Below are 144,179 nucleotides of genomic sequence, written 5' to 3'. Positions count from 1 at the left end.
AGAATTAATGTGGCGACTTCTTATATTTCGGTTGAGTTTGTTGTATACTTTTGTCTTAGAAGAAAATATTTTTATTTATGTTGGATGATTTGGTTACTATTCGCTGCTTTAATTAAAAATCATGATTGTGTATCAAAACATGTCCTACATATCTTATAGATAAAAGCATAATTATGTTATATATATATATATATATATATATATAGCATGAATGTTAAACTAGCTATACGTTCATGATTATTGATTGATAAATAAACATGCATGCATGGGCGAAGTTAAGTGGACAAAATTAGCTGTTAAGAAGAGATTACACATCTTGTAGAACAGTAGCATTTATCATCTGCCAACTACCCACCGTCGAAATAATTACATGTAATCCGCACTCTTATACAACTGAGTCTGCTGGCATCTCTGCGAGTACAGAGTTCTATTGGAATGGGGAAAAAAAAAGAAAAGAAACCAATGATTTTATTTATTTCTTTCTTTCTTACGAGAGTTTGGTATAATTGTACCTTCTACCTTAATTATAATATACCTCGGATGCTTATTTAAATGATAGCCGGTTACGAATCAGTTTATACTATATAGTTTTCTAGCAAGCTAACCCTTATCCTCAATCCAACATCACCCTAGCCCACGAATTAATATGATCACATTGGTCAGGGTCATAAGATCTTGACGCATAAAGGAAAACGGAATTTGAAAAAATTTATTAAAAATTGTATTAATTTAAATGTATTGTAATTTTTAATGTATTTTTAATAAGATCTTTAGTAAGTTTTAGTCCTTTAATATATTGATCAATAGAACTCCTAAAATTATCTTCGTACTTTCTCTCTCAATAGAAAAAGATGCTTGCTTACTGTAGACCGTAAACTGGAAAGGTATCTATATTATTTTTAAATTAATAGTAATAATTTTTTAATGTATTAAAAATAAAAAAATATTAATATATTTTTAAACTATACTATTAACTTCATTATTTATCAATTTAAAATTAATAATAAAAATTATTTTATATGTAAAAAAAATACTAAATACTCTCAATTACAAGAGTATCGTAGATTTTGTCGTTAAAAAATATATATAATAACTTTCCAAATTTATAAATATCATATGTTTATTTTGAAGTAAAACACAGTAACAATTAACGTCTTGATGAAAAATCGCAGGCTTTCAGTTCTTTCTTTTGTAATTTATACAATACGACCTTCAGATAAAAGATCTTCTTACACAAATCTAAAATAATTTATATTTAATTTAAATTTAATAACTATTAAAATAATAAATTATAATTCGTTAAATTTAAATTAAATAAAAAATTTAAATTAAATATAAAAATTTTTAGATTTATTTTTATATAAAAAATTCTGATATATATATGCAAAACATATCTAATCTTTTAATAGAAAAATTTACACTCCTAGTTATATTAACTTATCTCAAACATTTATTCTGATCATATCTATAATTATTATTCATCAAAATTACAGTATCAGACAGTTTCTATTTCTAATCACGTCGTATCCATTCACAATGGTTTAAGTTAAATATTATGTCAACTTCCGATCGGGTAGAATTGAAATTTTGAAAGCAAATCGTTTGACAAGTTACTTGGCTATTAATTTGCACATTGGATGCGAAAGCGCCTCGATAAGTGTCCGTGAAAATACTTTGTTAATATTTTAAAAGAGAATCTCATTTTTGTATTTATTAAATGCAAAGTCGCTATCAGTGAAACTTTAAATGTAGAATTCATCGTGGCCTTGGCATATTGCAGGATATGAGTTAACTTTGTCAGATTTTGTTGTGAACCTAATTACAGCGTAGCTATGTAAGCATGGTGAGGAATATATGTATCGAGAACCTTTTATAAAAAACCCTTCGTGGAGTGTTTCTATTGGCCATATGTCTACCGCAAAGTTAATCAAGCTGCTGAGCCACCTTGCTAGCATGTGTCATTTGGGTTCCGTTACTTGCCATGTCCTAACTCATTGATTATTAGCAATATGCCTGCCTCTTTTTTTATACTCAAAAGGAAAAACAAATTGACCAAAAACCAGTATCTATAAAAAAAAAATACAAATATATAAGAATTTTTTTAAATAGTACTTTAAAAAATTATTATTTTTTTAAAATTTTCAGTGATAATTTTTATTTTTAAAATTTTATTATTATTTTTAAAAAATTGTCATTAGTAAATTTTGACTTTTTATAATGTTTTAATATTTTTTGAAAAAGTGCTCATAAAGGTTTTTAATCTCATATATTTTTAATTTTTAAAAAAAATCATACTTTGGTAGATATAATTTCTAAATGTCACTATGCCATTTATATTTTAGAAAGAAATATTATTTATTTAAACTATTTTTATATAAAAAAGAAGTTAAATCATTTAAACAAAAGACAAGGTCAGTATAAATACGTAAGAAAAGAGGAAACTATGTTGAGAGTAACAACTAACCAACATACACATCATCATCAAAGTTCAAAATAATTTAATTGTTTAAAATAATTATTAAATTTATGTCATGACCTATAATAGAATTGTGACAAACACATATACTAAATTAGTTAGAAACATTACTTAATTTAATAAGTTTATTTAAAAATTAGACAAAATTAGTACTTTAATCCTGTAACTTTAGAATAAAATTCACTTTCGTTCTGTATCTTTTTTTTTTTGTTCAATTTAATCTTTTAAGTTTTATTTTTTTTTCACGTTAGTTTTTTCTGTGACAACTGTTAGAGAATGTAACAGAAGCATTCTATGTGGCACTAACGGTGTTTATTTAATCCTACCTGAAAATTTTCATTTGAAAATTAATTAAAAAATGTTATATTAGGTGTCTTCTTCTTTTATACGAGTTAGGGCATATGTATTAGAATTCTACGTCTCTTCGAAATAGCAAAACAAAGGCTGGAGTTTTGATGGACTCACAATCTTCGACGATGACGTCTGCTCGTAGAGAGGTTGACCATCCATTTTGTTACTATGGTGTGAAGAGTGTTTATCGCATAACAACTACAACAACAAATATGGGAAGAAGTTTTTGAGGATGTAGAAACTATGAAGTAATTTTGTAAGATTAAATAATTAAATTTTATATTTGTGTATAAATAAGTTTAACCAATTTGTGTTACTAATCTAGTGTATCAATTTTCAGTTTGGTGAGGGTTGTGAGTTTTTCAAGAAGAGGGAAGACAATGAAGTTAAAGATAATGAAATTTTTGTACTAAGGCAAAGGAGAATAATTGTACATCTTCAGAACTTACTCAAAATTAGCAAGAAAAAAATTTAAACTTTAAGTTGTATTTTAAGTATTAGTGTGTTTATTAATGAATTAGTAGTAATACTATTGTTTTTCACGTTGTTTAGCAAAAAAGTAATGTTATTTAGGGATCTAATTTTTGTAAATGTACTATGAAAGAATGCTTTGATTAAGTCATGGTCCTGATGTTGTATTATTACTTTTTATGGATTCTTCTATCTTTAATGGAATAATATTTTTAGCATATATATTATCTTGAAATATGAATTTGAGAATAAGAAATCTTCGCTAAGACTGAGAACAAAAATTGATTAACATATATTGTTATGACATTAACAAAAGAACAAGGACAAAATACAAGTCCCACAAAATATGCTTTCCAACCAAACTGCACAAAACATAAAGTAAAAAGTAAAAAAAACACATTGTCCCATACATAATACATTTAATTGTGTTGACGTCTTCGCGCATACATCTTCCTTCTTGTTTGACCATCAATTGAAACTTGGGAAGTGCTTGAACTTTAAGTATGACTTGCTGATGCCTCTGTTTCAGCTGGTTATGTTGCTTTGCAAGTAGCTTTGTTATGGCCACTTACTTCACATTTGTTGCATTTAACAGTCATTCCTTTCCTACTCAATTTGTTTCCCTCAACAATCTTCTCAGATGCATCTTTATTTCTTGACTTCTTTAGTCTCCCAGGTTGTTTCTTGATTGGTGGGGATAAAATGTCGGGGTAGTCAGTATATTTCCCAAATTAGATCTATTTGTTGGATATATGATAAACTTGTAAACTACTTCATAATGTTATTTCCTATAATAAATAGGAATATAATCTGCAGGATTTATATTAACATGGTTCATGTAAGCAATTGAATGATAGCAAGGTATTCCAATAAGCATCCATATTCTGCAAGAACATTCTTTTAGTTCAATGTTCACCGCAAACTTATCTCCCTTTAAATTAATATGTCAGACCTTAAACATATGTTGTCCAAACCCCTTACAAAAATGAAAATAAATGTAAGTTGTAATGTGGGATATAGTAAAGGATTAGTACAGTTGATTGTAAAATAGGTAAAGGACTAAAATGAATCAATTTGAAATAGTTAAAAGACTAAAATGATTCATTTTAAATAATTCGAGGACTGAAATGAGCTTAATTTAAATCTTAGAGGACTAAAATAATCTGTATTAAAAAGTTAAAATATCATAAAAGTTATATCTTGGCAACCACCATCTTGATTTAAGTTGATGTTTTCGTAACTTTTTTTGTATATTTGGCAATATGTCTCCAGTTAACAATGTTGCCTTTTTTCTATTGGCAACCCATCTCTCTATTAAATAAATCCTTATGTCTTCCATCATAGTAACAATGGGCTTTGTTCTAGGCTTCAGAATAACACAATTAAAGGTTTCAGACATGTTTACCACCACATCAGTCTTAGATTGGAAAGAAAACCTTGACTTGCTCCAATATCTTAGAGAAATTATAAGGAGATGCTTGAATGCTTCTTTGTTGATGTGCCTCATTTTTTTTCATATACATTTTCCATTCTTGTGGATAAGTTGCTTTTGCTGCCTTCTACATAAGCTCTTTTTAATTATTTACTTGAATATATCTTTCTGAAATTATTATACAAGTGCCTGACACAGAACCTTTGTTATACTCCAGGCAATAACTGCTCAATGGCTGGCAATAATTCCTAAAATATGAACCATTCCATTCTATATAAATAAGTTAACCAACATATAATAGATCAAGTAAAAAGAACTATGACATGTAATGGTAATACCTTTTGTTGGTTAGACATAAAGGTCTTTTTAATTATTTACCTGAATATATCTTTCTGAAATTATTATACAACAATAAGTAAGTTTAAAAATCATTGTCATGAGTCCTTATTTTCACCTTCAACAACAATAATTGCTAATGATGCTCATTAGGATCCCTACCTACAGCAACCAAAATTTGTCCACCATAATATCCTTTTAGAAAACAGCTATCCAATCTTATGATTGGTTTGCACATTAAAAAAACTCTCCTTGCAAGCCTAAAAATAAATATATAGTCTCTGAAAAGTAGGAAAAAGTTGTCTTGGGACATTTTCACCTTCCTAAATTGCATGACTAATTTGTTCAATTGTCAACTTTACAGTTGAACTAGGATTTGACCTTAACATCTCATGACAATAATCATACAACCTTTTATATTGTTCTTTAAAACTCTCATCAACAAAGTCAATTGCTTTCCTCCTTGCTCTCTATGTTGTGGACTTACTTACTCTAATATTCCACTTTCTTTATACTTTTTCTTTAATGTCATTAACCTTTATGTTTATGTTGAGATTTTCTTTGACACCATCTTGTAATTTTTTACTTAACCAAGATGAATTTAACATCTCCACCTTATACTCTCTGCTGCATGTGTTCATTAATGATTTTTCTCAATTACCAAGTGTCTTCTCTTGGTAACTTGGCACAGAATGTCATTCATTTGCATTCACCTTTACATGACATTCTCACTCTTTCATTATCATTATTTTGAATCTTTAAGTTTTTACCAGAGTAAATAGCATATATCTTTACAGCCTCTTTAAAATCTTCTCTAGTTGCAAATAATATACCTATTTTCCATTTGTAATCAGTCATTTTTTATGGCAACTTAAATAATTTAAAGTTGTTTCTATCTTGCTCCTCCTTAGAATCTACATTAGTCTTCAATCCTTCTTTGCTATAATCCTTATCAACATCAAAAGAATCATTGTTCGCAGCAAATGTCATTGGATTAGCAAAAGTAGAACCAATCTCAAATTGAGATTCAACTTCAAAGTCTTTATCAGAACTCAAATCAAGATGAAACTCAATATATGAAGTTGTTATTTTCGTTTTTTTTCTCAGAGGACTAAAGTGAATTTTACCCTAGAGTTAAGGGACGAAAAATGTAATTTTGCCTAAAAACTAATACATAAAATAATAAACTCTTTTCAACAAGGAATATGACATATTTGTTAAAATTTTTGTAGATTTTTTTCTATAATTTTATTATTAATTTCTAAATCAATCAATCACAACCAATTGAATTCCAAATGCTTATAATATCAAAACTAAAATATCTATTACATAACTAAAATATAAATCTAACTCCTTAACAATTGTAAAAAGTTTAAAGTATAACAAAAACAAAAAGAAATAAGATCATTGAAATAATAAAATCATATCAATAAAGACCCTATTAAGATAGATTGATGACACCCCTTATTGCTATAGAGAAATATCTACACTATCAAATTATCAATCAAAGAAGAATACATAACTTCATCACAAACTTAATGCCTTAAGAGAGGATAAATTTTAATATATTTTTAATATAAGAAATAGTCTAATATATCATCTCATCCACACAACACATAAGTGATGTCACATATCCATGAAGCATACATTATATATATATATATATATCACCACCACCATTATCAATATCATTATCATCATCATCAGGTATATCGAAATATACAATAATTCATGAGTCTGTCAAAAGAAAAGGTCAAGTCATAAATACAGAGTTATACAAAATAGTCTATCTCCTATAATTCCACCCTAAGGATCTGGCCATGTCCTAATGACCCACCAAAAAGATACTTTTCTGCACATCTATCACTTCTCTAACTTGGTGCATTAGTGGAAGGGGATGAAAATCAGTTATTAAGGCTTGGATCGATCCTCTGCATCACTGAACTAGTGGAGTCAAAAGGAGAAAAATCAAAAGGCTCCCTAGTCTGAAGCATAGCTCGTTACTCATGGGCATTCATCCTTTTCTGTCTAAATGTGATAGTTGACACCATAGAAATAGACACTAATGCTAGCTTAAATGAAGAGGGAGAGTTTGGATTTGTCTTCTCCAACATCTCAAAGGAGGAAGGAGTAAGATCCCAAGGTGGAGGTTTTGCTAAACACAAAAGGATTTTTGAAGGGAAAGGAGTATGATAAACTATGGAAATGGGGATGGGTGGTGTAGTAGGTCTAGGTCCATTTCTATCAAGCAAACAAGTTACATTTCCAATATACATCACTCTACATCGCTCCCAATCATTGACGCACTGCTCGCATGGGTAGAAACTAACCATCTTATGGAGGTGGAATGGTAGCCTCACTATCTTATACCAAATCTACTAAGATAGAATCTCATGTCACATACAACATGAAAAGGAAGGGAGACAAATATACTTACACAAATATAACGAAAAAAATTCAACACTAATCATACAGTCATAATGGACACTCAAGTAACAATTAAGAATAAACAACAATGCAATACATAACAATTATACACATCGAGTACAATCATAATGAACATGTACATCCATGCATTCAAAATCCACAACTCTATCAAAATACTATAAATGCTTGAGGGTCCAAAATCACATCAATATGGGGATTGTAATAAGTTTCATTGTTCCTACACACAAGTACTAAGTTTAATTAAATACAACAGAATAACTCGACTGATTAATAACTTCTCAGGGATGGGGTTTAGGATGATTGAGCACGCACGTGGGATACCTTAACACTAGATAATAAGCCTAAGACCCCTAGGACTTCACACTCAATTGCACCCTTAAGACTATAAGGCATAAGTCGAGCCCTAATGGTTTCTCAAGACTCTAAGCTAAGTGATCACCCAGTTATCACAACATGACTTAATCAATGATGCATAGTCCTAAATTAGAAATTAGGCTTTTTTCATCACAACCACGTAGCCCTCTTAGTCATCTATAACAACACTAACTATTACCAAAATTTCAATGGAGTTTTCCCTAAAAATAAGACTTTTCAAAATTTTCCACCCACTTGAAACTTAGCACAAAACATTTTCAAAATGGGTCAAACATATTATATCTAACTGATGTTTTCTTTCCAATACATTTAAATCTTTTACGATGAAAGTAATAAAAAATTGAATATTTATCCTTTCTAACACTATTGAAATAAGCCACTAAAACTTAATTTGAATGGATTTATAAAATCACTAAATTCAAGGAAAGTCATAAAATAATTTAAGTTAATAAACTCTTTTATAAATCAAGCTTCAAAAACTAAAGTGTTACAACAGACACATATCATCAAAGATATAAAATCTTGAAACATTTTGATATGTAAAATTTTTTTACAATAACAACTTTCAAAACTTGCAATATGAGTGAAAAGATTCAAACTATCACAAAATATTTTTAATGTATAAAATATATTATTTGTATCTCTTTGAAAATACTGACAATCTTTTCAAATTCATCCTTCTCAAAATCACTTAATTTCAACAATGACTACATTCCTTAATCCTCATTGATGTACAACTAAATGCACATACTTTATGTCAACAATATCCAATAGCAACAATTTTAAAAGAAACATTTCTATTAATAACAACAATCTTTAAATTATCTTGATAACAAAAATATCAATAATAATTTCAACCACAACATTCTACTAATGATTTCAATAACAACAACACTAACTGTACATCCTTAATTTGTCTAATATAATAAGAAAATAATTTCAGAGTTAAGAAGAAAAAATTGAAATACACTCATTTGTAAGCCGAATACGACATGAGAAAATATAAAATATTTCATCTACTTTACTCAAACTTATAAAAATTTAACATGATACAGTAATGAGAATTAAACAAATTTAAAAGGAAATGTGAAATAACACTAATATAGATCGTTCTTATAAATTTACAAGAAGTTGACATTCGTAAAATGTACATCAAAATACATTAGGACTCATCCATATCATTTACAAAATATAAAATATGAAAAGTCTTAATGAGCAGTCTATCCACCAAGAGACTGAATTTGATACTAGTCGTCCCCATGTCATTTCTCTACCTTAGTAAGGTCTTCAGAGTCGAGATCATCATCTAATCTGAGATAGAGATCTCTGGAATCTGCTATGGCTTCCACACCTGAAACTTGCTCAAAGGTGACTTGAGTCAACCTCCTAAAAAGGTCATGATTGTGATAAGTGAACAGGTAGGTCACAGCTGATGAAGTTCTAACCGTGCTTTGATAAAGGTACATAGAGTGTGGTGGATCTTATTGTTTACAAAAAAATATAAAGGTATATTATAGTATAATTTCATTTCCATCATAATAATATTCCTAGGTATATTGTCCAAGTGTATGGTAAATACATAATTTAACCTACATTATACATAATTATCTATAAGTCTAATTTTTTCTCTGGGCATTGTCATTCTGGTTTCCTAAAAAGTTATATAAGGATCAGTCTCTATTCTCATTACCCCACATACATTCACAAGTAAGCCAAACAATACAAATAAAGGGAATACAAGAATCAATCATGCCACATGTAACATCCTCACTTCAGTTTTTGGTAAATTATATTTTTATTAATGTTAAGTGGCAATAGAATGTATTTAGATATAAGTTTGGAGGATTGGTGCAAGACATCTCGCTCAGGCGAGGTGAATCTCGCCCAGCAGAGATTGAACGCGCAGAAATATCTTGTAGTAGGGCTATCTCGCTCAAGCGAGATAAAATAAATGTTGTCCAACTGTCACCTCGCTCAGGCGAGAGTGATCTCGCTAAGGCGAGATGAGGATCTCATCCAGGTGAGATGAGTCGCTCAAGCGAGGACCTACGGGAGAAATATCATACTCTCTGGACACCATCTCGCTCAGGCAAGATGGAGCTCGCTCAAGCGAGCGTATCGAAAAAAAGGGGGTGAGACCATTGTCTGCATATCTCGCTCAAACGAGATGCCTGTCACTCAAGTAAGTTGTTCCTTGCTCAAGTGAGAACGCACGAGGCTGAGAGATATTTAAGAGATTTCTCGCATGAAAATTCATTCTATTACAAACTCATGTCCCTCTCTTAAGTTTTCTCTGAACTCTCTCTTCCTTTCACTTAGATAAAAGTCTCAGAAACTCTGATATCTCTTCACAATTACATTTGGACGTTAAAGCTAAGTGATTCTAAGTAAGTTTCTTGGTATTAAACTTGAGTTTTTCTGATCATTTTCCTGTTTTTGTTCCTTATGTATATCTCTTAATATTCAGGAGAACTTTCACCCCGTGAACCTTGATCCTTTTTCATATACCTCTGTAAGCTCATCCTCAAGGTAAGGAGAACTCTATTTTTATCGTTATACTACAATATTTACTTTACGCTCATAGAGCACTATTATGTGAATATGATATGAGAATAGATGATTGAGATATATGTTGTGTGGAGTATGAATGAAAATATGATTGTTTAAACTGATTGCTTGTCTGGGCCAAATGGCCAATACATGCTTACTTGCATTGTGTGATGAGTACATGATATGTAACCTGTTGTATAATTTTGTATAATGTTATGAAATATATCTGAGTAAAATGATAAAAAGTAATGATGTTAATATCAAATGATTTACGGTTGAAATTGTATTAAGAAATGTATGCGTGAAATGGATTGGAATGGACTTAGTCTGGAAATGCTTTACTAAGCATGATCTTATGAGTGAGACGAAAGTGAATAACTCTGGAAATGACCTAAGAGTCAGATATGGATTTGATTTAGTGTGAATAGTTACAGAGATACACTAGGATTATAGAGTCTGAAGACGATAAAAATCTGGGGTAAAATGTAGAATGGTGAGCGACATTTGCATATGTGTACACACTTTTTCAAATAGTGAATTCGTCACATGGCCTCACACCTGTTTCCTGATAGACTCCTGACTATGCTTTTGCTAAGGGACCGATTATTGTACATGTTGTATCCATGTACATGGGCTAATGGCGACTATTTACCTAATTGAGTAAAACCTCGAGAAGTGCTGGAGGCATCGGTATCTGTGATCACAGTGCACTGGGAATGCGTGTTGGAATAAGAGAAAGGAAAATGGATGATAAAATATTGATTGTTATGTGTGATATGAATATGTTTGAGAATATGAATTCATGAAATTGAATGTGTTGTATTTATGTTAAAATTATGATTTTATGTTAAATGTTTGCAAATGGATAGAATAAACACTCATCCTTATTAATAATTTTAAGGAATTAGGATGATGGAGCCTCAAGGAAGGATTAGATTAATAAATAGTTATGTACATTTTAGGTTAAATTATGTGTTTAATGAGTATCAGAGAGTAAATTATTTTAAATTGTTGTACTGGTAAAAGATGAACCTAGGGTTTTTGTTATGATAGAGATGAATTTCTCTTGTAGTATCCCTTTTGACTTCCCTATGAGTGAAATACACTAGACTTAGACTTTGTGTGTCTATATGTACAGAGGTACAGTTAGGACCCGAGCAACCCTTACTTATCTTTTCACCCATCACGACCATGACTATCTCGGAAGACCTTCCAGATGGACCTTCGAGCACATCACTAAGACAGAGGTCAAAGCTGATTCAGGCGATGATTATCTAGGTTTAGATGATGACATAGACTCAGAAGACCTAGCTGAGATAGAGAGCTGGCACAGGGTTGATGAATAGGACTGATCTTCAGTATTGGTTTATGATTTGAGACTGCTCTAGGACTTCTATTAGTTTATGTAATGTACATATTATTTTAAGTTTTATACAATTTGATAAATGGTTTATAAATTATTCGACTCAATCGATGGAATATATGTACTGTCTTTTGACTTATGAATTATGATTATGTTTAATATATCATTCAAAATTTTTGCCATACCATTTATATTAGTCGGATTGGAAATAATTTGTACAAATTACTATATCGCAACAAAAATTTTATTAACCATTCATAATGAAGCCTTTTATACATAAATTAAGTATTTCACATTTAAATTATAAACAAAAAAAAATATTGTGCGGAATATTGATATAAGGATTTTACACCACACAATTCATGTTCATATGAATGTAGTAATCATTAATTATTCATCTTATTACATTTTCTCTCTATTAATACTCAGAGTTCTCATTTCACACTTTCACTGGTCCCTAGGATCCCTTAAGGTCTTCTTTAGCATAGATAGTTACTGAATAGCTGCAACTACATGAATGTCTCTTACGTACAGTTGTTATGCGCAAATCAAGGAGAGTAACCACCACCCTCATTTTTCTGAGATTTCTCAAATAGCTTTCATCTTCCACACTCATAGTGTATCTTCGAGCTATCCATACTTGTCCTTATCATTTTCCTTTCTTATTCCATTTCTCTCTTTATATTGCCCATCTCATTCCCATGTTCTTCATTATGGCTTTATTCCTCTCATTAGTCATTATAACCTGAACTCATTATTTTCATACTAACATATTCATCCTTTCATCTCTCTATTTTATTCAAGTTCATTATCTATATCACATACCAATCAAACATTGTCGGAGGTTGGTAACCCCTGGACTTAATCCACAACATACACACATATAGATATGCTCAAAATAGACATCATTCATAGCACCATTGGCATGATTTCCACCACAAAAATCACAAGTCAGCTGAGTGTTCTGAACTGGTCTAGCTTTAAGATTACTAATTTATTGAGTTAGGGTAGCAATCTATTCAGAAAACAACTGATTCTACAACTGATTTTGTGCAAGAAGAGTTTCTATAGCTGATAAGTCTGTAATTAGACCCTATTTTACAGCCCATGTATTCATATTTGACCTTTATTTTATTTGGTGCTCACACTAATTTATATATTAATTATGCAGTTTTGTATAAATATGTTGCAAGTATACTTTGGGTGTGTTTTTGGGCCCAAATTGATAGAAGATTAGAGCTTCGCAACAGTCAGCACGCCCAAACCCTTTCAACAAGCATGAGGGTGCTTCAAGCCCATGTACGGCCATGCTCATCTGCGGGAAGCCCAATTATGAAGAATCTTTAGGGTTTTCAAACCCTATTAAAAGGAAGACCTAAGGCACTATTGAGAGGAACATTTTTACATCTAGTCTTTGGCTTTCGGATACACTTCTCATCTTGTCTCTCTTGCACGGGATCCTTGGCACATGCTTGATGAGACTTGGAGCTTCAAGCAATCGTACTTGAAGACCGAGAACACATCTCATACTCTAGTTTGCTATTTCTTTTAATTATGGCTTGTTTATGATTGTTTTAGTTTTTTTCTTTAAAATGAGTAACTAAGTCCATAGCTAGGGCTATGGGAACTAGTGTTCATGAATTTATGGAACTTTGATGTTCGAATCTAAATTTGATTTCTGTTTTGTGATTAAATTTTATCTTATTGCGCTTCTTTCTTAATCCTAATTAATTATATCGTCAGACAACCGTACCTCGATTAATTAATAGATCTATAGGGTAAAACGAGACAAAGGATGAGGAGGACCAAACCAATTTTTCTCTCCTAATCGTTATTAAATTAACAAGTTCGTAGGCTCATTAAGCTTTCTTAAATTAATGTCTTGCATGACTGTTCGGAGGGTAAGTGTACCCATCGAGAAGTAATAAAGAGTTCTTAAATTAAGTTCACGAAATATCGTCCCACAAGGATTGATTTCCAATTACTAAGATTTTTCTAATTTAATTGTTTAAGCTTCAAAGATACAAGATTAATTAAAAACAAGAATTTAAAAAATCAATTATAAAATTAAAAGCAAGGAATACACTGCACGCCTTGGTTAAACTTATCGGAGAGGAACCTAGGGCATATGAGTTTTCTCATTCAATCCTTTGTTATTTTTCTATTTAACTCTAAATTCAATTTCCTTGTGATTACCAATCATTCATACGAATACTATTAATACCCAATGGTCATGCAATATTAATATTCTTTTCTCTAAATTAACATCCTCAATGGTCATGCAAGACATCAATTTAAGAAAACTTAAGGAACCTATGAACTTGTTAATTTAATAACGATTAGAAGAGAAAGATTGGTTTAGTATACCTAATCCTTTGTCTCATTTTACCCTATAGATCTATTAATTAACCAAGGTACGGTCGCCTGATGATATAATTAATTAGGATTAAGAAAAGAGCACAATAGGATAAAATCTAATCACAAAACGAAAATCAAATTTAGATTCAAACATCAAAATTTCATAAATTCATGAACAATAGTTCCCATAGCCCTAGCTATGGACTTAGTTACTCATGCTAAAGAAAATAACTAAAACAATCATAAACAAAGTCATAATCAAAAGCAAAATAGAATGAGATGAGTTTCTGGTCTTTAAGTACGATCGCTCGAAGCTTCAAGTCTTGCTAAGCATGTGCCAAGGATCCCGTGCAAGAGAGACGAGATCAGATGTATTCTAGAGCCAAAGCCAAGATGTCAAAAATTGGTCTAAAATGGTGTGTCCAATGGTGCCTCCAGTCTTTCCTTTAATAGGGTTTGAAAACCCTAAAAACTCTAATTGATTGGGCTTCCCGCAGATGATAACGGTCGTGCAAGGACTTAAGCACGACTGTGCATGAGCTCAAAGCACCCCCCCCCCGTGCTTGTTTAAAGGGGCTGAGCGTGCTGACTGCTGCGAAGCTCTAATCTTCTATCAATTTGGGCCCAAAATGCACCCAAAATATACTTGCGGCCTCTTTATACAAAATTACACAATTAATAAATAAATTAGTGTAAAACCCAAATAAAATAAAGATTGAATATGAATATATGTGCTATAAAAGAAGGCCTAATTATAGACTTATCAATGACCATTGGGGATGTTGATTTAGAGAAAAGAATATTAATATTGCATGGTCATTGGGTATTAATAGTATTCATATGAACGATTGGTAATCACAAGGAAATCGAATTTAGAGTTAAACAGAAGAATAACATAAAGGATTGAATGAGAAAACCCATATGCCATAGGTTCCTCTTCGATAAGTTTAACCAAGACGTGCATCGTATTCCTTGCTCTTAATTTTAGAATTAATTTTATAAATTTTTCTTTTAATTAATCTCATATCTTTGAAGCTTAAACAATTGAATTAGGAAATTCTTAGTAATTGAAAAATAATCCTTATGGGACGATATTTCGGGAACTTAATTTAAGAACTATTTATTACTTCTTGATAGGTATACTTGCCCTCCGAACAATAGCTATAGCTTCATATCCATTATTTCTTCCAAAATGTCTTGAATTAGAATTATGGTACATAGAGGAAGCTATCATCTCAATAGTTCTTTGAGCTTCTTCTAGAGATTTAGTGTTCAATGAACCTTCTGCAGCTACATCTACCATAGTTTTGGTTGCTACATTCATTCCATTATAAAGTATTTCCAGCTGCATCCATTCTGGAATACAATGATGTGGACATCTCTGTAAGAGCTCCTTGTATCTTTCTTAAGCTTCATAAAGTGATTCTCCTTCCTGCTGTATAAAGGATGTGATTTTTCCTCTCAACTTGGCAACTTTGGATGCAGGAAAGTATTTAGTTAAGAACTTGTTCACAAAGTTTGTCATGTGGTGATACTTCCTTGAGATTGTGCTTGCAGCCAGCATTTAGCTTTGTCTCTAGAATTATGCAGAACTAAAGAAATTATGCAGAACTAATATAAAAAGAATGAACAGTGTGCAGAATTAACTCCAGAATAATATGCAAAACAAAATAGAAAAAAGAAATTATAAGAAACAGAAAACAAAAGCTCAATATAATTGTCTTTTTGTTACTAATGATATTGAAAATAACTAAATCCTGTCAATGACATCAAAAACTTGTTACTTTCACAATGTGTGCACTAAAGTAATCTCATTAGCAAGTGTACCAGTATGGTTATAGCAAGTTATAAATTTTTGAAATCAATGTTGTGCCCCAAGTATCGTCCTCAGGGATTGGTTTTCACAATTATCACTTCACAAATTATCATTTAGTTGAGGCATAAAATTGATTGGAGAGTTTGCATTATGTAAAAATAAAAAATAACAAGTATAGAAAGATTTAAACTTGAAGTAAAACAGAACTAAGAAAATTGTATTAAGATGAGATGTATGAATGAAATAGAGTTAGGAAATTACTTCACCAAAATTTCAGTGTTGACTCAATCATGTTCTGAACATTCAAGTATTTGATTTGGTTGACAATCGGACATAAATTATTAGTCAAAGGTTAATCCATTAATTCAATGACCTTAACATTCAACTCAATTACCCTAATCCCTTAGGTGTAATTCAATTAAGTGTTGCATTAGGAATTAGAAACCAAAGAATTGCAAGATTAAGATGACTTATCCCTAAGAAATCACTAATCTTGGTAATTAATTCAGATTTGAGAAACAAATCCAACTTTCATTGGTAAAAGGTTCTTTTTTATTAGTTAATTGAATTTCTATCCAAAAACTACTATACTAACAAAATTAACTACTCAGTCCATTCAAATACTCAAAGTTCAGATCCAAAATCAAATCAATACTTCCATTTCAGATTCATAAATCCCTAACTACAAAAGTTTAGAGGGCCATTACAACATGAGAAGAGAAAGAAAAAGAAGAAGAAAATGAGCAAAGAAACATCTTCAATCTGATTTCTCAAGATGTGAAGTTTAGTTTTCGTCCCCAATCTCTCTCTCTGACTCTCTCAAGATGAGAAAATGAATGGAAAAATAAGATGGCAAAAGATCCCCAATATCTGGACTGCACATGTATTTATAGTTTTTTCCCACTCTTTCTGACGTGTATACTTCAAATGGTTCAAGTGTACACGTAGAAGGTCTTCTGGAATCTTCTTGCATTGAGGTGAACGCTTTAAACGCTTAGAGTGAACACTTAAAGTAGTTTTGTAACACCTTAACTTAATTTTCAAATAAATAAATTTCACAAAAATGACAATAATAAAAATTTTCATTCAAACGGTTCTCAATACATAGTTCATTAAAGTATTTCAAAATAGGATGGATTACAAATTTGAATCAATCATTGCTACAGGACTTAATTAATGCATTTTAGTTCTAAAAATAAATATTCTAAGTCCTATAGCAGTATCATCCATTGATGTAACATATTTTATATTTACATTTAATGTTTTATTTTGATTAATAAATACTTTTCATATACTTTAATTTTTATAGTTTTTACCATTTTTTACTTATTTGAATAAATTGGGCCTATTACAAATAAATGTTTTAATTTTGAATTTTCGGTTATTCTGATCTCTGACTACTCTTTTGGCCATAATTTTTTCTGCAGATATCATTTTTGGCGGATTCTAAATGCATTAGTTCTATACATCTAGGGTTTCAAAATGCATATATGGATCGCTGAATTTGGAATTGTTTTAAATTTTTTATTATTTTTTGAAGTTAAGGCAGATTTGCTTAATATTGTTGCGAGATTGCATGTAGACCCTTGTTATTTAATAATTGTATTTAGGCTTTTAGATATTACTGACACTCGCATTTTGGCCACTTAATTTACCATAATCAGAACTTATAAATAGACTAATAAGGTTCTAAATTAGGGGAGGTGATTAGACACTTTGAGCTTTTGTGACTTGCCCAGAACAAGAATCCTTATTTTTACTTTCTCTTGAACTTTCTCATTCTTTTCTCATTTTTGCGTGGGTTAAGCGTTTCAATAGAAGGCTAAACCTCTCGTTTAATCCGCTGAATCCAAACATTGTAGTTTTGACTTGAGTTCTGCGCTAATTGCTCCGAGTTTGTTCTCTTTTTCTCTCTAATCTCAGAATTATTTATTGCCATCATGATTGACTTTTCTGTTGTTAGATTTCAAATTAGGACTCAATTGATGCTCTAATTTGATAATTAATACGAATTAGATTAAATGATTATTTGATTTAATTCATAACTCTATTCAATTAGGTTATTTGATTGAATTAATAATTAAATTGGGTGATTGTTCAAACGTAGATTTAAATCTTTAGATACTGTGATAGTCGGAGTTACACGCAATTGGTATTCTGTGGATTGATGTTTCTTAATTCATTTTTTACTTACTTTAATTCTATTCGTAATTTAATTGGATTAATTGCAATTTTCAAAGTTCAAAAAACCTTATTTTCATTTTTCAAAAGAAATCCTAAAATTGAATTTGACTGAGCATATGTCTCCGTGAATCGACCTAGGTTTGATTCTATTCAATAAAATCTTTAGAAAACTTAGTTGTTTTGATAGCGACTTGGCAATCGTCTTTAAAATTGGTGCCGTTGCCAAGGACGCGTTGTCGGTTTTGATTCATTTTAGGGTTTAGTATTGCGTTTTCACTTTCTAATTCGTAATTTTGTTTTCGTCTTTGTTTCATTTCTATCTCTATTGTTGTGATTTAATATTCTTATTTGTTCATTTATAGGGTATGTTTAATTTCAATTTTTGTCAGTTTGTTTTTATTTTGTTGAATTTGACTATTTTAGTGCATTTTGAATTTTAGATTATTTTTTGAATTTTAAATTTTGAATTTTGGATTCAGATTTTATATTTTTTAAATATTGGATTAATAGCATATTGTTGCTTAATTGTGTGATTTGTAGAGATTTTGTATAAATCTTGCAGAGATAAGGAGCAACGGATAAGGATCTCTTGGATTTGGTCACCTGAAAAATAAACATATGGTGAGTACTCTACATTATTACACACAAGCAAGAAGTCTCACCTTCACACATTACCTATATTTTATCACAAGATTCAATTCATGCATCAAACAACACATTTACTACTTTTCGACATTTCATAACAATTCACAAACAAATGCGCTCAATGTACCATTAAATAATCCACAAACATGTGCACTCACTACACATAGACATGCTCACTATGGCATTGAGATCACAGTTTCTTGATACCCTCAACCTCAGGGACTTACTCAGTTTCACACCATGAATGGTCGCCGAATAGCTCCCACTCCACAGATACAACATGTGTGATATTGAGCCCTCCAAGTAAAGGTGTTAGTCAGAGGCCGAGTCAGGAGAAGAGTGTGTGGCTTATGGTACAACCATGCTCACTATTGGTGTCACCACCACCTTCTCTTGCTTAAGGTATTTCTACCGCTCCCATCTTCCACACCCTTAGTGTATCGTTGAACCATCATTGTTTCCAATCATTCCAAACATCATCACAATCACATCCAACATGTCATTCACAAACATTTCTAACCTTTCAAATTATTCAGCATCAATCAATGGCATGCAACCATACACAATCGCCCATAATGAGTTCGACCATTTCATCACACATCATATTCAACATCAATCACATTGTATTCAAACACACAACATTTCCCATCACAATCTATACCAATAAACTCATTCTATCATAAACACTATTCAACATCCATCACACTGTATTCTACACAATCTTTCCATCAAAATCTTATCATAATCAAATCATTTTCATTAAGACATACATCCTACTACGTTTCAATCATTCACATTATAACACATATCAAAATAACGAATTTCAAATATAATGAGATAGGGTAGAGTCCCCCTTACCTCAGAATGAAGAGCCAACACAAAATCTATGATGAAAGTACTTCTCACACGAACTTTCGTCCTAAATATAGAGAAAACCCTATGAGGAACCGAGAAATCAAAGAAAAGGATGAAAACCTGAAACCCTAATCTATAGAACTTACCTCTAAACGCTCCAAACACAATCTCAACCTTCAATCTTACATCCCAAACAGCTTTAGAGACAGTTTAAATGGTGAAACAAGGTCGAGAGAATCGAAGAGAGTTTGAAGAGAGGGATGAGAAATGAGCTTCCTAAATCCTAAACCCCTCCAATACCCTTTTGATCACAACACTGAATCTCGCTACAACGACACCCTCTCTCTTTATGAAAATCTTAGAGGAAACTGTACTCGGGTTTCTGTAAAATCTCTCTATAGTGAGATTACATCTAGAAATGCACACTCCTCTGTTGCTCTCTCGCTACAACGAGAATGTAATAAAATCATGCTTCTCGCTCAGGGCCTTCTCGCTACAGCGAGAATGCCTCTACAGCACACACTTAACTAATATTTTGAATCAATCCAACCACATCCAATCTCTCAATACACAACCGACATCCATAATTATACATACATACATATATTCATCTACACGTATTCACACATATACACATACATTCACATCATCATACTTATCAAATACCCATTCAAATAGAAATTCACAATTTATATTAATATATGAAATATCATTACAAAATTTGGGGCATTACAGGTTCTACAAGATTTTGTCATGTGCATTAACACTTTAAGTTTGAAGTGTTAACACGCAACCTTCGTTTAGCCAAAACCTCTCTGAAGTGAACACTTTATGTGCTGAAAGTGGTAACGCTCAGTTATCTATAATGCGCATATTAACTTTGAGAGTTTGAAGTGTTAATGCGCATGTCTATCTTAGAATTTAAGCTTACGCATAATAACTGAGTGCTTGAAGTGTTAACGCGCATGCCTATCTTGCATATTTACTGTTGGAGTATTCACTTTGAACACTCAAAGTGTTTACGCGCATAGTCTTCTTGAATTTACACCTCTGGAGTGTTCACTTTGTGCACTTAAAGTGTACACTTTCACTTCTTCTTCTCGATTAAATCTCTGAAGTGTTCACTTTAAGCACTTAGAGTGAACACTTTCACTTCCTTTTTGCTAAATCCACTCCAGAGTTGTCACTTTATGTACTCAGAGTGATAACGTTAAAACTTCATCACTTGATTTTTCACTCTTTTAAGTCCAATTCTTCCACTTTCTTTTATTTCTTCATTTGATTCTCAGCCTCATAACCTGCAGTTCATATTTTCTACACAAATTCAATCTAATCAGCAAAATTATATCAAAATTTGAATCAAATCTAAAATACTAAACTATTTAAAGGATTTTAAACATAATTACATTTTTATGAGATTTTCAGTTTTATTGATCACTTAACCACTTAATAGCTACTAAAAACTAAACTAAAATACTAGTACAATATAGATTTATCAGGTTCCTCCTAAATATCACAAGAAATCCTATTTAGAGGTGAAAAATAAAAAAATAACCAAGGGAATGGAGAGTCAAGCTTCAAGAACTTACCAAAGAGAAAGAAGAGTGAACTCCTAAGCTTGAATTGGAGAAAAATAAGGGTTTTGTCAAGGTTTTTCTGAGAAAAAGGAGGAGAGAGGTTAGAGGAAATGGAGAAAGGTTGTGACTTAGATTATAATCCAAGTTTCTCAACTTGAAAGCCCTTAAATACTCTTCAACTCACAATATTCTCACTATAGTGAGAGCTTTCATGTTACAATGAGTCATACTCTTGCTACAGCGAAAAAATCAGACAAAATTTTACCCTTATTATTTGTCATTTTAGCTATAGCGAAAGCTCCTCGCTGCAGCGAAAGAATCCTTGCTACAACAACAGGGCTTCAACGAGCTTGATTCTGGATTACTTTTCTCGCTACAACGAGATATCCTGCAACTTACAAACCTAAAATCCTCCTAATTTCAAACAACATGCATTAACAATCATCACAAAATATAAAATTAATAAATAACAAAAATGCGGGTGTTACACTAACAATTCTTTTTCATCACGTAAATAAATATGTTTCTTCTAAAATATTTCAAAGATAGTTCGTCAAATATTTTTATTTAAAATGGAGCAAGAGACACTTTACTTAAAATAAATTAGAATAAAATAAAAACAACACTCATTTTCAATATTCATAAATATATTTGTCTTCTCCCTTTTAATGGGGAAGAGTTAGTATAATGCTTGGGCTTTTGTGGAGCATAAAATCTTGTCATCGGCTACACATTTGCACCTTAAACACCTTGCATAACTAATTTTGGTCACAACATAACAAAAAAAGATATGTTAGCAAATGCTTTTGAGCTCTACAAATTCAAAAAGTCATGGTTTAATAGTCCAAAACTTCCATGGGAACTTTGGACCTAATTATGGAATAGTCAATAAGAATGAGAAACAACACATTTAGGAAGTCCAAATAGCAAAGAAATCAAGTTTTTTATTTTTGGATGAATGGTGATTTGTATTAACAGTAATTGCATTTTATGAACAATACCAAAGAATAAATTTTCAAATTTGTGATGTTTAGTGGTGAAAATCTAGTGTTTTGGGTGTCAAACAACTTCCAAAACATAGAAACATGCACGGGTAGGCCAAAATAAGTGAAATGTAATGCAAAATGACTAAAAAATACAAAGTTGCAACACTTTTTATTGTTCAATGAACAATAACAATGTGAAACACCTCCAAAAATAGAGTTTTTGAAGGAGTGGTAGAAAAAAAGGAGCTTACCCAAGTGCTGGCTAACATGAGAGACATCTGATACACTAGAAAAGACTTGATCTTTGATGAAGAAAAATCAAATAAGGTGAAGAAAGGAAGAAGGATCCTGTGCCAAGAGAAAGGAGATGGAAAAAGAAATTTTAATCGCAAATGAGACTTAGAAATAATTAATAATAACTTAAATTGTTAATATAATTTTTGGGTAAAATTAGTTATGCTTAGAGAGGTGCTATAAGAGGTACCTCCTTAATTCTAGAATAACTAGAAAAAAAAAATAGAGAACTTATGTTAAATGTAAAAATATTTAAATTATTATTATAAAATTATTTGTATTACCTAAATATTATTTCTAATTAATATAATAATTTCCTAGTCCATCTTCCTTTGTTAAATGTATACTTTAAAAAATTATTAGGATTTAGATTTATACTTTAAATTTTAAATATATATTTTCTGACAAATAAAAATGGCAGAATCTTAGAGTTGTAAGCGTACTTTTAAAATTGAAATAGAAAATTTCTCTTAATTGGATAACACCCTATTCTCCTTAAGGCACTTTCTCTCACTCTAAAAATTCACCCAAATTAATTAATGGTAAGAAAAAAAAATTACATTATAAAGATCAAACATTGTTCATCGGTTATTTGGGGGTTTTGGTATGGTGGTTCTCATTTTCTCAGGTAGATTAACTCGATAAATTTGTACTCATTTTGGTATAAATTTTTTCCATTTTACTTGTCATTTTTAGGCAAATTCATAGAAGATATTTATGCACGGTGAGTTGAGAAAAAATAAAATTATTACGAAAAAAAGTAGAATTAGTTATAAATGACACGTGTAAGAAGTTGATAGAAGAAACTGGAAAGAAGTTAGTTAGTTGGTTAAGTTCTAGAAGTAGCAAGTTGTTAAAGTCTATTAGTAATAGCTTTCTATATATAAGTAGTTAGGAGAAGTTAATTGTATATTCATTTTAGATTCAATTCTTGTAATTTTCTCATTCAGATAAATGAAATTTGAAACTCTTCTTCACATGAGTTCCCTGAGTTCTTGAAATTCTTAGAGTATCTTCTATTCTTAGAATTTCCTTAACAAGTGGTATCAACCTAAACAATGCGGAATCAGACGATGGTTCGTGAGGTGAAAGAACGAGTGAAAAGTTGTCTCAATATAAGAATGAAGACGCGATTAATGGAGATCGTGGGAATAATGTAGCAAACACTACACAACTCGTTACACCAATCGTTGCTTCAATCTTTACAAGAATTAATAAGACAACCTTCGAGCACGAGGAATCAGGTTCAAGGATCAGGCCATCGAGGTAGAGGTAAGAGATCTTCCAATTACACTTGTAGTACACGTTTGGCTAGATTAAACTTCCCTAGATTTAATGGTGATAGTGTTAAACAATGAATCATTCAATGTGGGACATTCTTTTCTATTGAGAACACACTGGATGAATTCAAGGTGAAATTGGCTATAGTGCATTTCGAAGAAAAAACCTTTCAGTGGCATAGTGCATTTGTTAAGGTGGTAGGTATGCAAAATTTACCTACATAGGTGAAATTTACCAAAATCTTGATAGATAGATTTGAAGAAGTGTGTGATGACTCTATGGCTGAGTTAATGAAATTAGGCAAAAAGGTAGTGTGATAAACTATTGCTAGGAATTTGATTGTATTGTATCTGGAGTGGAGTTAGTAGAGGAATACCAATTGAGCTATTTTTGTAGAGGATTGAAGAAAGATGTCCAGATGATGGTGAAAATATTTCAACTCGAATCTATAAGGAAAACATTTGCCTTAGCTAAAATATATGAAGCTGCCAACAGTCGTACCTTATCTTCAAAACCTTTTACCGAACCATTCACATCAAAACCTTCCACAAAACCTCCCTTATTACCTACTCCTAAAAAGAGTTTAGATAAACTTGCAAAGTCTTTCAAATCTAAAACACAAACTACAAAGAACCTTACACTAGCCTATATGAGTGAGAGAAGGGGAAAAGGATTATGCTATTTTTGTGATGAATCATTTTCCTATGAGCATAGTTTGACACATAAGAAGCTGCAGATCCATGTCATGGAAATTGAAGAAGAGGATGAATTAATAGAAAATATTGTGGAAGATGATGGAGTAGGATTTGATGCAATAGAGCCCTTGATTTCAATAAATGCACTCACAAGAGTAGCAAACTTCAGAACCATGAGAGTGTCAGTTTACCATAGGAAAAAGTCCTTGCACATTCTAATTGATAGTAGCAATACACAACTTTTTGGATGTTCACATGGCTAAGAAATTGGTTGTAGAATTAAAGACTTGAATTCATTAAATGTAACTGTAGCTTATGGTACTAAAGTTCACATTACCTTTGTGGTTAGAGAGTTTTCTTGGTTAATACAAAACACAATCTTCAAATCTGATGTGACATTGCTTGCCTTAAAATGTTGTGATATTGTATTGGAGATTGAGTGGTTGGTAACTTTTGGTGACATAACATGGAACTTTGATAAGCTAACAACAGAGTTCTTCACTCAAGGTAAAAAGCATGTCTTGAGAAGGGCTTCTTCTACTAGCTTGAAAACTATAAGAAGACAACAGCTACATAAGACCTTGTCTACTAAAGTTCACTTATCCATGCTTCAACTTTGTAATCAGAAGGAAGGAGTATTACTTCAATTCCTAACCACTCATGCTGTCCAACTTGAAAGCCTCTTGGAATTCATCAGTTATTGTTGCAATTTGAAGATCTTTTTCTAGACCATATTAAACTACTACCAATAAGAAAAGGGTATGATCATAAGATTCCACTCATACAAAGAGCAAATCCAACAAACAAGAGGCCATACAGATATGCTAATCACCAAAAAGATATAATAGATAAGTTAGTGCAAGAGTACCTTAAGTCTAGAATTATTCAAAACAGTACAAGTTCTTATTGCTAGCCCTGTGGTACTTGTGGGGAATAAAGATTGTAGCTGGAGACTTTGTGTGGACTATAGGGAACTTAATAAGAACACTATTAAGAATAGATTTCCAATCCCACTAGTAGAAGACTTGCTAGATGAGTTATATGGGTCAAAGATCTTTTCTAAAATTGACTTAAAGGCAGGTTATAACCAAGTGAGGATCGATGAAGAAGATGTGCATAAGACAGCTTTCAAGACACATGAAGGCCATTTTGAATACTTAGTGATGCCTTTTGGTTTCACTAAGACTCCTGCAACATTTCAAGACCTTATAAATGCAATGTTTAAAGAATTCTTAAGGAAATTCTTATTGGTCTTTTTTTTATGATATTTTGATTTACAACAACAGTTCAAAGGACCATTTGGTACATTTCAAGTAGATTTTATCTACTATGAGGCTTGATTCTTTATATGCTAGGAAATTAAAGTGCTATTTCGGTGTGGTCAGGGTGAAATACCTCGGGCATTTCATATCAAAGGAATGTGTGTCTATTGATCCAGCAAAAATTAAAGCTGTGAAGTCTTGGCTCTTACCTCAGTCAATGAAGCAATTGAGAAGCTTCCTTGGGCTAGCTAGTTATTATAAAAGATTTGTAAAAAGGTATGGAGGCATAGTTAAGCCATTGATTGAGATGCTTAAGAAAGACAATTTCTCGTGGTCTGTAACATCCTTCCTTTTATATAAATAATTTGCTTCAATGAGTTATATTATTAAAAAAATAATTAAGAAAATTGATAGAAAATTATACAACTTTGAGTAAGAAATACGATATAAAAATACAACTTAATAAAATTTGACAAGTTTACAAAATCTCTCAACAAAAAGATTTTGCTGTCAATGAATAAAAATACATAAATGAATTTATAAATCTATTATGTTAAATTTATTATATCTGAGCAGTTCTTTTCCCACAATCCTTAATTAGTACGACCCTAGAATGAACCATCCATCTCCATTTCTTTTCCTTCATTACCTGAAAATATCAGTAAGAGTGAATATTTTCTACCCCACTAATCTCTTTTATTATGAATTATCATAAAGCAACTAAAGTTATTGGCTAATATTCTATTCTAATTCATTATCAATATTGCATAATCCATATTGTCACTCATCACATCCAAGAACATACCATAATACAACCATCAATCAGAGTGTATAAACACTTCATTCATTACACATAAATTTCTATGTTGACCTGTATGTTATTATACATGTATTATATCATCTCAATCAATGTGTCACAATACATGTGTCTCAGTCACACCCATCAATGTTCTACAACACACATATCATAACAACATAAATCAATCTGTTACAACTCATATATTATTAATCATACAAATTCTATACTATTTCACATCTATAAGACTTTCATAACGATTGCCCCTGAGATCCCTTGAGGACTACATAGCATAGATAGTTGCTAGTTGACCACAACATCACGGATACACGTGTGTCGCCCCGACCCTTTTTAGCAAAGGTATAGTTAGGAGCTTCATTAGGAAATGAGGGTGTGACCTGTGAATGTCTATTTTTCAATAAATTATCGTGCACCCTTTTATCGTTAGCATTTACCATCCTCATTTCTCCAAAATTTCTCAAATTTTCTTCGGACTCTATACCCTCAGTGTATCGTTGTACTATCTATACTTATTCTCTTTCTCATTATTTCTCATTTTCATATTCTTTTGATTGATTTACATTTCATAATACGTGAGTTACAATTGATATAAATTCGTGGATCATCATAGATATTATAATACACCCTTCAGTTTGCTATAATATATATCGTATTCACCATTTTTAAGTTACTTTGACCCACGCATTATAATCATGCATCTCATTCTTTCTCAAACATATTCCATTTTCTCTTTTATATATTACATACTTTCAAAATCAATCAATACTTTAATTATTCATGTGAATTTACCTAATTTGGATACATTTCAGTTAACAATATCATATCTATACTTATTGCATCATGCCAGTCTAACATAGAAAGTCATCATACAATATCACACCATACAATCAATACAATAGGCCATTCTGACACAGAAACTATCATAAATATCTCACCATACAATCAATATAGTATATCAATCTTAGCACATAGATTATCACATCATACAATCAATACAATATGCCGAAGGTTAGATACTTTTGGGCCCAGTCCAACTCGTACAATCTCAATATAGTCTTCTAACCTAAAGTTCATTATTTTATATCCTTTATTACTTAACTCATCATCATTCTAAGGAACTTAGTTCTAAAACTTCTTAAAACTATTCTAATTCATATCTTTTTCTATGAATCTGATTTCATTAGTTTCAAATGAACTCAAAACCTTTCTTTATACTAAAAATACATTTTCACCATATGATTTCATAAAAATTATAGATTATTACAAAAGTAAGTTATTCAGATTCTCCTAAGCTCACCATATATGTATATAAAATTAAAGCTTGAGAATGTTCTCCTTACCTTGTAACAGTTCCTCAAAACTAGTTTTCTGGGAGATCTACGGAGAGATTCCACGATATGAACAGAGATACCACCCAAAAGATGTAGTTTCCTAAGTATTTCGATATAAATATCTTAATATGAGAAGAAAACTGAATAAAAGGAATAAAATATAGATCTGAGCTCTGAGAAACTTACTTAGATCCAAACGAAATCAATATTTGAGCTATGATCTGAAAGTGATTCAAAGTGCGAGAGAGTTTTCTTTAGAGAGTGGAAGGAGAGAAGACAAAGAAAATGAAAAGAGAAGGTCGTTTGGTGAGAAATGAACATTTTTAAGGCTAAGGTTCCTTAAATATTCTTTTAAACTAGCGCGATCTCGCTTGAGCGATAAGATTCTCACTTGAGCGACTCCCATCCTCGCTTGGGCAAGTCCTCACTTGAACGAGACAACCAAATAACAAAACTACCTATTTTTTTTATATTCTCGCTTGAGCGAGATACAATCTCTCCTAAGTGAACTCTACCTCGTCTGAGCAAGATTAAGTCCAGAGGACACCTATCTTTCCTGCGACTCCTCGCTTGAGCGAGCTGCTTCCAGCCTAAGCGAGATCCTTTTCTCGCTTGGGCGAGAGGACAGTTGGGCCAACTTTATCTCATTCTCTCTTGAGCAAGAGATTCCAGAATGTTCTATTTTAGGAAATCCTACATCGCTTGAGTGAGATATCTTTTATCAAAATTCCTATTTTTATTTTTTCCTATCCAAGAGTAACAAAATTGAGGGTGTTACATGGTTTATGGAAGCCATGCTAGCCTTTCAGCAATTGAAATAACAACTCATTTAGGCTCCTGTGTTAGCCTTGCCTGACTTTTCTAAAGAGTTTGTTGTGGAGGTTAATACTTCAGGGTTTTGTGTAGGTGCTATATTGATGTAAGAACATCGTCCCATTGCACTCTTAAGCATATGTTCGAACAAGCAGCAGCAAACATTATCCACATACTAGAAGGAGTTATTGACTATTGTATTAGCAGTCTAAAAGTGGAGACATTACTTATTGAATAAAGAATTTGTTATCAAAACATATCATAGAAGTCTGAAGTACATTCTGGATCAGAGGTTATCCACCATATTCCAACAAAAATGGTTAGTCAAACTGATAGAATTTGATTTCATAATTGAGTATAAACAAAGACATGAAAATGTAGCTGCAGATACATTGTCAAGATGCATTGTCAAGAGTGGAATTCATAGAATGTAAGGCCATCACTACCCATCAACCTAGTTCTGAGATGTTTAATAGAATTCAGAAAACTTGGACGAATGATCAGGATGTGTTGAAAATCATAAATGACCTTCAGCATAATGTTTCTTCTCACAAGCACTACAGATGGTTCAAAGGAAAATTAAGAAGAAAAGGCAGATTAGTGGTGGGCAAAGATCTGAGATTAAGACAAGATATTTTCTCTTAAATGCATGCTTCAACTTGTGGAGGTCATTTAGGAAGAGATTCTACTCCTCAAAGGATTAAATTAGTAGCTTATTGAAAAGGGATGCCCAAAGATGTGATGTTATAGGTACAACAAAGCAATACATGTCAAGCATCCAAATATGATAATGCTGCTTACCCAAGACTATTGCAACCTCTTCCTATCCTTGGCCATGTGTGGCAACAGATTACAATGGACTTCATTGAAGGTCTTCCTCCTTCAAGTGGCAAGCAAGTGATCTTTGTAGTAATGGATGGTTTGAGCAAGGCAGCTCATTTTATGGCCCTTAGTCATCCTTACTCAGCTGCTGAAGTGGCCCAATGTTTCTTCGACAATGTTTTGGAGGGAATTTATAGCTTTCTAAATGGTTTAAGTTCAACTCTCCATAGCCTACTACTCACAGACAGATGGCCAACTAAGGTGATTAATAGATGTCTCAAACTTATTTGAGATGTATGTGTGGAAAGTGTCCTAATCAGTGATTGAAATGACTACCTTTAGCTAAATGGTGGTATAACACGAGTTACTACAGCACTATTATAGCAAGCCCGTAGGAAATTGTATATGGCCAACCTCCTCCACAATTATTGCCTTATCTATTTGGAGAGTCTAAAGTTGAACTTGTTGACAAAAGTCTCTAAAAGAGAGAGGAAATATTGAAATTGATAAAATTTCACATGAAAAGGGCTCAGGAATGCATGAAGCAGCTGTCAAACAAGCATAGGTCAAATAGAAAGTTTGAGATTGGAGACATAGTTTATGTGAAAATGCTTTCATATATGCAGGTTTCAGTGGCTTACAAGAGCAATGCCAAATTAGCTCCCAAATACTATGAGCTATGTCAGGTTTTGGACAAGATTAGAAATGTAGCTTACAAGATCAAGTTGCTAGCAAGTTCTCAACTACATCATATTTTCCATGTTTGCACAACTCAAGAAACATGTAGGTGCAATTCCTATTTCAAAACATTGTCCTAATACTAGTGAAGCGGCTTTAGTGAAAGAACTAGAACAAATCCTTAATAGAATGATTGTGAAAAGAAGAAATTGTGTTGTGACAAAGGTGTTAGGGAAGTGGAAACACTAGTTTCCTAAAGATGCTACATGAGAGTTTTTCTTAAATCTTAAATAAAGGTTTCCAAATTTCATTCCTTAAGTACAAGGATCATTTCAGGAAGGAGCGATTGTTATAGGAAAGAGTAGAATTAGTTGTAAATGACACGTGTAATACCTAAATTTTAATTTCAATTTAATAATAATTTTGCAAATTAGAATAACCAATTTTTCATAAAATACTTCGAAACAAGGGAAGGGTTACAAATTAATATCAAATGACTGCTACAAGACTAGTTCAGTTATAACAATTTCAAAATAAAAGCTAAGTCCTATAGCAGTCTATCCATCCCTGCACTGAGTCCAGAGCTGATCGTCTTGATTACCTGAAAAATGAATGTAAGGGTGAGTACTCTACACTACCTAAAAACACATAATCAACGTAGAGTCTCACTTCCAGAACATTTCCAATACATTAAACAAACACAATCACAAGCAGCATTATCACACAGCTCATGTCAATTTAACACCGATGCACTCACAGCATCGGCAACATTTCACATTCATAAGTACAATACATAAATCCATGCATATGCACGCTAGCCACACTCACTGTGGCACTGTGATCACAGATTTCTATTATGAATGGTCGCTGGTTACTCCCGCCTCACGGATACCACGTGGGCAGTCAGGGGTTGCTCAGCAAAGATAGTAGTCAGAGGTCTAGTCAGGAAGAGAGTGTGTGGCCTGTGGTGCACACGTTCCGCAGTCGATGTCACTACCACTCCCTCTTCCCCAAGGTATTTCTATCGTCCTCATCTCCCACATCCCAGTGTATCGCTGAACCATTCACAGCACATTATAACGGCACTAACACGCCCATTCACACATATTTCATTCACGCATGCAATAGTCATGCTTACACGCGGCACACAGCCCACATGGCACTCAAATACAGGCACTAGGCCCACATTTATTAACAATATCATTAATTCACTAATCAATAGTATTCCATCACACACAATCACCCTCACGGGGTCCAATTATTCTATCACACATCACATTGCATATCAATTTCCATCAAACACACAAGAATTTCAATACATTAAGATAAGGTAGAGTCTCCCCTTACCTTGGATTAAAGACCCACACTCGGATTTAACCACAAACGTGCTCCCTACACAGATTGTGGCCTAAACACATGGAAGAATTCCATGAGAACCAAAGAAAACCACAAAAACAGAGAATGGGGTTGAAAAACAGAAACTCTAATCATTAAAACTCACCTCCAAACGTTCTCCATACGGATTCAACCTTCAATCAAGCTTCCGAATGGCTTTGGAGGCAATATAATCGGTAGAAAAGGGTTTGGGAATGAGATGATCGAAGGAAATTTAAAGGGAGATGGAGAAATAACCCTTCCTGAACCCTAACTCCCTTTAAATTCTTTCCTGGTCGCGACACTCTCGCTATAGCGAGATATTCTCACGCTGCAGCGAAAATGTCAGACGAAACTGCACTCTAGTTTTTGCAGAATCTTGCTATAGCGAGACCCTCTCGCTACAGCGAGACTGCATCCAGAAATGCACCCCAAATTGTTGCTCTATCGCTACAGCGAGACGTCTCTCGCTACAGCGAGAAGGCAACAGTTCTGATCCTTCCTCCCAGAGCCCTCTCGCTGCAGCGAGAAGGCCTAGAATTACTTCATGCACTTAGGCACTTAGCCCATTTCTTCCCTATCCAATCATGCATACACACAATACACACATTCATATACTTAATACACATAAACATCATTATCAAGTAAGTCAACACACACACATATATGCATTTAGATTTATATAAATACAATAATTAATATTACAAAAATTCAGGGTGTTACAACACGTGTAAGAAATTGATAGAAGAAGCTGGAATGAAGTTAATTAGTCAGTTAAGTTCCAGAAGTAGCAAGTTGTTAAAGTTTGTTAATAATAGCTTGCTATATATAAGTAGTTAGGAGAAGTTAGTTGTCAATTCATTTCAAATTCAATTCTTATAATTCTTCTCATTCAGATCAATAAAATTCAGACTCTTCTTTACATGATTTTTCTGGGTTCTTGAAATTCTTTTAGTATCTTCTGTTCTTAGAATTTCCTTAATAGAAATATTAGAAGTAAAAAATTTTGAGAAAAGAGAAAGGAAATGAAAAATATGACAAAGAAAATGCAAATTAAAACTAAAAGGGACTACTCTCAATGCAAGGAAGAAGGAGGAAGATATTGTTGTGGAAGGAATGAAGAAACCATTATATAATCACAAAAAAAAAAAACACAATTACAAAAGAAAAATACACATTCGTAGAGAAAGATTGATAGAGAAGATAATGAAGACAACCATCGGAGAGATAGAGGACAACGACAATGACAACTCAAAAAAGAAGAAAATCAAAGTTAATCAAAACAATGCATAACTAAAAAACACAAAGTTACAAATAAAGATAAAATCATAAAAAGTAACTTAAATTTAAGGTTTTTTCCTCTCTCTTTCCTTAATTAATTTCAAATTGGACTTAGCAATTTTTCATTGGGAGGCATAACCTTTTCTTGAATTTTGCATTATGTAATAATGACAATTGATATTGCCCAATCAATTCTCCAAGCTATTAAACACCTTGATAACATAGTGGGGCGTGTACATACATTTAACTTTTCATCTCTATCCCTCAGCTTTGAACACACTTTCCCATCCTTCTAAAATATCCATTACCAGCAAATCTCAATCTTAAATCACCATGTCAATTCTTCATCTTACAATGAAAATGTACTACTATAGTTTTATTTATTAAAAGCTGAGACATGACACTTTGGGTCGGTTTGAGTATCTTCGGATAAGAATATTACCCACCTGAAGTCGACTGAGATAACTCATACAAATCCAAACTTTTGACCCATTTGAATCCGGACTTACTCTAAAGTATCCGACTAGCACTTCTGGATTGTTAGTTAACCCAGTTTTAGTCCAACTTGGAATCGTTGGTGACTTTTATATATATAATGAGAACGGAAGATAACTATTATTATTCCCGCAATTTTGATACTTAGCATTTTCCTGCGGAAAGAGCTTGAAATATAAGATTACATTTCTTGGGAAGAACCATATTAATTTTGGGTAGTTTTTGATTTATTTAATGTATAGGGATGAGCAAAAAAGGGGGAACTGTTATTGCATTCGGTGATTTCTTCACTTTTTAACTCTGCCCAACCTTAGGGAAACAAATAAAGCATTTATGTCCCGCATCTTTTGTTTCATACACCAATTCTAAAGCTTTGTCCTTAATCATTATAGGGTGTGCACTCAAGAGGGACGGTTTGTTTATGCTCAACACAAATGTTATATTTTTTTATAAGCAGAGAACACAAAACTTTGTCCTTAAGGGGATTTTTTCTTTATTTTTTTTATGCTTAGTAATTTATTTGATGCGATGTGCTGGGAGGCAGCACCAGAACCTTGTGGAAGCAGCAAAACTTTTTAGTATAGTAAATTACTGCAAGGAGACAATAAGTGGCAATGCACTGAATCCTGACCAAGCCAGTGTACACAAGCTTCTGTGGAAGGGTATGGGCTACAACAGGTCAAACATGTGGTTGTGGCAGTAGCATACACTGCAGCGGCCGGGAAGCCCATTGCTGAACCTCATTTTTATGATGTTACCCTCAGACTATCCAAGCACTTTTAACTTTTGCACATGATGACCAAGTATAATAACATGTTTGGGAGCAGGCTTCATTATTACATCATGTGGATTGAGATAAGTTTACTCTTCATGAACAATATTATCACACATTCATAATGGAGTAGATCATTGACATGTACAATATGTTCTTGTTAGAATAATTCTACATCCTCTTAATTAATCCTCATGTTCTTCTCGACTATCATTATTCTTGCTAACATATACTTTTTAATGCAGGAATCAAACACTGCACCCATATTATTGTTGCTTCATTGACTGCTGTTAAGGTCAACAGAAATTGACTCGAGGATGTCTAAAAGCCTTCACCAAACCAAGCATAAACACTAGAAATTCTCTGTTGTTATTAATCGTACATTTTCTTCAATGAGAACTAACAATGAGAACAGTTTCAACGTCAGAGAGAATAGTTTAAACTGAAAACTACCCAACTCAAGCATTCCATGTGACATGCAAAGAGAGAAAATCTAGTACACGAGCTTCCTATATTTCTTTACCAAAAATTGAAACAAAATTCACACCTTTATATTATCTGTAAGTAACCCTGAAAATGGTATTGCTAACTATCTGGACTTTCCATTGCTCTGATTTCCTTGTGATTTTGATTTCTCCTCAATTTCTTTTAAGTAAATTTCTGATTTGGATTCTTCATTTTCAAATGGCAAAACTGATACTGGGGCAGCAGGCACCGTACGCCACCGCTCTCTTAGAAACTTCATGAACTTCTGAACCATTTCTCTCCGAAACTCAAGCTCTCTTGTGAACATATCCAAGAGAAGAAAGGAAAGAATGTACTTGAATGGGATAACAAGGAGAATGGTTGAAGAACATAGCAGCAGTAGTGCAACCTCAGTGGTTATCTGATAAAGGATCAGATCAAACTACATCTACTAAGACAGGAGTAAAGATAAAAATAAACCTCACAAAAGAAAATAATTTGAGTTCCAATTAAGAACATGCTTGAATGCAAGGCACAACTAGATTTTGCATTACCCATAATATCATACCTGTGGATGGCCAGAAAGTAAAATAGATCTTATTTTGAGAAGGGAGACATTCACTTGCTGCATAGAATTCTCAACATCACGCATGGCATCTTTTACAGCAATAATCTTTTGCAAAGTATTGGATGGTGGCTGATCGCGTATTGTAACTTCACCAAAAGATCGCCCAAGGCGACCTTGCTCTTTAAGGCCCCTGATTGTTAGCATTCCAACTGCCAAAATCATCAGCATCATGGGAAACATATATGACAGCAAGTTTCTGGAAAAGCAAATTAAAACATCAGCATAAAAAACAAGTAACAGCATGGAAGGATAAGGTGCCCAGAAACAATTAGCTTGATCTTATCATCAATTAGGAATAAACATATGCTATAGATACATTGTCCATAGCACAGGCTTCAAAGGAAGAAATATATCAAAAACCAAAAGAATTATTTAAACCACAAGAATGTACACGATGAAACAGTTACTGTAAGTAGAAAGTCATAAATTTTCCATGATAATCTGGCATTCCTCCTTAATATCTATAACACTGAAAACATTGCATATCTTCATAAATTTTTTTCCTTCCTTACTACTCACAAAGACTTCAAAACAAGTCACTAAAAACTACCTTAGTATCTACTTAGACCTTGTTCCTCAAAAGTTGCCAGAAATACAAGTGTCAAAGCTTGTTAAGAAAATCACACATATGGTCCTCAAGTTTTCTGCAGATATAGACTGTTATTCCAATCAGGTGCGTGAAGAAATGGGGTCTAAAGTATTTTCCACATCAACAGAACCCAGCCATTTTGTTCTAACAACTTTTTGTCTAGTGTATGAACTATATTCTGAACTAAGAATTATTGCAACATCGGGACAGAGTAAATGGATCAAGTAGTTATGTTCAAACCAAAGTCCAAATTTAGAAATTAGCAATTGGAAAAGTTGAAAAAGATAAATAAACCTGTGAATGAGAAAATCTGTTAACAAATAAATTAACAGCAAACACAAAACTAGGTTTGAAAACAAATCATATTATTCATTCATGTCAAACAGACCTCTGTTAATCAATAACCAATAAATAGTAAGCAGTTATCTTTCAGGAAAACAAAAAACTTGCCACCAAATGATCATCATGCTGACTTGAGACTGGGAAGACAACAACCATCAATATCATTATGAAAATTGAGGTGCAGATGTACCTAAAAATTATTGTATAGGTGAGTCCAAGAAATGCAACAGTCAAGTGTGGCTCCTCCCAGCGCCTAAGCTTTTCAATGTTTTTGACAGCTAAAGTAAGAGGAAATATTAGCTCCTGCACATGATCAAGATCACTATTTAAGACTTCATGATTTTAAGGAGCCATTCAAAGAAACAACAAAAAGAAACAATCAAATTTGAAGGCCTAGTCAAGGTAGCATTGCTAATAAGACCACTACTAGAATGAAAAATTTTCCAAACTGATTTTTGACTGCCGAAATTTAGAGGGAAAAAAAGAAATACTTCATGAACAAATTATGGTCCAATATTCACATATGTTTCAGCAATTCCTAAATACTAATATTGATAAGCATGACAGAATTATATCTAGTATTTAGTGAATAGATAATAGGAACTCCAAATCACAAATACTTGCACGCAATATCAAAAAGCATGCTTACACTACTGATTCAGATTGAGCAAATATTACTAATTTGAATGGTGCCATAATCATAATCTACAAGTTACTTAAAAGTTAAAATCATAAAAAGGAAACAAGAAAACAAGGCAAGCATCACAACCTTGAAAAGATCAATGTTACTGGGTATGCCTTTTAGAGTTGCAGCATCAATGGTGGCTTGAGTCTTCTCCACAACCCGGTACTTTTGCTTGCTTGTTTCTGCTGCTCTTTCTGTGAGTGATAAATCAGCCACTACAAGATTCTTACTTAGGATTAAACCTTTCACTGAAGTGCTCTTCCAAAAATTAGTGGAAGTACTAGATCCCCAAGATGGAGATTTCATCCATTTCTGCAAGTAGACACTTCCATCTATGTCAAAAACATGGTTGCGGCTGTCCGCTATTTCATCAGATGGTTGAGTTTCTGGCTGGTTGTGGGTATTTACAAATCCTGTAATTAGTTGACCTCCCCAATAGTTAACAGCTAATGTCTGGAGGACAATGTCGCTATGTGGTGCATTTTGTAAATATGAGAATTGAACAAGCTTGGAGGGATCATCAAGCAACTTCCGCAAATATTGAAGGGCTTGGAGTCTAGCAATACCATTAATAGCACTGGTTGTTGCTCTATCCTTTCCTTTATGAGCTCCATATACATTAAATATTGATTCATCAGAATCATCAGGTCCGTACTCATTTATGAACTTGTGTAAAGCGATGACTTCACTTATAAATGCATGCCAAACATCCCTACTCATCTCACCTCCTAAATCAATGAATTCCAGCACCCACCGATTTAACCTATGTATGAATATAAGTAGAAATAGAAACAAATCAATTTAAGATGATAATGTTAATTGTAGGAAATTATTATGGACAGAAGTGGAGGGCAAATTGTGGGTTCTGGTGCACATTTACTAATGAGCTATTTTATTCATACATCAAAATCCTAAATTTCCTTTTACACCTTCCTTTTATGGGGAAAAGGGGAAAGAGAAGGGGAAGGTGAGTTTGATATTCTCAATAACTTATTTGTCATCTGAATATCCAGAATTTTTAATTGGACTTAATATTTTCTACCCAGAGAGATTTTTATAATAAAGATTAGTTCGAGGAGTTGAAGAAGGTTTTGATCATTGTGTAACTCAGTTTGTTAATTCTCCTTCTGAGTCAACACAGTTGTCTAAGCTTTAAGCAACTCATTATATGATAATATTAGTTAAGTTTTCTCTATAATTAATCTGCAAATCAAACCATTAAGTTAATTGACAAACTCCCCGTCAAGAACCTACCACTATATGTAGGTAGCCCATATGGAACACCAATAAGGTATGAAATGATATTATATATTATCAGTTACTTAGAGTGAATTCCATGCATTAGAAATAAGGATCTCAGAATAATTAGTTTAATAATTAATTAATTACAAACCCTAATCTGTTGCGGTTCTTCTAGGAAGATAAATGAATCTCGAAGAACAACCAAAATGGAGTAGGGAATCCAAGGAAGGGAATGGATACCGAACAGAGAACCTTTATTGAATGGGAAGAGAATTTCAAGAGTCACAATAAGAAACTTGAACTTACCAAAGCTTCTCACAAAACCTGCTATATCCAGCAGGTGGTTCCTTAACAGAATTAACTAACTCATTGAATATCCTTATTACATGTGTACAATCAACTAACTGACTCAAATAAAATTACAAACAAATCCAACTAAGCAATCTAACAGTGTCAACTACTAGAAATCACTTCTGAATTCTAATATCCTGCATCATAATCTTACTTTTCTTGATCTAAGCTAATATGCCAAGATGATACATGATAAGCAGTTGTTTATTAATTATAAAGTATAAACCTTATAACATTCCAATCAGAATATTAGAAAACATGCTAGATCATCAAATTTTGTTACAATAAAAAACCACAAATCCAAGACTTAGTATAACTAATAAAAAATGCCTGAAGAAGCTTACTCACTGTGAGTTAGAAGAAAGAGAAACTGCAGAGTCAAAAAGAGCAGACCCTAAAGGCCCAACCTTTGCTTTCTCTACCTTCAATCCATCATATGTAAGATCCAATCTCATGGCTCTATTCTCTCCCAATATGCCAACTGCCTGGAACATAGATTTGAAAAGGTCAATAAAGCAAGATAATGATTATTTGTTCTTTGTATAGAAACTCTTTTAATTTATGATCAATCACCAGTTCAATTTTACACACTCAAGCAAGCAAGCCAGTCAATACCATGATCTAACAGGTAATGACTAAATGGCATCTCCTCGAAGTTAAAATCCTTGGCCCACATTATTTCATTGAGTTGAAGAGAGTTCCATGGGACCAATCTCTGGTGGCAATCAGCTGGATCTTGTGAATCAATGTTTGTATGAGACTCTAAGCAGTCGTTAGGTGATTTAATTCCATAATGAAATAAATATAATCCTTCTAGGTTGAGATGGTGCCAACCTTTGACTTCTATAACATGCAGTCATTATTTAAGTATAGGCGTTCTTCACTAGTTTATTATATTAGCTAACTTGAAGAGCCTGCTGACATTTGATTCTAATCCCTGAGTCTTGGCAGTGACCTGGTAGCCAACCTTGTAGAAACTGAGCACACTGGTAATGTCTAGGTTCCTAAAACCACTCTGAAACTCGCAGGAATATGGAGTTCTTTGAAACCCTAATCTTTAACATTCAAATCTTACTATGCACAAGTAGAAACTCATTCTACTTGAATTCGATTATTTTGACTCTGCATAAGGAGAATCTCACTTTTTTTGGGGAAAAAAAAAAAAAACACGTGATAAATCAAGGAGGACCTCATGACAAGCAATTATTTGGAATATTAGAAAATTCAATCTTATGTTTCATAACACCAACAAACAAGAAAACAATCAGACATGCCAACTCTTTTATTCACATCACCTCAATCATAAAATATATAATACATAATATTTGACAATAAGCAAGATATATGAATCATAAAGAGCAATAATTGTGCTTTGTACGGAGAAATCTACAGTCTTTGATATTGCTATAGGGAAAAGCCCAAAGTTTATGAGATAGTATATTATCTAAACATCTCCTAGAATCATAAAATACCTCAAAGTAGATTGCTTTATCGGTAAGAGTAAGTTTCCCTGGCCATGCCATGTTATTCTCCCATTTCAGAACAGGTCGTTTACTGTTGGAACCAATGCATAAAATCCGCTCCTCAGAAAGTTGAGGAAACTCTGGAATCTGATATGATATCTGTCTTTGACGCACTCTACAGTAATATCAGCACAAGTTCAGCACAAAAATTCTGTAATACCAGAGACTGTTTAGAAGTTCTGAGAGCATTCAAGGACTATAAAGCAATGAAATTGACATAAAACAAACCATAAAAGGAAAACCAGAACAAACAAATTATGTCAACTATTTGAGCTACAATACATACAGAACTCAGGCATTTTTACCATATCGAAAGTGTATGAACTACATAGATTTTTACCATATAATTGAAACATCAGAACTAAAATTGAACTTTTAATGTAACAGATTTATTTCTGTAATAGCTAAAGCTTGCATGAACCTTCCATTTAGTAAATTAGAGAGGAGTCTGAAGTAGCATTATGAACAGAAAGGAGTGAACAGAAGATGGAAGAACTAAGCATCCGTCATATATTTTTTTATGGAATGCAGACAATTATCTATTTACCAAAAAATTTTACTAGTTATCATGCAAAAAGAAATTCAATTCTTCCGGTCTATTCTTTCATGTACTAAGTTACTAACTAACCAGATAAAGTGAGAATTGCCAGAGCACAAGAAGCTTTTGGAACTGGCAAAACACTAAAGGTTGTTATATTTCTTCGACTTGGGGTCAGATTTGGCATAAACACATGTTGGTTGGATGTCTTCTAAGATCATCACATCGATAAAAAGATGAATACAAACTCACTTGAAAAATTCGTTGATGTAATTTAGCCATGAGCTGACAGATATGCCCTCTTGATCACCAGCAAGAGCCTTAAAAAGATTGTGCACTGTGGGGCGATCAACTACACCAGAGACTGCAGGAGCAATACGAACAAAAGCCTCCTCAGTGACAAGTTTACTCTGCACACAAAAAATTACATATCTGATGTGATCTCAAAATCATAAAAAGGAAAGAACCAAATGAAATAATATAGTTGTGATGACAGAATAACTGGAAATCCTTTCACCAATATATCTCCCACCTTCATCACTAATTGAATTCATGAGATGTAATAACTTTTCCTAGATTATCATTGACAAGAGGGAGGACTCTAGTTTTTGGGTGAAACAAGGAGGACGCTTTTAAATTTAGAAGTGAACTACTTTCCAGTTAGCCATGTCTACTATCCTTAAAAGTTCAAACCTTATGTTACGATTCAACAGACAAACTTGAGCTAAGAAAAATGCTCTCTCTCCTGTCATATCTCCAAATGAAATCAACAATCAATTCAATGCTCATAAAGAGACTGAAGTACATTAAATAAAGGAAAGTGGTGAACCTGTAAAGAAGCCTTCTCTGCATTGCTGGAAAGTTTATCAGTGTAAGGATTTTCCCAAGCCAGCATGGTTATGAATATCAGCCTCTGGAATGCAGGGTCCTATAGACAACATGTCCAAAACAATGAGCATTGCATTTCTTTTTTGGGATAAAAGAATAAATTTTATTTATTGAATTTTACAGTATTTGACAACTAAATGGACAAGTAAAGCAAAGAAATCCAGTAAGTTAGGCTCCATCTGCCACAGCTGCTTTTTGGCTATTCATATTTGCCAACAAATTTTCAGAAGATTTTGCCGTAGTATGTGCATGTTTCCTTCTTTTCAAGGGAAGTTGCACAATTCTTCACTCGTGAGACAAGGTATTCTTGAGGTAGACATCCAATCAGCTTGGACCACCTTCAACGATATGCTGACATTTGTTGAAAAACTTGACCAGCTTTTTCATGCTAGTAATCCTCAAACTGCTGCAAGAGACTAGAGCAGGAAGGAAGCAAAAAGGGAGGGGAAGGAGAAGTGGTATTGAAAAAAGTAATACCAAATGCATGTTTGATGAGACCAAGATTAACTTAGATATAACAAAACAGAAAACGAACATCAGAACATTTTTTCTAACATATCATCCAAATAACAATATTCTATACCTGGAGGGAAGGATGAATGTCAGAACCATCCCTTGACAAATATCTAAAGTAGCAATATTCAATCAAATTACGGGCATCACTATATACAGATTCAGGCACAAGTGCTTCAAAAATTTTCTGCATTTTCCTCCCAGTCAATCCATTCATCCTGCATATCTTATTTTCAAGAAGTCAAATAATAATTTCTGTATCGGTCTGATAGGCATTAAGCAAGCAAGCAATAAGAAAATACAAGATCCTCATTAAGGGTGTTTCCCAGGATTCAATTTTCCGTGACATTAACAAAGCAACACATGCCCACTACTTGATAGCACAAATGGCAAGTGGCCTTTAACTCTTGGAATGGGTTGTGGTGGAGGGTTGCTTAATGTTGTGGGTCCAATCCCTCCCCTTTCTAAGACCATTGGGAGTTAGGACCTCCTATGTAACAAAAATGGAAAAAAGTAATGTAATTTATTGAGGAGAAAATGACAAAAAATTGGTTAAGGTAGTTTAAATATATGTGCGTGAAAGACCGCTAAAGACACAGGATAAGGAGAGTTGACTGTATGATTTTTGGCCTTGTGAAAAAGAGTAGAGAGACCAACAAGAACCTTGAAGGAAATTATCAAAAAAGAATCTAATGGTAAATAATATTTCTAAAATTTGGATTTTTGACCAAACCAAGTGATGCTGTTTTATTCATGCAGCTAACCTCATAAAGTAAGATAAGACTTTGTTGTTGTAATGTTTGTCCTAACAGTAAAGCTGCCTACCCACACTTATAATAAAAATGATATATTGAAAATTATATTCTTGCGTATCTCTGTCACAAATCAACTCAAGCTAGCAGCAACCACACATATTTTTGGATTGAAGAAAACAATTTAAGAAAAGAAACTTGTGAAATTGTCAGAATCAATAGAAAAACATTAAGGCAAAAGAAGAAAAGGAAGAGTAGAAAATATACATTATTTAGTGTCTTCTCTTATTACATTGTTTTTTCCCGTAATTTTGGGAGTAAATCATTCTACTGTGCATTCCAAGTGCAAAGGTTTTTAATATCATATGGCATTTCAATAATATACTAAAATATATAATCCATTTGATGAATGCATTGGCCCAAGGACCATTATAGAAAACTTTCAACCAAAATAGAATGATTCTAGTGTATTCACCTGCTGAATTGTTCAATACAAATAACAGCAGCTAGAGAAAGAATCCCATACGGCGTTCTGCGGTCAATTGTTAGCTCTACCATAAATATGTCTTCCAAAACTTGAAATCCAAAATCATTTTCAGGATCAGGCTTCCTACTTAGACCAGGTTTTGCAAGTGGAAAAGTCACTTCATTCAAAAAATTTTGGGTCCTCGACTTCAAGACATTGAATCTTTCTTGGATAGAACCTTTGAAACAGAAATGAAAACCAAAACATTAAAAAAAATTGCCAGAATGAGATACAGAAAAGAAAAAAACACTATAATTAAAAAAAATGTTAATTTTCCCTTAACCTCTTCCTAATCACTTAAACAAGAGTATCAAATAATTAAATGCTAGGTGATTAGGAGGATTTAGAATTTTACTATAATTTACAGTACCAAGTATAATCACATGCAAAGAGCAAACAACTCAAGTGCATAAACTACTGAATAGGTGTGGCATGCTTGTTTAATTAATGGTTAGCTTCAATAATATGGGCATAAACAAGGGAAATATAGAAGTCGACCTTGAACACTATCAGAAATATACAAACAACAGAATCGCACATATAATAATCTAACTAAAACAAGAAATAGATAGTTAGGTAAAAAAAATAAGCTGCCACTCGCAACATAAAGCTGAAATGAAAAAGCAATGATGACATACTACCACTTAAGTCATTCAGCTTCCATTTGTCCCCTAATGACTGTGGCAGGAACTTGAAGGGAAACTTTTGCTCTGAGAAAATTCTTGTAGAAAACTTGTATGCAGGAAAATCTCTGTGGGAAGAAATCACATAGGCATAGGCATAGGTGGGCGTGGCAGGCGATGTCCTCAACTGGGTCAAGGGAAACTTTGGCACCATTCTTCTAATAATATTAATACCTTTTGTTGGATACTAAAAATTCAAGCTTGGAGCTCATAGCAATCAAGAGAGAACTGAAAAAGAGAGAGATAGAGATGATCAGATAGATACACTTTTGCACTTCTGGCTGGTTTTGTTCGTGACACTCAGAACCACCGAGTCACCGCTCAGCTTATGGTGGCATTGCACGTGCTATAACCTTACTACTCAAAACCATTTATTTCTTCAGTTTAAAATTTCACTACTTGTTTTACTTTTACTTAAAAACAAAAAATTACTTCACAAGGAAAATTAACTTTTTAGCAATTACACTAGAGTAATGTATATTTTTACACTGTCTACTTAATTATTTGTATTTAGTAGTAATTAGTGCGGCTAAGGGGGCCTTAAAAACCAAAACTTTGGACGTTAGCGTTGTTTTTCTCTCCATTTCTGGAGGACCCACAAGTCAAAAGAAGACATTTTTTAACAGGGGAAGCAAAAAGCAAAATGAGTGTGGCCAAGGAAAGCCTTAACCTTAACCCATGGCCTTATCCTCTCCCTCTCTGTTTTCAGCTCTCAACAGTAACACCACATGTTCAGTTCCCAAAGTGTCCAATTTCTCTTCTTCTTCTTCTTCTCACTTTCCAATCAGACCCTCCAATTCCAACCATTCCCTTTCTATCTCTCAGAGCAAATGGAGAACAAAAGTTTCATTCTTTCCTTCCTTTTTGAAGAAAGGCAAAGATGCTAAGACTATCAAAGAAGAACTACTTGAGGCCATTGCACCGCTTGATCGAGGGGCTGGTGCCACACCTCAAGATCAGCAAACAGTTGATCAGGTTTTCTTTGCCTTCACTCCACAACTTTATAGTACCATGCATGCATGCGATGCACCAATCATCATACATCCTTTCTTCACTTGCATCTTTATTCTTGATTCCTGGAATTTATTCCTAAATAGATTGCACGCCAACTTGAAGCAGTTAGTCCAATAAAGGAGCCCCTAAAATCTAACCTACTTGACGGAAAATGGGAGCTTATATACACTACCTCTCAGTCAATCTTGCAAACCAAGGTAAATAATTTTTTTTCCCTTACCCTAGTTCATGTTTATATCTATATTCTGGTGATAAATCATCTGAGATATGTTTGATATTAGGATGCATCTAATGTTTGCAACTTGCAAGCATTGCAGAATGTTTTCTTCAATCTGTGTTCACAGCGTGTGCATTAATTCCGTTAAAACTAACTGTTAAATCAGATGAAAAGAGAAACTTACAATGAATTGTCATAAATTAGGCAAATTTTTATGAGGGTGGAAATTGCAACCAAGTAATAAATTTAAGAGGGTAGAATGTCTTTTACCCTGGATTAATATAATAAACTACTTACATATATACACGAGAAATAAAGTTCAAAAAGGCTTAATATTTTACTTGCAGAGTCGTAATAGTATATCATAAATGTTATATTCATCAAAGAGATCCATAGATTCGGACGCAGTAAACAATATACGACCAAAAAAACAATACAACAACGATCGATCCTTATCCCACCAGGTAAGCTTAACTATATGGATCATATCAAATTATTGAGCTTGGTCAAAACCAAATTTTCAGAAGTCTAGTAATCAAAATGTTTCTTTTAATAACTTCATCTAAGGTTCTTTTGGGTCTTCCCTTATCCCTTTTTACCAGACTAAAAGTCATACAATCCACTCCCCTCTCTAGTGCCTATGGAGGTCTTCTTTGCACATGATTGAATTACTTAAAACGATTTGCATTTATTTTTTTCACTATAGGTATTACTCCAATATTTTCACATATGCTATCATTTCTAATCCTATTGTTTCTCATGCAATCACTCATTCATCTTAACATTCTTATTTTTGTCACTTCCATTTTCTTCTCGTGTTGTTCCTTTAAGGCTCAACATTCACACCATATATAAACAAGTTAGTTGTTTAAATGCGATTAGATAAAACTATTTACATGTAAACCTATGCAATAATCCCCATGCAGTAATTGATCTCCCCCTGTTTGATAGGATTGAGGGTATCATCCCCTTAGTACCCTTTTCTTACTAACAAAAAAACTGATAGAAACTCATTAACTGTTAGTTTAGATACATGGTTAAGCTCAAGGTAGAATTTTCAATAAGTTCCATTATTGCTTCAGTAACAGTGCTACTTGGATCTCTTACTTTGTGTCTAGAAACTGGAGTTTAGATCATAAAATCATGATGTACTGCTGCTTGAAGTTTACATCACTGATCAATTATGCCATTTCAGCATTTTACAAGCAAATATTTGCACAAAAGGAAAACATAATAGAACCAATATCTAATACATGTATTCAGTCATTTAACTAGGGATCTAGCATCAGTATCAAAACTAGCTTCACTAAATATTGTATTTATACTCTTAATGAAGGAAGTCAGAGGGGTCTCTCTTTCCCCCTTTTTTTTCCTCTCCCCCTTGCCATCTACCATTTTTGCTTGCTAACTATTTCAATAATGTAATGAGTAATGACAGAGACCAAAGTGGCTGAGATCAGTTACAAATTATCAAGCAATCAACATCGATACTCTAAGGGCCCAAAATATGGAATCTTGGCCATTCTTCAACCAGGTGACACTTAGTGAAATTGAGATAAGTTTTCACCATTTATGCATTCTCAATCTGACATTTGCATATATAAACAAAATCAATATTGTGTAGGTGACAGCTGATTTAACACCTCTAAATCCCAAGAAAGTGGCTGTAAAATTCGATACTTTCAAAATTGGAGGCTTCGTAAGTATTCAGAATATAAATACTTATCATCAAATATATATTTTGTAGTGTGCTAGATGATATTGACTTAAGAACCTTTAGGCTATGACTGGAAAAATGAAATTCTGTAGAGGTTTCTTTGCAAATGCTACTTATCCAACAAAGTCCATATGCATTATATTTGTCATAAGTATCATCCTACATCTGCAATTTTGTATGGATTAAGTACCTAATAAGTCATGTGTATGTATGCTTCTGAACTACTTGTGTAATAGCTTGTAGCATGATCTATTCCATCATATCCTACGTACCTGTGCAGATACCTATTAAAGCACCTGGCAGAGCTCGTGGGGAACTGGAAACTACATATTTAGATGAAGAACTGAGGTGAGTTACCAGATTACATGTAGAGATAAAACAAGTTCAGTATTTTAGTCTGATTCATGTTTATTCTTTTTGGAGAAAGATGTTTATGAAGCCATTGGACCTTATCTCCATTGTAATTGTTTTCCTTCCACCTGCTATATAGACACCAAATACTCGATGTGATACTTTCTGTATAATTTGACAGGGTATCAAGAGGTGATAAAGGAAACTTGTTCATCTTGAAAATGGTTGATCCATCTTACCGGGTTCCTGTGTGATGACAATGTCAGCATTGCAGTACTGTCATAGCTTCCTGAAACCACATGTTGGAACATATAGCACTCTCCGGCTATTCAAGCTTACTTGAAGCATTTTGGTATTGTTCTTTCTGTACAAAAAGATAAACTGAAACATTATAGATATTATCTTATGCTCTTTCATGAGTTTTATTTTCTTTTCCCACTTGGAAGTTTGTATTATGTGGAAAATTCTAATTCAAAAAAGGTGGTTATCAATATTTATACTACGTTTCATATTCCTATTTTAAATAATCACTTGAATCTGTTCCCATACAGTAGGTAACAATTTTGATCTCTATACTCATTAAGTATCAAAATTCCCATACCCACATAGTTATTCACAATTTGTCAATTACAACATGAACTTTCTAAAAAATTTTAATATACTAATAAAATATAAGTATCATTATCAAATAAAGAACATTCTTTAAAAATACATTAAATAATGAATAAAATTACATACAAAATTATTCCTTCAAAGTTAAATAAAATGTCAAGTTGTAACATAATATTAGCGCAGATAAATAGATATGGGTATTACTCATATCCATAAAATTTTGTGGTTATTTTCTATACTTGAACTCAAACATTTTAAATGGGTTAAACACTCTACCCATTCTAAGTATTTTTGGTGGGAATGGGATCTATTGCCATTCCTAGTTCCCTCAAGGTAAAAAAAAAATTACATGGGCCTTATCGTAATTTTACTTTTGCTTATTTTTATGCACAATCAAATTGGAGCCTTTTTAGTGCTTAGCATAATAACATAGTTTTAAAAAAGTTATCTTTTAAAAATAATTATTAAAATGATAATTTTACTATATATTAAATATGTGCTGCAAAAATAAAATGTACAACACGGTGTTATTGATGCGTGTTACTTATTTCGGTAATGTTTATCAATTTATAGAGTCATATTGTGATTTTTTTTACAATTCTCCTCCATTATTAAACCATCGTTATTTTAAAAAATAGTTAACTTTTCTTAGAGTGATATTGATAATTGCAATTATTTTTAACAGTTATATAAATAAGGATCACAGATTTAAATTAACAATAAATAAAGTAAAACATTTTTAAAAAAATCAATATTCTAACATTTTTTATTGCACTTGGATAACTTACCCTTGAAGGTGAAATTGTTGTGGTCAACCAATTGTATTAACATTTTTTTTTTAAATTGTGGTTAAACATGGATTTTATGAGTTAATCAATCGTTGAATTAAGTTTTAAATTTTTTCTTTGTTTGCAACATCATCGAGGGATTTTAAATCCTCTCTCATTATAACAAAAATTAAACTTTGAATCTTTGATTGCACGATGAATATATATATATATATATATATATATATATATATATAAACAATTTTTATTTGTGGACCAAATTTTTTGAAAAAAAAATCATCTTTTATTGTCATTCAAGATAGTAGAAAAAAATACTATTATACTGCTATATAAAGGACTGTGCAGATCCGAACAATCTGTTTCGCTCCGTATGAATCCTAGCAACCTATCCAAGCAAAATCGAATAGTAACGAGTTTTGGATAAGTATAATATTTTTTTTGAATTAAAATGGTTAAATAAGGTCAGTGGCGAATATAAAATTATAAAATTATCGATACTTAAAACTGACCGAATATATATATGTGAATCCGTGAAAGTTTAATTTATCAAATATGCATGTAATATGAATATTTAATTTGGGACAGGTTCAGTTCCGTTATTGGGTCATTAGGTTTTAATTGATACTGCAACATATCTTTCCCTCATTTTCTGAATCCGTGAATGTTTAATTTACTAAATATGCATGTGATATGAATATTTAATTTGGGTCAGGCCCAGTTCCGTTATTAGGTCATTAGGTTTTAATTAATACTGCAACATATCTTTCTTTCATTTCTTTAGTCTGTGCGACGCCGATCCTTTGTTTGTTATCTTTGAGCTTTGCTAGGGTTTTAAATTTTTTCTCTTCTCTGCCTCTCTTTTTGGTTACCATGGACCACAATTTCTTTCTTTCCAGCATAAGGCTTAATCGAATTAACCACCCGATTAATTGAGTTACTCAATGGACCCAAATCCAAGCTATACGATGAAAAATTAGATAAAATTGAATATTTTGCTAAACAATTCAGTTAAATATAATTAGTTAATTTTAGACCGAACCACCCAAAACTGACCGGCGATCACTCCTAGTTATATACAGGGTGAAGTATGGCAAAGTCATGTCAAAAACCTCATATTTTATAAAATCTTAAAATTGAAAAGTTATTATTCTAAAACCGTAAAAATGAATTAAGTATTTTTTTTTATGTAACTCTAATTTATTAACATTCAAATAATATTACCACTTGCTTAACATTTTTTATCTCTCTCCTGTTATGTCATATTACTCGTATGCATTACTTTTATCTTTTAAGTAAAGACACAAGTTTTTTTTTTCATCTTTTATTTATTACACGTTTGAATTCATAATTATCTAAACGTTATTAATTATAATTAATGAGTTAAATTCATATTCAAAATTTTAAACATGTTTCAGACAAGCACATGTAATAAGACACTGTTTAAATATATCATTAAACGACAAATCATGTGGGTATCCAGAAAATAGGTGAGGGAGCTGCATAAGTATTTATACACACACAATAGTGTCATGAAATGTGTTTGAACGGTCAAAAAATTTGAAATGCCAAAAAGAAAACCGCGCTAATTTTCCATTCCACCCTCTTTCCAATTTTTTAATAGAACATTACAAAATTTCCATAAATTCACCACTCAAAAACCCTCAAGTCTTCTCTCTCTCTCTCTCTCTCTGCATAGAGCAAAAGGGCAACGAAGCCTCCAACCCCAGATCTTCATTCTTTTCAGATTTCATTATGTGTAAGCTGTTTCTGTGGCCCCTTTTGCTTCTAACTTGCTGGATTCAAGAAAAAAAGACACACATTTTCATTTATTTTTTTGTTTTTCTAAATGAAAATTTCCATCTAATTTTTCAAGATTTGCTTTTATTTCTGTCTGAATTTTTTATACAATGCTTAAACCTCATCTGGGTTCCTCTAATTATTGCTGCAAAATTTTCCACCTTTTCGCATCTGGGTTTTGAATATGATTTGTTTCTTTGGGCACATAATTGCTTATAGTATGTGCTCCATTTAGTTGCTATGAATGCCAAGTGAAGTTTTTAGTTTCCTTTGCAGAAAATTGGCTTGGCCTCTACTTAACGACACCTGTACGTTTAATTAGCAATTGCTTTATTTTTATTTTTCAACTTATCTAATTGTTTTCAAGTCAAAGGGGGAAGTTTTCACAGGGTACTTGAAAGAAATAGGAGTTAACACGAAGGGGTTGTGATAATAAAGATAGCTCTAAGGAAGGAAATGCTTCAATTGGATTGTGAAATTAAAATGAATACTTGTTCTTGATATCACCAATTTTGCCTGATGGGAGTGATTTCCAATTGAACTTTCATTCACATTGCTCAATTGGAAAGATTTTATTGAATCTGGCTACATGCTAACACTTATCTATTTTGATTGTTGTCCTCAGCAATGGAATCTCTCCCTGATGCCATAGTCCAATACATCTTGTCCCATATCAATAATGCTCGCGATGTGGCAGCTTGCAATTGTGTTTCTAAACGATGGAAGGACTCAATGCCTTATGTCAGAAGTCTCTACTTCCCTCGCAACTCATTTGATAGCCCTTCTGGTGGTGAAAGTCCTGACAATATTGTGAAAAGAATGTTATCAACAGTTGTGCAGTTAGAAGAGCTAGTTGTATACAGCCCCTTTTCTGCATCTGGCCTTGCTTCATGGCTATCACTTGTAGGTCTATCCCTTTCTCTGCTTGAGCTTCGAATGGACAACATTGCTGACAATCAGGCCTCCTATGAAAGCCCATCAAAATTGGATTGTATTGGTGCCGCTAGGAATTTGGAATGTCTAAAACTGTGGGGTGTCTTAATGAAACATCCTCCAAAATGGGATGTTTTCCAAAATCTTAGGACACTTGAAATAACTGGTGCAAGATTGGAGGATCCTGTATTGACTGTGGTGCTTCGATCATGTCCATATCTGACAAGGTTGCTACTGCTTGGATGTGAAGGTGTTAGATCAATCTCAATCGACCTGCCTTGTTTAGAGCAGTGTAAGCTGGATTTTTATGGTCTGGGGAACTGTTCGCTTTCGCTAACCTCGCCCAAAATTGAATCCCTTGAGGTACAAGGCTGTAGTTGGATTAGGGTCCCTGAAACCAAGAACTTGAGAAATCTTGCAATATCTAATAGTGCTGGTAATTTAATTTTAAGATCATTCTTACGCTTGCATATATTTTATTAGCCTTTTTTATTTTGTTCCCAAGTAAACTATGAAGTAATTGTCTTACTATTGGTTTAGAGAGCTTAATTTTCTTTCCTTTCATGTTAATTGCTTCCAGGGAGAGTGTACATGATTGATTTTGGAAACCTCCCAGCTCTGGAGTTCCTGTCTATGAGGGGGGTCCAGTGGTGTTGGGATGCAATATGCAAAATGCTGAAATTGGCAAGCGAGGTGAAGCATCTTTATATGAAGGTTGAATTCACTGGGGACTATGAGGCTCTTCAACCCTTTCCAGAGATTGATTTTGTTGATTTTTTCAATAGTCATCCTAAGCTTCACAAGTTTGACATCCATGGAGCCATGTTTGCCGCACTTTGCCAGAGGAACAGTCTCAAACATGTAAATTCATCATAATTTTTATATTATAAATCCGATTATGAGTGTTATTAACATCTTGTTTTAATGAAGATGTTCATTTCACAGGTGGATCCAGGATTTGTGATTCCATGTTTGGAGGAGGTTGTGATCACAGTGAGATCACCTCTAAATGCTGAACAAAAGATGAGTACTCTTGAATCCTTATTGATGTATGGGAAAAATCTTAGGACCATGGCTATCAAGATTCTTCAGATGAAGAGCTCTCATAGCAGTGCTGATGAGTTTTTTGATGAGATTTGCCGGTTGAGATACATGAACCATGAGATAGTTCGAATAGAATAAAGCCTAGGACAGGCTATTATTTGATTTTTTTTTTCTCCATACATTCTTAATACAGGACATTGCATGTTGGTTTCCAGTTTCAACTGGGTTGCTAATTTGATAATGACTCAATCTTTTGAATCTATGTTTGGTTTAACATTGGCAGTTCTGGTAATTGATTTTGAATTTATAAATGGATGATCATGATGTATTGTGCACTACCTCCAATGCATGGATCAGTTCAAACAAGCACTGAGTCTTGTTTTGAATGTCATTTGAAAATTGATAATTATTTTTTTAGCCAATTTGGAGAATGAATGGTTTACAGCTTCCCCATGTCCCTCCTAATAGTATAGGATAATAATGTGGCTTTGGATGTTTCTAAAACTAGCAGGTACTAGGCACTTCTAAATTGAGTTTAAATATTATGCGATATATTATGATCATTAATGATTTTGTAGTACCTTATTCAATGATAATGCATATAAACTTTGTGCACGAAGTTTATCGAACTTAAATCTCTTTAATCTGTGAAGCTAAATAGGGAAGTTAACCACTTGTGCAAACGATGTGCACCACTCATCGAATTCAAATTTTAGTCTGGTTCAGATTCAAAGTAAAATGATGTTAAATTGGATTATCATACAAGATTCAGTCACGTAATTAAATTGAACAAGTTATTATATTTTATCAATTTTTAATTGTATGTTTTAATATTTAAGTTTGACCCATCGCTTTCAAAAAAATATATTAAAATCAATCACAGTAAAAACTCTTAAGGCAATATAAATCCTGTACCTGAGAAATGGAAGAGGAACATGGAGTTGTTCTACTTCATGAAAACTAAATCAGCAATGAGAACTTCGAAAATTTGAGTTAATAAAAAATTAAACTACCATCCTCTTGGGGAGTTTTTTACCGTAAAATGACCAAAAAAAAAAAATTCCTCATATAGACCTATTGTCAATTTTATTATACAAAAGGACTTATTTTTGTTGCAATTCAGAATTCGGTCCCTGAGAACCGAATTCTGAGTTAGATTTTCATTTTTTTTTATAATAAATAAATATTATTATTTAAATTATATTTATATATTATTATTTTATTAAAATAAATATTTATAATATATTATTTTAATAAATATTTTATTAAGTATATATATTAAAATAAATTTTATTATTTGAATTTTGTTTTTATTGTTATATTATTTAAAAATAAATAAAAATAGTAATAATATTAATTTTAAATGTTTATTAAAATTTATTTGACATATTTAAGATAATAAATAATATTTTTAGAAAACAATAATAACTAAATTTTTAAAAAATAATTAAATAATAAGTAAATTATTTTAGTTAATTTTTAAAAACTATTTAAAATATTTAAATAATAAGTATATTATTTTACATAATAATGTTAATGTTTAAATAATTTCTACTTAAAGAATACTAAATATATTTTTCAAAATTAAAAAAATATATTAAATATTATTCTGTTTATTTATTTATTTAAATATGTAATTTTGACTTAATATTTTTAAATATTAGTATGATAAAATGATATTTTGAATAAAAATTTTATTTTAATTAAATTATTTGTTTAAAAATGTTATTATTTAATATTATAATTTTTAATATCCTAAACTCTAAAATTATACTATTATAATTTTGAATAAGTTTTATTTGAAAATAAAAAATTTATTTTTAAAAAGTAAATAAAATATTAAATTATAATTTAATTATTTATAGTTGAGACAAATATTTTAAAATTAACGTTTTTATATTATTAAAGTAATATTGATGAAGACAAAATACATTAATAAAGATGATAACAAATTCATAACAACATTAATAATTAACTATCTCCGTAATGGTAGCCAGTTCCACAATGAGGGCGACGTCTGTGACGTGGTGGGTTTCGTCGTTGTGGTTGTTGCTCTGGGATTTCAAGATGAACTTGTGGAGGATTTGAATCATCATGAAGGTCTAGTTGTTGAAATGCATTTGATGAATTACCAGGTTCATTAGCAAAATTCAGTTGGTAAAGAGACTGCATGTAAGTTTGTAAAAAAATTCTCTGATGTTATTGTAAACGAATGTCTTGTGTTAATTATGTTTGCTTCTGGCGTAATGTTCAGAGGAATTGATGCAGCCTCGTGGTACGACAGTGTGGAAGTCGTACCCATTTCAAATGTGTTGGTAGTTCTTTGTTGTTGGTCGCTCGTCCTTGGATCTTGGAGTTAGGGATGGAAACAGGTCAGGTCAGGGCAGACTTTACTCTAAACAGGCCTGACCTGTAACATAATTATTAGGCTTGAGCCTGACCTGTTACCTGTTAAAGGCTTTATTTTAGGCTTGGCCTGGCCTGAAGTCTGTTAACAAAGCCTGTTAAAAAAAATTAATATTAATAAAAATATAAATATTTTATTATTAAATTAGTTTATACATTTTTCTAATTTCTATCTATGTTCTTAATAATTATTAAATAATTATAATAATGTTTATATAATTTTATAAATAATTTTTAAAATATTATTTAAGTATTAATTATAAATATTTTATATTAATAAAATCTATATTTATATTTTTTTATTTATTTTTTAAAATTATATAAATAGTAAATATTTTAGTTTTATTTTAGAAACATATTTTGTTTATTTCAAGACATCTTATATTTAACAAATAAAGTTATAGTAAATACATAAAATTGATAAAAAAAAATAACATTAACACAGTTTGTTGAATCAATTAAAAGAAAATTATATGTTTTAAAAAAATAAATTTAAACTTACTGCAATATATATATATATATATATATATATAATGACAATAATAATAATTGTTAAATTAAAAAAATAATTACAAAAAATAACACTTAAAAAATTTATTGAATTAGTTAAAAATATTATTATATTTTAAAAAGTAAATAAATATCATTATTATAAAAATTGTAGATGATAAATACTTAAATTATAAAATTCATAGATAAAAAAAAATAACATATAAGCATAGGAAGAATTATTAAAATTTATATTTAAATTAAAATAACTTATATTTCTAAATTTTTATCTTAATTAAAAAATATGTGATAAAACTTAATATAAAAATTTAAACTTAATGTACTATATATATAAAATGAAAACAATAATAACTATTAAATTAAAAAATAATTACAAAATATTTAATTTTATTTGTCTCATTAATTTGTTATTTTAAATTAACAAATAAATATAAAATTAACTACACTATAATATTAATGTAATATAGAAAATATTACTGATATAATAAATTAAAACATATACTTATAAATTACATATAAATTGATAAATTGACTAATAATTTAATTAAAACATGTGCAAGTTATAAAAATATATATTATTATATATTTTATTTATAATTATATTATTTATATTATTTGTTACATGGTCTGATTATATATATATATATATATATATATATATATTATAATAAATTTTTTATTTTATTTTGTTATTATTTTTTTATAAATTTTTACTTTCAAATAAAATATAATTCAGATTTAAGCAATCTCTATTTATTATAAATAAAAAGAATTATAACATAATATATTAATATAATAATTAAATTAATAATAATAAAATTAAGAGTATAAAAAATATATTAATATAATTTTATTATTTTATTTTTAAATTTTATTTCGTTTAGTTTTGATTACGTCTTATTCCTGTTCAAAGACTTAACTATTTTTTAAATTGTTTAAATATAATAATTTATTATTAAATAATTTTATTATTTAAAAAGTGTAATCATGTATAAATATTTTTAATTTTTAATATAATATAATTTCTGTTTATTATAATTATAAATAAATAAAATTATAACATAATATATTAATTTAATAATAACAGAATTAAGAATATAAAAATATATTATGAAATAACTTTATTATTTAAATATATTTTGATAGCTTTATTTTTAAATTATAATATATATATATATATATATATATATATATATATTTATACAGGCCGGCCTGTCAGACTTAACAGGTTTTATAAACAGCTCAGGCCTGGCTTGTTTACTTAAACAGGCCTTAAAAAAGGCCTGAGCCTGGTTTGTTTATTAAAAAGGTCAAGTCAGGTCAGGCCAAAACCAGGCCAGGCCACAGGCCTCTGTCAAGCGGCCTGGCCTGTTTCCATCCCTACTTGTAGTAGTTGTAGCACAGATAGAAAATAGATAGAATTAGCAATGTACCATTCCATATATTCTTGTGTGTGACACAATGGGCCTTAAATTGGATGACCTGTTATTGTCAGCTCACGTCTGTTATTCCATATTTCAATCCATTGAGCATGTTTTGTAACCTAATTTTCATCCTATCTTCATCTCATATCAATTTTGTGGAGGTCATTCAAATTATTCGGTGGAGAAGGGACTTCTTGGATTAGACGAAACTGTAATTTGACTCTATCTGTTTGGTGTCATTCAACAATTGCAAAACAAAGGATGGCAGTACATGAAATCCACAGTTGGACATCTCTATATGCTTCCATGGGTATTGATGTCTGCAAGTCTTGATATGGCGCCCATAAAAACTACAAATATATTTAAGTTTGTTACTTAAAACGATGTGTAAAAGATAGGAAAATAAATATGACGAGTTACCTGATTAGCTTGAATGTGATCAAACATTGATTTGTACCCCACAACATCATTGTGAGGTTTATTTCGAAAGTTTACTACTCTACCCCCACTCCATCTGCACACGAGAGGGTATGTTGGTGGATTACTAGAAATTGGCGCAATATATGGCATGCGATACCATGCCCAAGACATTAACAGTGATGAGCAACTACCCATTGTTTTGCTACTAACTTCCATGGCTCTGCACATTTTCCTGTATAACATAGTTAAACAAGCAGAACTCCAACTATATCATCTTGTTCTTCTAAGATTAGTTAATAAAGCTAAATACATAAGATGTACTTTGTTGCCTGTTTTGTCAGGCATCAAAACACCTTCAATGAAACCTAGTATATAATTTCTATAATGGGCGTGAACTTCTTCTTCAGATGGTTCTTCTGATAATGGCAACATGTTGTCTCTCAGCTACTTTAGTTTTAGCATAGAGTCAATAAGTGACTCTCCCTTGACTGGCACGATACCGAGATATGTGTCACACATTTCCTCTCAGTCAAATATTGTTAGACCAATGACTGGTAAACCATCAACTCTTAACCCGAGTTGAAGTGCAACATCCTCCAAGGTTATGGTGCACTCCCCTGTTAGAAAATGGAATGTGTAAGTTTCAGGTCTCCACCTCTCGATCAAAGTTGTTATCAATCCGTGATCCACTTTAAGATGCCTTAGCTTTGCTATCCCAGCAAAACCAAGTTGTTCAAGTATAGGAACAATTAGAGGACTGAGTTCTGTATAGGAACAATTAGAGGACTGAGTTCTGGCATTGAATGACAGAAAGATGAAATCATGTTTTCAGTTTCCTGCAGTTATTAATAAATTAGTAACATTATATGTAGAATATTAATTTACATATTCAGTTAGACTTGCTAATGTGTAAAACTTACCGTTCTTCCAATGAAGGCGGATCTGTGTTCGTTTTGCTTCCAGAACAACATTTTTAGTAATGGGAGCAAAGATCAAAGAGAAACGAAGAACAAAGATGGATGCAAGTTTGAATGAAAACATGTGGCCTTGGATGAACATATTTATAGATAAACGGAGAATTCACTATCTCTTGGCATGCGTGATTGAGATGTCATGTAGCATTGACATGCATGACTGAAATGTCACTATCTCTTGGCATGCGTGACTGAGATGTCATGTAGCATTGGCATGCGTGACTTAGATGTCACTATCTCTTGACATGCGTGACTGAGATGTCACGTAGCATTGACATGCGTGACTGAGATGTCATGTAGTATTGGCATGTGTGACTGATATATCATGTAGCCTTGGTCTGCGTGACTGACAAGTCATGTAGCATTCGCATGCGTGATTGAGAATGCAACGTTACCATTATAAATAGCCATATTCGTGTTCATTTATTCATTCAACCTTTTAACCTTGTTCCTTATTCTTGTGAACCTTCTTCTTCTAAAAATGTCTTCAATCTATGTCATTGTTCACTCTGATAGTGCGATTAACCAATGTCCTAATGAAGGAGTCACGTTCACCTCAATATCAGCGAAATTAGTACATCTAAAGAGAGGAGTGACTCTACAAAGGCTCAAGAAAGTCATCCACACAAAACTTAACCGAGACTCAAATGAAAGGATGACAACCATATATTTTCGCTACCCAATTAGACTTGGCCCGAGAGTTAGCAACTACACATGTGTTGAGTTGAACGATGATGAAGATGTCGAGGCACTCTTCAACATCCATGATTCAAATCAACTTCAATCAAGTATAGAATTATATGTTACATTTGCTATAAACGTAATCCAGCCACCACAACTTTCACCTTCACCTTCACCTTACCAAACCATAAATCCATCCTTTTCAACATATGATATAAATTCTGACCTTCAGTCCTACACACAACTTTTAACTGGTCCATTCATGGACCTCAATGAAATACCCTCCGAACCATTTAAGCAAACCCTATCTTCTCAGCCTCTTGAAGAACATGTTGTTGTGGGTCTCCCAATCGAAGTATTTGATCCTTTTAACGAGGACGAAGATGAAATCCTATCTCAACAGCAGGATGATGAAGAAGACTCCCTCCCACTTCCAAATATTCCGCTATCACAATCATTACCATTATACAACCCACCTCCACATTTTCTAAACATTCCCAGTCAAATACAAGAACATGACTCTGAGTTTGGCCATGTCCTTGATCGTGAAATGGTAGTGTATCCGCCTGGAACACTATTTGTTGGCCAACGCTTCTCAACAAAAGAACAAGTCCAAGATGCCATAAATAGATTTCACATTGTCAATCATTGCACTTACAAGATGAAAATGTCAAGCACAACTAGGCTTGTCGTCGAATGCGTTCACAACGACTGTGCCTGGAGATGTCGCGCTATATTGCGCACCAAAGAGTAACACTGGGAAATAATGAAGCTTGAAGGGTGCCACACATGTGCTTCCCCAATCATTTCACAGGATCACAACAAGTTGGGATCACGAATGATTTCTCAAACCATTCGTGAAATTATTGAGACTGATCCATCCACACCTATCGCAATCATCTTGGCCCACATAAAGTCCACAATGGGTTATACAATCAGCTATAGAAAGGGATGATTGGGGAAACAACATGCCATTGAAAATATCTTCAGAAATTGGGAGGAGTCTTACCATAAGTTACCTAGACAGTTGCTTGCAATGCAACTGTATGTTCCAGGCTTCATATGAAAATTGAGTACACAATTGGCATACAACGATGGCTTGCTTGACGAGGGGAATGTGTTCTTCAAGAGGTTGTTTTGGACCTTCAAGGCATACATTGATGGTTTTGCCTTTTGCAAACCAATTGTTCAAGTGGATGGAACATTTTTTATTGGCAAATACAAAGGGACTTTATTAGTGGCAGTTGCACAAGACGGCCGCAACAACATAATTCTCATTGCCTTTGCTGTGGTTGAAGGTGAAACTAGCGATGCATGATTCTTTTTTTTAAAAAACTTAAGGAGGTACGTAACCCCACAAGAGGGGTTGTGCCTCATTACGGATCGTCACGAGGCCATAAGAAGTGCATACTTGAGAAATGGAAGTGGTTGGACAGAAAACAATTCTGTCCATGTCTATTACATTAGACACATTGCATAAAACTTCATGCGACGATTCAAAAATGTTGCACTGAAGAAAGATGTCGTCAATATGGGTAATCTTAATTTTTTACATAGTCTATATTATCATTAATATTTTATACAATTGCTTAGCTAATTATATTAATTTAATTTGTAATATTGTTTTCAGCATATGGGATGGCTGAATCGAGATTCTTTTACTATTACAACATAGTAAAAGATAATAATCTTGAAGCTGCACAATGGTTAGACAACATTCTAAGGAAAAATGGACACTGGCATGGGATAACGGACGACGCTAGGGACACATGACAACAAACCTAGCGGAGTCAATCAATTCGGTCATGAAGAAAACCAGAAACTTACCCATTTGCTCCATGGTCATGGCAACATACACCAGTTGCAATAAGTTCTTCATTGACAGAAGCAAGGAAGTAGATGCAATGATTAATGCTAGACATATGTACTCAGAGGTTGCAACTAAAGCAATTCGAGATGCACAGTCAAAGGCGAACACCCATAGAGTCATCACCTTTGACAGAACAACCACTAGATTTTTAGTCGAAGAAATGCAACATCCGACAGAAATTTGACCCGTAGGAAGATTTACAGTACGGTTAGATGAAATGTGGTGTGATTGTGGCAAGTTTCAAAAAGTTCACATTCCATGCTCGCATGTAATTGCTTCATGCTTACACACACACTACAACTTTGACATCTACATATCTCTTGTGTATACCTTACAACAAGTTTCTAGGGTATACGAAGGTCAATTTGGAAAACTCAGACACGAAGACTATTGGCCAAATTACACGGGCCCAACTTTGTGTCCAAATCCAGAACTGAAAAGAACTTCAAAGGGTCGACCCAAGTCTTGTAGGATAAGAATATAGATGGACATTAGAGAACAACAAAGTCGAGTAAAAAATTATTCTTATTGTCATACCCCTGGTCACACAAGAAAGACATGTCATTTTTAATTCTATGAATGCCATTGTATCTTTTAAATTTTTAGTATTTATAATTTATATTCAATATATATATATATATATATATATATATATATATCTACATGATATTATTTAATTATATTTATTATTATTAATAACATATTTTTAAATAAATAATTATGTATAAATATTAATATATCATAATAAATAAATAAAATGGTTATTATTTAATACTTTATTTATTTTATAAATATATAATATTAAATAACAAAAATATAATTTTAGAATATAATATTAATATCATTTTCAAAAAAATTATATTAAATAATATAATAAGAAAAATAAAAATATTATTTATTATCTTAAATATATCAAATAAATTTTAATAAACATTAAAATTAATATTATTACTATTTTTATTTATTTTTAAATAATATTAAAATAAAAACAAAATTTAAATAATAAAATTTATTTTATTATATATAACTAATAAAATATTTATTTTAACAAAATAATAATATATAAATATAATTTAAATAATAATATTTATTTTTATAAAAAAAAAACAAAAATCTAACTCAGAATTAGGTCCCCAGGAGACCGAATTCTGAATTGCAACAAAAATGGGTCCATTCGTGTAGTAAAATTGGTAATGGGTCTATATGAGAAATTTTTTTTTTTGGAGTCATTTTACGGTAAAAAACTCCCTCTTGGGTCAACCCAGTGTAAGCCATAAATCATTCTGTTTGATAGCAAATAAGGTAAATGCTAGCCTGGGTCTATCTCATTAACAAAAGTATATTATTTTTTAGTCAATCTGATCTTGTCCTACTTAGATTTGGTCTTAATTAAATTGTACATATTCATCAGTTTATTTATTTTGTATTTAGGGACCTGTTCAATTTAAAACATTAGTCAAGTAAAAGAATTAGAGTTAAATAAGAAGAAATAAGTACAATCTATTCCATGAACACCTCTAAGAACAGTAACCACTTAAAAATAAAATTGGTGAACAAGTTGTCTTTCATGAGCTCTGACTCAGTCAACCCACTGTTAATATATATATATATATCCAACCCACAACCTACAACCCACTGTTATATAGTATTTGGATAACCGAATTCTTTTGAGGCTCATTTTTTTTCACATGGTATTTGAAAATATATATGCCAAAATATAGGATTTTAGGGAGAATGATAAAAATATGGGAATTGAATAAAATTAGTTAATTTTATAAAATTCAAAAATAGAATTAACTAATTTTATTTTTTAAATTTTATATTTTCATAATTCTTTCCAAAATTTCATATTTTAGTATATAATATTTTTAATTTTCATATTTAAATTAATTCCCCTCCTTTGAACTCAGTTTGCTTTTAGTCCACCCGTTTAACTCACAGGTCAAGTTAGTTGAATTGGACCAAGCCACCGGCCAACCTGTGACCCAACATTTATATAAAACTCAATTCATTCCATAGCCCAAATCATATTTTTTAAGAATTTATAACAAAAATCTTTCAGACCCTTTTTCCCAAAAATAAAGTTTACTCTTTCCCTAGTGATTCACCATCAGTAGCCACCACACCTTTAGCCATCAGTCATCAAAGGTCCAGCCCAATACTCAACACCGCCATGTAGGATCTATTACGGTTTTAATAGTCTTTTTGATCATTGATCATCTCACTCTGATGTTTTCTTACAAGAGAAAGTAATTAATGAATTATAGTTAGTTTTAATAAGCCTTTCAGTAAACATTTTTGAAAAATTTGAAGTGATATTCCAATGACTGAGATTTTCTAAATAATAGCTTCTTGCCAGGTTAAAACTTCCAACAGTTTTAGAAACTCTCACATCTAAATTAGAACTAAATTATCTCAATTCGAAAGTTTCCATTAGAAGCCAATTTAAACTAGACAACAATAAAATCCTGCGGATAAGAAAAATTGGAAGCTTTTGCAAATGGTATTAAAAAAATCCATTACTTGTGTGAGGAGTAAAGCTCTTAAAAACGAGTCATTAAAATTAAATTAACACTAGCATCATCTAAATAATCTTTTTCTTATGGAAGTATCGCTTCAAATGCCACAACTGCAAAACTGAAACTGCAATGCAGATACCCAAAGACATAATACTAAACCATGCCACCCTGGCATTTGTTGTTTCACTCACGTTCCTCATCTCAGCTTCCCTGAGTAAATATCCAAGGAAAATAAATGATACATCAGAAGAGTTTAAACAATTGCTACATATTTTATTTTGGAAAAGAGGGTGTCTACGTAATAAAAATTACCTGCCCTTGAGATAGATCAAATTATCGTGGATAGCCTCCACTGTTCCTTCTAGCTTTCTCAATTCAAGTTGTACTCCCTGTGCATCAATCACATGTTGAAACTTGTGTCAACTAAAAAGAGCATTATGAAAGCAAATAGAAGAGAAATAAACTTCAAAATTTTCTATTTGTGAAGGGTAGTTTTCGTTCTCATTCAAGGCAGGTGCTACACTACAAATCACGAAATACTTAAAAACATTATAAAACAACACTACAAAATGTCATCCTTTGAGAGGTAAAACTTTTGTACATGAAATTCTGGGGCATGTTGATAAATTATAGATATAAGTGAAACCAATGTTTACCTGAATCTTCTCTTTTTTAGCAACCGAATCCCAATCCTTGGCTGCAATTCCAATTTTCCAATCAAGATCCACACTAACATCCCCCTCTGCTTGACTATGAGCCACCGAGAAGCATGCTAGGTAGTTCCCACTCTCTCGAGTAGTAAAGGCGAAATTACCAATTGTTGTGTTCTCCATGTCATGAAGATTGTTTCCATATGGTGATGTAACCTGAAGAAAACAAATGCTATAAAAGTATGTCTCAAGGTTGTCGCTTATATCTTGATGTTTATTCTTAGACATTGTTTAATGGTGTCTAGAAGAATTGCATGCATTTCACAATGAATAAACATTTTTTTTTCTTTATATCTATCTTATTTAATGCTTTTTTCTCTTATCTCTCTCTCACTTAGTAAAACATATGATTAGAATTTTTAGTGAGAATAACATGCCAGTTTTACATTTATTCAACCCACGTTTCTTTATACAATAAAGACTCTTTCATTTGAAGTAATCATATAATTAAGATAAGGATGCCATCGATCTAGAAACAAGCATCTCAAACATGCGATACAAAATCTTTTAGCAAAGCAAAACCATGCATTTACCGAAACAATATATTGATGGAGACCACAATTGAAGAGCAACCCATGAAAGAAATCGGAAAAGGGTGACGGCATGAAAGGTAAAAATGATACCTTGACGGAAATAGTTGAGTTGTGGGATGGATCATCCCCATTGGCAACGACAACGTAATCAACCAAAACGACGATGTTGTTCTGGATTTCTTCGGAAACGCACTTGATGGCAGAGGTTGGTACGGTGAGCCAGATAGCCCCAGTGGTTGAGAAGAAGCAAAGGAAGAAGAATGCCATTGCCAACAACATCCACATACCTCTGTTCCCCATACCTCTCTTTTCTGCTTCACCTTTTCTCTCAAATTTCTCTGCACAATTGACTCCACAAACAAACAACGTTGAATGAATCAATATTTCTCTCTCTTTCCTTCGATCTATTTTTTATTTTAGGATGTTCTTCCGATGTGCATAACATTTTTGTACCTGCCTCTGCAACCTCCTCAAATTTCTGTTTTTCTTCCTATCTTCATCATTATCATTATTCTTCCTCTACCTTTTTTTTTTCTTTATTTAGTCATTTTTTAAAATTTATAAAAAATAACACTATACTTTGTATTTACTTATATGAAACTAAAAACAATTTTTCCTTGTATTATATAAGTTTATTTAAATATTATTTTTTTTCATTTTGGCACCACTTTTAAAATTGATAAAGATGTTATAAAAATATATTATTTGAATTAAGATAAAGGTGTTTATCAATTTGATATAGTATGTTCAAAAATTAATTAATAAATTTAAAATGAGATTGGTTAAGATTATGGTTTTAAAACTCATTTATCTTAAAAAGTATATATATATATATATCTTTTAAATTTAAAATGGTGTGTCAAGATTTAAAATTTAAAATTAAATTTTACATATTTTAAAATTTATATTACATTTTTAATTTAAATATTTTATCTTTATAATTTTATTTTAATAATTTATTTATTATTAATGCTTAAAATATTTATAAATATATTTAAATTTTTTTATTTTAACTTCATAATAAATTTACAATGCATGAAAAACACACTAGTTTAAAATAAATTATACTCTTTTGCTTTAAAAGATACTTAAAATACACTTTCCTTTTTCTAATTAATGATAAATATAAGATATTCTTTAATTCATTTTTAATATAAACACACCTCCTTAGCTGCAATGAATAATTATGAAAGTGAAAAAAAAATTATGAAAGTGCTTCTTATTGATATTTTATCATTTTTTTTTACAACTTTAAGTATCACAAACAACTGATTTTTAATACTTTTTTCGTCCGCTTTAAACTTTTGTGTACAATCTTTATTCCATCTTCTAAACTTATAAAATTGGTAATAAATACAAAATTTATTATTAATGACACAGAAAATTATTGTACAAACAAAGTATTAATACTATTTATAATAAAATAGATTAAAATATAGTACATATTGACTTTTTATGGAATGAAAATATAATTGAAGCATTCTATATTGAAAGAAAATATGACTTATTTCATGATTTAACATTAGTAAGAAAATTTAAATTTTTTTTGTATCTTAATAATAAAACACAAAATAAATAATAATTTAACTAAATACAAATCAACACAATAAAAAATTGATTGTAAAATATAATGTGTGTTTTGATATTAAATCTATGTTTGCGTTTTTTATATTAAGTCTATAGTGTGATGTTTGCGTTTGATAAGCTTATTTAAATTTATAACAAATAATTTACATATCTTTATAATTTTTAAAAAAATTTTATGATCAAAATTATAACATAAACTTTTATATAGTGAGAATTTATTAAATAAATATTTAAAAATAAGTTGTTTGTCTAAAAGTATTTTAAGTATGTAATCAATAAACTTATCAAACAACTAATTCAATAATTATTTTAATTTAATAAATTAAATCACATAAGTAAATATGAGACCAGATAAAAACTATATATATATATATATATAATTGTTTATATATCTATTAACTGATAAATATCTACCCATCAACTCACCCTCGTTTATTGAATAATTTTTTGTTAGTATGTGAAATAAAATCATGCTTACTCAAATTGTGATGTGGCTGGCCCAGATGAGTTATTAACTCAATTTGTGTTTTCTAGCCTGAAATGGGGCTATTAATTTCCGTGCACTGCAGTGAGATTCATAATAATAATATTATCATTATTATTATTTTGAGATGAGATCAACATTCTGATGTTATGTTTAGATTAATGGTAAACAAATAAATTAAGTTAAAAAAAATAAAATGACTTCAATTTTCATTTCTTAAAAATATTTATCTCAATTTTTATTCTCTCTTTATTAAGGATATGAGATCAAACTAGTTTTTGTTATATTTATTTAATTTTATATCACTAAACAAACATAAAAGGAATTGCTGGATTAAAGAAAACCACCGAATGAAGTGATTTTCCATACAATTTCTACTTTTTGGTTGTTTCTTAATGTTCATCGAATCAGATGGCGTCATTTCTATTTCATATAAGAAAAATATTGTTTCAAAACTCGAATCTCAGATTAATCTTATTAATGAAGATTATTTTTTATAAAAAAATATTTATGATCAGAAAAATTAAATTTAATAAACTAATTCGATCAATAAAAATAATTATAATGAAATTACGAGAAAAAGAAAAAAAGAAAAAAAGAAAAGAAACAAAAAACTTGTGCTTCCTTGGTCTTAAAATCAAAAAGTTTGGTAGCGTGTTCTACACATCAATGATTTTTTCTGCAGATTTTGACTAACGTGAACGGTAACCGAATATTGATGACAAGTTTAATTAGCATCACGAAACATAGCATAAATCTTTTATGCTATTAACATAGCATAAATTTTGAAACTACAGATAGGAAAAATATTATTATGCATATTAGTTTTTTTTTTAATATTATTATTACAGATAGGAAAGTACTACTAGTTGTGGGCTTGTGGGCCTTTATTTTGCAGGGACGGGTCCATGAGCTTGATAGTTTCAAGGCTTCGTTGGAGGAGGATGAGAAGGCCCAGAGGGAGGAACTATGCCTTTGGGTAACATTGGAAAGTGGATTGGTGATGTTGATGATGGAAACGAAGCTTGCATTTGGAAAGCACGTAGATTTCTTGCCTCTGCAGGGAGAAAGAAGACGCAACCGATGAAGGTTATCAGTACAAACACAAAGATAAACGCATTCGCATTCACGCCCTTAGCCATCTTTTATTGATTCTCTCTCTCTATGCCTGTGGATTGGTATGCTCTCCTATCTTCGCTGCCTTAAATAAGAGTTATGAAGCCCCTTTTCTTTTTCCACATTAAATTCTACTACTACTTTCTTCTATATTTTAAGGAGGTGAATTACTCTCAAAGAAAATAGAAAAAAATTGTTGTTTTTTTTTTTTTTTTAATATAATACATGATAAAATAATTAATAAATAACTAATTTAGTAGCTTCTATAATGCATATAATAATATATTTATAATTTAATCATTAAAGAATAAATCATATATTTTTTTAATATTATTTTAAACAATAATTATTTTAAAATTATTTTAACCTATATTTCTAACTACAAATAGTATGCACTAAAATTATAAATATTTAATAAAAATAAATAGTTTTAAAATATAATTTATTTTAAAATAATAATTTTATTGTATAGTGTCAAATTTAAAGGTCAATAACTAATATATATCAATAAACATAAATTTAAAAGATAAAACTCTTAAAAAATTTCAAAATTAAAATAATAAAAAAAATTAAGATAATTTTTATAAATATAAAAATAAGTTTTTGAATATTTAAAAATTTATCTAAAGTAATGAGAGAAAGTTATAAGTAACAATTTTAATCTTAGAATTTTAAAAGAATTAATAAAGATATAGATAAAAAATAAAATCATTACAGTAATAAAGTGTATAGTTTACAAATAATTTTCAGTTAATTTTAATTTAAAAATATACATGTGATAAATCATGATGAAAGATATTTTTATTAATATTTCACTTTCTAACAAGTGCAGTAGTACACTGTTATTTATAATATAAAAATTATTTTTTTTATTAAAAGTTGTGATATTTAATATAATTTTTTAAATTTGTACAATATTGAATGAGATTAAAAAAATTTATATATAATATTTTTTTTAAAATTACAGAATTTAATATAATTAAACGCATCTATACTATTAAATATTATAATTTTTAATAAAAATTACTATATATATATATATATATATATTCTTATGTTGCCATAAAAAGTTATATATAATAATTTTTTAAATAAAAATTACAAAATGCAAAAAAATTTAATGTATTTATACTACTAAATGTTATAATTTTAAAAAATATTATATATAATTTACATTTATGAATATATATTGTGAAAAGTTTTATAAGGTGTTAGCATCTCATGAAATCCTTCTCTAGAAAGTTTCTTTAAACTTTCTATACTTAGAAAGAAATTTTAAAAAATTTATGAAATTTTTTCAAATCTCTCACGTTTAATTTTAACAACCTACTAATATTCCCTTAGAAATAACATGCAGAGAAATAACTCTAAATCATTTTTTCTTTGTTTTCTTGCTCTTTTTTAATGTCATTGTATAAGCTAAATTATTTTTGCTGAATATTTCATTTATGCACAACATTAGTAATGGGCAAAATGTTTGATTTGAATCTAACACTTCAACCTTAACTAGCCAGCACACATACAATTCACAGTTACATAAGGAACCCAAATCTTTATTAAAACTAAATGAATGACATTTTCTGCTATAAATGTATTATTTATAATTATCAAACCAAATTAACTCTTGTTCTTGTTAACAACTAGTTTTCTAACGGTCAATCTTTATTTTTTATATTTATTTATTACAACTTTCTCCCCCATCAAAAAAGGCCTTGCCCCCAAGGCTTATGGCTATATGAGATGTCCTATGGGTTATAATCAAAATTTAGAAATTGTAGCTTCATAGTATGTAATTCCTGACAAATAGCGTCCTTCAAATTCGTGTGCTCTCATTGGATCAGAACCTCTATGATTGTCTGATTCCCTTTCATCTTCATTCTGCAATCAAGGCCAATGGTCTAAGTTGTAACTCACCATCTTCCGTAAGTAAGTAGGGTAACTGCTGAGAAACTAGGTGTTTGAGCGATGCCTCTTCGAAAATGAAACATGAAATACATTGTGTATTTTTATTCCAGTCGATAAGTCCAGCTTATAAGCAACGTTTCCAATGCATTCCAACACCAAATAAGGACCATAGTAGCTTGTGAAAGCAAGTGTTGGGTAATAAGTGCTGCTTGTAAGGTTGGATCTTTAGATAAACTCAATCACTACATACAAACTCACAATCTACCTACTTTTGATATACATATAATTTCATTCTATCTTGTGTCTTTTTAAGGTTTTCTTGTAAAATGCTTGCAATTTGTTCTCTTGTCTTAATAGTGAAATCAACTGCTACTATTAACGAGTCTCCTACCAATAGAGGTGTGTTGAAGGTCGAGGGATATCAGTATAACGCTTCAAAAGGAGTCTTCTATGTTGCTAAATGAAACTTCGTATTGTACCAGAGTTCAACTAAAGGCAAGTAACTTGCCCATTGTATAGAAATGTTACCTGTCACACATCTCAAATATCCTTCTAATGCTTTATTTAATGTCTCAGACTGTCCATCCATACGAGGATGAAATGTGGTGGAGTTAAGTAATTCGACACCCTATTTTGTTAAAAACTTGTTCTAGAAAGCACTCATGAAGATAAGGTTATGATCAGATATTTGATATGGTCAACAATGCAGTTTTACCATTGTGTCTATGAACAAGTGATCAACCTTGACAGCACCAAATGGATGGCTTAAGGGTATGAAATGGACATACTTTGTAAACCTATTAATGATCACTAGAATGACCGTCATACCTTTAGACTGTGGAAGACTTATTATAAAGTTCATGGAGACAGATTGCCATGCTTTCCTAAGAATTGGCAAAGGTTGTAAGAGTCTAACAAACATTTGTAATTGTGGTTTAAACCTCCAACAAGTCAGGCACTCCTTAACCCAATCTTTTACAAATTTATGTAATCCCTTCCAATAAAAGCATTTCTTGATCCTCCTATATGTTTGATCACTCCCATAATGTCCTCCAATTGGTGAATCATGGAAATACATCAAATTTTTGTTTCTAAGTTGTTGATCGGAGCCTACTACCAAGCGTCCCTTTCACTTCAGAACTCCACCTTCCCAATGGTAATACTTGTAAGTTGCTAAGTTAATGCAATTCTGTCAATGATCTTACGCAATTTTTAATCCTGAGCCCATGATTGTTTTACTTCCTCTAATAGTTGTGATGCCACCAAAAATGCTCCTTACTGGTTCCTTCCTAGACAAGGCATCTACAACACTTTCTTTTTCCTTTTTATGCTCTATACTGAAGTCTAAACCTATCAATTTCTCAAGACCTCAGTTCTGCATTAGAGTTGTAGGAGGTTGTTCTAATAAATGCTTTAGGGCCTTTTGGTCTGTCTTGATAGTGAAGTGATGGCCAAGAAAGTAGTATTGTCATTTTTTTAACTGCGAATAGAATAACATAAAACTCTTTTTCATAAACTGATAAAAGATGATACTTCACTCCCATAGCTTTACTGACATAATGATATAGGATGCCCTCATTGTAGTAACATGTCTCCCATTCCCTAACCTGAGGCATCAATTTCAATTGTGAATGGAAGTTCAAAATTAGGCAATGTCAAGATCGGTGTTATCTTTAAGGCATTCTTCAAATGTTGGAAGGCAGTTTCAGCTTCATGGATCCAAATAAATTCCACCTATTCTTGTAAGAGAGATGTGAGTGGCATGACAATTTTTTTCATAATTATTAATGAATCTTCATAGTAGCCTGATAACCCCAGAAAACCTCTTAACTCCTTTACAGATTTTGGACTACACCATTGCTATACTGCCATCACCTTATCTGGATTTGGTTCCACATTGTGAAATGAGATGAAATGTTTGAGATAGTCCACCGTTCTCTTGCCAAAGCTACATATGTTGTAGTTTAACACCAATGAATTGGCCTCCAACAGTTCAAGTGTTGTTTTTAAACACTTGAGATGATCCTCCCATGTTTTGGTATAAACCAATATTTTATCAAAGAAAACCATAATGAATTTGCAAAGATGTAATTGAAAAATATCATTCATGAGGTTTTGGAATGTTGCTGGAGCATTGGTTGAACTGAAAGATAAAACTACCCATTCATAGTGAACATTATGTGTTCTGAAAGATGTTTTATTTATGTCATCATCTACCATTCTAATCTAATTGTATCCAGTCCTTAAATCCAACTTAGACAAGTAAGTTGCACCATGGAGTTCATCTAGCAAGTCCTCTATCAAGGAATAGGGAACTTATTCTTGATTGTAGCTGCATTGAGGCACCTAAAGTAAGTGTAAAACCGCCAACTTCCATTCTTTTTCTTTATCAAAATAATTGGAGATACAAGGGCACTATTGCTCTCCCTTATAGATCCAGTGGCAAGCATCTCGAAGACTATTCTTTTAATTTTTGCCTTTTGTCCATGTGGGTACCTATACGGTTTCATACATATAGGGGTTTCATCAAGTAAGTTGATTGTATGATCATACCTTCTTTTGAATGGTAGATGAGTTGGTTCCAAGAATAAGTGTTGAAAATCCTGTAAAAGAGTCTTCAAAGCAAATTTGTTAGTATGTGTGAAACAATTGGCATCCTGACCCATGGCTGTTGTGAGATAGGTTGGACTTTTAATTGAAAATAACATGGTTTGTCAAGTGAATATTTTTTAATTTTTTTGCTATTTCCTGAATCTCCTAAGATGGTTTCTCCCCTTCTAACATGACAAGTTCTCACCTAGAGTTTTTAACCACTATATGCCTAAGATTGCTCCATAATTTGATCCAAGTAAGACTAGAAAATCCTCCACAAAAGTATGCTCATGAAATCTCCATTCCAATTTTTCTCTTGGTAATAACAATATGTTTGCCATTTGCCATGATCACAAGAAAATCTTTAATGAATTGCATTTTGATGCCCAATATCTTTTTCCATCTTTCACTTAAGAAATTGTGTGTGCTAACCATGTCCATAAAAAATGGTACCTCCTGTTTTTTTAATCAATCATTTCAACTGTAACATGTAGCTGCTAGTGATTCCCTTGAGGGCATGAAGGGAAATGTGGACATTCTCTTCTTGTAATATGGCCTCCCTTTTTGTTAAGGCATCGTCATCCATGTCCACCCTACAATGATCTTCCTCCTTCACATTTAACTCCTCTTGAGCACTAAATATAGTATTTAACCCTAAACCTTACACTTTTATCGATGATTTCTATCCAATTGCTCCCCACAAAACAACATAATTCTTTGGCTATTTGTTCATTCATTTCTTTTCTGTTCATGGAGCTTGACTAACCCATCTTAGAATCCTTGGTTGAAGTAACACTTGAAGATGTATGAGTTGGTATTTGTTGTAAGCTTGTGATAGGTGTACTCGCTACAAATAAGCTGGTGAGGACCAAGGTCTGCTATAACAGTTCTAGGTGTTAGAGGGTGTGAAATGCTCTTGAAGAATCTTTTTCTCCCATTCTTTCAACATATCCTCTTGCAACTGAGCTGAGTGAACAACATCATGAACATTTCTTGGGTTGTGCATCTGAACAAATTTTTCTAAAAGCGTTGTTAAGCCACCAAGAAAGAAGTTTATCGCCATTTCCTCGCAAATTGAAATACAAGCAAGGAGAGAATTGGAATGTTCAAAATAGTCCACCAAGAAACCTTCTTGTTTTAATTTGACAATTTTGTAATAGAGTCGTCATAAGTGTCGTCATCAAAACTATTACCCACATAAATTAAAATTTGCTTCCAAGACTTATTTCTAAAGTTAGGGTTAAGAATGTAATCACACTGCTAAGAGAAATCTTTGCCATCCATCGAGAGTAAGAGTAATTTCCCGCATTGGTCTTCCAGAGTATCCTCAAGCTCAAAAAATTGTTCTGTCTTAACACGCTAGTCATGGTAATTCATTCCATTGAAGGTCGAAAAGGGAATTTGTACATGTTTGGCGATCTTGTTAAGGGCTAATAGAGTCTCACTATTGCTATTGTATGTTGGACGAACTAAGTTTCTCAAGAAACAAGTTGTCGCTGTCATCAAGATTTGCTCAATCATCTTTTGCATATCATCCCATTGTTTGTTGATTGATTTGTTATGAATTTGCCATCAATTTTTCCAATCCTTAATTCATGTTTCAAGATCTTTATTTGTAATGGAGTCGCCTATCATCCCCAATTAACTAACTGATACCAATTATTAGATTTGAATCTAACACTTCAACTTTAATCAGCCAACATATGTACAATTCACATAGAACTATTCAGGGGCCTTACACAAGGAACCCAAATCTTTATTGAAACTAAATGAATGTCATTTTCTGCTATAAACATTTTATTTATACCTATCAAACCAAATTAACTATCATTCTTACTAATGACTAGTTTTCTAACGTCAACTTTTATTTTTTATATTTACATATTGTTGGAGATCAGCGCATATCAATTAGAATCTGTTGGAGATCAGCACATATCAATCAGAATCATCCCATTCTGATTTGTACAACCCATAATAGGATTTAATGTTAATAAGATTAGTTTTACTTCCTTATTTAGGGACAACATTTATAGGGAGAATTATTTCTCTGATTTTCAGGGATAGATTAAATGTACAGTTTTATTCACTTGTATTCTATTTATACCTCTTTTGTATTTTTTCCAAATAAGAAAAATATACTTCGTATTTTTTTGCATGGTATTAGAGCTCGATCTGAACCATCCCTAACCTAGCACAACCAACCATGGGAGAGAACAAGGCAAAAGGTTCGCCCACCAGTTTGGTCGAAGGACTTGCTCTTCCTATCACTGGTCACAAGTTGAATGGCTAGAACTACCCTCAATGGGTACGATCTGTTAAGATATTTCTTCAGGAATAAGGGAAGGACCAAAAAAGGATGACCCCAGCCACAATAAATGGCAAATGGAAAACAATTTAGTCATGTCATGGTTGCTCAACAACATGACTAATGAAATTGGGGAAAATTTCATGTACTATGACACTACCAAGGAGATGTGGGATGCAGTGAAGAAAATTTACTCAAATATGGACAATACGTCTGCAATATTTGAGATCAAGAGCTTACTCCATGACCTACGACAAGGTGATTTCTCAGTCACTGAGTATTTTAATACAGTCAGTGAACATATATGAAGACATTCAATGGAGTTGTAACGCAAATCAAAAGAATTATAAGAACTGGTGGAGAAAGACAGGATCTACAAATTTCTATTGGGTTTGAACAAAGAACTTGCTGAAGTCCAGGGAAGAATCCTTGGAACCAAACCTCTTAAAACAATCCGGGAAGTATTTTTGGAAGTGAGAAGGGAGGAGAGCAAGAAGAAAGTGATGCTTGGAAAGTCAAGTGTAGCCTCACCCATTGAAGGCTTATCAATGGCAGCAAAGGGGAACTAGCCTCGTCCATTTCAAAAGAAAAATCAGCCCTAGTGCGATCACTGTAAGAAACTAGGTCACACGAAGGACACCTGCTGGATCATTCATGGCATGCCTTCAGAGCGAAACAGACAAAAAACCTGGACAGCAGAGGTAACACAGTTAAGGTAAATTCTAACTCATCTCCATTTAGCAAGTAGCAAATGGAAGCACTACAGAAAATTCTCCAACAAACAATCAGTACAGCTGCAGTAGCACAAAAAGGTAATTTCTTGCATGCTCTAAATATTAGCAAAGGAAAACTAAAGTCATGGATCATTGATTCAGGAGCCTCAGATCACATGACTGGAGACTTAACTGTGTTTAAAAGTTATTCTCCATGCCTTAATAATTACACAATTCGAATTGCTGATGGGACTCTTTCTAAGGTCATAGGTAAAGGTTCAGTCATTATTTCACAAAATATTACCCTGAATTCAGTACTCTATGTGCTTAAACTTAACTGTAATTTGTTGTCCATTAGCAAACTGACAAGAGATTTGAAATGTGTTGCTAAATTCTTCCCTAACCTATATGAATTTTAGATTTTGGAGTTGGCGAAGACGATTCGCAATGCTGAAGAATGTACTGGACTCTACTTCCTCCAAGCTGAAGCGTCAAAAGCGAAACCCAAGGCCAACTCTTGTACAACAGTACCTCCAAATAGTAAAAATTCTGTAATGTTGTGGCACTATTGGCTAGGCCACCCAAATTTTATGTATTTAAAAAGAATGTTTCCCACATTATTCAATAAAAATCAGGAGTTATTTCAATGTGAAATTTTCCAATTGTTCAAACATACCTGCAGCTCCTACCCTCCTCAACCCTATAAACCCTCTCAACCTTTCTCCCTAATTCATAGCGATATATGGGGACCATCACGGGTAAACAATGTCACTGGATCAAGATGGTTTGTCATCTTCATTGACAATCACACATGGGTCACTTGGGTTTTCCTAATGAAGGAAAAATCAGAAGTTGGCAGAATATTTGAACTATTTCATACTATGGTGGAAACACAATTTCAAAGCAAAATTAAGGTACTTAGGAGTGACAATGGCCGAGAGTACTATCACTCTGCACTCAATTTCTATCTTCAGAAACATGGAATCATACATTAGAGTTCATGTGTTGATACCCCTCAGCAGAACGGGGTCACCGAGAGAAAGAATAGACATCTTCTAGAAGTGACCAGATCTCTCATGTTGGCTACAAATGTACCGAACCAATTTTGGGGAGAAGTTGTCTTCTCTGCAACCTACCTCATCAACAGAATGCCCTCCCGAATCCTCAACTTTAACACCCCTTATTCTACTCTCCAAACCTCATACCCTACTAATCGTATCCTTACATTCATTCCCTTAAAAATATTCGGATGCTCAGCCTTTATCCACAACCTAAATCCTCGTCGCAATAAACTTGACCGGAAATCCATCAAATGCATTTTCCTCAGCTACTCCTCTCACCAAAAGGGGTACAAATGCTATTCCCCTCAAACTAGGAAATTTTACCACACCATAGATGTCACCTTTTTTGAGAATCAGCCTTATTACCCCAAAGTTGGCATTAGGGGGAGCAGACTTATCCAACTGAAGTGATAGAATCTCAACTTTTGGGATTTGAGCTAACCAAGCTAGCCGAGTGCACTTGCAACAAAAGAAAATGCAGTAGATGCAACAGAAATTGCACCAACTGAATCTACCCCAAATGCAGAGCCAGCTAAGAATACACCTACAACAGAGGAAACTGCAGTAGCAAATGTAGAGCCATCCAAGAATGCACCTGTAGCAGAAGAAATTGCAGTAAATACAGTAGAAATTGCACCAACTAAAGCTAGAGAAAGGATGACACCTCAACATAATCAAGGCCTTGCTGCAGAAGGAGACAACTGGACTACATACTTCAGGAAGAGAGTGAAGGGAGTAGAGTCCAGCACAGCTTCAAGGCAAAGCCATGAATCCAACCAGGCTCCAGAAAATGAGTTTTCCTTAGGTAATATTGTCTTTAATCCTGAACCTATTGATGAAATTGACATTCCTATTACCTTAAGAAAAGGGGTGAGGTCTTGCACTCAACACCCCATTGAGAAATATGTGTCCTATAAAAAATTGTCATAGGAGTACAAGTCTTTTGTGGCAGCTATTGACAACACACATATTCCAAGGAATGTTCAAGAGGCACTCCAACAACCTGAATGGGCAGCAGCTGTAACAGAAGAAGTCTAGGCTCTAGTTAAAAATGGCACATGGGAAATCATAACTTTATCGGAAGGGAAGAAATCGATTGGATGCAAGTGGATGTTCTCCATTAAATATAATGTCGATGGTAGTATAAACCGGTACAAAGCCCGACTAGTGGCAAAAGGTTTTACCTAATTGTATGGAGTGGACTACGAGGAGACTTTTGTGCCGGTAGCCAAACTCAATTTGATCCGAGTCATACTCTCTTTAGCTACAACTTTAGATTGGCTACTCTATCAACTAGACATCAGAATGCCTTCTTAAAGGGTGAACTAGAAGAAGAAGTCTATATGTAAATTCCCTCGGGACTTGAATCATCCAGAACCTCAAGCATGGTGTGCAGGCTCCAAAAATCTCTATATGGCCTTAAACAATCTCTGAGAGCGTGGTTTGATAGATTGACTCGAGTTGTCAAGGAAGACAGATTCAATCAATGCCAAACAGATCATACTATGTTTGTCAAACACTCTGTGGAAGGGAAGGTAGCCTTGTTTATCGTTTATGATAATGATATTGTTATCACAGGAAACGATTATGATCAAATCCAGCATCTGAAGGGACTTTTGGCCAAGGAATTTGAAGTCAAGGACTTGGGACAGCTCAAATATTTTCTAGGGATGGAAGTTGCTCAAACAAAGAATGGTATTTATGTGTTACAAAGGAAATACACACTAGACTTACTTCAAGAAACCGGCATGCTTGGGTGTAAGGTAGCCAATACTCCCATAGAACCGAAAAAGAGAGGTGAAGAAGAAAGTCCACCAGCTGATAAAGATAGATATCAAAGCTAATCTACCTAACTCACACTAGGCCTAACATTGGGTTTGCTGTGAGCTTGGCTAGTGGCTATACATCTAATCCAATTGAGGCCCACATGAAAGCGGCGAACAGAATACTCCAATACCTCAAAGGTACACCAGGTCGAGGGCTCCACTTCAAGAAGAACTCAGACAGAGGCATTGAAGTCTATATTATCTCAGATTTGGCAGGATGCCTCTCTGACAGAAAATCAACTACAGGCTATTACTCCTTTGTCTGGGGAAACTTGGTGACTTGGGGAAGCAAGAAGCAGCCTGTAGTCGCAAGGAGTAGTGCAGAAGCTGAATTTAGAGCTATGGCTCAAGGTATCTGTGAAGGAATCTGGCTTAAGAGGTTGCTGGATGAAATTAGAGTTCCTATCAATTACACTATGAGGATATTATGTGACAACAAAGCCGCTATAAGCATTGCAAAGAACCCAGTCCACCATGATAGGACAAAGCATGTGGAGATTAATCGACACTTCATTAAAGAAAAAATTGACCATGGCATTATAAGAGTTGACTATGTTCCATCATGCAGACAAACAGCAGACATCCTAACAAAGGCTCTCCCAAGGAACACATATGAAAACATTAGATCCAATCTGAGTATGATAGACATCTACCACCCAGATTGAGGGGGAGTGTTGGAGATCAGCGCATATCAATCAGAATCTGTTGGAGATCAGCATATATCAATCAGAATCATCCCATTCTGATTTGTATAGCCCATAATAGGATTTAATGTTAATAAGATCAATTTTATTTCCTTATTTAGGGACAACATTTATAGGAATAATTATTTTCCTGATTTTCAAAGATAAATTAAATGTACAGTTTTATTCCTTTGTATTCTATTTATACCTCTTTTGTATTTTTCCCAAATAAGAAAAATATACTTCGTATTTTTTCGCACATATTACATAAAATCAAATAAATAAGAAAGATATTAAAAATTGAAGAATTTATAATTCCAAAAAAAAGTCAAGTTGAATCTCATTTTCCTTATCTTACTTCATCTTCTTCTATTTTGTTGTTCTTTCTTTTCTTTTTCCTTCATCTTATCCTTTATATAAGTTATTTTTCTTCTCTTTTTCTTTCCAAGTAACATAAGATATTTAAACAAAATCGATATTGCAAGTGAAGGAGCAGAAGAAGGAGACCTAGAAACCAAAATCAAGAGCTTTGAAGAAAAAGAGTGGACGTGTAATCAAATGGTGAAATCAAAGGTTTTAAAACATAACAATAAAAACTAATATATAGTTAAGTTTTTATTGACATCTAACCTTTATCTTACAAGTTTTAAAACCTAACATCTTAGATCGTGATTTTGAAGCTCTTCTGCAATAAATGGAGTTCAACTCGATCTCAATTGTTTCATGCTCCAAAGACCACTGAATGATATAAAAGGAGTTATTGAATTAGCCTCATTCATGTACCCGCATCTTTAATTAATTTTTGTTTTTTTGTTTATTTTTTTTATTTTTAGTTCTATTCATCTTCAAAAGTTCAATGTATATTTCATTTTTCAGTATATGGTTGCATTACAAAATAATCAGATGAAACAATATTTCTTAAATTCACTCTTCTCTAAACTTTTAATCTTGCTAAGGCTATTTTTGATAAAACAATAATATTGGCATGACAACAACAATAATAAGCAAAGAATGAGTGTTGGAAATGTATTGAGCCACACTACAGGAAAATTTTTCATTCAAATATTTAAATAAAGAAACTTTTACTTTTGAATCCTTACGATGATTACACAGGTGTTGAATTATTTTGACCACTTTATCCTTGATTTTTTAATATGTTTTAAACAAATAAATAATTATTTTATTTGATTAAAATACACGATATAGTCTATTTATATTTTCTCCATCTCCACCCCCTCATCTTGTTCCTTGTGATTGTAGATTTTTTTAAAAAAGAATAAAAATTTGTTATTTTAATAGTGTCACTTTCACTATGGATGGTGAAGATAAGGTAAATTTTGTGGTGACTGACTACAAGATGAAATAACTAAAAGAAACGTGATTACTTTATAATATCTAAGGTTGCTATTAATATAATGTCTGCATTAATATATGTTATAGAGTATGTATAGATTTGATATATTGTAGGAGAATATGCGAGATATCTCTCTCTCTTAAGTTTGAATTTGATATATTTGGACAAAGAGGCATTTTCCTTTTGTTCTATTGCATCTATGTTGTCTTAGTGAACTTTACTTATTGCCAACTTTCTTCATTTAGTTTTTACATAAATCTGACACGGATACAGTCTTAATATGTTTGCTTAGTGCAAAGAAATATGTCTCATGTTTGTTGTAATCACCTGTCTTTATGCAGATTATGTTCAAACATAATTATAGGTTGTGTTCAACCATTTTATGCAGATTATTTATTGTTATTGAGTAAACTTGCTTGAACACCATACAAGAATACAATCAATGAAAATAGATTTGAACGACTTGTAGGTAAGTAAAGGAGTATTTGATATTAACAAGTTAGTACAATATGGGTCTATTAGGACAAGAGGAAAAATAGAAGAAGTGAAAGAAGTCAAAGAGGAGAAAAAAAATAGAAGTTAACAATGTAATTATCATTGTATCATTCATGGTACTGTGTTCATGCATATGCAGTATGATATAGTTATAATTTATTCATTGTTTCATAAGAGAGAGATTTTTTGGTCATTTATTTGTTGTTATTTATTTAGTATGATGATCTTAATTTACGATAATTTTATTTCTTTATACTTCATTTGTTGTTGCTACTTTGTCAAATATGCTATTGTCTTATGTTTTAGAGGGTGAACACAATCAAACTTATTGTGTTATTGCTATAAAATAGATTGAACATTTGAGGCTTTGAAACATATTTCACTATTTAGTTTACAATGTCAAAATAAAAGCAATGAGATCATCTATGTTAAATTATAATTGTATTGTTTATGTTGTTACCATGATTAGTTTTCAATAAATTGAGGTCAAATCATGACATTAGGGTTATCGTTGTAATTCTCTCTTCCCTTTTTCAATGACTTCAACTTTGAATTGTGATGCGATTGCAAAGATGTTTAAAAATGTAAAGGGTGCATTGCATTTTAATTAGGATGAGATGATCTAGTGACGATTATGACAAAGTGAAGATGGTAGATGAGTTTATGTCTAAGAAAGAAAGAGACTTATTTTGATTCATGGCTTATCTGTATGCATTCTATGCGTGATAGATATGAGTGGGTATGTGCATTTAGTTCATGATGAAAGAGTTGAGGAGGATAATGAAAACAACAACTTTGCCCAAGAGTTAAAAAGGATAGCGAGAACAATGACTTTAGCTTGTGACTTACAAGCTCTTAGTAGCTGATGAGATTCTACGTCTAGGTTTTGATGGGTTGAAGACGTTGACAGAAACATAGAGAAAGTGACGGAGCCGACCGAAAATGTTAGTAGCAACAGTAACAAAAATAGATCAAATTAATCCTTAATACTATGTAAAATGACATTATTGTTTTAGTATTTTATATGTCACTTAAAATGAAATTTCAATATAAAGTTAAAATTTCTTCGACATTTGATAGTTTTAAGAATAGACTATTGTATTATAGACTAACAAAACATATAATATTAATTACTGTTACTATGAATTAATTTATGAGTTTATTTTATAAAAAAAATTAAAATAATTAGGACATAAAAACTGAATAAAAATATAATAGAATCAAAGTATAATATTTTAAGTTTAATATATGCTTAGACAACAAAATATACAATATTATTTTATTCTTATTTTTTTATTTTTAATCTAAGAGCATATTTGATTATTGTTTTAAAGATAATTTCCTGTTTTTAAAAATAAATTCTAATACAAATTTATATTAAAAATTATTTTTAAAAATAAAAAAAGTATTTTCAAAATAGTAATCAAACATACTCTAAGTCTTCAAAAATAAAATTTACTTAAAAAAATAAAATAATAAAGTTGACTTATCATATCCTATTTAAAGATAAATTAACTTTTTTAAAGTTATACACAAAGTTTGTAGTTTAGTTTTCAAAAAAATTTACAACAAATATTTTGACCAACTTATGTACGAAATACGAAAGAAAAATGATAAAAGAATTTAAAAATAAGCAAGATAAAAATTTTATAATTTATGTATTTATAGTGTTTTTTAAAATTAAATTTTTATTGTAATAATTTTTGTAATAGATGTTAAAATTAAAAATTATGAGTGATAATCTATTTAGTTCAAGAATAAGTTGTGAGAAATCTATTCAATAATTTATTATGGATTTTAAATTTTACTAATTTAACCAATTATTAAATTGAATGTTATCATTTGGTATATTAAAATTATAAAATTTTATACAATTTAAGAAATAGCTAATATTTCATCAATTAATTTTATTTTAATGAATATTATATTATATAAAATATAAGTAAATATTAATTTATCTAAATTTTATGTACATAATAATTAAAATAATATCACATAATTGAATAGAGTAAGTTATCAAAATTTACTTTTGAAGTAAATGGATCTTCGCCAAAAAATTAATGTTAATTAGTGTATTAGAATTTTAATATTAATTAAAGAACAGTGACTAGATTACTTAAAACATTATACATAAATTTTGTAATTAGAAATTTTTGTCATGTAAGTCTAAAAACATTACGGTTGAACGATTTTATGTTTTTACATAGATTTAGTATGAATTTGTAAGTATTTAATTTTAATATATTTATTTTGAAAATATTTTATTAATACACAGAGTTTCATATTTAATAAGCATTCATTATATTTAATAAATACAGTGTTGAATGTTGTTATGCAATAAACTTTATTTATATGTATAAATTTTAACAATTGCTACTGTCTGCAATATTTTTTTCAGATACTTTCAACTAAATTATACAAACTAATAAAATGCGTAATAAATGCTTCATAAAAATTATCAAGTGCCATACAAAATGGTTCTTTAAAACTTTTTAGAATGTCTTAGAAAATTTTGAAGTATATCAGAAGAAAAATGATAAACTGTCACTTGAAGTTGTATTTTACGCTTCAAAAGTAGACAAAACTTGAGTATAGTATTTCTTTTAGCATTTTGAGTATTATTTTAAATTAAAATTTTATTTTAATGATTTACATAATAAAAATTGACTTTTGACTCTAATTATTAAAAGGAACACTAAAAATACTTAAAGTAAAATTCATAAAATTTGTTCTTAAAAATTTTTGTCACGTAAGTCTAGTAACATTCTCTCAAGTTCTTGGGTGGGTAGGAATAGTCGATTTGCTTTTTAGTTCATAGACCAGATTCTGACACTTAAACGGTCACCCACCTGTGTTTCTCAACCTATTAATACCATCTTTGCTAGGAGGGTCATAATCCACCATAGTTCCATGCTTGTATGTTTTTCTTAGCATCATGAGAGGCATTATGTCACCGTAAGGTTCAAAAAAGTCCACAATCAATCCATGCTTTGAGAAATGAGAAGGCATCAAAGTTTCAAAGCAATGGTCCCACTCTCCCACTATGATTAAGATTCCCCAACTATGAGTTAGATAGGAAAAAGCCACCCTCCAAACCTTATCAACATCATAGAGTTAAAAAGGCAAATCCTCCTTACCTTTCTGTAAATTTGAAGAAAAAGAACTTCAACGGTTCCATTCCAAGTCCTTTTGGCAGCAAAATGAGATTTATTTCATGTAACGTTTAGCATATCAAATAAAATAGAGGCTTCTGTCTTATTCATCTACAAGCTTGATGAACCTATAAATCCAACATAGCTAATAAAAAACAACCAATTCCTTCTCATGCACTTGCAAAAACAGTTTGATTTCCAAGTCATTTCCTTAATCCTTTGACACCCCACACCCTTTTTTGAAGCACCCAATTAAAAAATTATATATATATATATATATATATATATATATATATATTTATAATCTAAGGAGAGAAGACAATTCAAAATGGGTTTGGAAAATTGGAACCATGTGACCTTGTTGAAAATTCTAGCCCCAAAAATTCTAACTTTTAAAGGCTAAATATACCCCTCCTTTATATGACTCCCCACCCACTTTTTTTCTTTCTCCAAACAGAGCTAGATCTGCTTCTTCAATTCATCACTGAGAAAAATGGAAGCTCTCTTTTCCCAATTCACCTTGCTCTCTGACCAAGCCTTACAAGACAAGAACTTTGATCCCTCCACAATTGAAGATCTAATGAAGCTGTTTGAGGTTGAATCATACAAGGCATGGGCAGCTGCTGAACTTGAGCAAGAGAAAGAGGTGGAAGAAGCAGAGGTTGCCATGCAAGAAGCTGAGGACTACCTTGAGTCAGTGATGGAAAGTGCCATGGATGAGTTTAGAAGATTTGAAGAAGAGCTAGAAAGGATGTCAAAAACTGAAATGGAAAGTTTAGTTCAAACTGCTCAGAGTGCCAGAAAAATGGGAAACTTGATGGAAAAAGCAGCTTCTATTGCTTCCAAGAGGTATATTGAGGCTGCCCTCAATTCAGCCACTGCTTCTATGAAATCGGCTTGGAAAGGACTCTCTTCTGGGAAGGTTCATCCTTCTTAAAACACCCTTTTCTTGTTATCATATACTATATTATTCAGTCCAGGTTAAGTTAAGCCTCCAATAAAATACTTCTCCTTTAGCCTTTCTTGTTATTTTCACTTCTTAATTACATTGCTGCTTTGGAAAAGAAGTGAAATTAGATAAAAGTTGTACCCAAATTGAGATGCTAAGCATTCATTTTCAGCCAGAAGTGTAAAAGAAAAAAGTGATTCACTGTCCTTCATACGTGGAAATTCATGATATTTTTTTGGTGAATCTATACAATACAAGGCTTTGTGATTCCAGCAGCTTAATCTTCAATATTCTGTGATGTATTTATTAAGTATTGCTTCTTTGATCCCTGATTCCTGAAGTAATTAAGGAGACAAATTTCTCCAATTTCCCTGGATCTTTCAGATTTCAATGTTCTAAAGCATGAAGATGAATCAAGTTTTGTTTTAAGATTTTGCAACTGGATGTATGGGATGCAATGCCCCTGATCCCAGTTCCATTTATCTCAGTGAAATGTGGAATTTTAACAATTTCCTTTAGTGCTAAGGAAGTGAGAATGAAACGTGTCTCCGGCTAGATGTTCATTCTTAAATGATAAATGCCAATCAGCGTTCAAGTACAAGTTCAGAAATTAAAAATATGTTTTTACATAAAAAAAATTGATTTTTAATAAAATTTTTCTGTTTATTAATTCTTTAAGCAGTGTTATAGATAACATTCACCTCCATTCTTATTTCAAGAATCTAATGAATTTTAATATTACTTGGTTCGAAATAGATGAAATTTGATCGTCCATTGCGTTAAGGTTGGTTTTATTTTATTTAATTTAATTATAAGTGTCGAAGCATATTAACTTCGTAAATTCTTATTAGAAAATTATTTGGTATTTGAAACTAACTCTTTTGTTTAGAAGATGTCGACGCGTATTAATATATCAGTTCACTCAAATATAGTACAGGAAGCATTTCTTTTTCCAGAACATTAAAGAAAGGAATTTTATTTCAAGTTTGTATTGGAAATTTGAGGTTTAAAAACCAAAACAGAAATGAATTTAACAATCTAAAAGTTGAGTGTTCATTTTGGATTGATGTTGATTCCACTGTGATCCCTTAATTTTTTAAAAAATGAAACCTAATTATAAATGAAAATTAACTGTGTTAATTGTTTAAGAATTTATTTAAAAAAATTAATTTTGTAAGAACCCAATTAATAATTTTGTAAAGATACTGATTAGTTTTACCTAAAAATAACCTTTAATTTTATTATTAAAATTTAAAAGTTTAATAAAAATCAATGAAGCAACACAAATTTAACCAACTAAATATTAGTTGGAGGACAACTTAAGGTTATATATATTGGGAGAGTATTTTTTTATATTAGTCTTTTATTTAACTTAAATTTAATAGATTATACTTTATTATTTTATTGACTGTTAAAGATAAATTAAATGAAAGATTTAAATCGAAGATAAATTTTTAAATTTATATTAATATTATTTTATATATATATATATATAAAAGAATGAGATAAAAAAAATTATAATAAATAATATAATATAATAACAAAAAGGTGTATATAAAAATAAAAATTCACCTAAAATTTTTCTCCTATGCCAATTCTTCACACCCTTCCTAAAAAAAATTAGTTAATATCGATTACTAAATGAAAAATGTAAATTAATTTATCAATTGCTAAGAAGCATTAAGCTGATTTTTCTCACAAACTAGATGGAATTTTAAACTAGTTTAGCAAAAATAACAGAAACGCTCATAAAAAAAATGACATATAAAGATATACAAATAAATTTTTATTAAAAATTATAATATTTAATATTATTAATATATTAAATCTTTTGATATTAATATTATGTTATTTTTTTAATAAAAAATTTACTATGTATATTTTTGGTGTATATTTTAAGACACATTAAAAAAAAAAAAGATGACGTGGTGTATTTATGTTGGGCTCAAAGCTAAATGACTATTTTGAGAATCACATAGGGGCTAAGGGCCCGATGACCCGATCATGGTTTTTTTAAGCAAAATTCTTTGGGTCTTTTTAGTCAAACGGTGCGTTTAGAGTTGGAAAAATGAAAAATAGAAAATTTATTTTGGTCAATCTTCCTTCTTCGTCTTCTTCTATCGTCGTTGTCTTCTTTCATCGTGTTAGGGTTTGCAGAGTTCCAATTTACTCTCATTTTTACATAGCAATACCTCCGTAATTCATTTTTCGAAAACTCGAAAAATCCTAACATAGCACGATATCTCGTTCCTTGTTCTGATTTTGAAGATCCCCTGATTTTTTCAGGTGAAACCTTGTTCTTAGTTTTTGTTTTCTCTTTTATTTCAAATCCATGTCGCTTTAATGACTAAATTGGTGTACGAATGATGTACAGAAAGGTAACCCCTTTGTCGTTCTGATTCTTATGCATTCCAAATTTCATCTACTAATGATGATCGTTTAATAACTCCATAATCAGTTATTAATTATCTTCTTAACTAATCAATTTGTTTTTATATTTGTTTTGCAGGGAAACTATATAATTTTTTTCTTCGTTTCCTTTGTATAAATCTCTTAGTAAAAAAAAGTATCTTAAGCTTATTGGAGATCAAGGATTAAGAGATGCCTCGAGACTTGTCGCGATCCCGATCGCCTCCTTATAGGCGTAGGCATTCACCATCTCCTGTGGGACACAGGTATAGCAGGAGGAGCAGAAGAGACAGAAGCAGATCTCCTTATTCATCTTACTCTTACAGCAGGTGACCCCGTTTGAATGTTTATTTTTGTTTATGGTATATCTCGTATTCGGTTAGGGTAATTGGGATTCTAATGTTTTATAAATTATTTGCTATGTATTTTAACCTTTCATTTGTTGGTATTTTGTTGTTGTTCTCTTTTACAATGTATACTGTGTAGTACGGTGTATGTTTATTGTGTTAGATTTGCTTTCAAGGACTTTATAGAATTATAATATTTGATATTTCTACCAAAATTGGATTGTACTTGAACTTGAGAATTTGACTAGGGTTGTATTGTTGGTTTGAGGTTAACTACAAGGCAAAATTTACAAAACAATTTGTTTTTCTGGGCTTTTTTCCCTTTCCATTTTATTAGCATCTTATTCAGATGCCAAAGAAATTACAAAATTTGGATTTATTTGCTGGAGTATTTGTGGATAACTGACTCTTTTTGTTTGAAGAAATGTGCTTGATGCTTTCAGGATTACAGAGATATCATCATATATTTATGACCAAAACATGTAGGTCAAAGTTGAAACCCATGGTTGATAATGCTATGAATTGTTATTTAAATTCAATATCCTCTCGGTATTTGCTTATCATTTGCCTCTATTTTGTACATGCTCAAGTGGACAAGAATAGACAAATTTCTTTTATTCTGCTGTGTGGGTTCTCTTTTTCTGTTGAGCTTATTGAGCCACTCGATGTTTACATACTGTTTTGCTGGATGATTGATATTGCTAATATTCAAGTATTTGACAGGCTTGTCAATTGTCATAAGTGTCTGGTTTTGGTGTTTCTTACATTATAAGACTTTGTATTGAGTTTCTTTCTTTTGTGGGGTTTCCTATTTATATGCAAAGGTGGAAACTCATCAAGAACAACACATATAGAGCATAACATAGAGAACAAGATAGGATATATGCTGTTTATAACAAATTAAAAAAATATCAGTCTCTTCCCATAACATGGGAAATGAGGGATATGCACAGGTGGTGGGTGCTGATGGGGTGTTTTTTCATTGCTCGATTGTGACATTTGCTTCTTCATGTGGTAAAAGATGGAGCACACAATGCTTATTCTTTGCAATTTCTGAGGTAACTGTACATGTTTCTGTATTTAAGAGTAAGTGTGCTAGATGGTGGGCAGGATTTATATTCTCTAAATATAGCTGTTTAGTTTCTGAGGTTCATTGCTTATTATGATCATCTGTGTCATCATATAGGCGAAAAAGTCGTTCTATTTCACCTAGAGGCCACAGAAGTCCTTCTACAACTCCAAGACGTCGTAGAAGCCGATCTCCAACTGCTAATCGACACAGAAGGCACAGAAGTAGGAGTTCCTCACTGTCTCCTACTCATAAATCTTCCAGTTCAAGCCTTGGGTCAGTAGAGCAGAAAACTGCTGTTGAAAAACAAAAGAAAGAAGAAGAGAGGAAAAGGTAGATTAAATGCTTATCGTTTTGTTCTAACTCTACTTTTTCTTCACTTTTCCTTCAATTATGCTTTAAGATGGAAACAATGGGTACTGGGTAGGTTCTTCTAGTTTATGATGAGAATTTCTGGTTTTTATGCGTAACTTATAATTTATTGCTAGAACTTTGGAATATTGACATTATTAAATGTGCATCTCTCTCATATGGAAAAGGTTGCATATTATCAGTAAGACAGAATGCCTGGAAAATTAGGAAATGAAGGTTATTTTGGTAAACTTTTTGTATTTTGTTTTCTACTTTTTTGGTGAAATAATTCTAGTCTCAAATTTCCCACCTATGATAATGCTTATTTTAAACATTGGCATATTCTATTTTCGAGTGGCCTAATAATGTTCTGACTTCTGATATCTATTGATTTATATAATGCTTAATTTCATGTTGCATATTACGTGTTGGATATAATTCAAGACAATTGCATTTGAGAATACACATTTTTCTTTGTTTTGCTGTTATCTATTGGCTAATGTCTATGCTATTAGATGTTGAGTCTTGCAGTTGCCCCCTTTTCTTTTCTATCTCTCTCCACCTGCTAATTACCAAAGCTTTATAATTTGATCAGAATGACTTGTTGCCTAGTTAATGCTTCTCTTGTCTGTAAGGAAAAGAAACATAGAAGAATAGGATATTACATCTATTTCTTCCATTGCATTTCTTATGAGACAGATCTTGTCTGTGTCGCCTTTGTGAGTTGAACATGCTTTTTGCTGATGGTTTATCATATGAATTTGTAAAGGAATTGAAAGCTCTCCCAATATAATGTTTTCCTTACTTTTTTCAAAGCATTACTGTTTTGGTTGTTTGAGGATGATTTCTCAAATTCTTATCCTCCTATCATTTTCCTTTGAAAATTATTCTTTTATTGCAGAAACAAATTCTTTTATCCTTTAGATGCAAAGTTCATCATTTGTTGCATTTTGCATTTCAGTTATAATTTCAACCCGACACTTATCAGTATAAATCTCTGGCTCTACAGAGTAAATATTATTTTCAATAGGATGAACATATGGTTCTTTTCCTTCTTAATTGTTTTGATGCTTCTGGCACATTACTAACAAAAGAAATTGACCTATCTTACAACAACTACCTTGTCAAAGATGTTTAGTGTAAAAATTCTAGTATTACCATGACTAGTTTAAAACTGCAGCACGTTACTTGAATTTCTTCTCCACAGGCATGTCTGAAGGAAGGTACTGCTATTATTCAACTTGTTATGTTTGATGATCAAATTGGCTGCCTCATTTATCTACTGTTCACCAGTTTTGAAACTCATTTGTTTGGATCAGGATTCAATAGAGGTATGCCTTAAAAGCATAACCATTTTTTTAGTGCCATTGTCATCATGGAGGTTAGTTTGCCATTGATTGTGGTTTTTTATTAAGTAGTTCAGGAAAGGGTAAAAAGAAAAAGGGAGAAAAAATAAAGCAGACATGTCTATTATCCAGTTTATATGTTAATTGCCCAATATCAAAAACATTGGAGTCCACTTATGTGTGGCATTTCCCCCTGTTCTACTGGCCATTTTCCTGTGTAACATTTTGTATGCTTTCACAGGCGTCAACAGGAAGCAGAGTTGAAATTAGTAGAAGAAGAGACTGCAAAGAGCGTTGAAGAAGCAATTCGTAAGAGAGTTGAAGAAAGCTTGAATTCTGAGGAGGTTCAGGTGGAGATTCAAAGGCGGTTGGAGGAGGGACGGAAGAGACTGAATGATGAAGTTGCAGCTCAACTTGAAAAAGAAAAAGAAGCTGCTCTTATTGAGGCTAGACAGAAGGAGGTACATGTCTCAAATCACTTTCTACTCCAACTCGTCCTTTTCTCTAGTGTGTCGGTCATACGACTATCATACTCCTAATTTGACAAAACATTAGTCTTGCTTTGGGGAAAAATTAAGTTTGAAATTTAAACAATTCCTTTAATCTTTCAATTTGTAAATTTTCTGATTTGATTGATGTATGGATCTTTACCTTAAGGTGATCGTATGATGTTACTTGTTAATTTGTACGTTCTTTACAAAACATTTTAAGGTCTGCGTTAATATTTTCATTCCTTTGAATTTTGATATTCTGAAGAGAAGCTTCTAATGTTTTTCTCCCTTGTTTATCAAAAGAGCTAAGTCAGACTGATGTATGCATTCAAGACTTCAACTTCAGTTGTGGTTCTGCACTGCATTTCTAGCAGCACGTTTTTCACAGCTGAAGCCACTGGGAAACGTTAATCACTTACTATATTACGTATGTTAATATGCAGGAACAAGCCCGTAAAGAGAGAGCAGATCTTGAAAGGACACTTGAGGAGAACCGGAGGAAGATTGAAGAAGCCCAAAGAAGGGAAGCTTTAGAGCAGCAAAGAAGGGAGGAGGAACGATATAGAGAACTAGAAGAGATACAGAGACAGAAAGAAGAAGCCATGCGAAGGAAGAAACAGGAGGAGGAACAAGAACGTTTAAACCAAATAAAGTTGTTGGGTAAAAACAAATCCCGACCAAAATTGTCGTTTGCTCTTGGATCCAAATGACACTGGGCGACCCGTGTTTATTTATTTAATCTAAAGTGTGTTTGGGCTTAATTCCTATTTGCATATGTAATTTGAGGAAATAACACAGCCTCCTCAGCTTTAATGTGACACTGTTGTTACTGTTTCCAGTTTGCGTTAGATTTTCAATGCTTCTTATGACCACTTAATTATCCATATGCATGGTTATCGTATTTTAGCCGCAAAAATACAGTTACTCGTGAGATAGCACGCTGAGGGAGACAAAAATATTGTGGACGGTCAAAGAATATAGCATTCCTTGAGCCATCGTTTGGAGCGATAGAAACGTCGGAGAAAGAAAATATAAGTGAAAGTTTGTATTCTGTGAACGTAATTCGTCTGAATGGGAAAAAGAAAATAACGGTTGACCTGAAATAATATTCTGTCCTGGACTAGCGAGAATATTTTCTGAAAAGGTAAGAAAATGGATGGTAGAAGGAAAAAAAAAACTTGATGAAATAACAGATTTCCTTTTTAATTATTTTTTGTTACATTGTAAAGATTTAAATATCATTTAATATAATTATTTTTACCTTCTTTCTCTCTTCTTTTTATTATATCAAAATACTAAAAGATAAAATTAAGTTTTCGTTATATATTTTTTATTGCAATTTGCTCTTGGTTCCCAAATAATGCATTCTTACCTTATTTGGATGTGCATGTAAGGGTACCCACGATACTTCCGTTCTTTTTCGAAGACATTACTGAATCTGAACGCTATGAAAAAAATAGCAATGAAATGCGACAAAAATTATTTATAAAATGGCTTGGCATAATTTCCGTTAAAATCTAAGTTCTTTTTGTTTAATCACTCAACTAAGTAAATTTATCTACTTAATTCATGTAGAATTGTACAAGATTTTTTTATTTTTTTTTCATATCGAGTAGCAACAGTGTTTTCCCAAAGCGTAAGGAATCATGTTACAATTTTGATTTAAAAAATTCTCAGTTGATTAGTACCAGTAGACATCATGTTGCAAAGCTTAATGCTATGTTTGGATTTGAAAATAAAATGAGAAAAAAGTATAAATGTGTAATTTAAGAGAGAGAGAGAGAGATAACCACAATAAAAAATATTTTTTTTTTCAATATAATAGGAGATAGGTAAATCTATTGTTTTTTTTTTCTTTTTTCTGAAAAAAAATAAGAGTCTCACATATTCTTTTATTTTTTCTCATCAATCAAATGATCGAAAAATGTATCTTTTTTATTTATTTATCTTCTCACTTGAGCTAAATAAGACTTCAATAAAGACTAATTAATGTATAAATATATGTTGTTGTGTAAAAATGTTCAATATTTTAATAAATACTATCTTTGAACTTATTTACAGGAAATAACTACTAAAATATTTTAATCTAAATATAAGAAACAAATATTCTTTTTTTAAAATATATTAATTACAATTTTTAATTTATTATAAGATTTAGTTTAATAAAATACTTATAGATAGATATATTCATTTAACATATAACATATTAATTTAACTATTAGTATTATAAAAATTTCTAAAATAATATATAAATTTATAACATATAATACTTTTATTGGTCTTCATAAATTAAATGCTTATTTATAAATTAGATTTATAACATTCTCATTTCAAAATGGTATTAGTGATAGATTATTAATTGATGCTAGATGATATTGGAAAGTATTAAGGAGGATTTTAAGTGTTTAACAGAGTTTTGAGTGTAGGAGAATCTCGCTCAAGCGAGATATGCCTCACTCAGGCGAGATTGCATGTCCAGAATCATCCCTTTTCTGGAACGTTCTCGCTTAAGCGAGATCAATCTCGCTCAAGCGAGAATAGATTAGGTCACCTCAATCTTCACCTTGCTCAGGCGAAAAGAAACTCACTCAAGCGAGAAATCGCAGGAAAGTCTAAAACTCTCATGACACCCAGCTCATTCAAGTGAGGAAGGCCTCGCTCAAGCGAGAATATCAGAAAATGCGTGAAGAGCCGCTATCTGCATAGCTCACCCAGGCGAGGTACTCGTTGTTCAAGTAAGAATGCGCAAGGTCCGGGCTATTTAAAGTATCTCAAACATAAAATTTTCATTTCTCTCAATCTCTGTCTCGGTTCCTTTTGTTCTCTTTGATTTCTTACTCCTTTTTCTTCTAAAAATTCTCTCCAAATTGCGATTATTAGCCGGATCCAAGTTTGGACACCTAATCTAAGTAATCCCAAGTAAGTTTTCTTGAGTTTATATATAGATTTACCAATCATTTCTGTCTAAGTTCTATTTTTAAAGGTTATCTCATGTTGTATAGGAAGAACTTTCTTTTTAAGCGATCATCTTCATCAAACTCCTTTTAGATCTTTATATCGAGGTAAGGAGAGTTCAATTCTATCATTAGAACATAGAAATATTTATACTCATGAGACACCAATAGTGTTTGGTTCTATTGTGAAATTTGTATACATAAAAATAAAATTCTTAAATATTATGATAGGTTGATGATGTATATTTCTTTAAATTTAGGAGGTTCAATGGACGATAACTGATTGTTTTGATATATTATGAAATATAAATTGATTGTAGTATTCGATTTGGATTGAGTCCATAGTTATCCAATCTCTGGCAAAATTGTTAATTGATGGTCAAATTATATGTGCGAATCGTATAATTATATGATTGTTGAATTTGATTGAAAGTTAAATATATATAAAAATGTGTTAAATGATGAATAGTATGCATGAAATGTATATGATATGTATGATATGTATTGTTGTGAAAATATTTTAAATGAAACTGAATCTGAGAAGTATGGAATTTTGATGAGATTGTAAAGTTATGAGATGTGTGCTTACAATGCAAGATTTGGTAGCCAACAAATTGATGTGATTGTGATACAGGTATTGTCACACATCAACGGGTGTATTTACAATATATGTATCGTAATACATTAAATTCGATGGTTATAATACGTGTATTGTAACATGTTGATATGTGTATGATATATGAATTAATGAGAAAGGAAGTAGTGTGAATAGTCACAACGATACACTGGGGTATGGAATAAGGAGCCGATTTATAAAGTTGCGAATCCATCGTATGGCCACGCGTTTCTTGACTAACACTTTTGACTGTACTTTTGCTAAGGGACCTTATAAGTGTATACGTTGTATCTGTGTGCATGGGTTAACCAGCAACTATTCACCTATTAAGTAAGACCTCATGAAATGCTGGAGGCAACTATGGAATGTGATTACATTGTATAAGAAATTGTTGAGTTGAAATTGAAAGTAATTGAATATGTTATTAATATATATAAGAGTGATGAGATAATTGGATCATAATTAATGATGTAAAGTTTTATTAAAGTTGATATAAGCATTAGCATAGAATTTGATGCACCTGAATTACTACAACTGATGAAGGGATATTTTATTAAATCTTATATGAATATGATATAAAATTATACTTATTGTTATGTTTTAATAATAAGAAAGAAACTCATCCTTACAAAATATTTCAGGTAACGGGAATGAGGGTTAGGAACAAATTCTCATGTTTGGGCATGGATTAGAACTACTCTTAGAAAAATTTTGTTCATAATAATCTTGTAATTAAAAATTTTACATTACATATATATATATATTGGTTAATAATTTGTAAAGAGTATGTTTTCATATATACAATTTAATTTTAGTGCCTATGCACTTTATGTTATTCTAATTTAGTAATATTATAAAATTATAATTAGATTCAGATTCTTTTACTGTTCAAATTAATTGTAAACATGTTTGAAAGAGTAAGATTTAGATTTTTCACATGCTAAAATTACTCGTTTTGGTCAAAAACTAATTTTATAAATTTGATTTAAAATTTAAAAATATTTAAATTACTATTTGTAATTAAAAAATTAGCTTGTTTAATTGATTTGTTATAAATTATTATTTATTTTTTAAAATTTAAAAAGTAGAATGTTACAAGATTGGAAGCATTAGTTTGCAAAAGTTATAAAATAAATTTTTTAATAATATAATAAATAGCCAGTTAAAATACATTGTAAACGATATTCAAAGTAAAAATTCAACTCATCACTATTATGTTATTGTTATTTTTTTTATTTTTTTTATGTAAAAGTTAATATTTTTAAAAAAAGTCTCTAAAAAAAATTAATATTACTTTTTCTTTTGATCTTTCCCTTTCAAATCCCTTTATTCAATTTGCTCTTCAATTAAAAATCTTAACTCTAGGAAATTCTACGTTCAAATTGGAGAAAGAAGCAAAATATAGAAGTTCTGTTTCTTTGGTTTGTAAAGAGTGGTGCAATGCTGAGAGATGGTAAATGTGGAATGTCTTCATAGGAATTGTTATTTTGTGTCATGAGATCTTGACACATAAGTCCCCAAACATTTGCAATGTTACTTTTAAAGAGAAGCTTCGTTTCGCCATTTCAACATGATTCATACTAGTTGGAGAGCTATGGCTTGTGGTGTTTGCTGAGAAGTATCCTTTGCTTGAGGAGCTGAGACTTAAGAGAGTAACTATTATTTAAGGACACTTGTGGATGGTTATGCTTCCTTTTCTATATCCTCTTCATTTGTAACTGTAACCTTATAATCGGATAAAAAAGGACTAAGGAAGGATTCCGAGAAGTTGGGGGTTTTAATTGAGGAGTTTATAGGTTGAATTGAAGAAAAAGGTTCACAGGTTGAACAAAGGGCACGACGGAGGCAAAAATAATATTAATTTTTATTTACTAAAATATAAAAAATAATAATGATGAGTTTATAATAAAGGTAAATTTTTGTTATCCAATTTATTACTTAATAAAGCGTAGTTCACGATAAAAATTAAATTTTTATATTTTTAGAGACCAAATTTTACAATGTTTTTACATCAAAAAATGCTACTAAAAAATTGAAATTAAAAATTATTTTTTTATATATGAAATTTAAAAATAATATATATTAAAATATAATTTTTTGAAAATATTACAAAAATATAATATTTTAAAATTGTCAATAATATTTTTAGTGTATACAAAAAAATTAAAATTAAAAAGAATGAAAAAAGTGGTAAAGTATAAAAATTTGTCAATAATAATTTTTAAAAAATATATAAAAAATAAAAATTTTGCCAACAATAATTCTTAAAATAATAAAAAAAAATTAAAAGTAACAAAAATCAATTTTTAAGTTTTGTTCATATTTTTATAATTATGTTATTTTGATTAAAAAAAGAAAAGAAAAGAAGAGAGAGAGAGAGAAGGGGTAAATAGAAGGAGTCCTTGGTTTCAGATTGTCTGGCTCTGAGGAGAGTGGCTGAGAAAGAGGGTGGTGAAAGCAGAAAACTTTTGGTGTCCCACAACTATCATCATTAACATATAATTGCTGTGAACATGTTACCGTGACTCACGCGTCCAACCAAAACGGGCCACGTCAAGAGACAATGTACGTGGATGGTGTTTGGGTCCCCCGGGGCCCCCAATGGGCTTCACCAAGTCCAACAATGCCTACAGTGACAGTACCTGCATTGCATTCAATTCAAGCTCGTGCTGACCAATCCTGTCGTCTCACGTGGATCACTCTTGTCCCTTCAATGTCGTTGACTCTCATCGGACTCTGTGGAGGCTGTCATCTATTTATTGCCCTGACACCTCTTCACTGTCCCCATTCGCTCAGAGATTCTTCTTCTTTTACCTTATTATTAACCATCTTTTTATCTTAACATCATTTTTAATATTTCGAAATAATTAACGCGACATAAATTCAGCAACACAGCGTCAAAATTTGTCTTTAATTTCGATATATCTAAGAATCTCTCTTTGCAAAATGCGTGATCGTTTGAGAATCGACATCAACTATTAATTCAGATTTCTATTTTTTAGAAGTGGTGTTTACCAAGGTCATAAGATGGTAAATAATGCGTTTTTAGTATATTATCATTTAATGATTATTTTTTATTTTATGAGTGCATAAGTTAATAAAAAAAAACTAGTAATTTTATGTCTTTTAATTGTGAAGAAGAAAAATATATACATGCACATAAACGTTTTCTCCTCTTAATTGAACCTTTGTTTTGTCCAAGAGAATTAGAATGATGAAAAGTTTAAGAGAAAACTTGGAGAGACAATAAGGGAGAACAAGTCAATGTACCTTTTCTCCAAAATGAGAAGATAGGAGAAAAGTTTGACTAATTATTTTATGATTCCAATTATAGGGTCTATTTTAATTACCCACTCCAGTTACTGTATTGGTGTCTAAATCATTGTGCCTCTATCTCACACTGTGAATCTGCTTCTCATCTACACAACTTTCTTCTCATCACTTGTGCTTTGCCTCTACTCACCTCCAACCTTGTGCATCTACTATTCTAATTTTAAGTTGTGTTGGGATAAAGTAATTAATAATTTTAAATAATTTAATTTATATTATTTCAAAATATTTTATTTTGATAAAATAATTAAATTTCTTTTATTTCAAATATTTTTATTTGGATAGAGTAATTAAATTTTTATATTTAAAAAAAATAAAATTATCACTATGTTTAACAAAATTAATTAAAAATATAGAACTAAATTATTAATTAATCATAACTAAATAAAAATATGAATGAAACACGTAATAAATGAAAAAATAATTTTAAATTATTATTCTTTTTGTTAAGATTTAGAATTTTTTTAATTTCAATCTATTAAATTTTTTTACTAAATTTAATAAATTTTACATTCTTTAAAATTCAGCATCTTAATAATAAATTTTAACCTATACAATTATATATAGATGTATTTTTAAACAAATTATTCTCTTAAAATATCTCATCTAAATATACTCTTAAAATTTTCACATTTTAGTATAACTCATTTGATTGAAGTAGTGAGGCTACTTACAAAATCTTTTCATTCAGTACAAAGATATATATTTATTTTTTTAGGGACACATAGTCCTTTAAAATATAACAAACTTTCTATCTTTTTGCTTATTTGTCCAATCAAAATGTCAAACAATAAGTAGAAAAAAATACACTTTTCTCTTCACTTTCTTTCATTAATTTTTTCCCCCATAACAAACAATACTTGTCCTTTAAAAAGCTCAAATTTTGAAAAAATAAGTCGCACTTTCTAATGATTTACTTGATTTTTATTATTTTATCAATTTATATTACTTAATTATATTTTTTTCACATTTTTTATCTAATCAAATGATAAAAAAAATCTTACACCTTCTTTTATTCCCCCCTGCCCCTACATTTCTCTATATCTTCCTACGTCCAAACGTAATATGTCAACGTTAAGATATACAAATTAAAAACATATATCATCGTTCTTATTTGTATCAAAGTTATAAGTTATTTATATTTTTTTTTTATTTCTCTCTTTTATTGCTTGAACGTTTTCTATACAACTATTTTTTAAATTAATCAAGAGAGAGAGACGTAATATTTCACAAGAATAAAGGCAATTAAAAATTTATATTATTCAAGTTATATATTATTTATAGAAGTATATTGTTTAGGAAATGAAGTATATATGGAGCTATTATTTTTTACAATTTGTTACATGTATATTTTAAAATTAAAATTGACTGAAAATGATGTGTGAATTATATTCTCTTTTACTGTAATATATTTTTTTAACTACTCTTTATTTTTTGAATATGCATTTTATTCTTATAATTAATATTTATTTATTCCTGTTAAATTCAGAAATTAAAATATAATAAAACACTCATAAAAAAAAATTAAAACATAAATTTTTTAATTATTAAGATTAATTCATAAATAAATACTAATTATAAAAATTAAATGTGTAATTTGACCAGATAATAATATAAAAATATTTATATTATTAATATATTTTAATTAAATTTATACAATTTATTCTTGATAATTCCACCGTCCTTTTCAAAACACCCATTCCGTCCTCCTTCTTGTTGGCCCCTTAGATACCGTTAGGGTTCACTCACATGGTCCAATGGGCAGTCAATCCATTAACACATATATTTAATAATAGTAAATGTGTATAATAAAAATATATTATATTTTACTAACAACTTATTTAATATATATTATAATTATATTTTATGACTTTGCATAAATATCACCGATTATTTTATATCAAAGTTAAAATACAGTGATAATCACTAATATTTTTAAATTCATAAAAATATAAATACATCTATTTAAGATATACGCGTGTATATGTATCTTCTTAAGAAAACAAAATTACATGATATTATATAAATTCTATTAATATTTTCTTGAATGACTTAAAAATATAAATCAATTATTTAAATTTTATTCCAATTATATAATAATAACAACAACAACAATAATAATAATAAAACTAATACATTAATCATACATCAGATTTGATAATTTTAATTTTTAAATTATGTAGAGTACTATACGTTTTTTGTTTAGTATTCTCTTGTTTTTTCTGTTACTGTTTCAAAAAATGTTTGCTTCCTTTTATTTGTTATTTTAAAAATTTAAGAAAACATTTATTATTTTTTTCCTATTATATTTTTACCCTGTATGACTTTTTAATTATTTTACACATTTATATAATAAATTTGATAATTAATTATTAAAAACCCAAAAATTAATGAGATCAAATCAAAATTTTTCCTAATTTAAAATGTATTTTATTTCAAATATTGAGAGTTAATGAGAAATATTAATTAGAGAAGAGAAAGATATATAGAATTGAAAATTCAATAACAAATTTCATACAAATTAAAGTAATAAGTAATTTTCTTAATTTGTATAAAATAACTTTATTAGTAATTCAGATGTATTAAATATTTAGAGGGAGAGTTTTGTGTTCATATTAATCCTGTTCGGTTCAAACAAAATTGCTATCATATAAAAAAAATTTTAAGTGACAAATAAAAATAAATAAAAGAGCAGAACTATATTTATTTAAATATATTATATTACAATCATAAATTCTATACTTACATTAGTTATTCTTAAAATAATTGAATTTAACTAATTGAATTCAAGTACACATACGTTAGAACTTTTATGTAACAAAATTTTGATTCGTTTGACTTTTTCTATCATAGAATATTTCTATATTGCAAGAATTTAGCATCAAAAGTTAGCAACCATCCGCACTTGCTCTTATTCATGACAACCTTTCATGCAATTCAAAATGTGCCATACATGACAGTATTCTTAAAAGCACCTCGTCACATACTCATTAAATTAAACAAAATAATATATTAACAATTCATCATTGGATGCATCAATAAAATCTTTCTATATCAACAGTACAAATAAAATAAACTCTAGACATTAGTCATAGCATATTTTTGAAATACTCATTTAAAAAAAGCAGGTCTAAAAAACACTTGACATTTATGTGTTGAGGACCAATGGTATTTTTTTTTTCCATAGATGAGAATGTATAAGATATATCAGCTTTTCAAATCATGGTATAGAAAACATTACTTTTTGAAAAAGGAAAAAAATTGCTGCTCAAGTTTTAATGACAAGATCGAGGTTTTAAATGTCTGAGATTCGATGATAATATGATATGATCCTAATGATAAAAAAAGAAGAAGCAGGCATTTGATTTGGAATAGTGATAAACAATGTTGCACGTTTTTTCATCCAAATTAAGTTGGCAGTATTCACAGAGAATATTTATAAAAGATGCCAAATTAAAGAGAGAGATATTTACCAAAATAAAAAAAGAGAGATAACCGTTAAGAAAGAGAGAGCGTTGAATACACGAACCAAGAAGCAGCGTGAACCCTTAACAACTTGTTACCAACTGGGTTAGGTTTTATAGAAAACCGATTATATCACATCGCTTGTGTATGTATATAAATACACCTTTGCATTGAGAACAGATAAAGTTATAGATGGGGTGAGTCATGTGAAGAGGGGAGAGAGAGAGGAGTATAAAAATTAGGTTAGGTTTATATATATATATATATATATGGAGAGTCTCCTTTGCTTTTGCTCCCTGTGCTTTCTCTTTCTATAGCTTACGTTTTGTCTCCATTTTCCCCCCTCTCTCTGGTTTGGGATGAGAACAAGGGTTTTTGCCAGTGCAGAGAAGAAAAATGGGTTCAGATCGAAAGTTATGGTTAGATTTGTTAAGTCACAAACATATTCTTCTTTGATCTTTCATATCTTTCTCAGATAAGTGAATTAATGGGAGATTGGGGTTGATGGGAATGTTGTTTGGCTCGAGGTAATTGCATGGGGTCTTAATTTCTTTATCTTTGACGCTTAATTGATTTCTGGGTTTCATTCTTTTTTTGACGGTCCCTTGAAACAATGAAAGCTTTCAAAGTTTAGATTTTGATCCTACCCCTTTATGTGATCTCGGACCAGGCTTCATTCCCGTCAACCGGATCTCTCTCTCTTTGGAGATGATCATCGATCTCACATGGTTTTGTGATTATGGCTTCTGGTAAGGTGATGCCAAAACTCTGACAGTGTCAAAGGATGGAGAACTCTATGGTCTGTGGGTGTGAATTTAGACATTGAATGAGATAAAGTTGAAACATTTGTCAAAAGTTCTAGTGAGCAAGATTAATAAAAAGATGCCTTTGACCTTGTAGTTGCTGCACAATTACAACTGTTTTTCTTTGTCATCTTTCATGTGGCTGCATATTCATCTCTCTCTAATGATTTAGTTTAACTGTTGAGATTTATGCGAGTATTATATATCTAAAATGATCTGGCTCCAAAATCTAAATTCATAATTATTATTTCTCTTGGATTATCATTAGGTGAGTGATTGATGTAAGCTTTTTCTAAGTTAAATAATGATGTGCCTTGAGAAACTGAAGGGGCTTTGAAATTCTGTATTTTGTCAGTGTAGGTTTCCCAGCTGTAGCATCTTTAGGGTTTGAGATTCCTAACCATCTTTTCTTGCTGTCAAGTTTCAGTCTTTGTAAGTACTTTGGCTTCATTCTTTTCAGGTAACATACTAACATTCACAAATACTTTTCTCTCTCTCTCTACACTTCTTCGTATACCTTTATTCATGATTGTTTGAAGTATTATTTTTTTAAATCTATTTTAGGTAGCGACAGTTACAATTTTCATGGGCGATTTCTGGATTCATTTTGCTGATTTTGTTTTCATTTTAACAACGCAGGTGAAAAGAGAATTAAAGAATTGAAAGATGCGTGGAAATCAAGATAAATGGATTTAAAACAAAATGGGCGGCACATATACACATTTTTTTTTCGTTGTTGGTTATTGTTGAGCTCAAATGCGGAATAACTTGGACGTGTAAATTAAAATTCTGACGTAAACTGGCGAGCAATAATTCAGACCTAATAAATAGATCTAGCAGCGCAGCGGTGTAACTTGTAAAGTGTGCACTGAAATACTTCCCAGGAAAGAGAGATGGATCACAACGGATCACTTAAATACCAGGTCTTTCCTTAGCCAGAATCTTTCCAGTTACAACACTAATACAAATACACACTTCTCCAGCAATCCAACAATCAGCCACGGAAGGATAACAAAAATAATTCTTTTCTGATGTGGAAGATCAGACTAAACTGCAACCACAGAGCATACTAAGAATTATTTTTAACTGAATAAAATAAGCAGATAAAGAACACCACTATTTAACGTGGAAAAACCTCCAATGTGGAGGAAAAACCACGGGACAAACTCCGAAAAATATTCCACTATATCTCAGGATATTTACAATATCCTTTCAACACTCTATCACACAAGAGGTGTAAAATATAGTGTACACAGTGAGACCCACTCCTATTCAAATATTACAAATTTTGTAATACCAAGAAGAAATAGAGATGATACCCACCCCAGTGTATTTTTCTCACACTCTTAGGATTTACTCAACACTCTATTTTTTTTTTTTCTCTCACAAACACTCACAATGCTTGATGAAATCTTGTGTGTGTTGCTGCTTGTGCTTCCTTCAATTTCATTTCACGGCTATTTATAGCCAAATAAAGTTACTATTCATTTAATAAAATATTATTAATTGTTTATGAAGTCAAAAAAGGGGGCACCGAAATTGAAAATGTGCTGGACCTCACAGTTATCCCCTAATTTTTCTTGCTTTCTTTCAATCAAAGGAGGAAGAAGGGAGGGGCTGGTGGTGGTGGTTGGTTTTGAACATTTCTGATTAATTCCTACTTCCTAAAATTGTTGCAGTATTCTATCTATTTTGCTTGGTACTCTCTTTTTTCCTTTAGCTGTCTCAGATATTGATTTTGACCAAGCGTATCTTTCATCCTGAAAACCAGTCAAAATTTATAAAATTATTTGCATCGATGTGGTTGACCAATCCTTTCTTGGCTTGCAAAAGGAAATATAATTTCTCGATCTATTTCAATTTTAAGTATATATGTCTCATCACAAAACCCAAAAATAATATATTTAAAATTAAATTTATCCTATCATTAAGCATAATTCAAATTATCATATATATCATGATTATCTGATGCTGCACATAGAGTTATTTCATTCAAGTCCATGACCATGCGCGGTGACCTACATCACAAGGATAATGTTACCTTGCGGAATAGAACCTTTTTATTCCTCTTTGGATGGAGGCTCAGAAGGCAGGACCTTTTAGGTGGAAAAAGTTATGGAAAAGAAAAGAAAGTTGAACATCAATTTACTTGCTTTTTTATCTTAGGTGATGAAACCTTTGATTCTTTGGAATTGAATGCATGTATTTGCATTAATACCAGCATGGTCTACCAACTTTTTCAATGTACATTGAACACAAACAAAAGAAACGTATTATATATTTCACTTTTTAGTTTCACTTTATTGCTGAGGCATACCGCGTGATAATTGTGTAAGCATTGCGTAGTATGCATTTGATTTATGTTAAAAAAATTGTAAACATAAATCTAACACAAAAACTATAACTAGTAGAATTAAAGTAAATATGAATCGTGGTTATTTAAATGCAAAACCAACGATATTGTTGTCGGATCTGATTCATTTTTAAGGCCATTCTAATATAAAATTTTAAATATTTGGGTCTTTTTTTTTTTGCACAAGGAGGCAAGATATCAACTGTGGCTTTAGCTTTTCTTTTTCTTTTCCCATTTTACTTAAAAAAAGGTGAAGAATTATAGATAATTTTTCTGTTTAAGGAAACCACGTTCAAGTAAAAAAAGTTCTTGTTCATGGAATTTCGGACTGCTATCAAGTCATCCCCCAATCACCCAAATGTACTGTCTAATTTCCAGAAACTGGGTAATGCTACCTCGGAAAACAGTTCTAGTGTTAGGAGTTGTTTGTTAGAGTCTAATATATATATATATAAAATATAATATAACATAAACTAATTTAGCTTCATATATAGTAAGTCAATAACATATGATCGTTCAGTCAATTTTCCATTAACCCCGAGATTGCTCCTTGACTTGTCAATATTGCTGTTGTGCTAGCTATAAGAAAAACACAGCTAGAAAGAATTTTGGTTGCAAGTTTTCTTATTCAAACGATTTCATGATGTGGTTTCTTTCGGTGCCTTTTATAGATGTACTATAAAATCTGCATCAAGATGCGTTGAATAAGCATTCAATGCTTTGCATGATATTGCTAACTAATATTGAAGGGCACACTACATATTTAAATCTATTCCTTACGTTTTTATGTAAATTTGGAATAGTTTATGATTCTATAATTTTTTTTTCGAACTAATTTATTATCAAATCCATATGATAAATCTTGGTGCATCTTAGTATATTAAATAAAATAAATGAGACTACGCGTTTGTGATAAAAAAAAAAGTGCATTTCTATAACTTCCCCCCAAGATATCCATTCATTTAGTAACTGACACACTAATATCCTAATGTACAGTCATATGCAAAACAATCCTTATCAGTGTTATTTTCTTATTTATAAATATATAATTAAAAATTATTGGTTTTTATAATAATTACTGTTAAAGTAATGTTTATGAGAATTTTTAATTAATTATTAGCGTAAATTTTTTTAATATTAATAATAAATAAAAATTAAAATTTGTTGTTATGCATATAAATATCAAAATCAAACATAATTTTATACTTATGGTATCCAAATTAATTTATAATGAACTTACACCTCACCTTTCAATATTTTCAGTTTGTCACCAAAAATTCCTTATCATGAACTTTTTTAGAAGAAAACCCTCAATTTCGTATCTTTAATAATGAAGTGTTTGAATTTTCTTCCTTATGATTTTAAGTTAAATCACAATTAAGAACTATATTATACAAACTTCGGGAGCTAATTGAGAAGTTGTGTAGCATTGATCACACGTGATATAGATTATTTTTACTCATCTTTCTTGCTTTATACTATATACTAATTAAAATAATTAAAATCTTAAATATGGTTTAATCGACACTAGTAGGACTGATTGTCCCTTATCTCCATCCAGCCGCAACTAGTCTTTTACTTTTATTCATTGTTAGTTGACAAAGAATAGAAAATCACTGAAATCAAAATAATTTACATAGTACGATACAAGTGTGAAGTAATTTTCATCATAAAAAAATTTTCCTGATTTCCCGCATGCTCAACTATGCATGGACTAGTTGGATGTCCTAAATTTGACTTTTGTTGAATGAACTTTCGTTTCATCCAGAAAAGAAAGGAAAAGACAAAATTAATCATAGACTTAGATGTCTGAAACAAATTGTTAAATATGATGCCAACATGCCAAACATAAACAAGTAAAAAACCAACATATAAGTATATGAATACTTGTAGCCATTAAGTCACACTTCTTTCATGGAAAGACAATATCATAATTAACTTTAGTAAATTAACTAGTGTGAAACAAGTAAAATTGTAAAGAAACTATATAAAGTAAAATGAGAGGGATAAAAAAAAAACACTCTTCCTTTAAAATAACTAATTACAAAGAAGGATTAAAACCAGTAAATTTAAGGGAGAAAAATAAATTCATGGAGCTTCGGGGAAAACTTTTTCCTCTAAGAATTTGATGAAACGTTCAGCATACATCTTTGGTTCAACTACTGATATTGTCATGGGATCAAATTGCAGCGATTTGTAAGAATGCTCAATTTTCTTTTTCAGACTATAGTTCTGCAATATATCAATTATGCCCATGTAGAGGACAACATCGTATACTTCAAAAAGCTCTACTTCTGTTGCCTCCAACTTATCACCCTGAAGCTTGCGAGTAGCCTGAGCTGGCATGTTTACACCAAGCTGCACCCGCAACCTGAGTAAGAAAAAATGAAGATTTACTCTGTTACATGTATAATTAACCACAACCCATAAGATCTATAGCATTTATTACTGGTGCTAATTAGTAATAATTCTCTTTCTGAGTAGATGAACTTCTGACATGTTTGGATTGCAATCAAATCCTCTTAAACGTGGACCCACTTCAATACTTCAAGTTATAGCTTTTCTCGTTGAAACGTACGTAGTTTAATATAGTTTTATTAGGTTTCCAACCAAACACGCACTACATCATCATAAATTTTCTACTTCTAGTACCTAGGAGTATTCTATATTAATTTTGAGTATTTGAATTATATACCATGATAGAAGAAAATCCACGTAAAGGTGCTGGGTTAAGATATAGTCTACTGCACAAGATAAACCAATTTGAAAGTGTCATAGAAACTACCTTGCAGTACCAGGAAGTAAAAGATCAACTTCATTATCACCCATGGAGTTTGCCCTCAATGTATTCCCTCGAATATGAGGTCCAGGTGCAGTGTTGACAATGCTTGGTTCGTGGGCAACTAATAGCAAGCCTTTAGGAAGAATCAAGAGTTCCCCTTCTTTGAGTACATGTGGAAACAAAGCAAGTAGAAATAGTCTCAATATAGATGGTAGGAAATTTATTAAGAAAGCATGAAACTGAGGCCCAAATGTAGAAAGAAAAGAATGAAAATCAATTTATAGAGCTTCATGTAGTAAAAGAAACATGATTCCCTATACCTGAGCACTCAAGTGCAGAGACATCAAGACAATTACACAAAAAGGATGCTTAGCCAATTAAGAAGCACCTTGATAGTCATTAATTCATTGATAAGATTTGGGAACAAGGAGAAGCAGTTATTCGTTTTTTTCATTTTATAATTTCCATAATATGCTCCACAAATTATAAAAAGAATATAGCGATAACAAAAATGTTCAATTCCCATAAGGTCAATTTATACTGCTGGGGGTTATCATAAACCTTCTATTCACATGTGAGTCATGACTAGAAAAAGAAAAGGATGTTGAGTGCAACTGAATGCACTAAATCTAATAAATTACAACTGCATTGATGCAAAATGAAAGGTTCAAAGCCAGGATATTGAATACGACTGGAGTAATCAATAAATTGTTTGAAACCAATGTTCATTTCAAGAAGTCCTCTAAGTTAGGTTCATATAAGATCATTCCTAGACCTCCACCAATCTTAAACGTAAAAGAGAGTTGATCCTTGACATAAATAAACCCTCAATTGATGATCACTGTGTTCAAACAAGAGACGGATAGAATGAGGATTTCTACAAATACAAAGTGGACAAACAGTCAAGAAACACATTTCAGTTTCCTGTCTAAACAGGGTATTCAATTCATTATAAAAATCCACATCACATTTTAAATAACTTGCACCAGTGTAGCTATTACCATCTCCAGGAGGTAAATTCTCCTGATGATGCATTGATCCATGATGTTCCACCAAGGCCTTCAGATTCTCTGGAGCTCGAAAATGTAATCCAAACAGAAGGCTGTAATCAATTATATGCTGAGACTCCAAGAACTTGCAGTCTAGATAAATTTGCCTTCACCAGAAAATCAAATTTTGGTCATGATTAGAAGGTGAACTTACCAATAATTGAGTCAGATATTGAATGTAATAGTCGATTTGTCATGATACAATTTTTACTCACTAAAACCCAAGCTATTCTATAAACAACTCAGTACCAAGTACCAACAACATGACAAGATCCATGTTATTATTTGATTTTCAGTGACGTACCGGTTATTGATATCTATATAGAAGGTAGAATGAATTTAGTAATTATTTATTATGAAATGGAAATTACCATGCAATAGCTTCTCCAATGGCAAAGTAAATAAAAATTAACTGAAAAAATTGGGAAATTTTGATAATTGTTTTATGATAAATTCTATCACAATGTACGGATTACATCTAATGCATCACCTCTTAAATGATCGCAGAATACTTTACCAATCCCGGACAAACTTTCCTCTTCCATTAAATCTTTCCAACTTGAAAACTATGGAGTGATATATAAGATTATAAGACTTCTGAAGCACATGGAAATCAACCAGATAATTGCAAGTAGAGAGTACGGCCAATCAGAATCCTTGCAATAGAGTTCCATAACAGTATGGTTTCAGGGGACTAAAGAGACATCATATTCAAGATATTCGTGGAATCTAACTGACAAAAAATGAAGAAGATTGATAGATTCTGAATAGTAATAGGTCAATCTTAAACTTAAAGAATAATTTGGTTATCAATTTCCCAAAAGCACACATTAACCATGCAATGCTCTGAGCAATATATAGCTAACGTATACTACAAGAATGAGTGTAATATCCATGACATTTATCAACAAATATTCATCAATTGTAAAAAGTAAAGAATTGCTCATTTGTCACATTAGCATAAGTGGTTCTTAGGAGCAACTTACTTGAGTAGGGATTCTCGCAATTTTTTATCCATATGAAAGTCATATTTTAGATCAAGATCTTTCAATGTCGTATTGCAATTGATTTTATCATTTTGTGTGTATCTTCCTTGAGAAGATCCCTTCAGATCATAACGACGGTGGATATATAATTCTGTGCAAAACATGTTCCCCATGACCACAAAACGCACCTGGTAAACAAAAATAAGGACATGTTTATATTTATTCAGTTGGCAAAAGAAAAGAAAGAAACTAGAGATAGACAATATGTGATACCTTTTTTCCACCTCTTAGGGTTATTCGATGGAGCCCAAAGAATTTTGTTATGAGAGTATTCTCATGATCTCCTACATGACGGTAATATTTAGGAAGCATATTAAGCAGAACCTACAAGAAAAGAAACTTATGCATAACCATGTGCAATATCCTTCCTTATTAGAATTGATTATTATTTTTTAATAATTGCAAAATATAATCAAGGGAAGCTGACTGATACTAATAAATAACTTTACCTTCTTGCAAGACCAATTCATGTAAAAGGAAAGAGAGTGAAAACTTCTAACATGTAAAGTGAATAGTAACTAATCCATGTTTATCATCAACATAATAATGAAGTGTTCAAACGTAACAATTTTGAAGGGGAAAATTATTTACTTCTCCTTGTAATTTCTCTGTTCTTGTATTTAATATATATATTGATCAACACATCTTCAATAACCTTTTTTAACACTTTCCAAGGTACTTATTTTGTCCTTTTATTCATATTTCTCTATTAAGATCAGAAATTTCTGATCCTTTGACTGCTCATTTAAGTTGAAACTTGATATAAATGTTTGAAATGTTATAATTGGAAAAAGATAAAGTAGATCAAGTTATCCTATCCCCTTTATGCTTCAAAATATAATTTGATTCATTATCATAAAATCAGTTCACTATGGAGTATGAGAGATGGAAAAATAAGCATGTATTTATTATCCTTTTTGGCAATGATTTCATGAAACTGTCCTTTAAAATAACCATGAGAGAAGTAGCAGTTGCAAGTAATATTGGTGTCTATGGGATTATGCAGAAAGTATAAATGGAATCGTGTTTTATGATTACACACCTGACCTGACCAAATATGTTTGTCAGTCCTATCACAGAACTCTATAAAGTCAAACTCATACAGTGGCTTATGAATTCAATACAAAATTATTAAAAATATAAAAAAAAATTTGTCATCAACCAAGAAAAAATAAATATAATTGACTACAAACCTTTAGTTCGGATTTTTTCACTGTCTTTATAACAAATCTGTCATCTTTAGAAAGGTAAAAGATGCTGCCACTTTTTCCAGGAGAAGATAAGTCCCTTAGACCACTATCTCCACAAATAGACATCATGTACTCTGCGGCATCTAACTTGAACATCTCTCTCAAATTCCTACAAACATATGCTTGTATAATTATGCAAATAAGGAAGATAAAACCAAGAGGATATTAGGAAAGCTACATGTGCATTTGGAGGGGGCATGAATTGATTACGTGCATGAGACCTTTAACGACAATAATTGCTCATAACTGTTAATTATAAAATATTGGGTTGTTTATGCCAATTCTAACAATGCATAAATCAGAAAAGAGCCTGTGCATCTAAGCATAACCCTGACTAGGTATTCTTCTTTTGGGGGAATCATGTATGCCATTATAATCATAACTCATTATCAAGCATAATATTTACACTTTGACATCTTATATCATCATGGTTACATTTAGACTTTGTAATTCTTTAAGATTGGACTAGACTAAAGCTTTATCAGTTTGGTTTTGGTCATTCCCCACAGGGTTTACCATGTTATGCACTTTGGGCCACTTCATTAAGTAAAATTCACCAACCATTCATAATTGAAACCCAACAAAAACTTATAAGAATACATAATGCTTTAACCTAAAATAACTTTCAAAATCAATCAAATTGTAGTCATATGGAAATTATCCTAATGCATGGTGTTCAATCTCTTTATATAACTTGTAGGTTATAGAAACATGATGTACATAAAGTTAATAACTACCTGAAGACCATAGGGCAATAATCTTTCCAGTAGAAGTTTATTGAACAATGTGGAGGAGTAAACTTTGAACCATCCCTTGGGAAGTACATCCTTATCCTAGCTCGATCTCCAAAATCAGATGATCGAACTTCACGGGCAGGAACTGGTGTAATTTTGCCAACAGTATACCTGAGAATTGATCTAAATTAAATTCAACTCAAAACTCTATATGGTACACAATGCAAGCGTTAAACTACATGCTACCATTAAAGCTTATACCGTGCATGGAGTTGGTGCAAGAGCAAGACCAACACATACAACCAAGCCTTATTCCAATAGGTAGAGTCGGCTACATGAATTAATCGTTGCTCTTGTAAAATTAATGTGTTGGTTTGGTGTAATTTGAAATTTGCAACTTATGTCAGTCTTGCTTCTATGGACCACATTTGCATAAATACTTGACCATTAAAATTACAACAGCTTCATTCCCAAGCATTATAAACTAAATTTATACTTTCCTGGTGCTTTCACCTCACTGGAGATATCAACATATACACTGGAGAAATATTTCTATAAGATAAATATTGGTTTTTATAAAGAAGAGGATGCCAACATTCCCTCAGAAATTAAATTTTTACTGTCCTTCTTTCTGCTTTAAGGTTTTCAATGATGACTGAAATACCTATGAAGCCCTTTTGATACACAATCAGTTAGATGGATTTTCTTTGTAAACGCCTGTACTTCAACCCACTTGCATTCTCTAGCCATGCCTAGACATTACTCACAATGGTGAACAAGAAAAAAGGTAGAAGTATGCATATATAACCATTATTCTGTATATTTAATTTATGAACCAAACAGTATGTACGTATCAACATTGAACTATTCTCAACTAGGACCTCAATCCATCTAAATCATGAGTGAAGTCACTTTCTACAAACTCCCTGATTCCAAAATAATAAGGTACTTGAATTGAAAGAATGGTAATATCAACAACTTTTAATGTTAACATAACTATCAATCTTTCCAAAATAATTAAGGGTTTGCCGTCAACATTCAATCAACTATTTTACCTGATGCCAAGCTGCAAATTAAGCTTAAGAAAGTAGCTTTGCTGTCCTCCAAAAATGTCCACACATGAACTCTTCTTTACTTGGTTCACACTAAACTTATTTTGCTCTTTGCTTTTATGCAATGAGTCGGAGTACTCACTAATTTTCTCCATAATCAGAACTCCTTGTATGTATTCCCTTTCATAAACCAAAGTACTTTTACCTGATGCCTCAGATTGACCTTCATCAAAGCCATGGGATAATGTAAGGGAAGAATCATGACATATGCAATCTTGAGCAGGATCATGAGGGCTACAACTTGTATCCAATGACAAAGTCCTGTGCGATATTTGACGGAAACTTTTTAATCTACCAATCACTGATACATTTACAGAAAGGCTACGTTTAACTCTAGATTTTGGACCAACATGTTTTTCTGTATTCAATAAGAAACCATCATGATTACTGTTAGGAGGGCTATGCAACTTCTTTAGGGAAGGATGATTACTACATGAAGGATAGAATATTCCTTTTCCATCCTTTAGACCTTTGTTCCATGTCCCAATATAAAGACCCCCATCTCCAAATCTATAAACTCCTGAGCCATGCATAAGCCCATTTAACCAAAAACCATCAAAAGTATCACCATTAATCCACTTTATGACCCCTCGACCATCTATTTTCCCATTTTTCCAATTGCCAACATATACATTTCCATTATTCCATGTATACCTGCCACTGCCTTCCGGAACTCCTTCTTTCCATAAACCTTCATAAATATCGGAATTGGAGTACTTCTTGTGTCCTATCCCATGTGGAGCATTCATCCTCCATCCCCCTCTATAAATGGATCCAGAAGATGTTGTAAGTTTGCCATAACCATTTAGGAAGCCTCCAGAGAACTCACCTTCATACTGTGCTCCTGATGACCACACAATAAGTCCCTTTCCAGTCATTTTATCACCTTCCCAATCACCCTCATATACTGTTCCGTTTGACCATGTGTACTTTCCCTTGTCATGGGGTAACATGCCCTTGATCTTACCAGTGTAGGCATCACCATTTGAAAATGATTTCTCATCAAACCTACAATTTACAAAATACAGTAAAATCATAGTACAAGTATACACACACAAAAGATTATTATAGAACACAAGAAGTTGAATACAGTAGAGAAAGAGTTGCCATGAATATTACCTTTCGATATCCTCCATGATTTGCAGCCTTGCCCCAATGTAGATAAGTATTAGGATAACTACAACTCTACAAGAAGTATCTCTTTTTCATAAAAGGTTAAACAAGTTACTCAGTGCTGTGACCTATCCGATCTCCTCTTTCACCACCCTTACATTATTGTATCAAGTGATGAACTCTGAAACATACACAAACATCATAATGAGTCCTTTCTAGAGGAGAGACTTTCTACCATTGCTGACAGGAAGAGGAAGTTAGTAAAGTTGCCTAGTGATGTGCCTGTACAAGTTTACAGTACAGACTTGAAATCTGTCTGGTAAATTAAATAAGTATGAAGCATGAATTTGTTTCGATAGTAGAAAAGAACACAATTTCATATTCTAATTACAAAAGCTAACTACTTTTTTCAACAACCAGCATAGAAAGTCAATTTTAAGGTAATAGAGGGAAATCAAGAGAGAGAGAGAGAAATATTACAAAATCAGATTTTTTTACTCTCTCATACCTTCAGATTGGGATCCTCCGGAACTGCAGAGAACCTCAATCGCATCCCTTTGTATGATGTTTTCTTCTTTCTTATTTATGGAATATTTTTTCATATATACTTCATCTCAGGTGGAATGGCAGAGGTTGCTATGCTCATAATTTTACTAAATTTAAAATTTTAATAACCAGTGTTCAAGAAATTCTGGACTTCAAAATCAAAATCTCAACATCATGGTCTCTCACAAGTCACAACTACACTCTACAACAAAAAGGTTCACGGTGAACTGATTGCCTCAAAAGTAGGCAAGCTTATATTTATCAAGACACCTTCTTGATTACATCAGCTATCTTCTCTTTTTTTTTTTGTTTTTTTCGATGCAATGGTGGTAATAAGATTTGAACCTGTAAACTTGTACAAATTGCTTAAGGCCCTCACCACAATTACAACAACTTGCTTGATATTATAAATGAATGCTACAATTAAAATCCCACATTTCCAGCAGATCAACAACGTACAATAATGTAATCTATAAATTTTTTTTATCTTTGATGCATTACATCTGTAGATCCTTCTTTTTAAATTAGAACAAATATGAAGTGTTGTCACTGCATCAATGAGAGCCTTTAACCACGATGTTTTTCTGTATTTGTCACAGGAACAAAATTACCAACATAAAAGAGAAATACCTAAATTATTCTATTAATCAATTTCGTAAATCATAATTGACATGCATCCATACTTTCATATTATGAATCAATTTAAAAAAGATAAGATAAACCTTACAAACATGTTGGGTATATACTGAGAATACATATCTACTAATTACGTGTTACAATTGTACATGAATAACCAACCATAGGGTGTTAAACCGATAAGGAAGAAATTGATTATAATCAGAATCGGTCCAGAAATACAAAATCAGAAGTAAAAGATCAAGTTTTCTCATAAAAGAAGGGATGTGAAGAATTTAAATAACCCCACCTGTATATTCTACTGTCTGCACAATATAGTAAACCAATACTCAACCAAAAATACTAACTGAGTTGGTTTAACAATCCAGTAAAAGAACCAATTATTGATGTGAAGAATCCATTTATCTCATGCTTAACAATGATACACCACATAAAATTTTAAATAAGATTACAAGAATAACTGAACTAACCTTGAATGGATGGACTAGAAATGAGTATCCTCTACAAGTACAGAAGTACAATCTCAAATCCAGAAGAACCTCCGAAGAATCAAAATTTCAGGCAAATAAAAACTAAAGCCTTTGTAAAAATGTTTCTTCTACAAAAGCTCTTGGATCCTTGTTTGTCAATATGCTTTTATCCATTCTCAAGCTACCCCACAACCCAAAATTTCAATCAAAGCAAAGATTCAGTGATTCCTCAGATCACTTAGCTAGATTTATTTTCGAAGAGTTACTGGTTGTCAATATATTTAAATATACTTAATTAATAATCTTTCAAATATTTATCACAAAATTTGCACAAATATATATATATATATATATATATATATATATATATATAATATGGTAGCCATAAAAAATAGCATTAGCAACTCCATTGTATTTGTACCAACTAATCTTTGTCGTGAGTCAGTTACCTGAAATGGAGACACCTCAACCATCACTCTCTCTCTCTCTCTCGCACACAGTGTTGTGTAATGATGTTGTCTCTTTCCCATGTCTTATTGTTGTTTTCACCTTATATCAAATAATATATTAGTTGTCACTAAATCACTTTAAGTTTACTTAGTTTTTGATACATTTAAATAAGCAAATTAAATGCCATGCAATGCAGAGAGTATGGTTGTATAAGGTCGGTCGAGCACCAAAGTGGCATCTGATACGGGCCATCACGAAAAGGACAAAAGGGCAGTGCCACCATGGAACCTGATTCTGTGCATTCCAACATGCATCCTTACTTTATCGTATTCGTATTATATTAGGGAAGTGTTACATCTATCTAACACGTAATTCACACCCAACACCGTCACTTTGTATGGCCGTCTCAATCTTTAATTAGATCAATTTTTAAACTCCAATTTGATCCAAATTATGGTCTCATTAACATCCAGGCAGAAGATGATCGATCCAATTTCATATATTTTTAAATTTAGATATTTTGTATGAACTTATAAAATTTTAAAATAATAAATGAAAGTAAAAGGTGTTTTAAAATGATAAATTATTTTCATATAAAATATCATAAATTTGCTTTAAGAAATTTTATACTTCATTACTGATTTAAAATTATAAATTTTTAAATATTATATAAGATTGGGATGACCCAAAATTTATTTCCGTAAACTAAAAAAGGTGTGCCAAATTATTATGCCATGCCAAACATTATTTAAGGACAAAAAAAAATCTCTAATTAAATGATGACGTGTGAATGCTATTTTTAATAATATATAAAGAAATTAATCGCATATTGTTTTTAGGGAATAAAGAATTTTTTAAAAGGTAACACGTAACATAGAACTTACAATAAAATTACTTTATGTAATAATATTAAATTATATTATATTAGATTTAATAGAAAATACAAATATTCCAAGAGTCTTTTTTAGCATATGCATGTTGCATATTTGCTTTGCTAATTCGTGTATTGCATATTTTTGCCATTTGTATGAAATTACTACACTAAAAGAGCTATTAAAAAGGGGTGCTCAGAAAGTTATAGTCTTCTGGCTTATGGATTCTTTTGTTTTTTAATAACTAATTATTAAAATAAAATAAAATGCAAACTATTTTTCTGTTTGAAGTATTTTGTTCACGTCAACATGAGTTCAGAAAATTCCAGGTAGAATTTTTCATCTTGGCAACACTTATGAGAGCATGTTTCATCTCTTATAGCAATGAAATACAAATAATCTATGCGGCTGGCATAAAGATTAGTTTCATCTGCTGCAGGACAAAACTGCGGAATTTATACATATTGCATAATTTTACAAGTTTTGTCTACTGCAACGATGAAACTTGCGCAATTTATACACATGGCATGATCTTACAAATTATGTATCATATAGCCGAAACTCATTGTTTTCGCAACATGTGTATTATCTTCTGGTGAAAGTGATGTAGCTACATTCTACTATAAAAAAATATATAAATAGTGAGATTGATCTGCAGAGAATGAATTTACAAAAAATTGAGAGAAGAATGTATTTATCTTTAAGATTAATTTTATATGTTGTTAATTTTGTTGGTTTATTTTATTTGAATAAGTTTAATTGTTATATGCATGTAAAATAAATTGTATTTTTTTAATTAGCTAATGTAAAAGTTTTTGAAAAATAATATGTTAAGTAAATTTGTATATTAATTTTTAGATCAATTTTAATAAAGTGAAAAGATGAAAATATGAATTGAAATGTTATTATATTATTAGTTATTGTTAAATTAACTTATTTTTGAAATAATTTAGTAAAAGTTAATATAGTGTATTTGTATTGGCTAAATTATTGTATCGCTCTGGATTTTTGTAATATCGATTATTATTATTATATATATATATATATGAATGGATGTTAGAGTGTGCACTTGATTGCATAATGATGATGTCGGTGTGTATGAATGCATGTGAATGAGTATAATTGTAGTTGTATATGATTGGATTGGATTGATTGGGCTGAGAAAACAGGTGAAAGGTGTAATACTGGGACATTCTCGTTGTAACCAAGTACCAGAAATAATCATGATTCTATTTGGGTGATTGTGGACCGATTGACTAAGGTTGCACACTTTCTTTCGATTAATATGAAGTATAAGTTGGAGAGGCTTGTAGAATTGTATATAAGAGAGATAGTCATGATGCATGGAGTGCCGACCAGTGTGTTGTCTGATAGGGACCCCGAGATTTATCTCAAGGTTCTGGGAGAGCCTGCAGAGGGCTTTGAGCACTAAGTTAAAGCTTAGTTCGGCGTACCATCCACAAACCGATGGCCAGATAAAGAGAATCATCCAGTACCTGGAGGACTTATTGAGAGCTTGTGTGCTTGAGCAGCAGGAGACTTGGGAGGAATGTCTGTCATTCGTGGAGTTCACTTACAATAATAACTATCATGCTATTATTGGGATGACACCATTCGAGGCCTTATATGGGCGGAGGTGTAGGACTCCTCTGTGTTGGAATGACGATGGTGAGGCGACTCTGTGTCCACTAGATATGATCCAGAAATAGAATGAGCAGATCAAGATGATCAAGGAGAAGATAAAGGTTGCACAGGATAGACAAAAGAGTTACTATGATAAGAGAAGAAAGCCTTTGGAGTTCTAAGTGGGTGACCATGTGTTTTTGAAGGTCTCACCTATGACCGGAGTTGGGAGAGCTCTCAAATCTCAAAAATTATCTCCTAAGTTCATTGGGTCATTTGAAGTGCTGAGTAGAATTAGCCCTGCAGCATACCGGATAACGTTGCCTCCAAATCTCTCGAATCTACATTTGGTATTCTATGTGTCACAACTTAGGTAATATGTGTAGGATCCTTCGCATGTGATTGATCTTAACTCGGTTCAAGTAAGGGAAGACTTGACCTATGAAGTGTATCCAGTGAGGATAGTGGATCACCGTGTTAAACAGCTGAGGGGCAAGGAGATCTTGTTGATGAAGGTGATATGAAGCTCAAGTGATAAGGAAGATGCCACATAGGAAACAGAGAGTAGAATGAGAGGGTTATACCCAGAATTGTTTGTGTAACTCATATGTGTACTTGTTCGAATTTCGGGGACGAAATTTCCTAAAGGAGGAGAGAGTTGTAACACCCAAGATTTTTGTAATATCAATTATATATATATATATATTTATATATATATGTATATAAATATGAATGGATGTTAAAGGGTGCACTTGATTGTGTAATGATGATATCGATGTGTATGAATGCATGTAAATGAGTATAATTGTAGTTGTATATGATGATTGGATTGATTGGGCTGAGAAAACAGGTGAATGGTGTAATATTGGGGTATTCTCACGGTAGCGAGAGGATTCTCACTGTAGCGAGAAGGTCTGGGAGGAAGACATGAAACTGTCGCCTTCTTGTTGTAGCGAGAGGTCCCTCGATGTAGTGACAAAGCAACAGTTTGAGATGCATTTCTGGGTGCAATCTTGTTGTAGTGAGAGGGTCTCGCTGTAGCAAGATTCTGCAGAAACTAGAATGTAATTTCCTATGAGATTTTCGTTGTAGCGAGAGAGGGTGTTGCAGCAGCGAGACTGTAGCGAAAGTGTCGCGACCAGGAAGAGATTTAAAGGGGTTAAGGTTTTGAGAAGTTTCATTTCTCACTTTCCCTTCAAGATTTCTTTGATTCCCTCACTCCCAAACCTTATTTCATCAATTAAATTACCTCCAAAGTCATTCGTGAGCTAGATTGAAGGTTGGATTTGTGTTGAGAATGCTTAGAGGTGAGTTTTCATTGTTAGGATTTATGATTTCTCGTCCTCACTCACTGTTTTCTCAGTTCTCCTTGGGTTCTCATGGGATTCTTCCCTGTATTTAGAACAAAGTTTGTGTGGAGGAGCGTCTACCTTGTTGTTTTGGTGTGTGGGTCTTCACTTGAGGTAAGGGAGACTCTATCCTATCTCATTGTGTTTAAATTACCGTTTATTTCGATGAATGTTGTGATGTAACTGAAATAGAAAGTAGAAAATGTGTTATTTGATGGAAATTATTATGTGTTTGGAGTGAAATATGAATTGACTGTGGAGTTGACATACCGTTGATTGAGAATATGTGTGTGAGCATGTTGAGAAATAATGATTGAATGATGTAACTAGTTGGAAATGGATATAGATGACCTGTTGATATGTTGTGTGATGGAATAATGGCATATGTGTCGAGTATCGAGAGTGAATTATAGGCCTTTGTACCGTGTAATGTGAATAAATGTGGGCAAAGTATGTCGTGTATGATATGCTATGAATGATTCAGCGATATACTGGAAGTATGAAAGATGAGGATGATAGAAATTCCTTGGGAAAGAAAGAGTGGTGGTGACACCAACAGTGAGCGTGGGTGCACCGCAGGCCACACACTCTCCTCCTAACTAGACCTCTAAACACTACCTTTGTTGAGCGACTCGTGACTGCCCACACAATATCTGTGAAGCGGGGGTAATTGGCAACCATTCATGGTGTGAAACTGTGATCACAGTGCTACAGTGAACGTGACTAAGTGCGGTAAGCGCACGTATGTGAAATGTTGGTACAGTGAGTGCACCAGTTGTGTTTTGAATTTGAGTATATGATGAATGATAATTGTGACTGAAATTGAGATGTTTGTCTTGTGAATGCATGATTTAACTGTGTTAGTAAATATGTAGTATTTGATATGAGTCTTTATGTTTATGTGTGTTAGATTGTAGAGTACTCACCCTTACATTTATTTTTCAAGTGACCAAGATTATCAACACTGGACTCAGTGAAAGAATGATCAACTGCTATAGGACTTAAATTGTATTTTGAAATTATGATGTAATTGAATTAGTTATGTAGCAGTCTTTGATATAAATTTGTAATCCTTTGTTGTTTTGAACTGTTTTATGAAACTCTATGATGAGACCTTTTTATTTAAATAAAAATTTTATTATTTCTATTTTGCGAAATTATTACTTGGAAACTAAATTAAGTTGTTACAATTATCACATTTAATTTATATCATATTAGTTAAATAAATTGGAAATGATGAATATTATCTTTTAGGATTTTCTATTTTACAAATGCAAGATAGGGATATTGTTATCATTTTACATTGGAAAGGAAGAATATTCAAAGAAAATGAATGTGTGATGTTTGAAGGAAAGAAAAAAAATGAAAAAGATATGAGGAGAGATAAGTTTTCAAGTTTTGAAAAGAAAGATTCATAAAAAAATTGAATCTTTATCATACTTACGTTATATCTAGATTAATTTTGCAATTTTTATTTGATTCAAGCAATAGACAATAATACACTACATTTGATATATGTAATGATAAAAGCATTAATTACATGATTAGTGTGTATCATGAGTAAAATATTACAACTATTATTGAATTATATGCAAATTTTGCATTGAGAGTTTAAGAGTTGTCTTACGTATGTTGAACTTAAATTTATCAATGTCACTCCTTAATAATATGAAAATGGTGGATATACAAGTAATAGGATGTACAAATATATTATTATAAGAATTTTAATTTAAATATTTTGTTATTAGAGCATATACTTACTAAGTTATTTTAATTTGAAGAACGTGGAGATCAATGAGAGATAATTCATCTGATATTGACTTAAATGATGATTTTGGTTAAAACTTAAATTGACTACAACAAAGTATTGGAGGTATTATTAATGATTGATATATTTATGAAATTAGTAATTATGAATGATGAATATTGATAAAGTTTTAATGCAGGTGAGGGTGAAATTCGTCTTTGGAATGTAAGTTCACACTCCAAGTATATTAATTGGGAATACCTAGATCAAAAAATAGAAGTAAGAGATTTAAATGAGTCAATTTTATGGGTTCAAGGAGATCCATTATATATTGGTTTACTTGACTGCATTAAAGCAACATGCTATGAAAATACATTAAAGTTATTTTGTGGTTAAGTTAAAACTAACAAAGTTGCATCTGAAGTATTTGAACCATAGTAATGGTTGTCCATGAAAAGTAAAAGCATCATTGTTTAAAAATTCAACTAAATAAAAAATAACAAGGTAGGGTAGTAAACATACATGTGTCATACAATATCTCAAGATGTAACACCTTAATTTAATTTATAAATATTTTTTAAATAAATTAATTTCACAATAAATGGGAATAATAGTAATTTCATTCAAATAGTTCTAATACATAGTTTCAATAAAGTATTTCAAAATAAGGGAATGTTACAAGTTTGCATCAAAATAAATGCTACAAGACTAATTTAATTACATCACCATTTTTAAAATTAATTTCCTAAGTCCTATAGCAGTTTCATCCCTCCTGTTCACAGAGTCTTGTGTTGATCGTCATGGTCACTTGAAAAATAAATGTAAGGATAAGTACTTTACACTATCACACACAAGCACAGAGACTCGTCTTACACGTTTCACACATTTACTAACATAATTCAAATCAAGCATCAAACAAACACAAAGCAATATTTTTCAACATTTCACTCTAATTCACATACAGATGCGCTCACTGCACCATCGAACAATCCTTATACAACATTCACGTGTACTTACTGTACGTTAGTCACGCTCACTGTGGCACTGTGATCATAGTTTTCTGATACCCTCAACCTCAGGGATTTACTCATTTTCACACCATGGATGATCGTCAGTTAGCGCCCGCTTCACGGATACAATGTATGCGATCACAGGCCCTTTAGCAAAAGTGGTCGAGCCAAGAGGAGAGTGTGTGACCTGTGATACACCCACACTCACTATTGGTGTCACTACCACCCTCTCTTCTCCAAGGTATTCCTAATGCTCTTATCTTCCATACTCTCAGTATATCGCTGTAACCATTCATAGTTTCCAACATTTTCAAACACAACCACAATCACACTCAATATGTCATTCACACATATTCTCACCCATTTCATATTATTCGTCATCAACCAAATGGCATGTCAACACATACAATTAATCACATTATATTCCACACTAAATTTCCATCACAATCCAATTACAATCAAATCATTCTCATCTAATACACATCTTTTTACATTTTATTCTAATCACATTGCAAAGTATAATACAATAAACGAATTCTAAGTATAATGAGATAGGGTAAAATTTCTCCTTACTTCGGATTGAAGACCCAACACGAAATCAATAATAGAAATGCTCTCTACATGAATTTTCGTCTTAAACACATGAAAAACTCTATGAGAAACTGAAAAAACAAAGAGGAGGGACAAAAATCAAAATCCTAGCACTCAAATCCTACCTCCAAACGCGATTCTAACCTTTAATCTTGCATACAAATGGCTTTGGAGGCAGTTTAATCGGTGAAAATGAGTTGGAAATTGAGAGAATCGAAAGAGAGATGAAGAGAAAGAGTGAAAAATGAGTTTCTCGAACCCTAAACCCCTCAAATACCCTAGCAGTCGTGATATTCTCGTTGCAGTGAGACATCTCTCGCTGCAATGAGACCTCTTCTCGCTACAGTGAAAACATCAGACCAAATTGCACTTATATTTTTGCATAATCTCGTTACAGCGAGATCTTCTCGCTACAGCAAGATTGCACCCCCTTTGTTGCCCTCTAGATGCACGCCACTCACCCAAGACCTTCTTGCTACAATGAAAATGTCCTTGCAGTTCACTCTTAGCCTATATTTTCAATCAATCCAAACCATCCAATTTCAATCCATAATCAACATTTTATACTTACATATTTATCTACATATATACACACACATATTCATATCACCATATAAATCAAAATGCAGATTCAAACAGAAATCCACAATTTATATTAATAAACAAAATACTATTACAAAACTCGGGGCATTACACAAGACTATTGAAAACTCTATTTGGATTTGATTTGTTCATGCATTATTGGTATTACATACATAATTAGAACACATTTATTTTTAAATATTTCAAATCTTAGTTTTATGTGAGTTGGTTTATTGTTTTTGGTGTAGGCATGGTGAATCTTGAACTATCAATGCCTATAAGTCTAATTCAGGAAAGGATGACTACTCAATTTGAATATAAAAATTTCATATAAAATAAAATAGAAGACAAAACAAAAGGCTCGTAAGTGTCTATGGTGACTGCGATGAATCAAAGTTAAATGATTATGGTACCTTGCAGCATATGGAAGATGGGCTCGTGTGTGTGTAAAGGGGGAGTAGAGATTACTAGAAGTTAAGAAGGGGAACCTATCTTATGTCCACATGACAACTAGTGAAACTAACCTTCCCATATCATGCCAATCAATGTTAGTTCGATACAGAACTCCCAAAAGTGCAAACCACCAACTATATTGACTGGTTACAACAAAATCTTAAAGTAGAGGTAAATACCTTATTGAAACTCTGATGTTAGAGTGGTCGTTAAACATAAAGCCTTCAATTAGCCACAACATGTAAGCTATGACAAAACGAGTGTTTCGCAAAGGATTCTCTACATGCATTGCAATGTGAGTAAAATGTTGGTATAACCAACGCATCTTCAAGAAGCTACCTACAAAGGTATCACGCTCAAGTCGAATCTTTAGGAATAGTTACCTCTAGTGGGTGCTACCACTGAACTTCCATCATTTCATAACCTTAAAAGAATGGAATATCCTGAAAAGTGATCATACACTCTCCGAGAGACAAGTGAAATGTATGAATCTCAAGTCTCCATCTACCTACTAGTGCAGTGATCAATGAAATTTCTAATGAAAACTAACAAACTTATGCAATTTCAATAAATCCAGCAAATTCTAAGTAAGGAAGGATTTCAGTTGGAATACCTTTCAAACTAGCTGAAATAAATTAACTATTTATAACTTTCAAAATATGATGATCTCATCTATCTCAAATGTGCTCATATATATATGAATGCTCAGAAACTACACTAATAAAGAATTTTCTAGACTTGAATGAATTATCCTTCTCTGATTTGAAGATGAAACTATTTATATATAACTTTATGTCTATGTAAAGTAATAATAATTAAAAAAATAAATAATAACTTACTAATATTTATACAATACAATAAATAATAAATAATACTAAAATAATATTTAGATAAATAATATTAATGTACAACCTCTCAATCAACTATCTAAAATTTATTGTTATATTTAGTAATTTTTATTTATACAACTCATTTTCATTTATAATTATTTATTATAACTACTATCTTTTACTATTTTAATTTGTAAGTTAAGAATGATTAATATTTATTTCAATAATTTTTAATTTAAATTTATTAACAATATTCTGAATCCAAACATAAATTCAAATAAAAATTAATAATTCTATATAATAAATATATAATTTTAATTCATTTATGATTACTAACAAATTCTAAAAATTCTATTGTATTTATTTTTCAATTATATATTATTTTTTACCACATAATTAGTAAAGCAATCCATTAATTTGTAGAACATTAAAATACAAATAAAATCATTCGAATCCACAAATAATCAAAATAAATTAAAATACCACACGATATAATTATTATCATAATTTTTCGGCGAAGGTGGCAGTGGCGATACACAGAGACGGCGACAACAGCAATGATGGTGACACAGGCAACGACCCACGGTTAGACGCAACTGTTGATGGGAAAAAACACTTCTAACAGCTGCACCGAGCACTCAACTTCATAGTGGAAAAAGAAAATGGAAATGGAGAAAGGAGGAAGCGGGTGGGAAGAAGGAGAGAGGGAGGGAGTGTCTAGAATGGGAAAGGAAGAGGGAAGCCAGACGCAACCGTTTGCCATCATGACAAGTGGTTAAAACTTAATTTCATTAGGGACAAAACTTACCCTAATCTTGACACGTCTCTTCAAAGCTTTAACTATCAAAATTTAAATTCAAAATTTTAAAAAATTTACGTTTTTCGATTTCATTTCTCTTATAGATGAAACTCTCTTGTAGGTACCAAAAATAAAAAAAGGATAATTAAGTTAAACATTTATTATTAATTTCTTATCATCTATCTTTTACACATGTTAAAAAACCCGAAAAGAGAAACCCAAAGCATATAAATTTTCTCAAGACAACAAAATATCCAAGAGCCGTAACTTTAAAAGAGTTAACAGTGTTTTCCCCCTTTTCTTAAATCTTTTCACATCTAAGAGGACAATTTTCCTGAGTTCTATACCTGATATTTTTCATCTATTTTTCTTTTGGTAAATTTTCTCTTATTTGTGTATATACTCTCTTTATATCTTTCTGTTTTTCCCCTATTGACATTTCATTAAAATAATTATAATAGATAACAGGAATATAGTAAGAATGTAAAATTTGAGCTGAAAAAAATTGGAAGGAAATCGGAGTTAGAAATTCTCACATGACAACAGTGCTAGTTTCTTTATTTAAAAAAAAAGCATTTAAACTAGAAAATAAGTGGGGTGAAATTAATAATTTAGTTTTATTTCAAGATTTAATTTGGCTCTCTATATTTGGTTTAACTTAATCCCCCCACTTTTTTGGTGTCATGTGGGTACTCTTGGCAACTTTTCTTATAATGATACTCGAAATAGATTTAGCTAATGGTCCAAAGTACTAGACATGTCAAAATTAAAATAACTTGATATTGATCAATAAGAAAAAAACAAAGTGTTGAACCATGTCTATAAAGGACTAAACAACTGATATTATTTGTATTAATTATTAGTTATTTGCCTTCTGATTCAGAGGGTTAGCTAGTATACACTCCTTCCTTTAATACAGTACAGTTTAAGAACCGCACAAAGTATCTAATTCTTCAACGATACACAGGTTTGATTGGATGCAGAATTAAGAAAAGTCACACGTGAGTAACAACAATTTATTGATCACTTTTCTAAAGCTACCAGTAAGAGGAGGAAATCCATGTTCCACATGCAATGCATTCAAAATGTATCAGTTTCAACACTCTCCGCCTTCTGTTGTTGGATTCCAAAGTTTCCAACTTCATCTTGCTGTTTAATTGGTTTGTTTAGAGGTGCAAGGAAAAGTGGCTTGATTCCCACTAGCTCAAGATCCGGTGAAAACTTATATGGTAACTTGTTCTCATCCATCTTTCTAAAGGTAATAGAAATTCTGTAAAAGACAATTGTTTAAGAAAACAATGCAGTGAAATAGGATAGGATTTTCAAGTGTATAAATTTGCTACATTAAAAGGACCTTTTTGACGAAACAGATGGAATGCAGTGTTTAGCAATATTTGCTCCATTGCCATTCAAAACGAACACTGACCTGCATGATCAAAATGGTCATTTAGAATGTATAAATAATTAACAAATAAATAGTCTGTAATGTAAACATTAGAGCTAACAACCACATTATTTAACCAGTAACACAACGCTAGAGAAAAAAAAAATAGAGGTTGAGATCAAAATTTGATTCATATTTGATGGTAAGAGAAGAGGCGGGAATAGAAGACTACCCAACAGGCAAAGGAATGGGAAAGGGTCCTGAAAATTCTCCAGGAGAAACAACTTGCAAATTTGAACCGAATAATATTTCACACTCGTTCAAGAATGACACTGTATAGAACGGCCTCAGAAAATCGTGATGGTCAATATGAGGAGGAATACAGTCCCCTTCATCATATATATTCACAATGCAACTATCAGGAATGCAAGTGGAAGGAACTATATTCCACCTAATCATTCTCTTTATCATTTGCTTGAACAAAGGTGGTAATGGATCAACCTCTTCATCTCTGACTATGCCAGGAGGGTTCCCATTTTTGTCCTGTAAAATTTTGCAAAGATAAATAAATAAAATATCAAGTAAGAATGAGAAAAGGAGGGGTAAACTATGCCATACCACTGCGTAATTATAACAGCACCCAAATTGTATTGTCACACGTCCTTTACCACGCATCCACTTTCTTGGTTCAGAATATGTTCGATCTGTAAACAAAAAAGGCCAGGAGAAGTAAGAATATGACTTCTGTAAAACAATAGCAGAGACACAACAGTCATTGATTTTTAGACATGTCAAAAAATTGAATTCAGCACTAAAGCAATTAATTGTCATAGATTGCTTGATTGAATTGTAGACCGCAAACTGACAGAATGGTTCATTTTTATTCCACAATCATCCCATGTCATAGGACCCAGACATTTGCACACTTGTAGAGATAAACTATTTTGCTACAAGTACTAGTCTTTGAGATATGGTTAATGATAGTATCTTCTCCCCAAAACAATGAGAGGCAATCATTGCCACACTCTTGTGCAGAGCATGCTTTAAGATATTGTAATGTGTAAGGTTATGGAATATAGACCACATGGATCCAAGACCAGTCAATTTGCAACTATGGTAAAGTCACAAAGGGAAAAAAATTGGTTTCTGTAATACCTAAGTAAAATTAGTCAAATCTGATACATGTTATTTGATCAACTGTGCATTTAATTCCACATTTCATAATATCTAAGACCAAATGGTTCTTTGCAATCTTAGTTCTAATTCTAGCACTGTCAAGCATGATTCACAAATAAATGAAAAAGACTGAATGACAGAATTGAAGAATTAAAGAAAGAATAAGAAGCCCCACGCATACCTCTAAGTTTTCCCTGCTTTCCCCTCCATTGAAATCTGTATATACACTCAATAATTTTTCTCTGCTCCACGGGATTGAAGACCCCAGTGTGAAGTTCAAGCCCCTGGACCACATTTAAGTATCTCCTATTCACCCTTTCTCTGAAGGTAAAGTCCTTTTTACTCTGAACTTGAGAATACCTGATACGTTCCTTCTGTTCCTCTGATAAACCATTTACAACTGAATAATCTCCACCAATTCCATCATTCAACAATAACTCAAAATCAGATTTTTTGCAGCCCTCGAAATACTTCGGTGAAAAATCAAAACTTTGTGAAGAGTTCCTTGGACTATCCCATTGTTTGGCATGCCTTTTCGTCAAAGATTCTGAATTTGAAGCATTACCATTCACGTGCAGGTCTACAGCATCATCTCCAGAAGATTCAAAGCCTTCATCAGGAGACAAAGTCTCATCAAGCTTTCCTAAATGCGAAGCAATAGATTCGGACACGTTATGCATATGTTATGATATTCATTATTATTAATTTGAAAAACATGAATATTACATAGTCCTAAAGAAAAGAGAAATGAAAATTGAAACTCCACAAATAGAAAAAAATGTTATTTTGCAAAGAAGCAATGATTATTAGTCAATTATAGTATGAAACAAAGTTGGCTGAAGCAGGTGTTGAAAAACTAAACAGTGTGGAAGTGGAGAAAAAAGAGTGATACTTTTTCGAAGGGTTGTGATTCGAGCATGTAGAAGAGCCTGACAGTGGGAACAGAAGCCATCAGAGAAGAGTTGCAAAATGTCTTCCTTCTTCAAAGAGCTTAGCTCCATCGCCATGCCCAATTGCCCATCCACCACCAACAGTTTCACTGATCTTAATTGTTATTCTTCTAGCAAAGTCAAGTCCACGGAGAGAGAAAAACTAGCTCTGAGGATGTTGGTTGCAAACAACCACATCTGTTTTCTTTTCTTCGACTCTTAAATAATGATTTTTATATTCTATTTAATTATTAATAATATTGTACGTGCTTTACTTGGAGATAAATTAAGGCAATCCCCAGCCTCTTGCATGAAGCAACAAATCTAAACTTTTCTGTTTTCCTTTTTTGTTTTTTAAATATTCGGTCTAAAACTTTTAATGATCTTAAAATGGAAAAAAAATAATTTTTTTTTTACTTTTTTCTTAAATTCAGCATTTAAAAATCACATTAAGCATGCAATTAATTGAATAAAATTAAATAAGATTGTTTTTATCACAATTTTTGTGGAATTCTTGATTTCATTTTATCTAGTGCCTTAGCTTTCATATTCTCCCTAGAAATTTATACACGAAAGCCACCAACGCTGAACGAAATATGTATTAATATTAAGCTATATCTTGAGTATCAACTAGTAACTATGACGTGTATTATACGAATACTTTAAATTTAAAGGAAATAAAAATATATTTATAACTTAAAAAATTGAATTTAAAATTTAAAATTAACAATATATGTGACTTTTTAAATAAAATAAATAAATAAATAAATATGCTTAAAAGACACATTCTATATAAACTAAACTCTTATGTAAAAAACTGAGTCATTATTCTTAAAAATTATCCAGTCACATCTCATATGTCTTTCTTATTTTGTAATATATATTTTATAAGTCTTTATATCAAACAGATGCTTTTGTATATTTAATTAATTATTTTAAAAATAATTAATTTTAAAAATTAATATGAAGTACAATAAGATATTTATACATTATTATTAAAATTTTATCTACTGATTATGCTATTTTTTTAATTTTTAAAAATATTTATATTTTTATTAATAATAGAAAAACTTAAATATAAACCCAACCCGTGCATGGGCATTAAAAGAAAGAATGGGCCGTGAAATTGAAGCCCAATCCAAATCCAGTGTCTGCTACTGTAACATCTGAGCTTGCTGAGAGTGAGAAGAATGAGAAATGGAGATATCGTGTGCAGTTGCATTGGGAATGGCGTTTGGCGTTTCACCAATCCCTTCTCTCTCAGTTTCTGCGTCTACAACGGAACCACAGCACACTCACACTTCTACAAATGCCATCAAAATTCGAAGTTCGAAACCCTTCCAAGCAAGAAAAGCAGCAACACTTGAAGTTCAGAATGCTTCTGATTTGGCTTCAGCTCTTGCCAGGTTTTCCTCTGACCATCCTACGTCTTTACTTTCATTTTTCTTCGACATTATTCACAGCGTATAATTGTAACTGTTAGGGTGGGAGAAACGTTGACGGTCAAAGACCTCAATGCCACTTTGCATCACTTTAGAAATTCAAACAAATTTCACCATCTCTCTCAGGTCCTTGCTTCTACTTTCTGTTACTCATTAATTTAATTAATTCATACTTAAGAAACTTGCTTATTTTCCATAACATTTTCGATTATTGTTGCATTTGCAGTTGTTTTCATGGATGCAAGAAAACGATAAGGTTGATGTCTCATCTTATTCACATTACATAAGGTTCATGGCGAATAAAATGGATGCTGCTAAGATGCTGAAGCTGTACCACAGCATTCCAGATGAAGCAGCCAAGAACGATATACTTGTGTGTAATTCCATTCTTAGTTTCTTAATCAAGAATGGGAAGTTTGATTCTGCCGTAAAACTGTTTCAGCAGATGAAAGAAGATGGTCTGGTCCCAGATGTTGTTACCTATAGCACTGTATGTTATTATTCTAAATCTTGTAACGTACTTTCATTGCACTTGTGAGATTCAGTTGTTTGTTTGTTTCTCTCTCTAAATACTAAAACATATGGAGTTATGTTCTCTATAGTGTTTCACTTATATATTTGAGTTGTGGTTCTCTGATTTCTTTTGATATTACATTTAATTAACTCAGCGTGTTTGAAGTTATAACTTTAGAAAAGTGGGTCACTGTAAACTGCTTAATGTTCGATATTCTCTGCTTGATTTTATATTTTGGTATGCACAGCTAAATAAAATATACACCACTCTAACTTTGGGATTTAATTATTTCCTGTTGTCTAATTTTTGTTGTTATCATAAGTAGCTTCTTGCAGGTTGCGCTAAAATAGAAGGTGGATATCCTAAGGCGCTGGAACTACTTCAAGAATTGCAACACAATAAACTGCGGATGGATGATGTAATTTATGGGACTATTCTGGCAGTGTGTGCTTCCAATAGTAAATGGGAAGAAGCGGAATACTATTTTAACCAGATGAAGGGTGAAGGTCACTCGCCAAATGTTTATCACTACAGCTCTTTGCTCAATGCTTATTCAGCATGCGGAAACTACAAAAAGGCTGATATGTTGCTTCAAGATATGAAATCTGAAGGGTTAGTACCAAACAAGGTTTGTTTTCCTTGTGATTTACTAATTTTATGATGAAAATTTGTGATAATTAGTGTATCATATTGTGGTTATTTATAGCTCTACGTTACAGAATGGTAGAGTTGGTTGTTTTGTTTACCAACCCTTAGAAGCCTAGGAATAACTATTAAATCACGTTCTTTGGATGTTTATTCCCTAATAATTATTTATAACTTGAATGGTTTTAGATAATATTCATAGGAAAGATTATTGTTCACTTGACTTAAATTGATATTGGGACATTTGTAGGATATCTTAACCTCACCCTCAATGAACTTCTTTCCTGTCTAATATAATTTCCTTAAATGATAAACAATGTTAAGAATTTAATTAACAGCACTTTTGCTTTTGCCAAAAAGATGCTACTGGAAATTAGATGAAATGGAGGCTTGCTTAAAATACAATGTATCATCAAAGTTAATTTTGGAGCTAAAAGAACACCACCAAAGGTTTTGATAAACAATGTTCTCAGTATGTGAACAATAAATGCAAATAGTATTTTTTTTCTCCAAAAACAAATCTTTGTTGCAATACAGGTTGACGCAAGGTTTAGAAATAAGGAAATCAGGTTAAGAAAGATAAGTTAAGGATTGCAAAGAAATCAAGCTTCATAACTTATGAAGTTTTTCATAGAACTAGTCACTAGTTGAAAAAAAAAATCTCACCATCACATAAGTATAAAAAGAGTAGACCAAATTCATTAAGCATTTATGTTAAAATTTGTAATACCCTTAATAACAAGGATGTAAAATGGTCAGAGAAATTTCAAATTTTCCAAGTTTTTGTTTTTGCCTCTGGACATTTTTATATTCATAAGATGAAACTAATTTGCTTCCTAATCACTTCTATGGACAACAAATTTAAAGCCAAATCGATGATGCTTCTCTTTCTCGTTTCTCTCATTGAAATGCAAAATCTTTTATATGTTTCCTATATGTTGTTTCTGTTATTTGATTGAAGAACAAGTCTTCACTAAATTTGACCTAAGTTTATATAATAAAAATAAATAAATTGCAGGTCATTTTGACAACCTTACTAAAGGTATATGTTAGAGGAGGTTTGTTTGAGAAGTCAAGAGAATTACTAGCCGAACTGAAATCTTTGGGCTATGCAGAAGATGAGGTAACAGAAACCTTTGAAATGAACAATGAAAGGTCATTTGCTGTATTTGTGTTATCATTAGCTATACCTAATTGATGCCCTAAATTGATTTCACATCATGAATTATATATCCTGCTTTTAACCTTTTTGTTTTCCATGTCCTCTCTTTTTGCTGCTTATTTGACTAGTTCTAATCTATACACAGATGCCATACTGTGTATTAATGGATGGCCTAGCCAAGGCAGGACAAATACATGAAGCCAAACTAATTTTTGACGAAATGATGAGAAACCATGTCAGCTCTGGTAAGTTTTCTTTTGGAGTTTGCTTCAGTTAAACATCTATATAAATATTCGATTATTTGTTCTGAAGGCATTGACTAGTCACGTGGATTTTCAGGAACCAAAACAATATACAGTCCAATTAATAATTTTTGTTAGGCACATATATTTCTTTTGGGTTACCCAACTCATCTTTTATATTAGGTTTAATTATGTTTTTTATCCCTAAAAGAGTTACATTTTTTGAATTTAGTTCCTATAAAAAATTTTGTTAGGATTTAATCTCTAACTTTTTGAACTTATTAAAAATTGGTCTGTATCATCAACCGAGCTCAGTTAAGCAATGAGCTGAATAACAAGTCTAACTCATCACTACCATGTCATTTAATTATTTTTAATATTTTATTATTTAAAAGTTAATATTGCAAAGAAGTTCCTAATTTTTTTTTCTGCCTCCCTCTTTCCCTTTCTTCTTGCTTTTGCAACTTGTAAACACCTCTTCTTCTCTCCTTCAAAACCATTCTCTATACCCAAAGATCAAGCTCACACACAACAAACAACAAAACTTCCAAAACTAAAACCAATCCCCACTCAAAAACAACCCAAAAACCAAAATCCCATGAAGCATACAAAAAACCAAAGGGAACCCAGAATTGTTTTGCGAATAAGTGCCAAAAGGGATAGCTGGAAACACATTTGGAGTTTCTCTCTCTAACATTTCACCAACTCTTTCTCTCTCTATCTCTCTACAAGTTTTACTCTTTTTCCTTTTATCTGAGATGGGTATGTGTGATTGAGATGTGTGGTTAGATTTGGGGAACAACAAAAACAATAATAATAATAATTAATTCAATTGTATAGTAGAGATTAGCAAGGAAAAAGAAGAAGAAAGATGAAAAACAATGATAATAGATAAAAATAATTGAAAAGGTGTGTGCAATGTTATCAATGGCAAATGACAGCTCATGGCAAAAACAAAAAAAAACTGTCATAAAGTTATGGTAGTTGCCATGGTGGGTTATGGCGGATATAGTAAAATATATAAAAAATATTATAGGTCACAAAAATTTAATATAAATGCTCAAGAAATTTTTAAAATTAAATCATCATCATTCCAAGTAACAGTGTAAAAGAGAAAAACACTGCAGCATGGATGTTATATGTGTGTATGATCTTTGATCAATGAAAGAGAAATGATAAACTTTTTGGCTAGTGCACTAAATCGTTGAAGTAACAAAAGATTATCGTCCACAGGGATTAATGCTAAGTACCAACCCACAAAAATAGTACTAGTTGGATTACCAAAAACAGAGTATAAACAGAATGTAAAATTACTAAGTGCAGAATTGAAAGTGCCGGAATATTCAACAGAAACTGTGAGACTAAAAGTGGAATAATAAAATAATTGCAGAATATAAAGGTTTAATTTACTGGAAGTAGGTCTAAACACAATTAAAAGACAGGTTGAGTTCGGAATCCTTTATCCTTTTTCCTTTGCTTACAAGTATATGCATAACTCAAAATACAACTTCATCTAATGGTCAGATTTTCTAAAATACCCAATTCCAATTTCTTGGTAATTGGTTCTAAAATGAAATTAGTGTCCTAATTTCTTAGATACAACTAAAAACATTCAGCATTAAGATTTAAAATCTAACAGACCACATCATTATAAACTTTTATTCCTAGACAATTTATAATAAGCATTTTGGTTCCAGTCCAAAAAAGTTCACAACTTTCTAGCAATGAACTTCTTTTCATCAACCCCATTCACGTAGAATAGTGAGGCATTAAGTTCAGAATCAAAATGTTAGAATAAATTTTGTATCTTGAACTGTGTCCAATGTTAGTTCATTACAAAGGGTAAAGGTTTAAATTCATCCTCACTCAACCCCAAAATATTTAGCTAAACATGAGAAAAGTAAGTAATATAAAACTGAATTATATTACAAAAATAGAGTTCATGTTCACAAAAACGTTTGCAGCAAAAAGAAGAAATAAAAAGTTACTGTTCTATTACATAAACCAAAGAAAATGAGATGAAATCCAAGTTCCCATGAAGATCTTCTAGCAAAGGTATAAAGAAAATGCCCTACCATATTTTACGTACACTGTATGAAAACCTAAGTTTTTGTGCTCTGAAATTGTAAAAAACAAAGAGATAAAAGATCCGCCTTTTCAGAATTTTTTCACTTTTATATGTATCAGTTAGCATCGTGTCTCCACAATCAGGAATCTGTGTCCCACAAACCGGTCTTGCAGCACTTATCTTTTGCTCTTTAAGTTCAATTGCAGAATTTCTTTCTAATCTCTTCAAAATAAAATTGCCAGCCATTAGAATATGAGTGGTTCATAAATTTTTCAGCAAATATAACATTCCATTGAATTTTTTAATTAATTGCATTAACTTATAATTTAAATTCAATGAAATATGCCTAAAAACCTTTAATTTTCTAAATGAGTTAGTGACTCATCAAGAAACTGAGAAACTATGAATGGAGGAACCAACAACAATCATGCAATCTTCAATAGCTGCCATTGAATTTTTTTTTTTCTTTTTTTTTTTCTGCCTTTTTCGAATTTTAATGTTTTATGTAAAATGTTCGATAAAATGCTCCAAAAGAAATTGTAAATTACAGAGAAGAAAAGGGACTAATTAATTGAGTGAGAGGGAATTTGTTATTGCTATTGTGCATCAGAGTGCAGAGGGATGTTAAGAGTGTTAATGGTGTCATGTTGGCAGTTCACTATGGCTAAGCCAGAGGCCGTATTCCATGATTTCTATACAAAGCTTTAAGCTTTAGAACTCAAGAAGCTCCAATAACTTCTACCTCAATGGCTTCCATGATTTCCCACATTTTCAGTTTGTATGAAGAGTAAGAAATAAAGACATAAAACAAATGGAGGAAGAAGAGGTGTTTATAGGTTGCAAAAGCAAGAAGATAGGGAAAGAGGGAGGCAGGAAAAAAAACTAAATTTAGGGACTAATTTTTAATGGTGCTTGCCGTGCCTATAAACTTGAAATGAAATCTTATATATTATTTTTTAAATTGATGGTTATGATTATTCTAATATCTTAAAAATTAAAGGACATTTATATCTTTTTAAGATGGACCACTAACCCTCACTATCTATTATACATATTAATTTAATATAACATTAATGGTTATGTTATTTCATGTATGAAAGGCATAGAATGCTCCTTAATCTTCAAGGCACTATAGAAATTACCATTTTTAATAGGTTTAAAAAGTTAGGGACTAAATTCAAATAAATGCAACTTTTTTAGGGACGAAAATCGTAATTAAGCCTTTTATATTTTGATGCAATGAACAAGAAAATCCAATTCCTTTTTCCTTTGGGTTTTATGATGGTCTAGTATTATTCTGAAATTTATTTGCTTCTTTTACAAATATATAACCACTCTTCAGGTTTTAACAGATTCATATGCTATGTATGCTCACATTTTATCCTCCTTGTTTCTATATTTATCCCATCATTTCAATTTTTTATGTTCTGCTGGAATCTCTGTTCTTCAAACTGATAATTGATAGGTCTTCATGACCCTTTAACTTAGCTTTCTGTTTTAGTTTATGGTGCAAAGCTTTAGTTCTAGTAACTCTCCAAGGTTGAGATCTTTCACTAAGTAGTAATTAGGGATTTATTTCTGTCATGTAGATGGCTATGCTCACAGTATCATGATATCAGCATTTTGCCGAGGCAAGCTTTTTGGGGATGCAAAGCAATTGGCCAAGGATTTTGAAACCACCTTTAACAAATATGACGTAGTTCTATTGAATTCAATGCTCTGTGCTTTCTGTAGAGCAGGTGAAATGGAAAGTGTGATGGAAACTCTTAGAAAGATGGATGAATTGGCAATCAGTCCTGACTACAATACCTTCCATATTCTAATCAAATATTTCTGTAGGGAAAAAATGTATCTATTAGCTTATCGAACCCTGGAGGACATGCGTAGTAAAGGCTATCAACCAGTGGAGGTATGATATTTCATCCAATACTAGTATGAAGTCCCTTGTATCATTGTACCTAGGCTTCCTCAGTATGTAATTGTCATCTATCCTTTTTTAAGTTTATTGTTTGTACACATCTTTTTGCATCCCTGTGAGGATGAGCCAAGGTGAACGGTAAGTTTGTTGCCTTGTAGCCTAGAGGTCATGGTTCAGATCTTGGAGACAGTCTCGTCTTACCAAATGTGGCTGCATCTCTGGAAAAAAAAAATGAAAGATCAATAAAAGACTGATAGGGAGAAGGAAACAGAGTGTGGATGTGATGTTGCTCTTACCTGATTTAAGAAGCTGAAAATGTTTCATTTAATAAAGCTACTGAAATTGTTTTCCATCTTTAATCAGTTCAGTAACTGTTTCTTCTAATGCCTTCCTCTCTCTGTAGGAAATTTGTTCCACTTTAATATCCCACCTTGGCCAGGTAAATGCTTATTCAGAGGCATTTTCTGTGTACAATATGTTGAAATATAGCAAGAGAACAATGTGCAAGGCACTTCATGAGAAGATTCTTCACATTCTCTTAGCAGGACGGCTTTTCAAAGATGCATATGTAGTAGTCAAGGTATTCCGCATTCTAGGAATACATAAATCTTAATCTTTCTATTGCTATTGTAGTTAGTCTGATGAATCTTATCCTGTTCAGGATAATGCAGCATTTATTTCTCAACCTGTCATAAAAAAATTTGCCAGTGCATTTTTGAAGTCAGGTAACATCAACTTGATAAATGATGTTATGAAGACCCTCCATGATTGCGGCTACAAGATTGATCAGGTAATAAGCTTGGTAGTATATCAATTCAAATATTGTTATTTGAATGACAAATAACTTATGACTTCTTTTCTTTTTCTTTCTCTTCTATATAACTACAGCCACAACTAAAGAGCTCTGAAAACCAAAAATCATGCCTCATTGCAATGCAAAATCCCAAAATTAAACTTAATTTTGTGTTAGTTGGAATTTAAAAAATTAATTAGAAGTTGATACTAGATCCAAGTTCAAAGATTTTCAGACATTTGGGAGCTAGGGTTTGTGTTTTATATTTTATTGAAATTTTACTCTAAAATTAATCATATTCTTTTGTATTTTTTTTATTGTGCAGGATTTATTTGAGATGGCTGTATCACGCTATTTAGGTCACCCTGATAAGAAGGACTTGCTTCTGCACTTACTACAGTGGATGCCAGGCCAAGGTTATGTGGTTAATTCTTCAACAAGGAATCTAATCCTCAAGAATTCACACTTATTTGGTCGTCAGCTAATTGCTGAAGTTTTGTCCAAGCAACAAATAAAGTTAAAAGCACAAAAATCTCGGTAGATAGAGCATGCAAAATTTTGCCATTGAGATAGTGCTTGTTGACCGTTCTGTGTACTGATAATTCGAAGCTCCTAGTCCCCAAGCCTATGGTACCCTGCATCATGCACTCATTGCATCACTTCATTTTTGGTCCCATAAAATTTTCGGTTAAGTTGTGATTAATAGCTTATATACACCTAAATTCTTATGGTGTAGATTGACGAGTGTATATAAACAGATATAAATGTATTAAGTCGAATAGTTATAATATGATCCTATAATCTTTTGACTTCTGGTCAATAACCTGTCCTAGTGTCTGCTGGCCGGTGTATCTATCACAATCAACAATTTGTATTTTCCTTACAATGTTTGTTCTTACGCCGAATGTACAAAGTAACTTTTAATAAAAGAATGCTTGATTCTGTTAGTAAGACATAAAAAGGGAAAATTAAAATATTATTATGAAATACCTAATTTTCATTATCATTGAGAATAATTGTCGAGAAGACAATGTCAACATATGAAAACTCGTAGAGTTTCGTTCTAATATTTCTAAAGATTCATAAAAGGAAATAAATATTTATTATTCTATTACTTAAAGAAAAGTGTGTTAAATGCTTTTAAATTTCAAGACATTAAATATTTATATTTTCTGTTTAATAATATATTTCTTTAGCGTAAGCCACACATTAACAAAACCTACACTTAAATAAAATATATAAAGCAGACATAAGGTTAAAATTATGTTGTAATTTATCTCGTGCAATCGCATGGAATTACAAGTTATTTTACTTGGGGAAACAGAAAATGAGCGACATTAAATGACCTTTAACTGTGGATCTCCTAAAGCTTCTTGAACATACAACTTTAACAGTCAAACACAGGCATCTCAACTGGATACAAATGGATTCTATCTGACCATGCATTCGTTACATTTGGATCAATATCAGAAAGGCATTTCCAGACTGCACTGTTACACTTGAAGCCACTTCCAAAGGCAATTTGCCAAACCCTGTCTCCTTTCTTCATTCTTCCTTTTGCCTCCAAGTAGCATAGTTCATACCACACAGAAGAAGATGAAGTATTACCAAATCTATATAATGCCATCCTTGAGGCTTCTCCATCTTTCTTCTGCAGCTTGAGACTTTCCTCTATGGCATCTATGACTGCCTTACCACCAGCATGTATACAAAAATGCTCGAAAGTTTTCTTGAAATTTGGCACATAGGTTTCCTTATTCCCCCTTGCCCATATTTTCCTGCAAATCACTGACCAGCCATAGCGAAGTTGCTCAGAATATGGCAAGACGAGGGGACCCAAGATTGTTATATTAGTCCTCAAAGCTGAAGCAGCCACACTTAGAAGTGCCCGTGAGAGGGAAACACCCACAATCTCTTTCTCATCAGGTTCCTGGTAAACAGACTTATATGCTTTGTCATTTGATCCCAAGTGGGTTCTCACAAGATGCTGAAGCTTGTACTTGGCCATTGGCTTGTCTTGTTTTCTGTTGGATAGTAAAATGGCTGCTCCTCCCATCCGAAACAACACATTGGCAATAAGCTTGGACTTGGCATTACCTCTGTAGCCATTTGGAGCTACAGCCTCCATGCTAAGAACTAAAGCCAATGAGTTTTTGTGAACTCTGAGAAGATCTTTGGCCAAGTTTATTGACAACAATCCAGCACTGCATCCCATTCCACTAAGGTTGACACTCTTTATGTTGCTCCGAAATCCAAACTTGTTAATGATCATTGATGCAATGGATGGTGTAGGACAGAATAAGCTACAATTTGTCACAAGGATGTCAATGCTTTTAGGATGCACTTTGTGTTTGGAAAGAAGATCTTTGACAATTGTGAAAAGAACCAATTCAACTTCTTCTTTTGCATGCTTCAGGGAATCATCTGGTGGGAGCTCATGAACTGATTCTGGCATGCAAGCCTCAACTCCAATTCCGGATCTTTCCAATACTTTCAACTCAAACTCTACCACTTCTCTGTTGAAGTTGCACATTTCAAAGTGTTCTATGATATTGGAGTATGGAATACGCAGATTATCAGGAGGCAGATAGCAAACATAATCAAGAAGGTAGACACTTCTTGATCGGAAACAAAAGCAAAGTAAAATGAGAATTAGTGCTATGGCTGCTAAGGATTGTGTAATAGAGATTGAGCCTTCCGATATGACAGAAAGATTATAGAGAGAAAAGTATTTGGATAGAAGAGTTTCCATTGTCATATGATTAAACTGAACCATTTGGATTTTGGATTTGATCTATTAGTTCAAATAAAAATAACCAGCTTATTTTGGTGCAAGAAAGAGGTTTTAAAATGCAACTGCTCTCTCTTTTCATGCAGAGTGCTATTCCTTTTGTGTAACCCAAATTTCGCAAAACCAAAAAAAAGTTTGCATTTGGAGTCATGACATCTGCCTGGGGTTGTTGTTCCCCACTTTTCCCTCTAAGTAAATGTATCCTACTGGGAAATGCAACCCAATCCGTGCTTATCACAAAGTTTGTGTGAAGATCATTTTTCGGTTCTTGAAAAGAAACAAAGTATTTATAACAACTAGGACATTACAGCCTTTAATTTGCATTACAACAGACACCTTAAGAATGATTCTTTGAAGTAAATATTACAAAAATTAATAGTTTTTAATGATACAACAATTTATGATTAAATTACATTATAAAAGAAAATTACATTATGAGTGTATTCTAATTAATTTCACATAAAAAACATGCTGGTTGATTTTATTTTACTTTAAATATTTCTGTACTTGTTTTAGAAAAAAAAAAAACTTTTTAGAGACCATTCCTATGGTAGAGATGAATTTCAAGATGTAAATCAAAGATTAAAAATTATTGTTGCTGGGATTTTACTTGTAGCTAAGGTAAGGGCATGAAATGATAGGATGCACATATAGATAAAGACAAGATACAATAAGGGAAAAATAAGTTCTTATCTTAGCTTATGTTTGATGTGCATCACAATATCATTGTATTATTATTTTTAATGAATGTGATAAACAAAAAATAATAAAATAAAATATAAATTAGATTTAAATAATAAAATTACTCTTTCATCATAATTAGTATAATTTTTACAAATATTTTTTATTTAATTTTTTATTTTAATATATAGATTAAAAATTTAAAAATTATTCTTATATACATATAATATTAAAATTTGATATTAAAGTATAATAATTTTATTTATTAAATTTTATTTTTAGGTAAAAAGTTATAGTTAGAACAAAAAATAAAAAAATACTTTATAAAATGATTAAAATATTTTTTTTACATTTGGATTTTAAAAAATATACCTTTTAAAAATTATTAAAATATTTTATAAAATAATTATAAAATAATAGTAAGAATGTAACGAAAAAAAGTTATTCATACTCCCCCACCTATCACTCCCTTCAAGATAAGAATTTGAATTATGATGATAGAATATAATAACACATCAAAATAAACTATCATATCATGTTAATCAACAATTTATCATCTTATCTTATCTTAAGTAAACAAGTTGAATATTAAGAATTGCTATCAATTTATATAAGCTTGATTTAACTCTTAAGATATGTTTGAATATATAATTTATTTAGGCGTTTATTTAATACATTATTTTTAAACAATGACTTATGTCATAAATTTAATAATGAAATTTATTTAAAGAATTAATTTAAAAATTATGAAAATCATTTATTTTTTGTAAACTCTTTGTTAGACCAGCACTATAAAAATCCAAGATTAAAAAATATGTGCACTAAATGTGTTATTAAAAAAATCATGACTAGTTGGACGGTAGATATGTGTTGTTGGTGTTGCATTTATTTTAGACTTAAATTTGTTTTCTATCCTTACATTTTAATAAATTTTTAGTTTTAGTCTTTTTAAATATTTTTTTAATCCTTACTGTTTTTATAAATTTTTATTTTTAGTCTCTAACATGATATGGTCAAACTAAAAATTGACATAACAGTATCTCAAGGGATCAAATCAACATTAGGAACTAAAAAAAATTATAAAAAAGTAGAGAATAAAATAACAAAAATATATATATTTGAATAGACTAAAACAAAAAATTTGTTAAAATGTGAGGACTAAAAGCATAATAAAGTCTTTATCTTAAAGGGCATTGCTCTCAACCCTTAAAAGTAGCTTTTTGACTAAAATGAACTGAAATTAAAAATAAATTATTAAAATAATATATTTTGAGTAAGGGTGAGTAAGTTTAATACACTTAATCAAACTGAATAAAAAATAAAAAATAACATACATTTTATTTTAAATTATGGGTAAATTTAGTTGTACCTAATGATTAAAATTGAAAATTACTAGTCAAATATAAATAGTCTAAAATGTTGGCGTCAGTATTCGAACTTGTCTAAACTAGTATCATACAAACTTACATTGTACGACTTAGAAAGACACATTCAAAAATTAAAAATGATCATTATGAGCACTCATGTGACTAGGTCCATTTATTAGCTATTGATGACTACATCCCTTTCTCCTCTACGACAACATACTTTGTCAATTCTCCATGTTATGTCAAATGTTATGTCTACAAATAAATTGACAATATATGTGAATCAAATTTATACAAATGATACATAAGGTTTTTTTGAAATTGTTGTGATATTTTGTAAGAAATTGTTGTTAGATAAATTTTAAAATTGATAAAATAATTGTTTAAAGTGAGTGAAATATGTGTTTTACTTCAAACATAGTACATATATAGTTATAATAATGTGAACCTTGTTATTTTGAACTTATATCTTTTAGTTCATGCATTTATCAAAGTTCTATAGATTTTTCTAAAAATTTATGGTTTTTGAGTAATGAATGAATATTTAATGTTATTTTTATTCTAGAATTTTTCTCTTAAGTCACGAAAACATAGAGGAGATTAGAGGATAATATTTATTCAGTTCTAGACTTAAAAATAATTTTTGGAAATAAATAGTATAAATAAGAAAATTTTTGAAAATCTCTAACTAGATTATTAAATAAAAATAAACTTGAAAGCAAGACAACTATGAAAATTAATTTTTGAAACTTAAACCTCATTGTAAGGATCATAACATAGAGAAATACAAGGATATTTGAGAAAGAATATATAATGCATAAGAAAGATTTGATAAATGAATAAGAAAGTACTACATTTTTGCCTTCAAACTTGATTCTAAAAGTGGAAGAATTTGACTAAAATAATATTACAACTAAATGGATTGTATATATTGATATATGTACACGTGATAGTCCTAGAATTGTTCAGAAAAACATGTAACATGGCTGGAATTGATGAATCTTTGAAAAGAAAGACCTTTTTGCAAAATAATAAAGGTTAGGGACTAAGTTGTAAATTTTATAAGTTGAAGGAATTGTTTTGAAAAAAATTATAGAGATATATTATTTGAATTGAGGACTATTTTAGGAGCAACTAAGAATTGATTTCATTAAATTTGAAGTTAAAATAAATTAAATATGAATTATTTACTAAACTAGTCCTAAGAAATAGTATTTTGTGATTTGAAGTTAGAAATTGAGACTCGTGTTATAATATATACCTAATTAATTTATACTAAAATTTTCTTTATGAAAATATACACTTAAAAGTAAAACAAAGCCACTAGTTTCATAATTTTTAGACTTAAAATTAATAAGAAGATTTTTTCAATGTGTGACATATAAGTTGAAAATTCTAAAATGATAAAGTTCATGATAATGAATCTTCTCCTGTATAAGAGGATTACGTATTGAGCCGAACATGTGACATAAATTTATCTATGGAGTATGATTTGAATATGTTATTGATATGATGAAATGATTGTAAACTAATTGTATAACAAAGTGATTGAATAACGCTAAATATAAGTGTGGAGCAAAAAGTGATCGGTTAAATTATAACTAATGGGGATAGTATAGTACCTACGTTCTAACATGAAACCTTATCTAGCTAACTTGTGTTACAGGTAGGGAAACCATATTAAACCATCCTGACTAGTACTCAAGCATTATATGATTAGTTAGAGTGTGAACTGCAAGAAGTGTCCATTATTATTTGTTATAAATTGTGCATTATAATTTGTGGTCCTAAGAAGGAATAATATACCTTATGGCACTATCTAGACTGTGGCCATGGAATTCCTAGTCATTCAACCATAAAAGAAAACTAAAAATTGAATAATTA

General features: G+C 31.4%; 10 protein-coding genes and 1 non-coding gene across 26 annotated transcripts; 6 read left to right on the top strand and 5 right to left on the bottom strand.

Moving 5' to 3' along the window:
- The first annotated feature begins 15,521 nt into the window (after window positions 1-15,521).
- Window positions 15,522-15,628, top strand: LOC113853375. The gene has a single exon (XR_003502548.1). It is a non-coding gene; the product is annotated as a small nucleolar RNA R71 (small nucleolar RNA).
- An 18,263-nt stretch (window positions 15,629-33,891) lies between these two features.
- Window positions 33,892-44,836, bottom strand: LOC113867982. Of its 8 annotated transcripts, XM_027503526.1 has the most exons (12): window positions 44,534-44,836; window positions 43,819-44,091; window positions 43,130-43,358; window positions 41,973-42,120; window positions 41,331-41,429; window positions 40,754-40,911; window positions 39,913-40,078; window positions 38,789-38,925; window positions 36,932-37,610; window positions 36,353-36,465; window positions 35,172-35,427; window positions 33,892-35,024 (listed from the first exon to the last, which is right to left on the bottom strand). In XM_027503526.1, exons 2-12 carry the CDS (start codon window positions 44,015-44,017, stop codon window positions 34,728-34,730), a joined length of 2,481 nt encoding a protein of 826 aa, XP_027359327.1. In that variant the 5' UTR covers window positions 44,018-44,091; window positions 44,534-44,836; the 3' UTR covers window positions 33,892-34,727. The 8 variants fall into 8 exon arrangements, with proteins under 8 accessions (XP_027359327.1, XP_027359335.1, XP_027359318.1 ...); XM_027503534.1 differs by lacking the exon at window positions 44,534-44,836 and having other exon boundaries at window positions 43,822-44,208; XM_027503517.1 differs by lacking the exon at window positions 44,534-44,836 and having other exon boundaries at window positions 43,819-44,149.
- LOC113868030 (probable plastid-lipid-associated protein 4, chloroplastic) lies at window positions 44,510-47,683 on the top strand. Its single transcript, XM_027503586.1, has 6 exons — window positions 44,510-44,838; window positions 44,961-45,074; window positions 46,533-46,628; window positions 46,719-46,793; window positions 47,092-47,159; window positions 47,344-47,683. The coding sequence occupies exons 1-6, from the start codon at window positions 44,542-44,544 to the stop codon at window positions 47,414-47,416; spliced, it is 723 nt and encodes a 240-aa protein (XP_027359387.1). The 5' UTR covers window positions 44,510-44,541; the 3' UTR covers window positions 47,417-47,683.
- A 3,303-nt stretch (window positions 47,684-50,986) lies between these two features.
- On the top strand, window positions 50,987-52,474 carry LOC113853211 (F-box protein At1g10780). The gene is made up of 3 exons (XM_027483709.1): window positions 50,987-51,728; window positions 51,873-52,153; window positions 52,238-52,474. The coding sequence occupies exons 1-3, from the start codon at window positions 50,987-50,989 to the stop codon at window positions 52,472-52,474; spliced, it is 1,260 nt and encodes a 419-aa protein (XP_027339510.1).
- A 10,731-nt stretch (window positions 52,475-63,205) lies between these two features.
- On the bottom strand, window positions 63,206-64,683 carry LOC113852009 (transmembrane emp24 domain-containing protein p24delta4-like). Its single transcript, XM_027482270.1, has 4 exons — window positions 64,474-64,683; window positions 63,797-64,006; window positions 63,453-63,529; window positions 63,206-63,350 (listed from the first exon to the last, which is right to left on the bottom strand). The coding sequence occupies exons 1-4, from the start codon at window positions 64,681-64,683 to the stop codon at window positions 63,206-63,208; spliced, it is 642 nt and encodes a 213-aa protein (XP_027338071.1).
- A 19,295-nt stretch (window positions 64,684-83,978) lies between these two features.
- LOC113852940 lies at window positions 83,979-84,737 on the top strand. The gene has a single exon (XM_027483342.1). The coding sequence runs from the start codon at window positions 84,150-84,152 to the stop codon at window positions 84,591-84,593; it is 444 nt and encodes a 147-aa protein (XP_027339143.1). The 5' UTR covers window positions 83,979-84,149; the 3' UTR covers window positions 84,594-84,737.
- A 1,911-nt stretch (window positions 84,738-86,648) lies between these two features.
- On the top strand, window positions 86,649-91,499 carry LOC113872507 (uncharacterized protein At1g10890). 4 transcript variants are annotated; one of them, XR_003505882.1, is made up of 6 exons: window positions 86,715-86,891; window positions 87,115-88,419; window positions 88,548-88,763; window positions 89,989-90,112; window positions 90,369-90,588; window positions 91,062-91,450. XR_003505882.1 is itself a non-coding variant. In XM_027510112.1 (5 exons), the coding sequence occupies exons 2-5, from the start codon at window positions 87,207-87,209 to the stop codon at window positions 91,326-91,328; spliced, it is 840 nt and encodes a 279-aa protein (XP_027365913.1). In that variant the 5' UTR covers window positions 86,649-86,891; window positions 87,115-87,206; the 3' UTR covers window positions 91,329-91,499. The 4 variants fall into 4 exon arrangements, 1 of the variants encoding a protein (XP_027365913.1); XM_027510112.1 differs by lacking the exon at window positions 89,989-90,112 and having other exon boundaries at window positions 86,649-86,891; window positions 87,115-87,343; window positions 91,062-91,499; XR_003505880.1 differs by having other exon boundaries at window positions 87,115-88,763; window positions 90,101-90,162; window positions 91,062-91,452.
- Window positions 91,500-106,116: 14,617 nt separating this feature from the next.
- On the bottom strand, window positions 106,117-115,398 carry LOC113850437 (phosphatidylinositol 4-phosphate 5-kinase 7-like). 2 transcript variants are annotated; one of them, XM_027480993.1, is made up of 11 exons: window positions 115,327-115,398; window positions 114,878-114,929; window positions 113,232-113,406; window positions 112,056-113,120; window positions 111,004-111,171; window positions 110,210-110,375; window positions 109,230-109,340; window positions 108,957-109,144; window positions 107,923-108,077; window positions 106,925-107,081; window positions 106,117-106,510 (listed from the first exon to the last, which is right to left on the bottom strand). In XM_027480993.1, the coding sequence occupies exons 3-11, from the start codon at window positions 113,246-113,248 to the stop codon at window positions 106,228-106,230; spliced, it is 2,310 nt and encodes a 769-aa protein (XP_027336794.1). In that variant the 5' UTR covers window positions 113,249-113,406; window positions 114,878-114,929; window positions 115,327-115,398; the 3' UTR covers window positions 106,117-106,227. The 2 variants fall into 2 exon arrangements, with proteins under 2 accessions (XP_027336794.1, XP_027336801.1); XM_027481000.1 differs by lacking the exon at window positions 115,327-115,398 and having other exon boundaries at window positions 107,908-108,077; window positions 114,878-115,155.
- A 10,578-nt stretch (window positions 115,399-125,976) lies between these two features.
- Window positions 125,977-128,877, bottom strand: LOC113852424 (RNA demethylase ALKBH9B-like). Of its 2 annotated transcripts, none has more exons than XM_027482679.1 (6): window positions 128,636-128,877; window positions 127,925-128,386; window positions 127,186-127,271; window positions 126,800-127,110; window positions 126,538-126,609; window positions 125,977-126,453 (listed from the first exon to the last, which is right to left on the bottom strand). In XM_027482679.1, the coding sequence occupies exons 1-6, from the start codon at window positions 128,748-128,750 to the stop codon at window positions 126,264-126,266; spliced, it is 1,236 nt and encodes a 411-aa protein (XP_027338480.1). In that variant the 5' UTR covers window positions 128,751-128,877; the 3' UTR covers window positions 125,977-126,263. The 2 variants fall into 2 exon arrangements, with proteins under 2 accessions (XP_027338480.1, XP_027338481.1); XM_027482680.1 differs by having other exon boundaries at window positions 126,009-126,453; window positions 127,019-127,110; window positions 128,636-128,867.
- A 930-nt stretch (window positions 128,878-129,807) lies between these two features.
- LOC113846267 (pentatricopeptide repeat-containing protein At1g10910, chloroplastic) lies at window positions 129,808-138,272 on the top strand. 4 transcript variants are annotated; one of them, XR_003501660.1, is made up of 12 exons: window positions 129,835-130,078; window positions 130,156-130,240; window positions 130,341-130,604; window positions 130,954-130,981; window positions 131,072-131,256; window positions 132,292-132,396; window positions 132,581-132,680; window positions 136,335-136,654; window positions 137,067-137,243; window positions 137,325-137,453; window positions 137,782-138,086; window positions 138,145-138,239. XR_003501660.1 is itself a non-coding variant. In XM_027474338.1 (10 exons), exons 1-10 carry the CDS (start codon window positions 129,870-129,872, stop codon window positions 137,995-137,997), a joined length of 1,908 nt encoding a protein of 635 aa, XP_027330139.1. In that variant the 5' UTR covers window positions 129,808-129,869; the 3' UTR covers window positions 137,998-138,272. The 4 variants fall into 4 exon arrangements, 1 of the variants encoding a protein (XP_027330139.1); XR_003501659.1 differs by having other exon boundaries at window positions 130,954-131,256; XM_027474338.1 differs by having other exon boundaries at window positions 129,808-130,078; window positions 130,954-131,256; window positions 137,782-138,272.
- A 571-nt stretch (window positions 138,273-138,843) lies between these two features.
- LOC113853168 (3-ketoacyl-CoA synthase 7) lies at window positions 138,844-140,992 on the bottom strand. The gene has a single exon (XM_027483656.1). The coding sequence runs from the start codon at window positions 140,230-140,232 to the stop codon at window positions 138,844-138,846; it is 1,389 nt and encodes a 462-aa protein (XP_027339457.1). The 5' UTR covers window positions 140,233-140,992.
- Window positions 140,993-144,179: the final 3,187 nt, after the last annotated feature.

Source organism: Abrus precatorius, unplaced genomic scaffold (genome assembly GCF_003935025.1).
Source record: "Abrus precatorius isolate BTA unplaced genomic scaffold, Abrus_2018 Scaffold10, whole genome shotgun sequence".
NCBI lineage: Eukaryota > Viridiplantae > Streptophyta > Magnoliopsida > Fabales > Fabaceae > Abrus > Abrus precatorius.
This window is presented reverse-complemented; position numbering and strand designations above follow the sequence as displayed.

Coding starts and splice junctions, on each gene's coding strand:
- LOC113867982 (XM_027503526.1), bottom strand. CDS start 44,017: ATGGTGCCAAAGTTTCCCTTGACCCAGTTGAGGACATCGCCTGCCACG. Junction 41,430..41,972: donor ACATTCATCCTTCCCTCCAG/GTATAGAATATT, acceptor TGTTGTCTATAG/GACCCTGCATTCCAGAGGCT. Junction 35,025..35,171: donor TACTTTCTGGCCATCCACAG/GTATGATATTAT, acceptor ATCCTTTATCAG/ATAACCACTGAGGTTGCACT.
- LOC113868030 (XM_027503586.1), top strand. CDS start 44,542: ATGGCCTTATCCTCTCCCTCTCTGTTTTCAGCTCTCAACAGTAACACC. Junction 46,794..47,091: donor CTTTCAAAATTGGAGGCTTC/GTAAGTATTCAG, acceptor GTACCTGTGCAG/ATACCTATTAAAGCACCTGG. Junction 47,160..47,343: donor TATTTAGATGAAGAACTGAG/GTGAGTTACCAG, acceptor ATAATTTGACAG/GGTATCAAGAGGTGATAAAG.
- LOC113853211 (XM_027483709.1), top strand. CDS start 50,987: ATGGAATCTCTCCCTGATGCCATAGTCCAATACATCTTGTCCCATATC. Junction 51,729..51,872: donor TGCAATATCTAATAGTGCTG/GTAATTTAATTT, acceptor AATTGCTTCCAG/GGAGAGTGTACATGATTGAT. Junction 52,154..52,237: donor AGAGGAACAGTCTCAAACAT/GTAAATTCATCA, acceptor TTCATTTCACAG/GTGGATCCAGGATTTGTGAT.
- LOC113852009 (XM_027482270.1), bottom strand. CDS start 64,683: ATGGGGAACAGAGGTATGTGGATGTTGTTGGCAATGGCATTCTTCTTC. Junction 64,007..64,473: donor ACTCAACTATTTCCGTCAAG/GTATCATTTTTA, acceptor TGTTTTCTTCAG/GTTACATCACCATATGGAAA. Junction 63,530..63,796: donor CTAAAAAAGAGAAGATTCAG/GTAAACATTGGT, acceptor ATTGATGCACAG/GGAGTACAACTTGAATTGAG.
- LOC113852940 (XM_027483342.1), top strand. CDS start 84,150: ATGGAAGCTCTCTTTTCCCAATTCACCTTGCTCTCTGACCAAGCCTTA.
- LOC113872507 (XM_027510112.1), top strand. CDS start 87,207: ATGCCTCGAGACTTGTCGCGATCCCGATCGCCTCCTTATAGGCGTAGG. Junction 87,344..88,547: donor TCATCTTACTCTTACAGCAG/GTGACCCCGTTT, acceptor GTCATCATATAG/GCGAAAAAGTCGTTCTATTT. Junction 90,589..91,061: donor TTGAGGCTAGACAGAAGGAG/GTACATGTCTCA, acceptor GTTAATATGCAG/GAACAAGCCCGTAAAGAGAG.
- LOC113850437 (XM_027481000.1), bottom strand. Junction 108,078..108,956: donor TTGCGAGAATCCCTACTCAA/GTAAGTTGCTCC, acceptor TTTCTGGTGAAG/GCAAATTTATCTAGACTGCA. Junction 106,511..106,924: donor TTACTTCCTGGTACTGCAAG/GTAGTTTCTATG, acceptor TTTCTTACTCAG/GTTGCGGGTGCAGCTTGGTG.
- LOC113852424 (XM_027482679.1), bottom strand. CDS start 128,750: ATGGCGATGGAGCTAAGCTCTTTGAAGAAGGAAGACATTTTGCAACTC. Junction 128,387..128,635: donor AATCACAACCCTTCGAAAAA/GTATCACTCTTT, acceptor CTTCGCATTTAG/GAAAGCTTGATGAGACTTTG. Junction 126,454..126,537: donor CCATCTGTTTCGTCAAAAAG/GTCCTTTTAATG, acceptor TGTCTTTTACAG/AATTTCTATTACCTTTAGAA.
- LOC113846267 (XM_027474338.1), top strand. CDS start 129,870: ATGGAGATATCGTGTGCAGTTGCATTGGGAATGGCGTTTGGCGTTTCA. Junction 130,241..130,340: donor AATTTCACCATCTCTCTCAG/GTCCTTGCTTCT, acceptor TTGCATTTGCAG/TTGTTTTCATGGATGCAAGA. Junction 131,257..132,291: donor AAGGGTTAGTACCAAACAAG/GTTTGTTTTCCT, acceptor AATAAATTGCAG/GTCATTTTGACAACCTTACT.
- LOC113853168 (XM_027483656.1), bottom strand. CDS start 140,232: ATGGTTCAGTTTAATCATATGACAATGGAAACTCTTCTATCCAAATAC.